General features: G+C 38.9%; 2 protein-coding genes across 5 annotated transcripts; both read right to left on the bottom strand.

Annotated features, from left to right (window-relative positions):
• Positions 1-24,910: 24,910 nt before the first annotated feature.
• On the bottom strand, positions 24,911-75,597 carry TRAF5 (TNF receptor associated factor 5). The gene is made up of 11 exons (XM_036758140.1): positions 75,446-75,597; positions 44,772-44,996; positions 44,109-44,166; positions 42,238-42,339; positions 38,383-38,547; positions 37,461-37,538; positions 35,860-35,934; positions 32,187-32,279; positions 30,663-30,803; positions 28,734-28,902; positions 24,911-27,836 (listed from the first exon to the last, which is right to left on the bottom strand). The coding sequence occupies exons 2-11, from the start codon at positions 44,993-44,995 to the stop codon at positions 27,259-27,261; spliced, it is 1,683 nt and encodes a 560-aa protein (XP_036614035.1). The 5' UTR covers position 44,996; positions 75,446-75,597; the 3' UTR covers positions 24,911-27,258.
• A 16,148-nt stretch (positions 75,598-91,745) lies between these two features.
• Positions 91,746-143,622, bottom strand: RCOR3 (REST corepressor 3). 4 transcript variants are annotated; one of them, XM_036756077.1, is made up of 12 exons: positions 143,141-143,604; positions 142,700-142,756; positions 135,848-135,925; positions 130,808-130,860; positions 128,328-128,489; positions 126,426-126,550; positions 122,407-122,485; positions 118,670-118,888; positions 116,008-116,085; positions 110,494-110,551; positions 95,020-95,261; positions 91,746-94,578 (listed from the first exon to the last, which is right to left on the bottom strand). In XM_036756077.1, the coding sequence occupies exons 1-12, from the start codon at positions 143,301-143,303 to the stop codon at positions 94,234-94,236; spliced, it is 1,659 nt and encodes a 552-aa protein (XP_036611972.1). In that variant the 5' UTR covers positions 143,304-143,604; the 3' UTR covers positions 91,746-94,233. The 4 variants fall into 4 exon arrangements, with proteins under 4 accessions (XP_036611972.1, XP_036611971.1, XP_036611974.1 ...); XM_036756076.1 differs by having other exon boundaries at positions 143,138-143,363; XM_036756079.1 differs by lacking the exon at positions 95,020-95,261 and having other exon boundaries at positions 94,258-94,578; positions 143,141-143,363.
• Between the last annotated feature and the right edge of the window lie 557 nt (positions 143,623-144,179).

Genomic DNA, 144,179 nt, shown 5'->3' with positions numbered 1-144,179 from the left:
TTATTTATGTGACCCATTTTCTATCTAGGTTCTGTATCCATCTGAAGCTTATCTTGATGTATGGTATGAGGTGTTGGTCTAAACCTAATTTCTTCCAGGCTGTTGTCTGTTTTTTTTCAGCAGTTTTTTCTAAATCAAATATCAAGTTATTCCCCCAGTAACTGTGGTCTTTGGGTTTATTGAATACTAAGTTATTGTGTTTGCTTCTGTATATTAATATGTTCCATTGATTGATTTTTTTTAAAGTCAGTACTAAATTATTATAATGCTTACTATGTAGTATGGTTTGTGATCTTGTACTGATAGGCCCCCTTCCTTCCCATTTTTTCACTCTTATCCTTGAGACTATTGACCTTTTCTTTCTCTACATAAATTTTATATTTTCTTTCTAGTTCTGTACAATATTCTTTTGAGAGTTTGATTAGTTCAGCACTGAGTAGTAACTTAATTTGACTGTCATTTTTATTATGTTGGCTCAACCTACTCATGAACATTCAATGTTCCTCCAATTATTTAGGTATGTATTTCTGCAGATTGTTTAAGAGGTGGATGCATATAGTAACTAGCTGAATCTTGGTAGATACATTCCCAAATATATTGTAGCTTTTGTAATTATTCTGAATTGAATTGTCCTTTTCAGTTCTTCTTCCTAGGTTTTGTTGGTTATGAATCCTAATGATTTATGTGGATTTATTTTTATATCTTACAACTTTGCTGAAGTTATTTAAGCTAATTTTTAGCTAACTTTCTAGAGTTCTGTAAGAATACTGTCTTATCAACTGCAAAAAAGAATAATTTTGTTTTCCTGTACTTTTTCCTACACTTATTCTATCAATTTATTTTTCTTGACTTATTTCTATAGCTAGCACTTCATTTCATTTTTCATATAAACTTTTATGATTAAAAAATTTGGTCTTCGGCCATTAAACACTATGGAATTGGATGTAAAAGACACATCAATAACTGAAGATTTCTGGGAGTGTAGTATTCTCCTGCAGTGTCTAAGGCAGGGACTAGCACCCCATGCCAAACATTCCAGGGAGTGGTATACCAAGTCTCTGCATGCTAGTTGTAAGTTGCTATGTGGTCTTTGCTAAATATGGCAAAGAGCAAACATGACGTATATGACACATGAAAAGATTTACATGAACTGATAAAAAGTGATATAATCGGATCCAGGAAAACAATATGTGCAAAGGCAGCCACAGAGTAAATGGAAAGAACAACCACAAAACAATAAAAGCTCAGTGTTGCAAAATTTTAAAGAACAAGCCTGGCTCCAAAGAAGCTCCCTCTCCTCTCTCCTTTGCAGAGGTCAGGAGCCACAGGTATGGAACACTATATCACATCATATTTTTATCAATATGATAACTGGTTTTGCTGAATTTTATTCTCTTCTTCCTCCTTTTTTGAAATGTTATTTGTTATAAAAGATGGGTCTTTGTGAGTGTAAGGGAAAGGATATAGGGGAAAATCTACTTGGTATATAAACAAAAGGTATTGAGAGGGAAGAGCCAAGATGGTAGAGTAATAGGGAGAAATACATTGAGTTCCCCTTTCCTCCCCCCCCGCCCCAAAATCTTGCAATCATGACTGGAAAACCCACCAGATCCTATTCTAATGGGAAAATCCAAGAAAAAGGCATTTTTTCTAGCCTAGATCAGCATAGGAAGATAGGTGTGTCAACATTTGGGACAGGTTCTGGCCAGTACCCCTACATGAAGAGAGCACTCCAGCACAGGGAAGGGCTAGGTACCAGGGCAAGAGGAGGTCATTATGGTGACAGGGATTCTCAAGATACAAATCCAGAAGAAGAAAGTGACTCTAAAACATCTATGAGCAAAGTCTCAATGAAGAACACAACTGGGGCACATTCAAACAGAAATCCCGAAAGAGAGAAAGCAAGTATTAAACAATTTTTTAAATAAATGAAATGAGATTGCTAGAAGAAAGATTAAAAGTTAAGTGGGAGCTACAGAAGGAAGAGTAAAAAGGCAAATAATAGCTTGGCATAAGAGGCAAAACCAAAACCAAAAAGCTTTGCTTATGCAACAAAATCCCTGAAAATTAGAAATGGACCAAATAGAAGCCAATGGTTCCAAGAGATAACAAGAAATATTAAAACAAAGTCAAGAGAATGAAAAAATGAAGAAGACAAAAGGTATTTCATCACAAAAACCACCTGACTTGGAAAACAGATCTAGGAGAAAAAAATTAAGAATCACTAGATTTGTTGAAAGCCAGAGCCTAAAAATCACGTTTCAAGAAATCTTCAGAGAAAACTGTCTAGCTCTCTTAGGGCCACAGGGCAATGTGGAAATAGGAAGAATCCACTTCAGCTTCTGAAAGAAACACCCAAATGAAAATTTCCAGGAATATTATAGCCTAAGTCCAGAGCTTCTAAGTCAAAGAAAAAATGCCCCAAGCAACCGGAAAGAAAGAATTCCAGTACCAAGATCACACATGATTTAGCACCTAATTTTATATAGAGTCAGAGAGCTTGGAATAAAGTATTCCAGAAAGCAAAGGATATAGGTTTACTGCCAAGAATAACTTACCTAGCAAAAATATGTGTAAGAATAAAGGAGGAAGAATGGACTTTTAATGAAATACAGTATTTCCAAGCATTCCTGATGAAAAGACCAAAGCTACAAAGAAACTCTGAAGCTCAAACACAGGAATTAAGAGAAATATAAAAAGATAAACAAACTATGATAAGGGAATAAACAAGGTAAACTATTTACATTCAATTATGCAGGAATGAGATACATGTTCCTTCTGAATCCTAACAACATCAGGGGTCATAGAAAGAGTCTAATTCTGGGAGTAATTCTGTTATAGCATGATAGGAATAATAGCTAGTATTTAAATAGAGCCAAGTGCTTTTATTTTATTCTCACAACAACCCAGTGAGGTAAGTGCTATTATTAACTCCAGTTTGCAGTTGAGGAAACTGAGGCAGAGAGAGGTTAAGTGACTTGCCCAGGGTGACATAGCTAGTACATGTTTGAGGACAGATTTGAACTCAGGTCTGCCTGACTCTAGACCCAGTGCTCTATCCGCTGTGCCACCTAGCTACTTTGAAGCTCTTAAAAGAAGAACAGAAAGAAAGGGGAAGAAGAATACACTTGCAGGGTTGGGGGAAATGATATTATATAACTAAGGTGCACAAGTAAAAATTTATATAAACAAGGACAGGGAGATGCAACTTAGACTTCCACCTCACTCTCATCCAAACTGGTTAAAGGAGAAAAGAAAACACACACACAGTTGTGTATAGAAATACATTTCACTCAACTGGGAAATAGGAGGAAAAGGGGAGAAGGAAGAAGGGGAAATTAGAAGTAGGGTTGATTAAGGATCGGCCCCAAGCAAAACAAATTCTAAGTAATAATGTAAAAAAATATATTATTAACTTTTTTGAGGGGGTGAAGAATGAGGGTCTGAGGGGTATACCTATCAGCTGGGGAACAGCTGAACAAGCTATATTATATAGATGTCATGGAATAAGAAATAAAGCAATGTTTTCTGAGAAACCTGGGAAGACTTGTATGAACTGACACAGAGTGAACAGAATAGAACCAAAAGAGGACAATTTATACAATGACAGTATTGTAAAGATAAAAAACTTAGGGGCTCTGATCCCACAATTCCAAAGGTCTCATGACGAAAATGTGAAAAACTCGCCAAGTACAGAATCAATCTCTCTCTCTCTCTCACACACACACACACACACACCCATCCCAGCTTGATCTTCTCAGTCTCACCAATTTTAAAGACACAGGCAACCAATAGAAGGAAACTACTCCCACCGATGTGGTAGGAGACAGAGACTTCCATGTTGTGCAAACTGGGTATGTCTAGTCAAGTCAGGGTCTGACACATACACATACATGCACAACACATGTATGTATAAACATGTTTTTATGCATGTGTATACATATACACACCTACATACATATACACACATGTACACACTCACATACAAACGTGGGTGTGCCCACGCGCGCACATGCTGTGTCGGTAATCAAAACGGGGCTCCTTAGCACTTAGTTCAACAAGTGCCCTTGAAGAGTTTGGCCTTTGTTTCCTTTGATTAATTCAGTGTCTTTGATTGAGTCTTACTAGGTGCTGAGCCCCAGGCCCAAACCCCTATTAGGTGTAAAACCTTGGTGGGTGTGGATTGGCAACTAAGGTGGGGCCCAAGGTGGGGCTAACTCCAGGGAGGGCCTAGTTTACAGGTCTGGGAAAGCAGAGGCTTTTAGACCAAGTGTGTTTAAGTTGCCTCTTTCTGATGATTCTAGGTCATGTGCGTGAGTCACATGTGTGACTCACCCCTGACGCTGAAAAAGATATAAAAACCAGGGGTTGGCTGTCTGTTCTTTGGAGCTCTCTTACTCGCAGCAGTTGGTGGCTCAAGTGACTCTGGGCCAGCCCTTGTTCTGAGCTCCCGGGCTGAACCTAGATGTTGGTAACTATGAATCTGTATTGGGTCTGTCTGTTGATGTTTGTAATTTGTTTGTATTTTGTTCTGAAGTTCAGGGTGCTGGTTTTTTCCCCTGAACTAAGTGAATGCTGTCTGTATGCTGGATTAAAGCAAACTTGTCAACCCCTTCACCTTGCTTTGCTTATTAAGGCAGATCAAAAGAACCTGTGCTATTGGCAGCTTTCTGGGTGCTGGCTGTGGGTGGATCTTACACCCCCACAGAAGCTGCTGGCTGGATTGTTGAAACACGTGCACGTGCATGTACTCACTTTGGACATGGCCAATGCTGAAATTTGTTTTGTTTGACTCTGTATGTTTGCAAGAGGCGTTTTATTTTTCCTTCATTCTCAACTGGGGCAAAGGGAGGAAGAAAAGGAAGATTTTTGCTGAGTGAAAAGAATAAAACTATTTTTCAAAAAAGCAAACATCCACTCCCAAAGATACCAATCAAACCTATTTTTAAAAATAAATCTCAGTCCCTGATATTCTTTCATATACTCGAATTCCAATCTGTGCATAGAGGGGGCACTTTCAACACTAAAATAAAGCCATAGATTCCATCAAATGTACTAACACTTTATACTTAACCTATTTGTTAAGTTCAGAATAAAAAGAAAAAAACGGCTGAGGATCATCTCCCAATTATGAGGCATCAGAATATCCTGGTAAGCTAACAGTTAATAGCTAGCATTTATACAGCACTTTGAAGTTTACAAATCACTTTCTACAGTCACTGGATCCTCACTAAGATCTATTAATGTCCCCATTTCAAATGTGGAATAGTTTGCCTTGGGAGGTAGTAGATTTCACCTCACTTAAAGTCTTCAAACAGAGGCTGGGTAACCAGTTGTTTATGTCATATTGGATATTCTTTTCAGGTAAAGATTGGATTAGATGGCTCTTGAGGTCCCTTCTAACTTAAAATTCTGTGATTCCACTTATTTTAGCCATATCCAATTCCAAAAGACTTATCTCTTATTCTTCTTTCCTCCTTAAATGCAACTAATGTCACATGAGTAACAGCTTAGCCATAATGGAAATAATATGTGTATTCTAACAAAATGGCAAACATCTTTATGGGAGATGAGACCGAATAGGGTAGCCCTGCTTTCCAAATGATTCTTGAAGAACTTTGAAACTCTCCTCTTTCCACTGACTAAAACAACCAGACTGTAAGTCTTGCCTTGGTGATCCAGGAGCTTTCTTTTAAATGAAGTTTTTGTTTGACCCAAGAGTCATTTGTTTACATTTTTATATCACCTTATCTATTGATTTCTACATTAAGATTTTGCTGGCTTGTATTTTAAAAGCATGAAATTAAAAATGTATATTAAGCATTGACTCCAATGTGAAGGAGAACTTTATAAAATGAACATATAAAATGAATCATTAACAGTTGTGTCATCTCACACCTTATTCTACAGAAATATAATGTACACATGAACAGCAATCAAAATAAGTATGTTGCAATGTTTGCAGAATTAAAGCCTAAAACAGGAAGTTTGTTTTCAGCATAAAGCTAAGATATGGTGAAACAAAAAAGACTCCAAAGTCAGATTCAAATCCTAGCACTGTTTTCTCATTTGACCCTCACAATAACCCTGGGAAGTAAGTATTCTTATTATCTCTATTTAGCAGTTGAGGAAACTGAGGCAAACAGAAGTGAAGTGCCTTGCTCGGGATCCCACAAGTCAGAAGTATCTGAGGCAGGACTTGAACTCAGATCTTTCTGATTCTAGGGCCAGTAGTCTATCCCTACATCACTAGCTGCCACAGGTTCAACTGAACCCTTACTGCTACTTGGCAATTTTTTATTCCTCTCTTGTTGATTGGTTGCCTTGTCCATTTCCCACAGCTGGATAGTCAACCTTTTCCATACTCCTTAAAGCTCCCAATCTCCCCTGCTCATTTCTTTGTAAATGACCCCTATCTTATTCTACTGAATTGAAGGCTATCTAGCATTAACTCCAGCATCCAATCATCCTTCACCTCAAAATATTTGTAACATTTCAAAAGTCTCCTATCCTCTCTTCATTCTCTGCTGGAATTTTTCCTCCTACTTCCCAGTTCTAACACCTTGATCCCTCCAAGGCGCTTCTCTGTCACCTCTACCTCTTGAAAAAAAAAACCAAAAAACTTTCACTTAATCCTCCTATCCCTTCAAAATACTGTCCTGTTTCTATCACCAAAGTCTTGAAAATGTGGTCTATACTCACTGTTTCTACTTCTTCAGAACCCACTCATGCCTTAACATAATACAGCCTGGCTTTTGCCCCTACTGACATTGCTCTTCAAGGTCACCAACCAAATCCAGTGGCATTGTCCGTGATCTCCCCTCAACATCTGATATGACTAACCTTTCCTTGAAATTCTTTTCTCTTTCTACTTTCATGCTATCACCCTATACTGGTTTTCTTGCTTGAGTTTTCCCTTATACAATCTATTGATCCTTCTCTTTCCTCCACTGGCTCCCTTTTATTCCTACAGCTTCCTAAATATAGTCTGCCCACAATCTTCCCTTTAGAGTGAGCTTTGCTCACATGATTTTAGTATTTACCCTTCCTTAATTAACATCTCCATCTCTCGTGTATCTTTTTGGCTCCAGTCCTATTATTTCCAGTTGCCTGCTAAGTATTTCTGTTTGTGCGTCTTGCCATCTTCTTAAACTAACATAAAACCAATTATCTTTACTCCAAAATCGGCTCCAGATTTTATCGTTTCTATCAGTAATACCATCCTTTTCCCAGACAGCCAGGTTCAATACCTTGGAATCATCTCTCACTTATCTCACATCAACATCTAGCCAATCCTGTCAGCTCTTCTCCCCAAGCTGATTCAGTCCATCCTTTCCCGTTAGCCTAATTCAAGCCTTTTTCACCTCAAACTTGTAGTCTAAGGGTCTCTTACTGGTTTTGCTATTTCCACTCTCCTCACCCCAATTCTTCCTAAAGACAGATGCCAGATTAATCTTAAGGTGTTGCTGTGCTCATGCTAGTCTTTATTCCAAAACCCTTCACTTACTCTCCATTGCTAATAAGGTCCTGGCATTCAAAGGCCCTCCAAGAGCTGTCTCTAGCTCATATCTCTAATTTTATTTTCCCATTCCTCCCCAACATGAGCCCTATGCTCTGACCAAGTCAATCTATCCATTGTTCTTGTTCCATATTATGTGCATTTCCACCTTAGCAACTTTGCTTTATCCCTCAACCAGCTCCCTCCTCCCCTTAATTTTTCCTTGCTTTCTAGCATGGCTCCTTCCTCTGTGCTTATTTTTAAGTCCAACCTATTCTTCCAAACGAAAAATAGATTTAGGTTCTTTGGTAAAGCCACCCCAACTGCTCAGACTGATGAGGGCACAGTCTCTGGGAACCCCTTGAACCCTTGAACTCTCCTTGAATCTTCCCACTCGACCTGGCCTTGGCCTGAGGCTATAACCATTAAGCCCAAATGCCTACCTTGCCCAGCCCTCTATTGTCCAGCTGTTTCCCACCCTTAATCCTGTTTCCCATCCTTAATCCTGATCAAAATATCTATACCCTAGCTCTGTTACCCCAGCCCTTGATGGGTTGTCATTTCCATATAGCCTTCAGCTATTTCCCCCACCCTGGAGTCTGACCTCGTCCTTAAGTCCCTCCCTAGACCCCTCTTCTGGTCACCCCAGACCACCCCTCAATCCCTCCCACAACCTTTGTGTATATAATCTCCATTTTGCCTCCATGAGGGTGGTCAGAACCAATCTAGCTCAGATGGGTCTGGCCCTTTTTCCTTACAGGCGTCGCAAGGGGTGGGATCTCTCGGGGCAGGCTTATTTGGCTAACTCTTAATAAACTTTATCCCTTCCCTTGGCTGAGAAGGCTTGAGTCGAATTCTTTCAGCAGGACCCGGCGTGTCGGTACTTTGGGGTGTCGAGCACCTCTCACCCCAAACCCTCATCAAGACCACATAAATTTCTCTCTCCTCTGAATTTCAGAATTACATGCCATGTAACAGCATGTATTACTTCTTATAGCCTTTTTAATGTATGTGTCCCCAATCCCCTCCTATATTTTAAATCCCTTGAGGATAGATGCCATGCATCCAGAAGGCATTGACACCTAGCACATTTGTTGTAATGGTTCATTCATTCACTCACAGAACCAACATTTGTAACTTACTGTGTACAGAGCATTCTGAATGCCTATTGTCCAGACAATGATACACAGTTAGATGTAGAACCCACAGAGCTAGTCCCACAAACACACCTATCTTGGACAGACATTTCAGATGGATGACTTGGGTTCAATACTGAACAAGAGGAACAAGAAGTTTTTGGTATATTACACAGTACTTTTGACAACTCCAATTTCTCCCTCAGATAAAAGTTTGTAAGTGTTTTTAAAGTTGCAGGCTACCTAAAGGGTAATGGAGGGTCTGGACATGAATGAAGGGACTACAGTATCTTCATTAAAGATTTGGATAAAGATCTGTGTGATTTCCTCATCAAATTTGTAGACATCACAAAGCCAGGGAGATTTATCTAAGACAGTGGATTGAAGAGGTTTAAGGTTGAGGGGTGCTGGGCACCCCAAAATATTGACGCACCGGGTCCTGCCGAAAGAATTCGACTCAAGCCTTCTCAGCCAAGGGAAAAGACAAAGTTTATTAGGGATTCACCACAATGGGCTGTCTTAAGAAATCCCCCTGATGAGGGTTTGGGGTGAGAGGTGCTCGACACCCCAAAGTACCGACACGCCGGGTCCTGCCGAAAGAATTCGACTCAAGCCTTCTCAGCCAAGGGAAAGGATAAAGTTTATTAAGAGTTAGCCAAATAAGCCTGCCCCGAGAGATCCCACCCCTTGCGACGCCTGTAAGGAAAAAGGGCCAGACCCATCTGAGCTAGATTGGTTCTGACCACCCTCATGGAGGCAAGATGGAGATTATATACACAAAGGTTGTGGGAGGGATTGAGGGGTGGTCTGGGGTGACTAGAAGAGGGGTCTAGGGAGGGACTTAAGGACGAGGTCAGACTCCAGGGTGGGGGAAATAGCTGAAGGCTATATGGAAATGACAACCCATCAAGGGCTGGGGTAACAGAGCTAGGGTATAGATATTTTGATCAGGATTAAGGATGGGAAACAGGATTAAGGGTGGGAAACAGCTGGACAATAGAGGACTGGGCAAGGTAGGCACTTGGGCTTAATGGTTATAGCCCCAGGCCAAGGCCAGGTCGAGTGGGAAGATTCAAGGAGAGTTCAAGGGTTCAAGGGGTTCCCAGAGACTGTGCCCTCATCATTCCCCCCTCAAACAAATGGGACCCAAATTCTTTTGGGGTCAGGGACGAAGGTCTCAGCTTCTGGAATTGCTTCCTGCTGACAAGGGGCGTAGAGCTGGCTTGATGGGTCCAGTTCAAGGGGTGCACAGTCATCTGGAAGTTGATGGCTTGGAGACTGGAGGAGACAAACCTGGCAAGCAAGTTAAGCAAACAACAAAACAGACAGTACAGGAGTACAGAGAAAGGACAATATCCCTGGTGGGAATTAAAGATGACTATTTCATACCTAGCTCCCCTAACCACTTGTTCTGCTTCGGGGTTCAGGAGTGTGAAACACATCCAAATTAGGTCGGGGATATCTAAGAGCAAGGTTTGATGTTTGGTGAGCCTATACTTAACCAAGCACTGGTGGCCCTCTGCTTCCAGGGTGCTCTGGCAAGGCAGAGCTTCTAAGGGCTGGTCTGCTAGAGGCTTAGAAGCTTCCTCAATTGGAATGGCTGTAGCAGCCAGAGAATCTAATTGTTTTGGAAAACAGGGGTCAGATCCTAAGGACTGGATTAGAATTCCCAAAGACTGTCCTCTCCTTCCTTCAGCAGAGTGAGTGATTTCTAGATTAGGTAAAGCTAATGCTGGAGTGGTGGTCAGTTTAGTTTTCAAAGTCCCAAAAGCTTGTGCTGGGTAGGGGCCCCACTCTAGAGGGAGTGAGTCAGGGCCTTGAGTGCCAATTAATGGTTGCCGTCCCTCCCAAGCCTTGGGCTTAATTGGATATTGAAGGCTATGGAGGGGAACTATGGCTGGGGTGGCAGAAGTAGCTTGCCCAGGAATTCCCTGATCCCAAACAGTTGGCTCAACCCTCTCCCATGCCTCTGGGGGAACATGGGGAGGTCTGGGAAACAGGGGGAAAAGGGAGTTATGAGGTTTAACTAGAGAAAATTGGCTTCCCAATTTCACTATCAGGTCCCTTCCCCAAAAGGGGGCAGGGCCAGAGAAGGAGTGTTCAGACAACAGATTCTTGATGCCCATGACCTGATGGGTTGAGGGGCATGTGGGGCCAAAGCCACTAGTTAAAGCAAGAGAACATAGCCGTGATAAAGTGGGTAACCTTACCTTCTGCCTCAATTTTGCCCAGAGCTCCGCGAGAGAGGTGGAGAAAGTGGGAGCACAGCCAAGCCCCAGGCTTTCCCCTCCTTCCGAGTCTTGAGAAGACTGGAGGACAGGGTACTGGGAGGAGGCTCTACCACTTTTCCAGCCTCGGGGACATGCTGGGCATGGTCCTGGAGGCGTGGATCCTAGAGGCTTCTTCCAGGGGGGCGCCCTAGAGGGGCACTCCTTAGACCAGTGACCCTCCTTGTGACATCGAAAGCAGGTTTCCCCTTTGCCAAAGTTGCCAGAAGCACCCTCCGGCAATCTCCTGGCCATGGCAGCCGCCAAGAATTGGGCATGTTCTCTGTCTCTGGCTTTTTCCTCTGCCTGGACTAAGTCTCTATTATTGAACACTCCGAATGCTGTCTCCAGTAATTGGGCCTGAGGTGTTTGGGGTCCCATTGCCAATTTCTGCAGTTTCCTCCTAATATCTGGGGCAGACTGATTAATGAAATACATGTTAAGTATTGCTGCCCCTTCAATAGAATCAGGATCCAAATTTGTATACTTCTTAATAGCTTCTACTAGCCGGGCCTGGAAAAGGACAAGGTTTTCTTTTTCTCCCTGAGTAATCTCCCTAATTTTTTGAAAATTTATTTGCTTTTGAAATGCAGTTCTTAGGCCTTCTAACAGGCAAATTTCCATATGGTCTCTCTTTTCTCTATCCTCACTCCTTTGATAATGCCATCCTGGGTCACTAGTTGGAACAGCAGCTGTTCCTGGGGGATATTTTATGGGGTTATTGCTAGCCAAACTGTCCCCAAATTTTTGAGCGTGTTCCCATATTCTCCTCTTCTCCTCAGTGGTACAACAGGTAGAGAAAAGGGTATGCAAATCACACCAAGAAAGTTCAAATTGTAGGGACAGATCCCTAAAACCCTCAGTAAACTTAGTGGGATCTTCTGAGTATCTCCCCAGTTTTTCTTTAATTTGGATGAGATCTGAAATGGAGAATGGAACATGCAATCTCCTTGTCCCAGCAGGGGAGGCAGGCATTTCCCTCAGGGGAAAAAGCCTTGAAAGCGCTGTGGGACCTGGAGCTTGGGGCTGAGGTAGATTAGACTGCAAGGCCAGGGCATCTGCCTGGCAAGGGAGATCAGCTAGTACCTGAGGAGGGGTAGAGGTCAGAGGGGAAGATACCCCAGAGACCCAAGTGGGTGCTACCTCAGAGAGAGAGGCTAGGGGAGGAGATATTGCCGTGGGGGCAGGGCCCGAGGCTGGAACCTGAGTAGGGATTGCCTTGGGGATAGGGCCCATGGTGATAGATGTTGCAGGGCCTGCAGTAGAGGCAGGGCGTGGGGTCCCTTCGGCTGGAAATTCCTTCCTCCTTAGTAAAGGAGAAGTTAGGAGTAATTGTTGGGAGACAAACAAAATAAAACAAGAAAACAAAATATACAGAAGGTACCTGAAACTTTCCCAAATTCCCAGCGCCGAAACAATTGAAAGGATCTGGCACATGCTTCCGGATGGGGCATCCGTCCATGTCCTTCGACATGACCACTGGACCGAGAACCACCTGATAGCGTCAGGTTGAGTTGACCAGGACAGTGTGACTGTCCGACTCACTGAGACCACTGGACCAAGCTGTCCGACTGGACCGAGAACCACCTGATAGCGTCAGGTTGCCTAGGACAGAGTGACTGTCCGACACACTGAGACCACTGGACCAAGCTGTCCAACCCACTGGGACCTGCTGAGGTCAGGCCCGAGAAGCACATCCAAAATGTTTGGAGAGCGAGGAGGGGGATTGGGAGAGGGGGGGGCTCACATACCTTCAGTCTTGGCTGGAGAAGAACTTGAGATCAGCAGTGCTTCCCGGTCAGGGAACCATAAATGATGGGGGTTTGGGGTGAGAGGTGCTCGACACCCCAAAGTACCGACACGCCGGGTCCTGCCGAAAGAATTCGACTCAAGCCTTCTCAGCCAAGGGAAAGGATAAAGTTTATTAAGAGTTAGCCAAATAAGCCTGCCCCAAGAGATCCCACCCCTTGAGACGCCTGTAAGGAAAAAGGGCCAGACCCATCTGAGCTAGATTGGTTCTGACCACCCTCATGGAGGCAAGATGGAGATTATATACACAAAGGTTGTGGGAGGGATTGAGGGGTGGTCTGGGGTGACTAGAAGAGGGGTCTAGGGAGGGACTTAAGGACGAGGTCAGACTCCAGGGTGGGGGAAATAGCTGAAGGCTATATGGAAATGACAACCCATCAAGGGCTGGGGTAACAGAGCTAGGGTATAGATATTTTGATCAGGATTAAGGATGGGAAACAGGATTAAGGGTGGGAAACAGCTGGACAATAGAGGACTGGGCAAGGTAGGCACTTGGGCTTAATGGTTATAGCCCCAGGCCAAGGCCAGGTCGAGTGGGAAGATTCAAGGAGAGTTCAAGGGTTCAAGGGGTTCCCAGAGACTGTGCCCTCATCACCCCCCCTTTGTGACGCCTGTTTCCACAAGCGGGCCAGATTCAACCTACTGCATTAGATTGAATCTGAGCACCTTCATGGAGGCAAGATGGAGATTATATACACAAAGATTGTAGGAGGGATTGAGGGGTGGTCTGGGGTGACTAGAGGAGGGGTTTAGGGAGGGTCTTGAGGGGAAGTCTAAGGAAGATAAGGTGGGGTCAGAGTCCAGGAACCTAGAGAATGGAATTAACGATGGGAAATAGCTGAAGGCATGGATACTGATATATCAAGGGTGGGGAAGTAGCTGGACAATAAAGGGTGAGGCTAGGTAGAGATTTGGGCCTAATGATAATGTGAGGCTTGTGGCCTTAGGGGAAGGCCAGATCCAGTTGGAAGATTCAAGGACAGTTCAAGGGGGCTCCCAGAGACTGTATTCCAGATTCAAGGGGGTTCCCAGAGACTGGGCCCTCATCATGGATGACAAAGTCAGCGTGTAAAAACTATCTTGACAAGCTATAATATTGGACCAAATCTATTAAGAAAAAATTTAAGAGGGATCTTACATATGGATTTGAAAAATCGACCTCACGAGTTGGGGCATTGGAATGTCTAAAAACCAGTTCATCTCAAAAAAAGAGAGTTTTAGAAGATCTGAACAGGAATCAACAGTATGATATGGGAGCCAAGAAAGCTAATGCAATTTTAGGCTGCATTGAGAAGCACAGGGTCAATACTAGGGAAGTAATATTCTGCTGTACTTTGCCCTGGTCATATCCTTTCTAGAGTACTGGGCAACTTATTTTATCTGTAGTTCTAGGCAACTTGTTTTAAAATCGTTGAAAAGCTGGAGAATAGGTGGCACAGCTAGATGGCACAGTGAGTAGAGCACTGGACCTGGAGTCAGGAGGACCTCAGTTTAAATCCGACCTCAGACACCTGACACACTTAATTGCTGTGTTACCTTGGGCAAGTCACTTAATCCCAATTGCCCTGCCTTCCCCCCTCAAAAAAAAAAAAAGCTGGAGAATATTCATTGGAGGGTGACCAACACAATAATCAGAATTTACATAATGCTTTAAGGTTTGCAAGGCAACTTACAAACATTATCTCATTTGATTTTCATAGCAATCTTGTCAGGTAGATAATACTATTATCCCAATTTTATAGATGAGGAAACGGAGTGGTCGAGTGACTTGCCCAGGGTCATACAATTAGTCAGTTTCAGAGGCAGGATTCAAACTCAGATGGGGAAGGACCTGAAATTTATGACACACAAAGATTAGTTTAAGAAACTAGGAATGTTTAGCCTATAGAAAAGATGCCTTTCAAATATCTGAAAGAGTGCCAGAGAAGAGGCAGACCAGATTTGTTCTGTTTGTCAATGGGTAGAAGTTGCCAAGAGACGACTTTGGGCTTGATGCAAGGAAACTTTCTAACAGAGCTCTCAAGAAGTAGAATATGCTCCTTCAGGAGGGTGGGGGGGTGGGTTCACCCTCATGCGTGACCATAGAGCAAAGCTTGGATGACCACTAAGATAACGTAGGTGATGAGCTGTGCTAACCTTAAGCTTTATAAATGGGAACTGTCATCACCCCTGGGGATTTTGTCCAGGTGTGGGTTACACTAGACAGCTTTTGAGGGCCCTTCTCACCCACAATCTGTGACCATTCTAGGACTCATTTTCTTCATCAGTAAAATAAGTGGGGCGTGAGTGTGTGGGGGGGAGTAGGTAAGCAGACGAGATCTCTAAGATGCCTCCAAACCTTGAAAATGTCAAGATCCTAAGAGGATCAGTAGAGGAAGAGGCAGGCAAAGAAACGGGGAGAATAAGGATTACAGGGAATGGGGGAGAGGGAGAATTTCCACGGATCACTAAAAGGAGCATAGGTGCAGAACAACAGGGAGCTCTTAGCTGGTGCCTTAAGGTTTGCAAAGCTTTTTACATATATTATCATCTCATGTGATCCTTACAACTGCCTCAGGCTCCGAAGCAGGGCGGAGGAGAGGAGGGAGAAGGCGTGGGTGTAGGTGTACTATTATTAACCTCATCTTAAACGCCACAGAACTGAAGCTGGCAAAGGTTAAGTGACCTGCCCAGCCACACAACTAGGGTCTGAGGTAGCATTCGAGCTCAGGTCTCCGAGGTCAAGTCTAAGCCCCCAGGGACCCGTGGGGGTGGGGGTTGGGTGACGGTGAGGTCACGGGGGCATTTATCTATACTCCTCACAACAACCCTGCGCTGTTATCCTGATTTTACAGGATCATGGTTTTAAAGCTCGAAGAGACCTTAAGAGGCCTAGGAGCCCAATCCAGCTGCATCAGTCACGTTGCTTTTGTAGATAACAGCCAGCATTCACGTAGTGCTTTAAGGCTTGCCGAAGCACTTCACATAAACATTACCTGATTTTATCCTCATGACAACCCAGGGAGGTGGTACCCCCATCTTGCAGGTGAAGAAACTGAGGCCCAGATTATTTGTGACTTGCCCAGTTACTCAGTATCGAATTTCCATGGTGGGATTCGAGCTCCGTGTATGTGATGAGGGCACAGTCTCTGGGAACCCCTTGAACCCTTGAACTCTCCTTGAATCTTGCCACTCGACCTGGCCTTGGCCTGAGGCTATAACATTAAGCCCAAATGCCTACCTTGCCCAGTCCTCTATTGTCCAGCTGTTTCCCACCCTTAATCCTGTTTCCCATCCTTAATCCTGATCAAAATATCTATACCCTAGCTCTGTTACCCCAGCCCTTGATGGGTTGTCATTTCCATATAGCCTTCAGCTATTTCCCCCACCTGGGAGTCTGACCTCATCCTTAAGTCCCTCCCTAGACCCCTCTTCTGGTCACCCCAGACCACCCCTCAATCCCTCCCACAACCTTTGTGTATATAATCTCCATCTTGCCTCCATGAAGGCGGTCAGAACCAATCTAGCTCAGATGGGTCTGGCCCTTTTTCCTTACAGGTGTCGCAAGGGGTGGGATCTCTCGGGGCAGGACCCGGCGTGTCGGTACTTTGGGGTGTCGAGCACCTCTCACCCCAAACCCTCATCATTTATGGTTCCCTGAACCGGGAAGCACTGCTGATCTCAAGTTCTTCTCCAGCCAAGACTGAAGGTATGTGAGCCCCCCCCTCTCCCAATCCCCCTCCTCGCTCTCCAAACATTTTGGATGTGCTTCTCGGGCCTGACCTCAGCAGGTCCCAGTGGGTTGGACAGCTTGGTCCAGTGGTCTCAGTGAGTCGGACAGTCACACTGTCCTGGTCAACCTGACGCTCTCTGGTGGTTCTCGGTGGGTCGGACAGCTTGGTCCAGTGGTCTCAGTGAGTCGGACAGTCACACTGTCCTGGTCAACCTGACGCTCTCTGGTGGTTCTCGGTGGGTTGGACAGCTTGGTCCAGTGGTCTCAGTGAGTCGGACAGTCACACTGTCCTGGTCAACCTGACGCTCTCTGGTGGTTCTCGGTGGGTCGGACAGCTCGGTCCAGTGGTCTCAGTGAGTCAGACAGCCAGGCTGTCGTGGTCAACTCAACCTGACGCTATCAGGTGGTTCTCGGTCCAGTGGTCATGTCGAAGGACATGGACGGATGCCCCATCCGGAAGCATGTGCCAGATCCTTTCAATTGTTTCGGCGCTGGGAATTTGGGAAAGTTTCAGGTACCTTCTGTGTATTTTGTTTTCTTGTTTTATTTTGTTTGTCTCCCGACAATTACTCCTAACTTCTCCTTTACTAAGGAGGAAGGAATTTCCAGCCGAAGGGACCCCACGCCCTGCCTCTACTGCAGGCCCTGCAACATCTATCACCATGGGCCCTGCCCCCACGGCAATATCTCCTCCCCTAGCCCCTCTCTTTGAAGTAGCACCCACTTGGGTCTCTGGGGTATCTTCCCCTCTGACCTCTACCCCTCCTCAGGTACTAGCTGATCTCCCTTGCCAGGGAGATGCCCTGGCCTTGCAGTCTAATCTACCTCAGCCCCAAGCTCCAGGTCCCACAGCGCCTTCAAGGCTTTTTCCCCTGAGGGAAATGCCTGCCTCCCCTGCTGGGACAAGGAGACTGCATATTCCATTCTCCATTTCAGATCTCATCCAAATTAAAGAAAAACTGGGGAGATACTCAGAAGATCCCACTAAGTTTACTGAGGGTTTTAGGGATCTGTCCCTACAATTTGAACTTTCTTGGTGTGATTTGCATATCCTTTTCTCTACCTGTTGTACCACTGAGGAGAAGAGGAGAATATGGGAACACGCTCAAAAATTTGGGGACAGTTTGGCTAGCAATAACCCCATAAAATATCCCCCAGGAACAGCTGCTGTTCCAACTAGTGACCCAGGATGGCATTATCAAAGGAGTGAGGATAGAGAAAAGAGAGACCATATGGAAATTTGCCTGTTAGAAGGCCTAAGAACTGCATTTCAAAAGCAAATAAATTTTCAAAAAATTAGGGAGATTACTCAGGGAGAAAAAGAAAACCTTGTCCTTTTCCAAGCCTGGCTAGTAGAAGCTATTAAGAAGTATTCAAATTTGGATCCTGATTCTATTGAAGGGGCGGCAATACTTAACATGTATTTCATTAATCAGTCTGCCCCAGATATTAGGAGGAAACTGCAGAAATTGGCAATGGGACCCCAAACACCTCAGGCCCAATTACTGGAGACAGCATTCGGAGTGTTCAATAATAGAGACTTAGTCCAGGCAGAGGAAAAAGCCAGAGACAGAGAACATGCCCAATTCTTGGCGGCTACCATGGCCAGGAGATTGCCGGAGGGTGCTTCTGGCAACTTTGGCAAAGGGGAAACCTGCTTTCGATGTCACAAGGAGGGTCACTGGTCTAAGGAGTGCCCCTCTAGGGCGCCCCCCTGGAAGAAGCCTCTAGGATCCACGCCTCCAGGACCATGCCCAGCATGTCCCCGAGGCTGGAAAAGTGGTAGAGCCTCCTCCCAGTACCCTGTCTTCCAGTACTCGGGAGGAGGGGAAAGCCTGGGGCTTGGCTGTGCTCCCACTTTCTCCACCTCTCCCGCGGAGCCTTGGGCAAAATCGAGGCAGAAGGTAAGGTTACCCACTTTATCACGGCTATGTTCTCTTGCTTTAACTAGTGGCTTTGGCCCCACATGCCCCTCGACCTATCAGGTCATGGGCATCAAGGATCTGTTGTCTGAACACTCCTTCTCTGGCCCTGCCCCCTTTTGGGGAAGGGACCTGATGGTGAAGTTGGGAAGCCAATTTTCTCTAGTTAAACCTCATAACTCCCTTTTCCCCCTGTTTCCCAGACCTCCCCATGTTCCCCCAGAGGCATGGGAGAGGGTTGAGCCAACTGTTTGGGATCAGGGAATTCCTGGGCAAGCTACTTCTGCCACCCCAGCCATAGTTCCCCTCCATAGCCTTCAATATCCAATTAAGCCCAAGGCTTGGGAGGGACGGCAACCATTAATTGGCACTCAAGGCCCTGACTCACTCCCTCTAGAGTGGGGCCCCTACCCAGCACAAGCTTTTGGGACTTTAAAAACTAAACTGACCACCACTCCAGCATTAGTTCTACCTAATCTAGAAAAACCTTTCACTCACTCTGCTGAAGGAAGGAGAGGACAGGCTTTGGAAATTCTAATCCAGTCCTTAGGATCTGACCCCTGTTTTCCAAAACAATTAGATTCTCTGGCTGCTACAGCCATTCCAATTGAGGAAGCTTCTAAGCCTCTAGCAGACCAGCCCCTAGAAGCTCTGCCTTGCCAGAGCACCCTGGAAGCAGAGGGCCACCAGTGCCTGGCTAACCACAGGCTCACCAAACATCAAACCTTGCTCTTAGATATCCCCGACCTAATTTGGATGTGCTACACACTCCTGAACCCCGAAGCAGAACAAGTGGTTAGGAGAGCTAGGTATGAAATAGTCATCTTTAATTCCCACCAGGGATATTGTCCTTTCTCTGTACTCCTGTGCTGTCTGTTTTGTTGTTTGCTTAACTTCCTTGCCAGGTTTGTCTCCTCCAGTCTCCAAGCCATCAACTTCCAGATGACTGTGCACCCCTTGAACTGGACCCATCAAGCCAGCTCTACGCCCCTTGTCAGCAGGAAGCAATTCCAGAAGCTGAGACCTTCGTCCCTGACCCCAAAAGAATTTGGGTCCCATTTGTTTGAGGGGGGAATGATGAGGGCACAGTCTCTGGGAACCCCTTGAACCCTTGAACTCTCCTTGAATCTTGCCACTCGACCTGGCCTTGGCCTGAGGCTATAACATTAAGCCCAAATGCCTACCTTGCCCAGTCCTCTATTGTCCAGCTGTTTCCCACCCTTAATCCTGTTTCCCATCCTTAATCCTGATCAAAATATCTATACCCTAGCTCTGTTACCCCAGCCCTTGATGGGTTGTCATTTCCATATAGCCTTCAGCTATTTCCCCCACCTGGGAGTCTGACCTCATCCTTAAGTCCCTCCCTAGACCCCTCTTCTGGTCACCCCAGACCACCCCTCAATCCCTCCCACAACCTTTGTGTATATAATCTCCATCTTGCCTCCATGAAGGCGGTCAGAACCAATCTAGCTCAGATGGGTCTGGCCCTTTTTCCTTACAGGTGTCGCAAGGGGTGGGATCTCTCGGGGCAGGCTTATTTGGCTAACTCTTAATAAACTTTATCCCTTCCCTTGGCTGAGAAGGCTTGAGTCGAATTCTTTCGGCAGGACCCGGCGTGTCGGTACTTTGGGGTGTCGAGCACCTCTCACCCCAAACCCTCATCATATGTACAGTCCTAAAAGGCTGGGAAAGAAGCATTAAGCGCCTACTATATGCCAGGCACTATGCTAAGCTCTTTACAAATTTCTTCTAGTTGGATCACTCCAGTTTGGAAAGGCCATGGGCGAGGGGAAGGGGAGGCTTCCCGGAAAAATGCCCCTCAAAAAGGATGGAGAGGGGGAAGGGACGGAGAATTTCTAGCGGGGAAAGATGGGGTGAGACCCCAGTTGCCCTGGATCCCGGGGGGGGGCTACAGCATGTCCGGATCAGAGGAATGTTTAGGCGGGAAGGGGCGCGGTCCAGGAGATGAATCGCAGGGCGCATCAAGTACCCCTCTCTCTTGTCTAAACCGAAATAACACGAACCGGAACGCGACGGGACAAAAACTAAGCGGCACCGGAAGCTGGAGTGGGGTGGGGCGGGGTGGGGGAGAGAGATCGGAGAAGCGCAGCTGCGAAGGGGAAGACGCAGCATCTTTCCCACGCGCCACTCTCGTCAAGACGAGGCGGACCGGAAGAACGCGCCATGTCCTCACCCCACCCCCGTTGACCACCGAGTCGGGGGCTGGGAGAGAGGAGTGAGACCGTAGCAGAAGCGGAAACGGAAGTCAAGACCCACTGTTTTCCGATTTCTTTCCGCCCCCCTCCCTCCCTGGGGAGTGGGAGGATAGAGGGGGAGGGACTCGCGGCTGTTCGGCGCCTTCTGCGCTTGCTCCGAGGTGGGGGTGGGGTGGGAACGGCTGTCGCGTGCGGCGCAGCTGCAGCCACCGCCCACGCCGCCAGCGTTTACACAGTTTTTGCTGCTCGTGCGCCCGCGCGCGTGCGAGAGTGTCTGTGAGAGAGAGACGGGTGCAGCCAAGAAGTGCTTTACACTTGCCAAAGTGCTTTCACGCTTGGGGTCGACATTTAAGTGCCTACTATGTATTGGGCACTGTGCCAATAGCTCGGATACAAAAAGAGGCAAAAGACAGCTCCTGCCCCCTAGGAGCTTACACCCTGTCGGGGGAGACCACATGCAAACAATATGAACGTAAAGCAAGCTACATACAGGATAAATAGGAAATAATTAACAGAGGGAAGGCACTGGAATTGAGAAGGGTTGGGGAAGGCTTCCTGTAGAAGGTGGGGTTTTAGTCAGGATTTGAAGCCGGGGAGAGAAGTCGGTGGTTGAGGTAGAGAAGGATGGCATTCCTGGCACGGGGGACGGCTGGAGAAGATGCTCGGAGCTGAGAGATGTCTTGTTCATGGACCAGCCGGGAGGCCAGTGTCTCAGGATTGAGGAGTGTGTTTTGGGGAGGAAGGTGTACGAAGACTGAAAAGGCAGGAGGGGCTAGCTTAGGAAGGGCTTTAATGCTCTTGGAGGCAACATGGGAGTCACTGGAGCTTATTGAGTGGGAGGGTGAAATGGTGAGATCTGCTTTTAGGAAAATCACTGGTGGCTCAGTTAATTTCATCCCGGCATGGAACCTGAATTAAGAGGGTGCTGGCATTAGCGCGCCAGTGGTGATGGTGTGCATGCGTGCGTGCGTGCATGTGTGTGTGTAGAAGGTGGCATCTGAGTTAGACTTTAGGGTATGGGAGTAATTCAACAAGCAAAGAGGAGGAAGCACCTTGCGGTACGGGGGAACAGAAATACTAATTTCTGTTCTAATTTCAGAAATACTAAAGGTAAATCTGAAAGTACAAAGCACATTGGTGGACAGAGTGGTTCTCAATTTGACCAATCTAGAAATGTGAGAGTAGTATGAAATGAGCCTGGGAAACTAGGATGACACCAAGTTACAGAGTGTGTTGAATGCCAGGCAAATGCTGTTGAACTTTATTCAGCACAAAGCAGGTAATCACTGAAAATTTTTATGCAGAGACATGACTAAATCTTTGTGTAAGGAAGATTAGTTCGATAATGGTATGAAGGACCATTGGGATCTGTTAGGCTAGGACTGCAAAAATCCAGGCATATGTAATGAATGACCATTGTTAGGGTGACTGCAGTGGGAAACACGGAGAAGACAGATAAAAGGGTTATTACAGTAGTAGGACTGACAGGACTTGGTTAACTAGTTGAATATGAATTGAAATAGGAGGAAGTCAAAGTTTCAAACATAGGATATTGGGTGGATAATGTTGGTATTACTGAAAATGAAGTCAGAAAGAAGTGGTCCTCACCATCTGCAATGTGTTCTTCCTCACCTGTACTTTATAGAATCCCTAGCTCCTTCTAAATACAACTTCTCTTAATTTCCCCAGTTGTTAGGGTTCTCTCTCTTGAAGTAAATACACATTATTTTGCATATACTTTATGTTTATGTTGTATCCCAATAGAACGTAGGATTCTTGAGAGCAAGAACTGTCTCCCTTGTGTCTTTGTATCCTCAGCGTCTAGCACAGGAGCCAGCACATAGGTTCGTTTAGTTTGTTTCATTATGAACTTAACAAACACTAATAAATATCACTATTTTTATTGATGAGGGCTGTATGTGAAACTATGAATCTCTTATGTAGAGCTTTGGTTCTTAAAAGTATTAAATTTTACATGATGGGACCTGAAATGACATGCTAATCTGTACCCACTCTGAACTTCCTTCTCCTCTCTTCTTAAATTTCATTTTCTTTTTTAATGGAATAATTATCATTAACTCTCATTCCCTTCCCCTAACTCTCTCTTCATAAATAAAACACCCTGCTTGTAACAAAATAAATAAAATGACCCAACAAAAAAAAATTTCACAGGTTGGCCATGTCTTCAAAAATAGATCTTGTTTTGGGCATCTATCATCTGTCGAGGTGGGAAGCATGTTTCCTCCTTAGTTTTCTAGAGTCCCAATTGTCCCCTTTACAAGTTGTGGTCACATATTCTTCTGTTTCTGTACGCTTCACTCTGTATCAGTTCATACAGGTCTTCCCAGTTTCTCTGAATCTGTCCTTTTCATGTTTTAGGGTACAATAATATTCCATTTGAGTCATTTGTTCTGCCCCTCTCCAAGTGATGGGCACCCCTTTGTTTCCAGATTTTTTAATTTTTGCTCTAACAAAAAGATCTCATTCTGAATGCTCTGAAGCTCTTTTCCCTCTTTCTTTAGTCTCTTTGGGTTAAATGCTTACATTTCAACTGCTTTTCAGCATTGTTTTTGTTTACTTTATTGTAGTCATTGTGTGAATTATTAGTTTTGCTCACTTGGCTCTACCTCATTTCACACAAGTGTTTCTTGTGTTCCTCTGCATTCACATTCTCCATTTCTTATCAAATGTAGTAATGTTGCACTACATTCATGTACTGCAACTTCTTTAGCTATTCTCTGATGAGAATCCAGTCTTTTTTTTTTTTTTTTTTTGCTGCCACAAAAAAATACTACTACGTAAATTTTGGTGCGACTGTCTTCTATGTATCTTGTGTTCTATCTAAACAGGACCAGTCACCATGCTCTGTCAACAGTCAACAAGCATTTATTAAGTGCTTACTATGTGTCAAGGACTATGCTCGAGAGCTGGAGATAAAAAGAAAGACAAAAACAGTATTTTGCCTTCATGGAACTCACAATCTGATGGACAAGCTCATGGTCACATGTCTTGAGCTTTCCTACCTCTGTTCCTTTGTTCATTCCTATCTTTGCCTGTAATACCATCTGTTCCCTTTTGATTTCTATCTGTTCTTTAAGGCTCAGTGTAGATGCAATTTCTTTTGGGAAGACGTCTCTGAACCCATTAGTAATGACCTTCCTTTCATAAAACTTTTTGTATGTTATTAAATGCCTACTATGTGCCAGTCAATGTGCTAAGCACTGGACATACAAAAAGAGGTAAAAGATAGTCCCTACCTGCAAGGAGCTTATAATCTCATGGGCAAAACAACATGCAAACAAATATATACAATGCAAGCTATATGCAGGATAAACAGGAAGTAACAGAGGGAAAGCACTGGAATTAAGAGGAACTGGGGAAGGCTTCCTATAGAAGGTGGGATTTCAATCAGGATTTGAAGGAAGCCAGAGAGGTCAGTAGTCAGAGCAGAGGAGGAAGAGCATTCCAAGCATGGGGGACAGCCAGAGAAAATGCCTGGAACTCAAGAGATAGAGTGTCTTGTTTGTGCAACATCCAGGAGGCCAGTGTCACTGGATGGAAGAGTGCCTGTTGGGGAGTAAGGAAGGAGGAGGATAGGTTATAAAGGGGTTTGAATGCCAAACAGAGCATTTTGCTTGCTCCTAGAGGCAACAGGAAGCCACTAGAGTTTATTGATTCCAGGCTGTAAGCTCTATTATATCAGGGATTGTATCTTTTCTAAAATTTTCTCTATCACCCAGAACCTATCATAGTACTTTGCATATAGTAGGTACTTAATAAATGCTTAATTGTTGTGGGTTCATAAAATTACCTATCAAAAAGCTGTGAAACTGCTTACTGTATTAGGAAGGGGAGGCAGAAAGGAAGGAGAGAGAAAATTTGGAAGTTTGCAAAAAAAATGTATGTTAAAAATTGTCTTTACATGTAATTGAAAAAAAATAAAATAATATTTAAAAAAATAGAAAGTTGTGAATATCGTTATGCTAATTTCTAGCTAGTTCTCATGTACCACCAAATTTGGGGATCATTTGGAGGAGGAGGCAAACTTGACCCTGTAACCTGGATGACAATACCTTGTAGTTTTAGAATGTGTATCTATTTCCTTAAGTTACTTAATCTCTCTATGTCTCAGTTTTCTGATCTGTAAAATGAAGCTGTTGGACTAGATGATCCGTGAGGTTCCTCTTAATTTTATATCTTTGATTTCTATGAACTTAGTGAAGCCAAACTGTAAATACATTTTAAAAATACTATTTAAAATTTTTTAAAGTAACTTAAAAAGTTTAAAAGTAACTTAACTGTTCATAACTTGGAAGGATGAATAAAAATAAATGATTCAATAGATTCATCTTTTTAAAAACACAGGCCACTTTTATTTTGTCAACAAAAATGATAAGTTTTCTACCACAATTCTTTTTATATCTTAATCCTTGATTAATGGCAGTTTGAACCAATTCAAAATCAGACCTTTTATACATAGTTTGATGAAAATAGATTTTTGTCAAACACTTGTTTTTTATTTTACACCAAACTTATTATAAACATGTTTTCATGACCCTTCAGAACAGACAGTTGTGGCTTAAAAAAGTGATAAAAAATTGAAAAATCATCATAAATAATTGTAGCCACCTGGGCTTACTATGAATTAAAAAATAATAAAATGCTTTCAGTCTGTCTGAGAGCATCTGTTCACATTACAAATCCACAAAACACAACAAAATTCACCAGAAGTTACAGAGGGATTCTTCAGTGAAAAGCTGTTGTTTCCATATGTCTTTATAAATAGTTTGACCCTTCTGAAAACTAACTGCTTTACAACTCTTCAACATCCTAATGTTTTACAGAAAGTGACTATGGTTTCCGTCAGTCTCAGGAGATATTTACACAGTTGATATTTTCTAAAGCTGATACTGCCATTACTATTTAGGAGGTCATTATTACCTTTATACAACTGAGCTATTTACCTTTTAACATTAATAAACTATCTTTTGCATGAAATTTTTAAATAACATAAGAAAATACTGCATATGACAACAAGGTTACAGGGAACATTGCACTCAGTCAAAGTGTTATTCTTTGGCTTATTTTGGTTATTCTTTTATTCAGATTTGTATCCACTCTTAGAACTACACATGTGCACGAGAACTTTATCCTTTCCATTCTATACAAAGTTCCTGTCAGTAATATGTCTGAAATAATTAACAATGATGCAAGTAAGTTTTATGCATTCCTATATGCCCATTTTCATATAATAACTGACATCCATATAGCATTTCAAAGTGTGCCAAACACAATATATATTATTTCCACCTCCTAACAAGCCTATGAGGTAGGTACTACAGGTATCACCCCCATTTTGCAGATGAGGACACTGAGCCTCATTAAGATTAAATGATTTGCCCATAGTCACATAGCTAATAAGTGTTAACAGTTGGGATTTGAACCCAGATTTTCCTGACCCTGAGCCCAATACAATATCTGTTACACCACACTTTCAATTCCTCTCAAAAAAAAAATCACTTTTTGAAATTAGTATTTGATAGGTGTACTATTTTTAAAATCAATTTCAAAGCCCAAATGAAACTGATCATTTTAAAGCCTTTTTGGAATCTCCTTATTCTATTTTCTTTAATAATACTCAAATGGATCTATGATCTCATCTAATGAGGCACACAATCCATCCATGCCTTACCATCCTGTGATACTCCTGTCAATGTCCACCCATAAGTTCTCCACAAAGAATCCACTCAGTATGCTGGGGATCTCCTTAGCTTTCTCTTGACACTGTAAGGATACCACTGGAGCACACAGGCTGCCCATCGATTATCCCTGGCTTTTGCCACATGACCAGACATCATTATCCTCACTCTTTTCTTCACTATACAAAATTTTCCCCATCTCCCAAGTAATTCATTTGGGAGTTTCAAAGTGTTTCTCATCCTACTAACCTGTAGATTCTAAATCTTCAACTAGAGATAATAAAGTTCTTTTTCTATTATAGAGGCTAAATATTAGCTGGACACACCTCTCTATCACCCTATTTTTGTGCTTTTCAGCATCTTTTTGCTCCACCCTGGGAAGGAAGGGCAAATGTTCAAACTATTTACCTTGCTTCCAGTAGATTTACAGTACTATGCATATAGATCACTGAAGAGCTTCATAAAAATTTTAATAGAGCCCAAGTAATCATGGGTTTAGCGCATTGCCCAAAAGGATCTGGTTCTAGTTAGATATCTTAGACCTGTAGTAAAATCACTCATTTACAAAGTAAAAACTTCAGGAAAGGTATTTCTTCATTTGCAAAGTCATGTCTAGAGACATATTTTTATCTTATCATCATCATTAGTAACACCATCGACAAATATAACAAGAAGCACCTTTGTGGGTGCTAATGATACAAAAGTTCCTGCCCTCAAAGAACCCAAAATCTAATTCGATAGAAAGGTATATACATCAAAAGATACATAGTAACAGGATTGTTCTAACAATCAAAATAGAGCGTACATTCAGCCTATTGATAAGAAAAGACAAGCTAGAACTCTGGCATTTTTATATAGCTTTAAGATATTAAGAGAAGAAATCTAAACACACCTTAGTAATGGGTTGAAATACAGTTCACGCTGGCAGTTAAGTCTGACATTCATTATTGTGAAGGCAAGAGTTTCTCTCTTCATAGCAACAATGAATCTGGGTACTTTTTACAGGTCCTCAAGATCAGATAGGTCTACAACCACTTTCATAAACAGGGTATCTTCTTTGATGTAGGTGTTCTTGGTGTTCTCCAGAGTAGAATGTGCCACAAAACGAGGACAGCCAGATGCAATGTTCATCTCTCCATCAGGCCTTTTAAAGCTACTGCTATTGGGGTCAGCCTTGAAGATCTCTGTAATGTGGTTCTTTTTTCCACTCTGGTCCAAAAGCATCATGGTAACCCTCTGCTTGAAAGGCCATTGCAACAATGAGTCGAATTCCCCTTTCATCACCACAAAATACAGTGATAAATGTGTCCCTTTCCCTGATCCATCCCCATTCAAGTAAGCTCTTGCACGGAGTCGATAGCCACAGCGGCTGGTGTAGAAAGGCTGGCTGAATATGGACACTGTGCGCCCTTCTGTAGCTTCTCTTTTTTTCATCTTGTAGTCTGTCACCTTCCATATCAATCTGCCATTATAACAAGTACCCTCTAACATTTTAAATCGCTCTTCATTTTTATTCAGCTGGGCTTTGTGGGCATTAATGTGGGCATCATGTCTGTTAGTTTGGCCTTCCAAAGTGACTACAAAGAGAAAAGAGTACCACATGTCCCTTTAGACAATGCTGCCATTAGAATTCATCCAAAATGTCATTATCTGATCCTGAAATCTAACACAATCAACACAAACTCTATATATACAAAGACCATAAATGGATAATTTAAGCTCAGTTATTTTTCAATGACTCCCTTGCCAAACTTGTTATTAAAAAAATAAACAAAAACAAAAAAATCTCTGCTCATTCCCTGTGCTACAGAAAGCTGGGGATTGAGAGAACTGTGCAAGACTCAATCAGCATAACTTGAGTAAGGTGATTGCATTAAAGTTTTGTATAAAGAACTCAAGGCAACCAATTTTTTTCTGTCCTTTATATGGGCATCTGCCACCCACCATCCACTTTATTGCCTCATTTCTGACTCTCATTTCTTCATCCACTGGTCTTCTAAAGACCTGTAGAGGCCAACTATAGAGATCTTGTTTTTTAGAATACTGTTCAGTTTCATGAACACCAGATGCAATACATCTTATGTGTTTTGCTTCTAATCCTAACTGGAGACAGTTGTTTTCAATTTGTTTTGTCTGAGATCTTATTTTTCATTGTTTCTAATAATAACAACTACCACTTATATAGTGTTTTAAGGTTTGCAATACGTTTTACATACATTATTATCTCATTTGATCCTCATAATCACCTTAGGAGGCATTATCCCCATTATTATCCCCATTTTACAGTTAAGGAAATTGAAAGAAGGTAAGCCCAGGGTTGCATAACTAGTCTGAGGCAGGATTCAAATGTCCATCTTTCCAATTTCACATCTGGCACTCATCTATTCTGCCACCTGCCTCTGTTTCATAAATTCACAGTAATTTGGCCCTAATTTCCAAAACAAACAGAAGCAATAAATAAAACATCAACATACCCAATCTCTGGTCATAGGTTTCCAGCAAAGTGATCTTCTGCTTTATAGTATCGATTGTATTCATCAAAGGTCTTAGATCAAATTTGTTTTGCTGCTGGTTAGCCACCTCTAGTAACTCCCTTACTTGAGTTTCCAACCAAGCAGATTTATCAATATGACTGGCGAGAACCTTCAAGTATAATAAGGTTCATAAAATTTGAGAAAGAAGAGAGAGAACAGAATTTCAGCTAATATTCCAGGAATATTCCATTTCCTTGGATAGGTTTACTGCCATCATCTATATCCCACAAAAGTATCTCTTTCTACAAAACAGCTCACATATATAGCACTATGTGTGTGTGTATATATATATATATATACACACACATATATGTACATATATATGTATACACACATGTATCATATACCTTGTTCTTTATATCAATTCTATGGGTTAGGTAAATAATAGAAATATTCCCTTATGTAGAAGAGGAAATTCAGGAGCAAAGGTTAAATTGCTTTCCCATGGGATAAAGGCTAGTAAATGTTTGAGCTTGAACTCAAATCTAACACTATTTTCACTATACCATGCACCTTCTGTCTAGCAGATCAGCTAAATTTAGTTTTACATGCAAGGCATTTTGTTTAATCTTCAAAAGTACTCAATGTCTTATCATGATAAATGAAACATTCATAATTCATTGATACTCATGATTTCCAAAATAGCCCTCCACCCTTCCTTCCCTCCCACCCCCAACCCCATACTCCCATTCCACCCATAACAGTGCTAAGGATAGAGAGAAACTAAGACAAATGGATCACAGTATTTAGAGCTAAAAGATACCTTGGAGACAGGGGTGAGCTGGCTCTAGCATACCTCTGTCTCCAAGGTATCTTTCAGCTCTACAAATGAATCATGATTTTTGCCTTGTTGATTTTCTAGATTTAAGAAAGTCTTAATAATGCAAATTAAATTGAAAAGTGTATGTGAATACTTTTTTTAATGTTTCTAGAAAGCCCTATTGTGAAACATGTACTAGCAAACCTCTGCATCTCTCTATAAACTTGCTTGAGCTCAGCAGGAGTGCAGTAGGAGACCCAGGGAATGAAGTAATCACCAGACTGGAGCTTGAGGACTTATTAAGTAATAATAGTAACTTGTACTTACATTACTCTTTAAGGTTTGCAAAGTGCTTCCCCTCTATTCACATCTTATTTAAGCCTCACAATATCTCTGCTCTGAGATCATATAGTCCAAATTCCTTATTTTATAGATGAAGAAACTAAAACCTAAGTGTCCCCTTTCCTGCCTAGTCAGGCATACTATCATCATCTATACCCTATGGAAGTAGGCTCCACAGTATCAATGGCTCTCAGATCTAGGACTGGGGAGAAGAAAGGGCAGCTAAGTGAAATGACTTAACATTCAATAATAAATTTGAAATATTAAGCATAATGATGTCGGTGAAAACTTAGAAACCTTAGAACTTTTTGCTGAAATCTTTAAGTAGCAGGCAGATATCTTAGCCTGAGCTGGGGGGGGAGGGCAGGGGGGGTGGGGCATTGCCAAACACCTCTGAGCAGGTGGTTTCTGCCTAATGAATGGACTACATTTAAACTTATATGTAAACCAACTTCTGGAATGTTTTCAAATATCGTATATCTTATCATAATAAATTCTCTATACATTGGAAGTTCTTTAACAATTTATTGACATTTGTAAATTTCAAAGTCACTTTAGCTTTACTTTAGGGATTTTGGAAAGACTATAACATTTTCTTTCCAAAGGAATTAACTTGACTTTATTGACTACACAACATATAACTACATATCCTTGCAGTGACTCTGAGATCAAGAGACTATTATTGGTACAATAGATCATAATAGTTATTACCAAACTTTGCAGGCAAATGAAAGGAAAAAAGTGATCTTGGATGGTTAGTATCTCACCTGGGTACTTGCCAGCAAGTTGCCATTTTTACCAAATAGCTGTACAAACTGCCTGAACTCCTTTTCAAATTTCTTCACAGTTTCACTTAACTGTTGAATTTTACTTTCTTTTAATTCTAAGTTCTTGTGCAAGTCAGAAATCTAGTAAAAGAAATTAGAATAAGAGAAAAAAACTAGATCATTTAAAACACATAATGAAGTTAAAATAAATAGTATTTATAGCATTAGGGGGAAAGCCAGTTTTGCAGTAAAGTTTCCTAAAATTCTTTTAAGATCTCAAAAATTTTTTATCAGCTCTTTTTAAAAAAAATTTAACCAATGATATAGTAATATAGTATGTCTTGTAGCAGTGACCATTAACCTAAGGAATTATAGGACCGGTACCAAGTTTATTCATTCATTCTATATGTGTTAAGGGAATGATCACCATGAGGTGCTATGTAGAATACAAAAGCATAAGACATAGTCCTAGTTTTCAAGAATGGTTAAAATCTAAATAGGTAGATAAGACATGCAATAATAATAATGCCTTATATTTTTATAGCATTAAATTTTACAAGCACATTCAAATAAATTTCATTTGATCTAGGCAGAATATTATTTGTTACCTCCATTTTAGTGACAGAAAAATTGAGGTTTAGAGAGGTTAAATTAAAGGTAGCTGGGGATGAAGCTGGGTCTTGAAACCAGATCTTTTAATGTGAAGTCCAGTGGTTTTTCCGCTATCCCACACAGTACACAAAGCAGTCAGAAAACAGTTACAAAGCAGCACATCTTAGGCCATATTATCAGCAGCTTGTTTTTAATCAGCTGCTCACCGACTGATTTCATTTAGGCCACATTTGATTTTGTGGGATTTACATGGCTAGTTTGAGGCTGTATGAGATAGTAATACTAAGCTTACACAAGGTGGGAAAATTCGGCTCCATTCTTGCAAATAGAGAAGGCTGATTTTGGAAAATGAAGTCCCATGGTCCTGAAAGAGAACTAAGCCTGGCTAATCATGTCATGTATATAATCATCTGTAGACTTTTCAAGGGAAGAAACTAAAACCAAACAAACAATTCTGTGAATTTCATAATTCCCTGATTGTCGTAGTTATTACTACCATTTATATAGTGCCTTAACCATAAATAGGTTATCTTATTTGATCCTTACAACATGACTATGAGACACATTCTATCTTAATTTCAATTTTACAGATGGGGAAACTGAATCTGAGGGGGGAAAGTGTTTTGTTAGCAAGGTCATGCATTTGTCTGAGTCAGGATTTGAAATTAAGTCTTCCTGACTTCTCTAGTGCGCTTACCGACTAGCCTCCCTTGCTATTTGTGTTGGTTCGTAATACATAAGGATGATATGACATAAAAGCATTTGTCAATAGTCTTTTTTAAAGTATATAATTACTTCACAGAAAAACACCTTCTGGTTAGCTATATTGTACAGTAAAATACAAATATTTAAGGATTTTAAAAAGAAAGGTAAATCCTATTTAATTTTTTAAAATTATATTTTAAAACTTACCTGTTCTTCTAATCTGGAATTCTTTTCTAACACCAGGAGCATGTGTTCTCTCAAGGCAGAATTCTCATGTTCCTTAATATTTACCCTTTTGTCCTTAGGAGTAAAGATAAAGAAAAAGACAAGCAGTCAAAAAGCATGCCTCGGAAATGGGAAAATAGGGACATTTTCTGTTAAGAATAGCCTTAATGTTTTTGCTCACTTGTAGAGTTTGTATATCACTTGCTTTAAAGGCAGGGTTCCCTTCCAATTCTAGGATTACATGACAATCTAAAAAACAAATTTGAAACTTTCTGAAGAACGGGGAGCACTCTTCGGTACTTTAAGGAGGACACAGCTGCTAGTCCTCCAATGAATGATGAGGTGGATCCACAAGTATTGTTAAATGGGATATGATCCAATTGGGATCAGAGGAAAAAGACGATGGTTTCATGACTTGCTGCTGAGGGGAACTAGAGCATCTGTCTGTGGGTGTTGTAACAACAGAGAACATCCCAGGACTTGTCAAAAAAAAATGACTATCACCTACTTCTGCTAGTTTACATGACTATAACTATAGATAGAACCTAAAAAGTATTGCCAAAGATTATAAAATCTTGTTCAATACAACAGCAACATTAATGGTATTTTTAATCACTGCTGCTCACTGAAGGCAGGGGATACAAAAGAGAAACACTGGGACATAAACAGTTAGTTAAGAAAACGTCTGAAAATGTGATTTGCATTTCTGGATCGTGGCTGAAAATATAGACACAATACAGAGATGCTACAATGTAGGAGGACAAATGCTATTGAAATACCCAGATGTTCACAGGAAACAAAAAACAGAAAAGGAGTCAGGGGTAAAACGAAAGGCTTCAAATATCCATATACAGATGCACGCAGGTAACGAGCAAGATGAACTATGGGTTCCAGTGTAAAGAAGCATTTTTGATCTCACAGGTTATCAATAAGACTTTGTGAGATGAGAAACATTACTGTAATATAAATGTGAATGGATACAGCACATTCAAAAAAAAAAAAGATAGTACAAGGTAATATAGGAAGCACTGTTTGCTAAGGCGGCAACTTGTAAAGAGATCCAAGAGTCAGAGAGGCAAAACACAATGGAGATTATCTGAGTGAAGGTCACTGGAGACATATATAGAAACAGTTTTATTATCTGAGTATACTATAGACCACAAGGGCAGAAAAAGGAAGTAGATGAGTTTAGCAAACAGTAGATGAGTTTGGCAAACAGATCACAAGCCTGGCACAGAGACAAGCAATAGTAATGATTATTGTTCGTTAGTTCAGTCATATCCAACTCTTCATCACTCCTTATGGGGTTTTCTTAGCAAAGATACTAGAGTAGTTTGCCATTTCCTTGTCCAGTGGATTAAGTCCAAAAAAAGTTAAATGACTTGTCCAGGGTCACACACCTAGTGAGTGTTTGAGGAGGAATCTGAACTCAGGTTTTCCTATCTCCAAGTTCACCCCTCTTAAAAACTGGATTTGAACTCAGGTCATCCTGACTCCAGGCCCAGTGCTCTAGCCCCTGAACCACCTAGCTCCCTCAATTATCCAGTTATCTGTTAAAGATCGCCACTTCTTTCTGTCCCAAACACACTAGCCAACAGATTCTTGACTTGTCGATGATTTTGTCCTTTAAAAGGTAGAGGAATTAACAAGGGTGAATGCCATTCTATTTCTGATTCCCATCAATAGGATGGAAAGCAATCAGGTGGAAGAGGGAATAAATTTGTTCTTTTTGACTGCAGAAGAGCAAAATAGGTGCAATTCGAGGAAGCTTCAAAGAAACAAATTTAGGCTTGTAAGGAAAAACTTCCCACTACTTCAAGCTATCCAAATGTTGACTGGGCTGCCTCATTGGTAGTCTTCAAGCCAAAGCCAGGTGACCACTTGTCAGATGTGCTGTGTAGTAAGGACTCTTTTTAGTTCATGAATTGGATTAAATAGTTTCTAAAGTCTCTTTTAATTTTGAAATTCTGTGAATCTACCATAGTATGTAACAATCTCAAAAGACAATAGGTTCTCCAAAAGGGAAGATAAAAAGATCTGATCATCAATGGCATGTCCAATCAAGGATTCTTCCTTTTCCATGAGGTCACATGCCTTCTGTACAACACAAAGCTGCACTCAACTCACCATTATCTCCAAAAATTTCTTACCTACTGGGTGAATTAGATCTATCAAATTTGTAGTACCAAGGACTTGGACAATCTTCTTTCATTAGCTAGCTAATGTGTGTACGAAGAGTATGCCCTAATTTAAATTTCAGTTCAAGTTAACTGAACACAGAACACAATATATTTCCAATCTAAAGGGAATGATTTGCAGTTTCTCTGTGTGATTACTGCTTCTAATTAGTATACCTAATAAAACAAACATAATATTTGTACTCAAACTTCAAATAAATCAGCCATTGTCTTTTAGAGCTGACACTCTGAGCAGTAGGCTGTATCAAAAAGGGATCTCTGAAATTGTCTTCTGTACCTGACCCCTACCCTAACATTTCATCACAACTAAAAGTTTGGGGTTATACCCAGGGATAATTTTCTACGGCAGTAAGCGCTGATAGCTAAAGCTTGCTGCATTTCAATGATTTTTGACCTTTTGGATGACTTGGCATCTTTTTTTTTTGGCATTCAGTAGTATTTTATTTTTTTCCAAGTAAAGATAGTCAACACTCATTTTGTAGGATTTTGAGTTCCAAATTTTTCTTCCTCCTCCCTCTCCCCAAGACAGCAAGCAATCTGACATAGGTTATACATATACAATCATGTTAAAAATATTTTACATTAGTCATGTTGTGAGAAGAATCAGAACAAAAGGGAAAACAAAAAAAACCCACCAAAAACACAAAAAATGAAAATGGTATGCTTTGATATGCATTCAGACTCCACAGTTCTTTCTCTGGATATGGTTAGCATTTTCCATCTTAAGTCTTTTGGAATTGTCTCAGATCACTGTATTGCTGAGAAGAGCTAAGTCTGTCATAGCTGATCATCATACAATGTAGCTGTTACTGTGTACAATATTCTCCTGGTTCTGCTCACTTCACTCAACAGCTGTTCATGTAAGTCTTTCCAGGTTTTTTTTTGAAATCCAAATCCACCTGCTCATCATTTCTTATAGAACAACAGTACTCCATCACAATCATATACCACAACTTGTTCAGCCATTCCCACATTGATGGGCATCTCTTCAATTTCCAATTCTTTGCCACCACAAAAATCTGCTATAAATATTTTTCTACATGTGGGTCCTTTTCCCTTTTTTATGATCTCTTTTGGATATAGACCTAAAAGTGGTATTGCTGAGTCAAAGGATATGCATAGTTTTATAGCCCTTTGGGGGATTATTTGACATCTTATTATTGTTTATTTGATATTGTAATAGAAATTATTTCAGGAAAAATCATATTGTACACGTGGAAATCAATTTATTGTAAGAAACTCACGAAATTCCAGAAACACTGGAAGAGTTAGAGTTAAAACTGTGAATGAATATCACTGCTATATTCCCAGAATTTTAGGAGATTATTCTGGACCCTACATGGAAACCTCAGTTTTTAAGCTGTGTGCAAAAATACCATAGCAAGGACTATGAAATAAATTGCATAGTAGTGGAGAGGGGCAGGGAGGGCCAAATTAAAAAACATTAATTTCCATACCTTTACAGGACAGCCATAATGCTTATAGGGGCATTCTTGTTCCACCTCAGGACATACTGTAATATGCTCATCAACCTGTGAATGAGAACAGTCCCTAGCTGATTTGACATTACTGATTCAACTATATTTGGTCAGATCATCAATAAGCATTTATTAAATCACTATGTGTCAAACTCTGTGCTCCATGCAAGGAGTACAAAGAAAAGCAAAACCAGTCCTGCCCTTGAGAAACTTCCATTCTAACAGGGAAGACAAAATGAAAATAAGATACATACACAGTAGCGCACCTTCATGGTTAATTCTTTCTATTCAACAAACAGAAAGAAAGATACAACATAAACACAGACAGGTAAATAGAAATTGAATCAAGGAGGCCTAAACTACTAACAACTAGGGTGGTACCTACTTGTTACCAGGCCTGTACTAGCTGGTAGGACTTACATGAGCTACTGACACAGCCTTTGAGAATTCAAGGTCCTCTCAATGCCATTATGAGTAGGGCGTTAGAAAGTGGCCATACCTATAACAAAATATAGTCTATGTTAAGTGCCCTTTGGGTGGCACAGACGCTAAGTACTATAGGAGTTCCAAAGAGATCACTGTGATGTGGGAGAGTTTAATGGCATACATAAGATTTGAATTAGGTCCTGAATGAGGGGTTGAATTTTGGTTAGCAAAGGGGAAAAGAGGGTGCAGTATGTTGAGGGAGATAAAGGCACCAATCGATCAGTTAGGCACTGAGTTCTTGGCCCTATGCTGGGTAGTGAAATCATTCCAGGCAAGGGAAATGTCATGAACAAATGTCCAGAAGTGAGAAAAGTCGAGGAACTGAGGGAATGGACACAGTTGCGGGATATACTTAATTGAAGCACAGAGTTTCCGAGACCCCTATTTTTAATATAATGTTTTATAGCCATGAATCATGACATACCACAGTGTCAGCAGAATCGAGGTTGCTGGTCACCCAAAGAGCAATGGAGAAATGCATGATGGGGTGAAAATGCTGCAACATATGAAGAACTAACTCTGCAGGACAGTCAATACAGAGGATGTCATCAGAGAGGTGTATGGCAGGATAAATGAGTCTGTTATGTAGTGACAGCAAGGGATAACCAACAGACAGCCTGTGTACCTGACAGGCTCTTCCACACAATGACAAGAGGTACTAAGCAAGGCTCTTGCACAATGAGTTGACCACCATGGAATATTTATGGGAGTACATATATACAGAATGGTATAAATGGGTTACAACAATGGAGGAACTACCACCATGTTGATGAAATGATACATTCATAAAAATAAGGAAGTTGGTACCGTATAATATCAAAGTTAGGGAGGCAAAGATTTGACTGGGTAGAGAGAAAAAGAAAGAGACAGATGCTTGGATGAGTGGTAGGAGGAAAAAACTGATGCTCAGACTTGCAAGGATAAGACTATGATGGAAAAAAAGAGAATATCCAGGACTACAGAAAGGAGGAAAATCACAGAGAAACAGGCAGACAGGTCCTAACAATAACCTTAGATCTCTAGTATTATCACCTCAACTATATCAACTATTAAAAGTGTTTAATAATTCTATGCAAACTGCTTATTTACAGTACCTTAGTTCTTGGAATAATCTGTAAACAGTTATTGGGACAAGATACAGGGTAGTCAGGGCAAAATTTTTCCTTGTGATTCTGAAAAACAGAATAGATGATGAAAGGAAAACAAAACACATAAGGGCTATCTTTTCTTTTCAGTAGGGGTTAGAAAAGGAGGTCTCATTGTGTGTCTATGCTTATAAATATCTGTCTTTTTTTTTTCTATAGTGGAAACTCTTGAAAACCAGAAAGTATTTGCTGTGGTTTCTTCTGAACAATGAAGGTTCTTAAATAAAAAAATTAATAATCAATATAACATTTTATACTTTTGCTAAATCTTAAACCAATGTTGATCCAAAATAATCTGATGAGAGAAGAAAAGGAATGCTTCCAATTATTTTATCATTTTAAAATTAGAATTATTGGATGACACAATGCCGTAAAGCTATCTGACTTTAGGAGATGGTTAAGTCAGGGTTCCCACCTTGGGAGGTGATACAGTTCTCAAACACATTAGTGGCTAACATAGCGACACAGAGAAACACATCAATGATGAGGTTTTTGAGAGTTAATCTGAAAAAAGACCCACTTCTCTGGCTATTTGTTAGTTGAAACCTTATATAGAGCATTCAAAAATTTTAACAGCCCACTGATATTTATGTCACATTGCCCATAACCACAGACATACGCCTCTACTTCTTACATGAATTAGAGCTGAAACACATTACATTTATCCAAAGAAGGAATATCCTTTTCATAAGAGGAACAAACTGAGGAGTTTATATTAGATGTCTTTCTAGATTTAAAATCTTTTGATTCTGCAAATCAGGTGTATAACCCACAGCAATGCAGATTTTTAAAGCTAGAAGTTTGGGGCTTAGTAATGTGTTCTTTGTACAGTAACTGTTCTATTACAGTCATTCAAAATATTCAGACTTACCTGTAAATTGATTACCACTATATCCTTTTTGCAAAATGGGCACATTTCCTCTCGAAACTGACAATGTAAGCCCAAGTGGTCTTTCAAATCTTTTCGAAGGACTCTTTCCTGACAGCATTCATTAGAACATTGCACAGATTGAAACAAACACTGTAGAAGGTGATCCTAAAACACATATTAATATAACTATATTCTCAATTAATTAGCATCAATATAGAGAGAAGACACACAATGATCATTCTAATGGGGAAAGGGGAAAAGGTGGGAAAAGAACAACAGTATTTAAACAGCTACAATGTGCTAGCCACTGTGCTGAGCACTTCACCAATATTATCTGATTTTATCCTCACAACAACCCTGTGAAGAAGGTGCTATTTTTACTTCCATTTTACAGCTGAGGAAATTAAGACAGGTTAAATGACTTGCCTAAGATCACACAGTTAGTGTTTTGAGTCTGCATTTGAACTCAAGATCTTTTTTACTCCAGGCCCAGTCATCTATCCATTGTGCTACTTAGCTGCCTCCAGTTCTACAAAAGGAACTAGAAAAGACATATGGGAAATATTAACAATGTGATGAAGGCAGTATGTGCTGCCACTGCATTTAGTCCTGCTGCCTTCTAATCTTACTATTTTACAGCTGTAAGCCTTTCTGCTAAGAAGGTAAGCAGTGGGAAGAAGGAGAAAGAAGAGCTACTTTGGCTGGGGAATGCAGAAACTGCCTTTGTTTTGAGAAACAGAAGATTAGGAAAGAAGAGGCAAGTAAAGATAAGTAGTTTGTATTCAATCATATTTCAATTAAATTGAAGCTTTTCTTGATCATCTCCTATGTGCCAGGCAATGTGCCAGGTTCTAGGGAAGAAGATATTTTTCATAATTAACTACAGGGGAAGAGTTCTTGACCAAATAAGGGATAGAGACAATCGTGGAAGATAAAATAGACAATATGTATTATATCAGATTTGAAAAGTTTTTGTTCTTCAGTTATTTCTGACTCTTCGTGACCCCATCTGGGGTTTTCTTGGCAAAGATACTGGAGTGGTTTGCCATTTCCTTCTCCAGTTCATTTTACAGATGAGGAAACTGAGGCAAATAGGATTAAATGACTTGCCCAGAGTCACACAACTAGTTAGTATTTGAGGCTGGATTTGAACTCAGGAAGATGAGTCTTCCTGACTCCTGATCCAGCACTCTATCCACTATGCCACCTAGCTGCCCTGAAAAGTTTTTGTACACACACACACACACACACACACACACACGCAATTAAAGTTAGAAAGGAAAACAGGGAATTGATTTAAATATTTAAGAACAAGGGCCATTCCCTAGTAGATAAATGAGCAAAATATATGGACAGGTAGTTCTCAAAAGAAGAAAAGCAAGCTGTCACCAACCACATGAAAAAAATGCCTCAAATCAACTCTAAGCTTCCACCTGACATCCCTCAGATTGGCAAAGATAATAAAAAAGGAAAATGACAATTGTTGAGCGGACAAACTCAGTATTGCACTGCTGGTGGAGCTATTCTGAAAAGTATTTTGGAACTATACTCAAAAGACATTAAATGACATACCCTTTAACCCAGTAATACCACTACCAGGCATATACCTGTGAAAAGATCAGAGGAATAAGGAAAGGACCCATAAGTAAAACATGTAGAGCAGCACATTTTTTTATATAGAGTAGCACATTTTATTGTAGCAAAGAATTGGAAACAAAAGGAGAATCTATCAACTGGGGAACCTTATTGTGCTCACAGAAATGACAAAAGGGATGAATTTAGAGAAACCTAGGAAGACTTGTAAGAAATAACAGTAAAGTGAGCAGCACCTGGAGAACAATTTATACAGTGACTACCACACTCTAAAGAAAAACAGTTTGAAAGATTAGTAACATTGCATTAGTAATCAATGCAATGACGACCACAGATGACCCAAGATAAAGCACACTTTCTTCCTTTTGGCAGTGAGGTGCAGAATGAGACAGATTTTCAAACATGGACAATGTGTATGCATATTCATTTTTTTGTTAAAATTTATTACAAGGGATGCCCCCCCCTTTTTGGTGGGTAAGGAGAAATGGGAAGGAAACAAGAGTGATGCCAAAAAAAAAAAGGAAAGAAAAGGACATCAATGAAATATGTTTTTAAAGCATAGAAGAGGACAAAAGGAAATTCAGAGGAGGATACAAGCAGAGTAGCTTTGGAAACAATGTGTTGAACTTGTTATATGCTTTTAAAAAATAAACAATATGTAATAGATATTTGCAGTTACATATAAAAAATTTCAAAGAGACAAAAATGAGGAGAACAGAGATGATGAACTGGAAAAGCTGGGAAGAGTGACAGGAGGTTAGGATGAGGACAAAGAATACATTTAGGAATAGTAAAATATAAAGACTGGACGTTGGGACCAGATAGAAAAATTTCAGAGTTCTGCATCATGGAGATGGAAACTTGTGGGTGAATGTGAGATCAAGAATGGGGCATACCATCCCACACGTGCAGCTTGTTTTTATTCTACATTCCCTGCCCCCCCCCCCCCACACCTCTGATAATAAACTAGGTCTTTTACTGATTTTTGTCCCACGGGGCACAGGTCTATGCAAAGTAGATCCTCAAAAAATACAGTCAGATAAACAAGAAGGGGAATAGTGAAGAGGAAAAGGCAAGCAGCTCCTTATACTAAAGTCAATTAAATTTACAAAGGAACAACTTCTTACCACAGGCTCAGGATTACCTAGTTATGGTCATATAAGTTAAATAAGGGCTGGGTCATGGTTTTGGTGGATAATGGTTATCACTGCCCTTATAACTTACAAGACCATAACTAGGTAATCCTGAGCCTGTGATAAAAATGTGCCTTTGTCAACACTATATATCATTGTAGCAGATGGCTTGCTTCTTCCTTTTTTTTTTTAAATGGATCTTGCTGGGAGATGCATTCATTGGGACAATAATAACTTGTAAGCGCCATACTTTCTAGATTACTTCAGAAGTTTTTAAAAATGAGAAACAGCTAATTTTATTAACATACTGTGGCTAGTTCTCACTAATGAAGTGATAGGGCAGCTAGATGGCATAGTGCATAGAGTGCCAGGCCCAGTCAGGAAGACTCATTTTCCTTACTTCAAATCTGGCCTAAGACGCTTACTTGCTGTGTTGACCCTGGACAAATCGTTTAACCCTGTTTGCCTCAGTTTCTTCATCTGTAAAAACAAGATGGAGAAGTGAATGGCAAACTATTCCAGTATCTCTGCCAAGAAAACCCCAAATGGGGTCACCAAGAGTTGGACATGACTTAAAACGACTGAACAATAACAACAACAGAATTAGAATGAATGAAACGTGAAAAGACATGTTTCTGAAGAAAAGAAAAGTTTCAATAAACCTCCTGGCAATTTGCTGCATGTTAGAGACACTAACATTCTTATGTATTTACTCTGTGGATGTACATGACTTAGACCGGCCAAAAAAAAAAAACCATTACATCTCTTCAGCTGGAGGTTTCCATTTAACAGAATGTTTCTTCAGCTAAATGGAAAAGTGAAATTGAATGAAAGCCTGAAGTGAAACCTTTGAAGAGAAACTCACTGCGGCTCCCTCTTTACGTCAGCGCCCCCCCACACATACACACAGAATGCACCATTTCCTCCATTTGTACTTTGTGCAAATCCTTCCCTTACAATACTCCTTTCTTCAATGAACATACCAACTCTCTCTGGCTATTATCTCCAGCTATAAGCTCATAGAAAGCACAATGACGATTGTGGAACATCTGTTACAGTGCTGCGTGCCCAAAAGGGCTTTAATGATGCAACCATAATGAGAGTTAAAGGCAGATTATCTCAGACCCACCTGGAATCGCCCCAGAATCATCTTGGCAGCACAATGGGGAGCATTTTTGCAAAAAACCTGTAAGTTGAGGACTTCTCGTTTACAACAATTATCTTTAAACACCTGAAAGAAAGGCACGGTAGTCACACATACACACATTTCAAGGCTAATGAAGACAACGATTTGACCAGACACACTAGAAAGGAGGAGGGCTATCAGCTAAATCTATAGATTTATATATCTATAGATTCCATCTATAGATGGAATTCCAGACTGAGGCTTGAAAACTTATTGAACAGGAAACGTTTTTCTTTCCTTGAAAGGAAAAATCTGACTCATCACAAAACTAAAAAAGTCTGTCACAGACACATATCTCTGATGGAGCATTTACAGCAGAGGTTGGGTAACTCTACGCCCAGCGATCTGTTGCATGAGGAACCTAGTTGTGAACTTGACCTCAAACTCTCACAGGAGGTGGGGCTGTGGTTGAGGTGATACTTCCTGCCTTAGAGGAGAATTACCTTATTCACAAAGATGAGCATCTACTCGTGCTTAGTTATTGCTTAGGGCAACTCAAGACTTCCGAAAGCTATTTTTGTAGGACCAAGTTAGCATGTCTCTTAACTCTCTTTTCTGCCAATCCAAATATATTCCTCCATTCAATACCTGACTCAACTTCTTCAGAGAGTTCTCCCAGATTAACAACCCTGCCTAACAAATCAGCATCCCCTCAGAACTCATGTACTTAGTAATTGGGGGTGAGGAACCTGTGGCCCTCTAAGTCCGCAAGTACGGCCCTTTGAATCCAAACTCTACAAAACAGTCAAAGGACTGCACTTGAGGATCTAGAGGGCCACGTGTGGCACACTATATTAATTTGGCTATACTGTTTTCAATGTCCTTCCATGAGACTTAAACCATAGGGGCACACTGACCATATTTCTTTGCTACCTTTGCACAAAGTTCAATACAAAGCGTCTTGAACTTCACAAAGACCAGTCTCTCCACATATTTCTAGTCCTTTAAGAACTCTTTCAAATCAAAGAGTGAAACCCCTTTCAGCTCCAATCTTCCCATTTCCCCCAAACAACACATATGCCCTACTAGGTGCTCTAACTCCTCCTAAACAGAGTTTAGTGGGGCCACTTTGCCTCCCTATGCTTCCCTGGTGGCTGCTTTTACACAACGGAGAAAGGATAGCTATAGTTGAAGGCTTGGAAGGGTCACTAAAATGCACTGAGAAACACAGAACTCAGCCAAATGCAGACCCAACAGAAGGCAAAATAAAATTTCAGAATTTATAAACCAAATTATACCTGCAAAATTATCTGAATTTGGAATAAAGTCAACTCAATTACTGTACACAGGGATGGCAATGAGGGAGAGAAAGAATGCCAACTGTTTGAAAATCTCATACTACAGAGGAATATGGAAATCATTATTTATTCATTTACTAACACACATATTTAGACAAACGCATACATAAGCACACACCCATGTCTGGCCCAGCAACAGAACAAGATTCAGAAAACTGGGTTCTAGGTCTAGTTCCACCACATTCAGTGGCTGGGTGTCTTTGGGACAGTCATTTAGTCCGTAGAATCTATAAAAATGAAGGTCAGTTTAACTCTAACACATCTTGGTGCTCTGACCTGTTGTTAGAATTGAGGAACCTGAGTCACTTGAAAGACTTTAAGAACAGAAACTCAAGAGAGTCTTGGGCACTAGGAGGGTTTTTGTCTCCCAATCTTCTGTCCCAAACTATAAACTACACATTATCTACCTTAGGAGAGACACTGGCTATAAAAATAAAGCTGAGACTAACAATCAATCAATCAATAAACATTTATGAAGTACCTGCCAGGCACTGTGCTAAGCGCTGACCTGCTTACCTCCTGGGGTTTGATAATCTCCTTGTCTACAGGACAGATGGACACTGCATTTAATTCTCTAGAATAAAAAGAAAAGCTAATAGTATTTACCTTCCTAACAAGTAAATGCTCATATCCCAAACATATTAAGCATCATCCTGAACTGCCCCACTTCTAGCCCTGAAGGGTGCAACAATTCGGTCCCCAGAATCCCAAAAGAGAGGAAAGTTACCAAAATACTGTTATCTAGTCCAAGAAGAGAATTGGTAACCTGAAGCTAACCATTTCTTTGCTTACAAAAGATAATTCAGGTTACAAGCCATCCTTATCAAAGTTTTGTACTTTGAGTACAGAAAGGAGAATTCTGAGGAGCAAGCACTTTTGTCCCTTAATATACTCCATTTTTAACCAACCTCTATATGAATTCGCACTTTGTATACTAAAGGCGAAACTCTGTATTTTAAGAAACATAAAATATATGCGAATCCACTCATAAATACAAAAAAATACTTAAGTCCCCATGGAACTACCCCCAAGAAGTATACTGGAAAACTCCCCCTTTTTTGTTTCAGAAAACTCTGAATGCTGGTGAATACCTATGGCTGATGTTAAGGTGCAAGAAACATCTTCCTGATTGTAATTGGTCCTTGAATACTCAACTCAGGTCACAGACCTTCTCCCTACCTCAAGGACAGGATACAGTTCTCACAGAATCGATGTCCACAGCCAGTCTGATGTGGGTTGTGAAGGACAGAACAGCATGATGCACATTTATAACGTTCTTCTAATTGTTCCACAAATTGGTATTCCATGTTGGGTTCAAAGTCCAAGGATATGTAGTTACTGGAATTCTGGGGGAGGAAGTTGCTGGAGGCACTCCCCTGTTCTTCAGAGGTTGAGGATGCCATGCTGGGGGAGGAAAAATGCCTATATATCAATACCAAAAGAAATCGTCATTTTTTCAATTTCTTTATTATGATTTATTTACCCCTTCTCATTAGGGTCTCTTTGTACACCAAACTATTCGAAAATCATGAGGCTAGGGAGTACTAACAGCCTTAATGAGGGCAACAGACATTACTTTAATAAATGAACTATGAGATAAAGACTAGAATTATCACCTCCAGCAGCAGGAAACATGGTAGGTGACACATGGAGGAGCACTGGCCACGTGCAGGGCCCTTTTCCTTAGCTACTACATCTACACTGAACACCCCCATTTCAAAATACAGTCTGCAAGAACAGAGACAGAAATGTAAACTCACTAAGGAGACAGCAGAGCTTTCCAAGTTATCCAACTGTAAAGATACTAATTCTGTTCAGCTCTTCCTTAAAGAAATGCAGCTTGGTGAGGTTCTTTACTAGCCTAAAGTGATATTAAAAAGGTATGGACCATCTGACCAATGCCTCTGCTCCCTGTGGATAGGCACAGCAGTTATTTCAAGTTTTTTAAAATTACGTTTAGTATTCTATTTTTCCCTCATTACATGTAAAAACAATTCTTGACATTCATTTTTAAAACTCTGAGTTCCAAATTCTCTCCCTCCCTACACTGCCTCCCCTCATTAGAAAACAAGCAATTCAATACAGGCCATATACATGTAGTCATGCTTCCATATTAGTCATGTTGTGAAAGAAAACACAGACCCAAAGAACATAAAACCTCAAGACAAATAAAGAAAGTAAAAAGAGTATGCTTCAGTCTGTATTCAGACACCACCAATTCTTTCTCTGGGGATGGATAGCATTTTTCATTCTATGTCCTTCAGAGTTGTCTGGGATTATTGTGTTGCTGAGAATAGCCAAGTTATTCACAGCTGATCATCTTATAATATTTCTGTTACTCTGTACATAGTAAATTTCACTTTGCATCAACTCACACAAGTCTTTCCAGGTTTCTCTGAGAGCATCCTGCTCATCATTTCCCATAGCACAATAGTATTCCATCATAATCACATACCACAGTTTGTTCAGTCATTCCCTAATTGATGGGCATCCCCTCAGTTTCCAATTCTTCGCCACCAGAAGAGCTGCTATAACTATTTTTGTACATATATGTCCTTTTCGCAGTTACTACAAGTTTTACAGCAAACTCTTCTACCACCAAAGTTCCAGATGCTTCTGACTAAGCTACCAACAACTAGCCAGAGAACTGTTAAATCTGCAAAGTTTGATTGAAGATGATGTGGAAAAAGAAGCATGTCAACATAATAAAATCTTAACAAAATTTTAAAAAGTTCTTAGCTCTGAAGATGAATAGTAGTGGTGGGGGTGGGGGGGAGGGAGAAACATACTAGCTATGGACTATTACACTAAAATCTAGCAAAGTTAATTTTAATTTTGTGTAGGTTGATTTGCTTAGATTTTATTTATTTGTCCTAGTGAAAAGGGTATTTTAATTAAATTCTTAATTTTTCAATAGACTATATGGATTATTTTAATATCAATAATTTTATTACTAAAATATGTGGTTGTAATTACACAGAACATGAAACTATAACATGTTAAAACACCCAGGGTTCTTTTTTGGAAAACAAAAGCAATAAAATGAATTTTATGCATTATGTATGTGGTGTTTTTTTTTTAGAGAAATGTCACCTAAGCTGGTTATTGGCTATCAACATAAATATATAATAATAATAATAAGCAGTTATTTATATAGTGCTTTGTATTTCATTTTGTCCTCAGAAAAACCTAGTGAGATAGGTGCTATTTTTGTCCCAAATTTACAGATGAGGAAACTGAGGCTGGAAAATTAAATGACTTGCCCAAAATCACACAGCTAGTAAATGACTGAGGCAGGATTTGAACTCAGGTCTTCCTCACTTCAAGTCCAGCATGTAAACAGGCAGACTTAAGGTAAAACATAGTATCTCATAATATTCCATCAAAGAAATAATCAAATGTATTATAAGGGGGTGATTTATAGAAATAGAGCATATTTGTACATTGGTTTAATGCTTTTACTGTCATCTAGGATTCTAATTCCTTCTGCTGTTATTGTTCAGTTGTTCAGTCATGTTGCGCCCCCTTGGACCACAGCATGCCAGGCAGGTCCTTCTATCTTCCACTATCTCTCAAAGTCTATCCAAGTTCATGTTCATTGTTTCCATTATGCTATCTATCCATCTCATCCTCTGCCATCCTCTTTTTCTTTTGCTCTCAATTTTTCCTAATATCAAGGTCTTTTCCAATGAGTCCCATCTTCTCATTATGCGCCCAAAGTATTTAAGCTTCAGCTTCAGCATTTGACCTTCCAGTGAATAGCCCAAATTAATTTTTTAAAACTAATTTGACCTCCTTGCTGTCCAAGGCACTCTCAAAAGTTCTCCAGTACCACCACAACAAAGTGTTGATTCTGTGGTGCTCTGCTTTCCTTATAGTCCAACTCTCACATCCATACATTGTTACTGGAAAAACCACAGCTTTGACAATACGGACTTTTGTCGACAAGGTGACATTTCTGCTTTTTATTATGCTGCCCAGATTTGCCATAGCTTTCCTTCCAAGGAGCAAGCATCTTTTAATTTCATGGTTGCAGTGCTCTTTGAGCCCAAAAATATAAAATCTGACACTGCTTCCATTTCTTTTCCCTCTAACTGCCAGGAAGTGACGGAACCAGTTGCTAAGATCTTATTTTTTTGACATTAAGCTTCAAGCCACCTTTTACACTTCTCTCTTTCACCCACATCAAGTGGCTTCTTAATTGCTCTTCACTTTCTGCCATCAGAGTGGTATAATCTGCATATCTGAGACTGTTGATATTTCTTCTGATGACCTTAATTCCAGCTTTTGTTTCATCCAGCCTGGCATTCTGAATCAATAAAGTGACAATATACAGCCTGGCTGTACTCCCTTTCCACCTTTAGCTAAGGCCTATTAACTTATTATCATCTTGGTTGTGCAAATTGACCATGTAATGCTTTAAAAAAATATTTATAACTCATTTGAACAAATGTTGTAGGAGTATTCTCCTCCTCTGACCACAATGTAAAATGTGAATTGAGGTGAGAGGAATCATGGGTTCCACCTCTGCAGTTATGCTAATTCAAAAGACAAAGACATTTGCATGTACAAGTATATATTGTCCATTCTTGATTATTCTTTTTAACTAAGAGGAATGGACACGAATAAATTTGAAAATGTGAATGAATGAATGTGTGTGCATTATAGTTATCTATTTATATGTCTTATCCCTGTGTACATTGTAAGCCCCATGAGGGTATGGACCATATGAAGGATATGTGAGCATGCATGTACACATGTATATGTATGTGTACATGTACATGCACATGTACACACAGATATGTGGTTATATACACATGTGTACATATAAAGATACATACACACATGCATACATCATACATACATACACACATACATACCCAGTGGAAAGGGTCAGGTCAGTCAATATGCATTTATTAAGCACCTACTATGTACAGGGATACAAAGAAAGACAAAATACAGTCCCTTCAGTACTTCAGTACAGCCTTCATGCCCCTTTAGTCTGCTCTTTTCCAAGTTAAACACCTTTAGTTCCTTCAAATGATTCTCATACGGCCTGCTCTGGAGGCGCTTCATCATACTGATCACTAAACTCTGGATACTCTAACTTAGCAATGTCCTTCCTAAAATGTGGCACCCAAAACAAAACACATTAGTATAAATGGGCTATGACTGGGCTGGGTTACAGTGGTACCTAGTGGTATCATCACCTCTTTAGGTCCAGATGCTCTGTCTTTCTGAATGAAACATAAGATCGTATTGACATTTTGGGTTGCTAAATCAGTGACCTGAAGAGAGGCGGCCCATTTCCAAGTCCCAGCTGTCACTTTCTAGTTACGGTATCCAGGCAAGGCAGCTAGCCTCCCTCTGAAAAATGAGTATAGAAACACATTCACTCCCTACAGAACTGTTGTGGGGGAGCATTTTGTAAACCTTCAAGCACTTTATAACAGCAAGTTATTATTATTACTCCAGATCAGGGGTTCTTGCTCAGGCATCTGTGAATTTATTTTTAAAAACATGTTTGATACTTGTATTTCAATATAATTCATTCCTCTGTAATATCATTTCTTTTATGTATTTAAAAACATTATTCTGAGAAAGGGTCCATAGGCTCTACCAGACTGCCAGAATGGATCATGACACACACACACAAAATGTTAAAAACCCGTAATCTAACTAGATAATCCACAACAAAGATAATTCCCAGAATAGATAGTTGAGTCTTACAGAATACAATGGGCATTATGGTACCATGGAAAAAAACAGTGGATTTGGATTCCGAGGAACTGGGTTGAAATCCAGTCTCTAAAATTTACCTGCTATGATCTCTGGCAAGTCACGTAACCTTACGGGGCTCCCTTCCTTTGCAGAGATGGGAGTTTCTGTGGGTGTTAAATATTGCATATAATGTCAGATTTTTTTCATTGTATTAAGTGGTTTTGCCAAATTCTTTTTCTTGGCTTCCTCATTTTCTTAAAATAAATGTTATAAGGGATAACTCTGATAGACGAGTGAGGGAAGATGTAGAAAGAGAAATCTAGGCAATGTAAAAGCAAAAGATAATCATAATCTATTTTTTTAAAAAGGAAAAAATATGTTAGTTACTTGGGGGGTAAAAACACAATGTAACCCAATGCAAATTAATGTACTCAAAGCCTTCCCTTGGCATATTTCATTGGAGGTTTCAAGGAATTCTCCTGGAATAGTACTAGGTACAAAAGCCTGTCTCTCGTATCATGTCCTCTCCTAAGAATTCATACTCAAAAGCAGCTGACATGTGTTTTGGGTTTATACATTCAACAACGGATTGGCACCTGAGAAATCTCCCTGCCTGGGGAAGGGAGAGTTTGTGGTTAAGAATAGGACATTGTGGTTTTCAAAAAGACAAACCTGGAAATCCCCTACAAACCAGCTCCATCAAGAACACTCCTACAAGAGTGTTCCCATGAAACTGGAATGAGAAGACTGCTTCACCTTCAGCCTCCCTTCAGCTGCTGGGACAAGATGGATCAATCACTCAACAAGTATCAAATGCCTACTAAGTAACTGGTACTAGACTAGGCGCTAGGAAAACATCTAGCACCTGTGAGGAATATGTGGCTGTTGGTATGTATATATTGAGCTGCTACCAGATATATACCCGCATGCAACCATTACTCTAATATTTACCCAATATAAAATTACCCAACCATATATACTTTTAAGACTTTAAGCCCCTAATATGCTGTAGTACACTGCTCTAGGCACTGGGAGAGATAGAAAATTATTAGGCAATGATTTTTTTAACCTCACTTAGCTTACAATGATGCTGTGGAGGGACATCATAATCAGATCTATGTTCCCTCAACACAGCATTCAGAACACATGCAATATGAATTGCCATGAACAATTAGAACTTTACAACAGAGGATGAAGGAAATGGAGAGGGGGTTTAGAACTATTCTTTCAGACAAAAGAGAGGTAGGATCCCACGGATTCAAATTCTATAGTGGGAAACCAGCCCAGGAGGAGGAAGCTTTGAAGAATGAAATTCTGAAACACAAAGAGAAACAACCATTATGAGGAGGAAAAAGAAGGGGTCCGGTGGGGACAGGATGTCTAAAAATCATGAATGCACAGAGAACTTACAGACCAACTTATATTTTTAAATATAGGTACAAAAAATGAAAAAAGTTAGAAAAAAGAGAAAGAACACAATAGCATGGTATTATACTTCAAAATTATTATAAATACCTAAATTAACTACAAAGGACACATGAAGGAAGATGCTATCTTCATCCAGAGAAAGAACTGATAAATAGAAGTATGTACAGAATGGTGTTTTACACACACACACACACACACACACACACACACACACACGTGCATGCTCACGCGTCTAAAGGTAGCCATCTCCAGGACAAGGGGGAAGAAAAAAAGGAAAAAAAAGTTACACGGGAACTTTATCATATATTTAAAAGGAATAGCAAGCAGTACATAGCAGATTTTCAGTTTCATGTACAATCATCTTTTTTTCTATTCCACTATGTTATGGAAATGTTTGTTTTATTTCTTAAGTTCAGAATAAAATAAATAAACTTTAAAAAAAAGATAGTCATGGTTTTAAAAAAAGAATAGTGGCAAGAATATAAAAACTCAGAATGAGCGGTGGTTGGGAAAGAAAATTAATTACAAAGAAAAGAGAAGTGTCCAAGACAAGACAGGACCACTGTTCATGGTGGATGGGGTGATGGTCATCACCAGCAGAGAATGATAGAACTACTCAACTCTTCTTTTGCTTCCATTTTCTCCAGAAAGGAGAATGACCTTTGGACTTTAAAAATCAGAACAAATAACTAATAAGCTGAAACCCAAGATAAATAGGAGGATAAGAAAGTACCTAGCTGCACTCCATGATTTTGAGGCATCTGGCTTAAATCTGATGGTACTGTAAGAATTGGTGTATTATCCTTGCCGAGCTACTGTCAGTGGTGTTTGAAAGATTACAGAGAAGGGCAGTTACCACAAGACTGCTTTAGAAAGGTAAATGTCTCAGTTTTCAGAAAAGGGAAGAAAACAGTCTGGAAACAACAGGCACATGAGCTTACATTACATTTCTGTCCAAATTCCAGAATATATCATTAAAAGTATGGTTAACAAATACCTAGAAAAAGAAGCAATGACTATAAAGAATTAATATGGCTTCATGGAGAACTTTATTACTATTATTATTATTATTAGTAGTAGTAGTAGTACAGAGTTACTAGGACTGCTGGATCAAATGAATGTTTTAGATAAGCTTCTCTAGATTTTGGCCTTTACAGGAAGGAAAAGATGGGGAGTTGCGGGCTAGATGATAATACATTTAGGTGGAATTAGAACTGGTTATACCCAAAGAGAAGCCATTAATGTTTTGATCAGTTTGGAAGGAGGTCTGTTCTAGAATCCTCCAGGGATGTGTAGCCTTGGGCTGCTTAACATTTTTATTAGTGATTTGGATTAAGGCACAGACCACCTGTTTACCAAATTTGCAGATGATACAAAAGTAGGAAAGATGGCAGACCATCCTAAACAACTGAAATGAGGATTTCCAAAGACCATGACAGTCTAAGGATGGTGGACCGAATCTTTTAAGATGAGATCTCATGAAAAGGCTTACACTGGGGCTCAAAAAAGTAAACCTCACAAGTGGCTAGAGATGTGGGAAAAAAAAACGAAAACAGAAGTTTCTAAGTGGACTGCAAAAGCTAAAGTGAACTTAGGACGCATTAAAACAGTCACTTCATCCAGCACTAGGGCAGCGATAGTTCTGCTGTATCTTCTTCCCTTGTCACATCTCATCTGGAGTGCTGTGTGCAGCTCTGTTTGCTAAATTTTACCAAGGAACTGATATGAATGGAAATTAGAGCCATGAAGATTTATATTCAATGAAGCCTGTCTGGAATTTTCTGTTTTTATTTACAAGGAAAAATGGATTGTACAGTGTTAGGTGTCAAGGAAAAGCATCTGCTTTCTTCATACGATGGACTCTCCAATCCAGGGACACTGGCCTCCCGGCTGTTCCATGAATGAGACCTTCAAAATCTTGGCTCTGGGAATTTTCTTTAGCTGTCCCTCCTGCCTAGAATGCTCTCCCTCCTCCACTCCAATTATTGATCTGCCTTGCTTCCTCCTTTAAGTCTCGACTTAAAATCCCACCTTCTTTAGGAAGCTTTCTCCAGCCCCTCTTAATTCCAGTACCTTCCTGTATTTATTTCCTGTTTACTCTGTATATAGCTCACTTGGTATATATTTGTTTGCATGATGTCTCCGCAATTAGATTTTTAAGCTCCTTGAGGGCAGGGACTTGCCTGACACATAGCACTTAATAAATGTTACTGATAATTGAGTGATTTGCAGCTCTTTAATTATTTTTGTCAGTCTTTTTCATAACCCTCTTTCCATTTTCTCTATATCCCTTTTAAAACAAAAGACGAAAGCAAAAAATCACACTCTATTGGGTAAAAATAATAAGTCACAGTACATGGAGAGTTTTAAGGCTAAAAAAAATTTCTCTTATAAACTTGTGATATCGGTAGTATAAGTATTACCATTTATACAAGTAATTATCATTATCATTGTGATGATAAATATTATCACCATATTTTACAAATAAGGTAACTGATGCTTAGAAAGGTTCAAGTGACCTTTTTGGTGTCACTCAGTGAGTAAGCAATGGGGCTCGGACTCCGACTTATGTCTTTTGATTGTGAATTCAGTGTTCTTTCTATTATATCACAGTTTCTTATAAGTCATACTTAGGATTATAGACTTAGAGGAGGAAAAGGCCTCTGAGGTCATCTGACCCAGCCCAATTATTTTATTAATGCGCAAACTGAGGCCCAGAGAGAATAAGTGATTTGACAAAAGTCACACAGATAATAAACACTCGAGCCAAAATTTAAACTCGGTTTCTCTGACTCTAAATCTGCCAATTTTCTACTATATCTCACTAAAAACATTCTATTTATAGAGCTTAGTGTTATCATTTTTTAAATTACATAACCTACTTATGTTCAAGGTTATTTGGGTCTTTAACTCTCTCCCCTTGTCATTTATGCTGAGTTAGTCCCATCTGACATTCGTGTCCCTTTACTCATCTCTCTATCCATCATTCATTCATGTATACGTGAGCATTTATTGTGTGCAGATACCAGCACTAGATGCTATACAGGAGGACTAAAGAAAAGGAAGCTTCACAGCCTAGTTGTGGAACATATTCATGCATCAAACAAATGGAGCAAAATTACAATTAAACCCTAGCCTCACCAGCAAGAAAAGAAGACATAGTTGGTCATTGTCTGTATAATATGATAAAAAGGACACTGAATTCCTCATTCCTGCACTATCTGAAAATTTTCATATCCCTTTGTCAGGTTACCTGAAATTAAACCAGAGATTGCTTCTGAAATGCAAATACATCCTAAGAAGGTTAGGTGAAGCTGTGAGTTATTCAGAATTTACTATGACTTTTACCACATGTCAGACACTGGTAGAGTGCTAGAGGAGTCTAAGAAAGATGCCACGGTGGGATGCTTTCAGCAACCAGAGGGTATAAGGAGGGCAGCGACTATCATGGGGACCTCAGAGGTCATCTAAACTGACACATACCTGAACATTTGAAATCCCTTCTACCGTACAAGAACTCATTACTCCTTGAGGCAATCAGCCTTTTAGAAACTTCCACCCAATGCTTCCAATTCTTCCTGCTTGGGCCAAGCAAAATAGGGTTCATTTATGACCTCTTTCATGGGACAGCTAGGAGGCATAGTGGCTAGTGTCTAAGGTGGGATTTAAACTCAGGTCTTTGAGTGCTGTACTTGGAGTGAGAAGGCCTGAGTTCAGATTCTGCTTCGGACACAGTAGCTGTGTGACCCTGGGCAAGTCATTTAACCTCTGCCTACCTCTGTTTCCTTATCTGTAAAATGAGGATAAATAAAAGCACCGACCTCTCAGGGTTGTGAAGATCAAATAAACATGTAAAGAGATTTTCAAACCTCAACCTATTATATGAATGTTAGCTGTTACTATTATTAGCAATTATATGAAAACTCCTCTGATACTCGAATACAACTAGCAGGTGTCCTTAGATCTCTTCTCTTGGCTAAATAACCTTGATTCCTTCTGATTCTGATTCACTGGCAAAGAGGAGGGCAACATTTTTACTGTGGGCAGTCTGACTGGGACCCAGTGAGCTCTCTGCTCTGGGGCCCTTGGAAGGAAATGGGTAGGCACCATAGGGATTAAGTTCCCCACAGAGCTCCAGCCTCTCTTTTTGCTCTCCTCAAACAAAATCCATCTGGCCATCTGTTTCAGCCCATTAAGCTAGAGCTCCCTTCCCATAATAGCCTCTGGTGGACTCCAGATCATCTAGCATCTTAATGGACATTTCTAAGGTTGATGAGCCATCCCTCAATGACATTCATAACAGCCGAAATTATCAGTCTCTCCACATCCGTAAGGCCTAATGACTTGTGATACTGGCTTGTTAAATGTTCCAAGTTGGTAACACTGACTAGACCAGACCAGATCCCTTCCTCCCTTTTCTTATTGCCAATGAGAGTGAAAGGCAGTAATCATTACTTCACTCATTTAACAAAGCCTTATTAAGTACTTACTCTTGTGCAATGAAATGTGCTAGGTGCTAGGGGAGATATACAGATAAACTCAATTTAACTTCCTTTTATATTCACACCTTTAACCAGAAAAGGACACCAAATAAATTACCTTCAACTTCTTTCTCATACTGCACCCTAAATTGAAAGGGTTCACCCAAGCAAATGTAGTAATGGGAAGAAATACAGTCTCTCCCCACCTCTGCGTTCAAACCCTAACTGTCACTTACTACCAATATAATCTTAGGCAATTTCTCTGGGCCTCAATTTTCCTCATCTATAAACAAAGGGGGTTGAGACCTGGAGAGGTTAAGTGTTTGTCCAAGGTCAAACAGGGAGTATAAAGCAGAGCTAGGATCTGAACACACGTCCCAGACTCTAAATCCAGCCCCCTTTCTACCACACCACATTCTCTCCTGTTAAACTTTCTTCAGTTGAGCACAATCTTATGGTCTGGAAAAGGGAAATCCTCAAAACAAAGGAAGCCAACCTAACACCTATCATCACTACACAATCAGACCACTGAAATCTGAAGCATCTCCAATAGTCCTGGAACCCAAGCCAGGGCCAAACTAAATGGCCCCTTTTCTTTTCATCTGCCTTGATTTCAAATACACTATGTCTGAGGAAGGAACAACCTGTAGTCTTTTGATCTGTCATGAAAACCAGAATTTGGGGATTTCAAGTAGGGGAAGGGAAAACAATCCTATGGCCAGAGAACTTCAAGACAACTCAGCAAACTGCTAACTGCTTTAAGTCAGAATGAGTGTGGCTATCCATTGTACTCTCTGATCACCTATCCTGGTGAGGATAGGGCAGCAGGACCTCTCCCATTTGTGTAACTGGTCAATCCTGTAGACTTCTAAGTAACTTCTGAGGACTTCTAAGCTCCCCACTCTGGTTCAATTCTACCCTGTGTTCTATCAGTCACTGCTCCAGAAGATCCTTATGGATACTAAACTACAACAGTCAGTCCATGCTTCAGAAAATGCTAGAGTCCTGGAAAGGAAGTTGGAAGCTTCAATATTTGGAGGGCTGGGAGAGATATGAATCCAAAAAGCATATGTATAAGTCATTCTGGGGCCTCCAATGTGTATCAGTTCATTTGGTGAAGAAGAAAATCGCAAACTTAGACTTTGTCACAACTACTGAATCTTTCACATGATACCATCTGAGATAAGGGCCCCTCCTACTGATTTGAAACCTTTCTGATCTGATATGGTGGGAAAGGCATGCCTTGGTTTTTACAAAGGTAAACCTAAAGAGGGCATACAACATCTGGCCTGGGGACAAATGGAAGATAACATTTCAAATGCAGGTTAGATAATATAAATGCTCTGTGCCATCATTTAAACTATATTAAGGCATCTCTTGTGTTTCCACAGTTAACGAACATGCTTTACCATCACCTTCTAGAGGAAAGAGAGAAATAGTATATACCTTGACAACATATATATCTCTTGCGTGGACCACATACATAATACATATAGTTGATATGAGCTATTGACATAACTCCATCAACACCATCTACATGCCAAGCTTTAAAAAGGCCAGTTTAGTCAACAACAGTCAATCTACAAGCATTTATTATATACCAGACACTGTGCAAAGCACCAGGGATACAAAGAAAGGCAAAAACCCAAAAGAGTTGAAGTTCTTAGAGCAGAAGATGGAACCTCTAAAGGTGAAGTATGTCCTGACATAAACATATTCTCTGATTATCATAAACATGCACCAGTTATTTAGATTATGCTATTGCTGCATCATAGGAGAGTGAGACTTACCACTATCATCCTTTCCCTTACCATCAGATATAGGTTCCAGGATTTTAAGGTACTTTACCTCAGCCACCTTCCTGGTCTACTCTGATCCACGCCACCCTCAAGACACAGTAGAAATTGTTACTTCCAACAATGGTACATAAATTGACTATACTTCATGATCTGCCACATTTTATCCCTGTGTATTCTTCTCCCAGAAACCATCCACAGTGAAAGACAGCTACATGTCCTGGAATTCACTGGTCATTAAGGCTTGGTAACATCATCTCAAAAAAAGTGCAACATCCAGGAGTGGTCCAGGATGACCTGTGTGATAATCTCTAGCACCCAAGTCAGTCCAAAAACTCAAAGACATCTCTATCCCTTTAAGTTAAACCACATTTGGTTTCTGGTTCCACTGTTTCTGGGCAACAGAACTCTTGGGCTAGTTGATGCTTTATCACATAGATCTAAGTTTGGGGGCTTTGAATGGGGAGCCAGCTCTTTCATCAGGGCAATCTTAAGATCCAAGAACTTTGAAGCTACTCTTACAGCAAGATACCATCATTCAGACTTGGAGGACCCAAATTCTCCCATCGAGAATCCATCACTGACACTACTACAGATATGCTGCTGTGTTACATGTTTCCTAGAAGGTATGAGTAGAAGCATCACATGAGCTTTACACGAGGCGACTATGGGGTCATAAGAAACTTTTCATCAAAAAGAATGTTAAAATTGTTTGTACATGTAATTGGGGGGAGATTAAATTATGAAAATAAAAAAAGAAAGCCAAAAAACCCCTCTTTTATCTAATCACCAAGGATTTTCAGTATCCTGGGGTCTGGCACACTATATCTCATCTAGACTAAGGATACCAATTCAAGGTCCAAAGGTACTGCAGCAAAACTACAGAAAGAAATCCCTCTTCCTATTGAGCCTCATAATTTATTACTGACTTATCTCCTTCTAATGGTCAAGACATTATGATAGTGTTGGTGACTGAATGTTTTGACTAAGCTATCCCATTTTCTCTTCCATGATGGACTTCTCAATATCACAGGGGTGGCATACATAATTTTTTCCCTCTGGGAAATGTTCCACAATCATTGTTTACCCACCCATTTTATCTCCAAATACAGATAACAGTTCATCTCCTAGTGATGGTCCATCCTTCCTTCCACATTACAAATCAAGATTCATCTCATACTACATTTACCTTTAAACAGGTAGATAGAAATAACAAACTATGTAGTAAATTAGTACCCACACTGGCACATTGGGGCAGTTAGGTGGCACAGTGGATAGAGCTCTGGGCTTTGAGTCTAGAAAACCTGAGTTGAATTATGACCTCCAGTATTTACTAGCTGTGTTACCCTAGGCAAGTTGGTTAACCCTATTTGCTTCAGTTTCTTCATCTGGAAAATGAGCTGGAGAAGGAAATAGCACATCACTACAGAATCTTTGCTAAGAAAACCCCAAATGTAGCCACAAAGTCAGACCCAACTGAAATGACTGAACAACAACTGGTACATTTAATTACCAAAAAGATAATGGGTTCTCTTATTTGTAACTACTGATTCTGACTTGGTTATTCCATTTACACCTAAACCAGAATGAACCACAGTCTTCAGATTTCACGCTAATTTCTTTCCCTCCCTCACAATTCACACAACATTTAGGAAGTCAACTCCTACTGGAAGAGCTGAAAACCCCCAATCAGATTTACAAACGACCCTAGAGGCTGTCATGGTCATATATAAATATACCACTGTCAACAGACATCCAGAAAACCCCTTTAAGTTGGTAACCAAAATTAGTTCTAAATACAAAACCTGAGACCAGCAGACCAGAACAGGTCCTTTCCAACTTCACAGGTATGTAGTCTAGTGGCCTTCCAACTTAAGTTTCTCAGAATGACACAAATCCAAACAGTCTTTTAATTAGTCAATCAGTAAGTATTTATTAAGTGTCTTTCACTGGTCACTGTCCCAGAAGGCCCAAAAAGAATTCATTCCCTCTTTCCATATTCTATTGGTGTCCATTATCAAATGAGCTTATGAAAGTAAGTGTTTTACAAACTATAAAGCACTATATAAAGGTGAGCTGTTATTAATATTAAGAGAAGTTCATGGTCAAGGAAATACTAGACTTTTAAAAGCAGCTAAGGCAACTCTAATATGTCCTAGATTAGAAAGGATTATTAGGCAAATTCCACCAAGATAGCTCCCTGAACTGTCAGTCTTCCCAGATCCCCACATTACTCCAGAAGAAACCCAGACACCAGACAGAATGATAGTCAAGAAATCCAATGAGAAGCTATAATAAACAACTTCTTCCATCCCAGAAGTACACAAAAAGTCAGTCAGCAGCCCAGAGGCAATATGAAAGAGGCTTGCCCCCAAACCACGCACCAAAGCAGGCAAATAAACTCACAGCCTCACAGCACGACTGGAGAAGGGCCAGAGACACATGTAGACTGCAGGATTCTTTGCCCAGAGGAAACAAGAGCAGAAACTCTTCTACCCCATAAAGCCCCAGGGCACTTGTAAACCCACAGTTGAAGCCTTTGGGACCAGTAACAACCTGTGTGGGTGTGGTAATGCAAAGATTTTAATAGCCCAGGGATTCAGGGCTCAGCATTCTATCCTGAGATGCCGTAAGGGACCTTAAACCTCAAAGATCCAGAGGAAACTAACTTTGAGAGGTGGAAGTCAGTGCAGGAACCCAAGGGACTCGGGGCAAGACTAAACAGGGTTGGGATAGCTAGGTGGTACAATGGATGGAGTGCCAGCCCTGGAGTTGGGAGGACCCAAGTTCAAAGCTGGTTTCAGATACTTACTAGCTGTAAGACCCTGGACAAATCATTTAACCCTGAGTGTCTCCAAAAAAAAAAGACTAAACAGGGTCAAGACCAAGCAGGGCCAAGACTAAACAGGCCCAACCACCTTACACAAAATCGTAGCAGAGCCTGGCATTAGAACAAAGCCCTAATTCAGGAAATAAAGCTGAAGAAATCAAAGAAAACACCAACCTGTACCAAAAATTATAACAAATCTAAAGAGAAAAGGAGAAAGTAACTCTGAAACAACTGCAAGCGATGATCCAAAAGAAAAACAGTATTTTCCACAAAGGCTATATGATTACCTGGAAGAAATAAAGCAAGAAATTTAGAATAAAAGCTTCTCAGGAAAGAATCAGAAGGAAAATAGTTTAGAAAAGAAGGTGGTAAACCTTGCCCAAGTAATCAACTCTTTGAAAACTAGAATAGACCAAACAAAAATCAATGAGACATCAAGAAATATTAGAACAAAATTGAAAGACTGAAAAAATAGAAGAAAAGATAAGCTATCTGATATTTAAAAGTGATTGCAAACAGGTCGAGATAATTTAAAAACCACTGAATTCCCTGAAAACCACGATAAGAAAAATCTTGGCCTATATATTTCAATAAATCATAAAAGAATGGTTATAACAATAGGAATAGGAAACTGACTAATAGCCTCAATACTCCCAAATTGCTTTGTGATTTCCATCTTTAACATCCCCACAGCCCATAGAAGCCTCTAGGAGAGGAGAGTAGACCAGCTGCACAGGTAGTCAAGGGTTAGAATCACATATAAAAAGACCTCCCTGATTCCTAAATTCCAGTCATATTGAGCAACTTGGGCCAGGTACCAGTTCCTGTTGTAACTGTTTCCTTGGGGTCTATATTCTTTGATTCCGGATCTTGTGTTAATTTTTTCTGGGATCTCCCTTTTTGGAGACATTGTTTCAGCATCAGAATGTATCGACAGTCAGATTTGTACGGATATAATGTCTTCTAGGAAAATCCTGGAAAGACTTCTTATCAAACAAAGCTTTCTAAGCTATTCTACTGAATAGCTCCTACTCACACTATTACACAAAGCAAACAACTAGATAGTAATTCTCACACACACACACAAAAAGAACTAGGAGTCTTAAAGGGTAGGAAGCTAAAAGAGTGATTAGCAGTCAATACTTAGTAGCTAAAGAAGGGCAAAGAAAGGAAAACGGAAAGGTACCAAAAACTAACAACTTAATCCCTAGTTTTATCAGGGCCATATGATTAAGTACCAGATAAGAGAGAGTGAACTGTATGTCAATCCTGAGAGGACATATAATAGGGGACAGATTAATTTGAGTAGGATTAGTCATAGAAGGCCTCCTACAAGAGGTGATGTTTGAACAGGTTCTGAAGGAAGAGAAAGGCATGTTACTATTGGGTCACAGTAAGGTTACTGCAGACATAGAAATGGAAGGAGAGGACTGAGCATGGCATTTATAAAGGAGACAAAATGAAAAAGCTTGGCTGAAGTAGGCGCATCTATTTTGAGGAGTAACAAGAGGTTAGATTATAAGAAAAGTAAGCAATAGGGAGAAAAAGACCTGAAAATCACCTTGAATTCTAGACTGAGTTTGGACTTAGTCTTTTATCCCCAAGTACCTTTCCTTTAACTTACCCCTACTCATTTTCACTTTTTTTTTTTTGCAGTAAACCATTTCTTTCTGTCTGCAAATCAGTTTAATCCAAATGGAGTATTAAGTAACAGAAATGGAATTCCTAGAATCAAGACAGTCTGTCTGGCCAAGAAACAGAACCAACTATACTCTCAGAATCCACCTGCCTACATACATACCTGGGAAAGGTCCCAATGCCATGGCATCTTCATGAAATGCAGCCAACAAGATCAAGTGCTCATCTCCTGTTACTCCCCTTCTCTAACACCCCTGTCTCTGTCCAAATCTCTGCCCTAAACTGAGCAACCCACTCCCTTTTCCCCAAACATGACCTTTTCATTCTTTTCTTTAGATCTTTAGACATGCTTTTACCACTTACTTGGAATGTAGACCTCTTTTGCATGACTAACCCATGTTTCCCTTTTGCAGTTCAACACATATTTATTAAGACCCTACTAACTGCAAGGAACTGTGGAAATAAAGACAAATAAATACATCCTTCAAAACTACACTCAATCCTATCCACCAGTAACACAAATGTTTTTGTTTTTCAGAAATCACTGGAATAACCCCACCACATTTTGATCCCTCCTTTAATTCTACATCTTCTTAGCATTTAGAAATATAGATTCACAGACTACCAGAGTTAGAAGAAACCTTAGGCAAGTCATCTCCAGGTTTTTTTGATTTTGCACCTATATTAGTAAAAAGATTGGGTATGTCCCCCAATATATGTATACTTATTAATTATGCAGATATAAGACAATATATTACAATATATACATTTGAAATGCATAATACATTTTAATTTGTACATTTCATACAAGATATAATTTGAAAACATAAATAAAATAAAAAATTTAAAGTATGATAAAAAGATGAATGAACAGATTTTTAAAATTTTTTAATGTCACTTCCTCTGATAAAATCATATCATTTCCTGATGCTGAGTTATTTGACAGTTGTGAGACTTTAGTGACAAGAACTTTTATTTCTGGATCTTCAGTAGTATTTCCAATTTTATTTTATTTATTAAATGGCTTTCACAAAAATAATAATTATTTACATCCTAAAAGTATTATTGGTAACACCAACATGATTGAATAAACTTCATTATTTCAGAAAATCTTGACTTAATACTGTGGTACAGCAATGCAAAGGTGGGATTCTAATTTGATTCTTGGTTTTAATCGCTGTCCCATGTGAAAAAGAGGCAATGTACTGTAGTGGATAAAAAACTGGTTTCCAGCCAGGAAAACCTGATGCATACTGGCTATGTGACTCTGGGCAAGTCATTTAAATTTTCAGTGCTAGACAACTTTCTGAGATTATAAACTGCCCAAGTAGATACTTGCTTTAGTAGATAGAATTTACCCACATGGAAGTTCCCTATCTCGATGAAATCACAGGTCTAGTTGCTACCTATGCCCCTCCCCCCAAATAATTCATATAGATACATAGATCCATATGGAAGAAGGGCATCATTGGCTGCTCTTACTAAATCATGGTGCTCATTTTCAATTCCATCTACCAGTAATGCTAAGGAGAAAGATAATGTTTTTGTTGAGATTCAGCTAGTAGGTTTCCTTTTCCCAAATGTCAATCAGAAGGTGGGGTTTTTAAAGCATTTTTTAAAAAATCAAACTTGATCAAAGCTCACCGAAATTCTCTGACTGAAAGATTTTTTAAAAGTTAAAATTCTGTTTCTAACCTTTTTTTTTTTTTAAGGGTGCAGATAACAGTTAGGTACATGTACATCACTTATAGAAGCAAAAGCTTAGTTTTTAAATGTCTTGGTAATTGCAATGGTTTCATCTTATCATTAATATCTCTCAAGACATATGCCATATTTTAAATAACCTTCTTGATGAGCTCTAATTTTTTTGGCTGATATTTTGTCAGATTTGTTTATATTGCCATTGTCTTTACCTTGCAACATGCCTGACAAAGCTCATATTAAGAACTAAACTTTCAGCTTTCCCATTTTCTTGCTGTTCCCTTGTGCTCACATAATTAACAGTATTTTCAATCCACAGTTTCTTTGCAAAATTATTTTTAAGTTACTAGTCCATTTTGTGAAGGTTATCTTATTAAAAATAGGTAAAATAATCTGCAAACCCACTAACTTAGCAGACATAAATTGCAATATTTTTCAATACACTCAAAGCAAAGGGACAAGTGAAGGCACCACTGTCAAATCCTGAGCGATGTGAAACTCTTACTCTTCCCTGGGGAAAATTCAAATATTGTACATTATACATGACCACCTGGCACATAGACTGAGTGAAGGAGCCAATGTCAATCCATATATTAAATATTAATAAAACTTAATTTCTTTAATTTCTTTAGCTGAAGCAGCAAGTCACCATGAGGGAGAAAAAGGAGACTATGTACCAGGCAAATCAAACAACTACCACCACCTTGAACACCATTTCCCCTCAGACCCTAAAGGAGACAGCCCAGGACCCTGATCCCAAAAGTCTTCAGAACAGCAGTGCCCCTTAAACCATTAGACCTGTTGCTACCCCAGCTCCCACAGACATTATTGAAGGGAGAAATTATTGTGGTGAGGGGATCCACCTTTCTCATCACCACCAGCAACAACTGCTAAGCAACTGCCACCAACAGGCAGACAGGAACAAGAACTCTAAGAATGAATGCACCCCCAGACCACCAGTCCTGCTTCCAACCCAGCCCTCACACCCATCATCCAGGAAAGCAATTCCTCTGAAGAAAGGGCCAATTTTCTGCACCAGCTGCCACATGCAAGGCAGGCAAGTCAGCCTAACTGAAGCATCAAGGCATCCTGAGGGTGAGACAGGAGACAGCATGTGCCAGGCAAGTCAAGCCATCACCACCATTTTAACCACCATCTCCCTGTAATCTCTGATGGAAAACAGACTAAGATCCTGAACCCAAGAGCCCTGGGAATAGCAATACTTTCAACCCATCGTCCTCAGTTGTCATCCTACGAAATAACCCTTGTCAAGATGTAGCCTGGCAGCTGCTCTTACAGGAGCTACTGAAGATCCAGAAATAAAAGTTCTTGTTACTAAAGTCTCACAACTGTCAAATAACTCAGCATCAGGAAATGATACGATTTTATCAGAGGAAGTGACATTAAAAAAGAAGCATTAACATCTGCTTTGCCATTGTACCCTGAAGACTATGGGACTTTTCCACCTGCCTTGCAGCTGATATCTTCTATACTTGTGTTGTCTCTCATTAAAATGTGAGCTCTTGGGCAAAAGGCACTGTCTTGATTTTCTGTTTATATCCCGAGTATTTAGCACAATGCTTTGCACATACTAAGCATTTAATAAATGTTTCTCCCCCCTTCCCTCTCTTTTCTCCTTCCTTTGTTCCTCTTCCTTCTTTCTTCAGCCCTTCTTCTCTTTCCCTCCCACACTCCTCTTTCCACCTTCCTCTTCCTCTCCCCTTCCTCCCTCTCTCTTCCTCCCCTTATTCCAGAGCTCAAGTCCTTCACCAACTATCTTCCCACTAGATGTCAAAAGTATCTCAAACTCAATACAATCAAAACAAAACTCATGATCTTTTCCCCAAAACTTACCTCTTCTTCCTAACTTCCCTATTTCTGTCAAGAGTACCATCATCTTTCTAGAGAAATTAAAGTTTCTCACCTCAGTTATCCTTGACTCTTCACCTTCACTCACCCCATATAAACAATGAGTTGCCATGCCATGTTGACTCTACCTCTACAATCTCTCTTTCATCCATTCATTCCTTTCTCTTCAATCACACAGCCACTAGCCTAGTTAAGGCCCTCATCCTTAACATTTTACATGGACCACTGCAATAGCATCCAAATCGTTCTCCCTGCTTCAAGCCTCTTCCTGCTTTGCCACTCAATCGCCAAACTGATATTCCTAAACTACCATGTTATTCCCTGCTCCAAAAACTCCGGTTGCCTCCCCACTGACTCTAGGATCAAATTCCTATGTTTTGACATTTCGCAATACAGCTCTAGACATTTTCAAGCCACTTACTGTCCTACTAATTATTCCCCACACCTCATATCCCATCTCCTGTATCCTTTACATAGTTTGACCCCTATACCTGAAACACACTCTCCCACTTCACCTCAACTTCTCAGAAGCTCTAGCTTTCTTCAAAGCTCAAACGGTACTTCCTACATGAAGTCTTTCCCAGTATGATCCTTCAAGCTCCTACTGTCTCCACCCTTCCAATTATTTTGCCCACACTCTGTATATCTTTGTATCTACTTTTACATACACGTGTTTTCTCTCAGTAGAGTTTAAGCTCCTTGAGGGCAAGGGCTGCTTTATTTCTGTCTTTGTACCCAGCACACTGCCCGGTACAAAGCAGGCCCTTAATAAATGCTTGCTGATTCACTGACGGATAGATTTTTTGCTAAACCACTAAAACTCATGTGACGAAATGATAAAGTCTGCAAGACGGATAGCTGTATTTTCAGTATTAGATGCAGTTAGGAAACAGGGGTTTCTATGTGCAAAGCTAATAGACCCAGACAGGAATTCTGCCACAACCTAGACCTTGTTAAGAAGGTTACATTTGTGAAATATCTGGCATTGGGCCTTGGGCCTTACATCCTAGGGAAACAGTTTCTCTGCTTAGAACCATTCTAGGGGCTTTTACCTTCATGAATGAAGGAATGAAACTAATGAAAAAAAATTATTAAACGTTTACTATGTGCCAAGCACCGTTTTGCATTTCAATGACTCATAAACTTTTCCTTATCCCTGAACCCTGACTCATGGCAATGTACCTCTTGGCTCTCCCTCAGGCTCTGGCCCAGCCTTATTTCCTGAGTTTGGAGATGTTATAATCAACCTCATCACCAGTTCCCTTTCTACTGCAACCACTTTATTTAGGAACCCATTTCCAGCAACCACTCCCTCTTCTACCTCTTGTTTCCATAGTCTAGACTATACAAATTCAGAATAATATTGAAGAATAAGGTAACTAACTAGAAAGGAACATAAAAATAAATCTACCTAATCCCAAGTTGAGTGGTGCTTTAATTTTTAATTTAGTCTTTAACTAAACTTTCCTGGGACTACCATGCTCCATATTCTTCTCTAAGATGGAAGGCCCATGTCATAGCATCTGGCTCCTTTACAGCCCCAGATGCAAAGTTGCTCCTCTCCTTAAATATCCCAGTCAATTTTGGGATTAACCAACCTGGCCTCCAATTAGGGAGCCTTGAAGTGAACTGGTAGTTTTTCTGAACGCCCTCCTCATAATAATCACCTAGATAAATAATGGTCCTTACCCACCCTACCACCCTGCTTGACCAAGAGACATACGAGGAAATCTAAGCGATGAAATAGAAAACAGCTCCCACCACCTGAAACAAAAAAAAAAATCCAAATTCAAGCCACCCCCTAGCTCATAAAATATACCTTTCTTTACAGCAATAACCCAAAAGATCAAGATTTGCTCATCAGGGTCCACTGCTAATCCTCTCTCTGGATTTCCCACTTCAGCCAGGTGACAGTAATCAACAGCTCCCACTTACAGGATCTAGGTCAATTATTTCAGAACCAGGTTTGTGGGTCTACTTTCTTTCCCTTTCCCTTTCCCTACAACTCCAGCAGATCCTCTGTCTGACAGGTTGGGGTTGTTGGTTGTTTTTTCATTTGTTTTAAATAAATTTGTTATTTACCTATTTTTAATATTCATTTAAAAATTTTGAGTTCCAAATTCCCTCCTTCCCCCTTTCTCCACCCATTGAGAGGGCAAGAAACGTAGTATCAATTTTACACGTGAAATCATGCAAAACATTTCCATGTTAGCCATGTTGCAAAAAAAAAAAGTGAAAATTATGCTTCAATCTGTACTCAGCCTCCATCAGTTTTCTCTCTGGAGGTGGTCAGCATTTTTCATGATAAGTCCTTCAAAACTGTCTTGGATCACTGTATTGATCAGAATAGCTAAGTCATTCACAGTTGATCATTGTAGAGTATTGCTATTATTGTATACAATGTCCTCCTTGTTCTCCTCACTTCACTTTACATTAGTTCATATAGGTCTTCCCAGGTTTTTCTGAAACAATCCTTCTAATCATTTCTTGTAGTAGGATAGTATTCCATCACAATTACATGTCACTGCTTGGTTAGTCATTCCCCAATTGATCGACATCCCCTCAATTTCTAATTCTTTGCCACTATAAAAAAAAGCAGCTATAAATATTTTCCCCATGTAGGTCCTTTTCTTTTTTCTTTGATCTCTTTGGAATACAGACCTAGTAATGGCATTTCTGGGTCAAAGGGTCTGCACAGTTTTAGAGCCTTTGGTCATAGTTCCAAAATATTCTCCATAGTGGTTAAACCAGTTCACAACTCCACCAATAATGCATTTGTGTCCCAATTTTTCCACATCCCTTCGAGCATTTTTCATTTTCTTCTTCTGCCTTGTTAGTCAATCTGACCAATGTGAGGTGGTATCTCATAGCTGCTTTAATTTATATTTCTCTAACCAATAGTGATTTAGAACATTTTTTCATATAACTATAGATAGCTTTGATTTCTTCTTCTGAAAACTCCCTTTTCATAGCCTTTGACCATTTATCAATTAGGAAATGACTCATAATCTTAAAAAAACTGACTCATTTCTCTATTTATTTGAGAAATGAAGCCTTTATCAGAAAAATTTGCTGTAAAATTTCCTCTCCCCGCACCAGCTCTGCCAGTTTCCTGCTTTCCTTTTAATCTTGATTGCACTCGTTTTGTTCGTGCAAATCTTTTTTAACTATATGTAATCAAAATTATCCATTTTACCTCCTGTGATACTCTCTGTCTCTTGTTTGGTCACAAATCCTTTCCTTACCCATAGATCGAACTGGCAATGTTCTGTGTTCCTCTAATTTGCTATTACCCTTTATGTCTAAATCATGAATCCATTTTGACCTTATCTTGGTATATGATGTGAGATGTTGTTCTATACTTAATTTCTGCCAAACTGCTTTCCAGTTTTCCCAGTAGTTTTGTCAAAATAGTGAGTTCTTATCCCAAAAGCTTGGATCTTTGGGTTTATCAAATGCCAGATTACTATGGTCATTTACTACTGTGTATTGTGTTCCTAATCCGTTCCACTGATCTACCACTCTATTAGCCAGTACCAAATTCTTTTTACCATTATTGCTTTGTATATATTGAGATCTGGTACTGCTAGGCTGCCTTCCTTTACATTTTTTTTCCATTAATTTCCTTGATATTCTTGACAATTTGCTTTTTCAGATGAATTTTATTATTATTTTTCTAGCTCCATAAAATAATTTTTTGGTCGTTTGATTGGTATGGCACTGAATACGTAAATTAATTTAGGTAGAACTGTCATGTTTTAATATTGACTCAGCATAACCATAATTAATATTTTTCTAATGGGATATGCCTTTGTATTCCTGCTTTCAACTGTGTTCATATAGTTCCTGGGTTTGTCTTAGCAGGAAGATTCCCAAGTATTGTCAGCAGTTATTTTAAATGGAATTTCTCTATCTTTTCCTCCTAGAATTTGTTGGAAATATATAGAAATGCTGATGGTTTATTCGAGTTTATTTTATATCCTGCAACTCTGCTAAAGTTAATTGTTTCAACTAGTTTTTTAGTTGATTCTTTAGGATTCTCTAAGTATAACACCATATTAACTGTAAAGAGTGATGGTTTTGTTTCCTCATTGCCTCTTCTAATTCTTCAATTTATTTTTCTGGTCTTTCACTACAGCTAGTGACGTCTTCGTTTTTTAAAACTGTATTTTCTCCTGACTTTCACTTGTTGGAATCTTTTTTTTCCTAATGAAACTTAACCTGATTAATTGTGCTTGTCTTACTACTTTTGTTCTCTATCTTGTCCATTTAAATGTACACTCCTTGAAGGCAAGGACTTGTTTTTTGCCCCCCTTTTTTTTTGTATTTCCAGTGCCTGGCACAGTGCCTGATATATACTATGCATTTAATAAGTGTTTGTTGACTGACATAGGCCCCTGGCATATAGGCACCCGTCACCCCAACTGTGAACCCTAGCAGAATTCAAGGCCTATTCGTGACATTAATTGATCTCACTGAGTAAGCATTATTCCTGTAGGAGCTAATAAATAATGACCCTTAAATCACAGGTGTTTCTACTGAAATATGTTCCAGGTTCTTGGGAGTTGTGGAAAATGAAGGCATAATTCCTAAGATGGGTTTCCTGCCAGGCAAGAAAGGGTGAAATAGGATCAGAGATGTAGAGCTGGAAAGCATCACAGAGGCCATCTAGTCCTACCCATTCATTTTACAGTTGAAGAAAGTGAGGCCCACAGAGATTCAATGCTTTGCTGAAGGTCACACAGGCAGCATCAAAGACAGGATTTGAATCTTAATCTTCTGACTCCCAGAGCCAGAGGCTTTTCCCACTGTACCAAGCTATTGACAAAGTAGAATCCAGGTCCTCTGGAAGCCAAGGTTATAGTCCAAAACTGTGTTTTCCAACTGAAACTACACTTTAAACCAGTAAAATATCTCAATTCTATGCCTTGGGTAACTCCACGCTCCTCAGCTTCAGCACAGGTATTCTTTGAGATAAATGAATGAGGGACAAGGATCTAAGAAAGAAAGCGTATGGAGACAAAAGGAGAAGCCAGAGGGATCATCCGGTGGTAGACCTGGAGCTGAAAGGGATCTCAGAGGTCATTTAGTGCAACCCCTTTATTTTAGAGAGGATGCTGAGGCCCAGACAGATTAAGTAGCTTAACAATGGACATTTATAGCCTACTTTAACATTTGCAAAGTGGACCACATCTAGCATTTCGTTGATAGAGAAAACTCAATGAGAAAACTCCCTTTACCAACTTTACGACCAACAGCCTTAGCTTGGGGGCACTGACCCGTTAAATCTCACAGCCAGTATGAACTCACGGTTTACTGACTGAGAATGGCTCTTTTCTCTACTACGCCAGTAATGTTAAACTTATCTAGAAACCTGGGCCACCAAACTATACCTAGATTCCCTGCTGCTGCACGTAGACTTAGAAAACCACATGTAAACATTATCTATGTTCTACTGTATTTTGTTAAATGTTCCCCAAACACATTTTAATCTGATTCTGGTCAGGATTAGGAGTGTTGTTGGCCAAGTTGGCCTCTCATGTTTGATACCTTTGTACTGTAACAGAGCGTTTTATACATGCCATCTCATTTGAGTTTGTCCCTCCCTCCAGCCCTTCCCCCATAGCATGAACTAAAAGGATTACTATTCCCATTAACCACTTGAACTCTGGAATCCCTGAGTCCAAGTCCAGGACTCTATCCACTCTGACTTGCCCAAGGTCACAAATGTAGTAGGTGGTAGAGATATGGTTTAAACTGGGGTCCAGTATGTTTTACACTGTATTAATAATAATAGCTAGCATTTACAATCTGGCCTCGGACACTTGCTAGCTGTGTGACCCCAGGTTAATCACTTCACCCTGTTTGCCTCGGTTTCCTCATCTGGAAAATGAGCCAGAGAAGGAAATGGAGAACTGCTCCAGTGTCTTCACCAAGAAAACCCCAAATGGGGTCATGAAGAGTCAGACATGGATGAAATGACTGAACAACAAAATACAGCATTTACTATGTGTCAGGCACTGTGCATTATCTCATTTAATCCTCACAATAACCCTGGGAGGTAGGTACTATTATTATCCCCATTTTACAGATGAGGAAACTGAGGCAAACAGTGGTAAAATGAGTTGCCCAGGGTCACACAGCCAGTAAGTATCTGAGCCTGGATTTGAACTCAGATTTTCCTCATGCCCAGGGCTCTGTCTGCTGGTTTTTGAAGTCTGTATGTTTCAAGGAACTGCCTTTTGCAGTATAAGTTTTTCTGATCAGTAAAAATTTGCTGGTTCTATTTGGTGATTAGACAGTAGCCTAATGCAGAATGTCTGGCACTGGGAATTGAGGCTGGGTGTTGGTTTTTACCTGTTTTATGTGGGTTCTGTTATTAAATTACCCAAGTCACTTTAACCTTTAAGTGCTTTAGCTTTAAATCTGGGTGCAGTGAGAGGCAGACAAACCTGATGGAGGACTAGGTGTAGCTAACATACCAGTGCCATAAAAAGATATTGTCTCTAGCTGGCAATTTACATGAGGCAATCTGTCAATCACTGAGGGTTTGCACTTCTCTGTCAGGGGTGTTTCCTGGTCCTTACTATATGTGGATCTACTCCTGGCTCCAGATCTACTTAATTTACATCAGATTCAGTTCATTCTCTACCTAGCCTTCTGGATTGGTTCCGTTTGCTTTGGCTTTGGCAGGCATTTTGTTCACTCTCTTGGATCTCTATTTAAACCATTCCCTTGCCCTCCAAAATATGTTTCACTTCTTCTAGTTCACCTTTGCTCTCCTGCTTTTGGGATGTGGACTGGTCCTAATCCACAAGGGAGCTCAGGATAAAGTTGGATTAGAATTAAAACACGAAAAGCATATCGAAAGGGAATGGAGTAGGGGAGGGAAGCATTTATCTAAAGCAAAGAATACTTCTAATTACTTCAAGTATGCTCTGCTATGTTTGAGATAACAACTAGTCCCCAAGGGACCTGGGCAAATTCTGACTTTCCACCAATCCCCTATCTCAATGGCCAAAGAGCTGAGGTTTGGCATATAGTTCCCTACTCAGCAAATTACTTGCCTTGCAATATCCTAGAGCCCTTTCCTCTCAATATCATGAAGTGAGAGAGGGGCAGGGACCAAATCTCCTCCTTCTCTGAATCTCTGCCACTCAGCACATGTCTCTGAACACACTGGACATTCAACCAATATTTGTTCAGAGATGGCCAGTGACTGCTATCCATTCCTCCTACCACAGTCAATTTTTAGACCCAAAAGAACTATAAAAAGTCATGGTGTCTAAAGTGGTTTCCATCTTGGGTGGTTTGTAAACCTTTGAAGAGGTGGCAACTGAGAGGGCCCAAGTTATTTTGAGGGGGTCCATGAATTCAGACAGTATGCCCAGCATTAGAATTTTGACTTTTATATATAGCTCTAAGAAAATATGCAGCTTGCCTTCTGTAGCCTGAATAAATAATATGTCTTGCAGAGAAATATATTAACATTTTTCAAATATATATAGCTTTCTTGTGATTAGTAAAAATACAAATTCATTTACTACATTTATAGTAGATTTTTTTTATCATCACATACTTTCCCAACTGGGGGATGGTAATAGTATTACTATTATCACATGTGAGTCTGAGAAATTTTTTGAAGTTAATTCTTTTTAAGTTCTATACTTTCTAGTGTTCAAGGTATTAAAAATTTTTCCCCATTTATCTTATTCAGCTTCCCTTTTTCGTTCTGATCTAATGTGGGGGACTTGGTCTTGTCCAGTTGTTTGCACTAGAATCTGAGTTTCTTTTCTTCAGTAGTGCTAAGAAAACTGGCGTCTTAAATTTCTGCATATTGCCTGGCTCACACTTTCAATAAAAATCACAGTAAGTGAGAATTTTCAACAGTGAATATTTGAATAACAAAAATAAATTCTTCTCCCTCCAGTTCTCTGAAGAAAGAGTTGGGGGAAGTGGAGAAAGAATCACCAGTGGGTAGGCTTTTGGACTTATGGATATCCTTATTCTCCCAGCACCAAAGCTGATAATGTTGTTTGTAAATGGAAGGTGTACAAAAGTTTGATAGCATATGGTGGGATGAAAACTGTCAGGAGAGGGAGGAAGAAAAAAAAAATAGAGGTGAATGATTTTGTGTGCAAAAATACGTGAGAAAATAAATGGGACTGATTTCCCCTGGAAAGAAAGTTTAGACAATCCTAACATCTAGAGCTTCAAATATAAGTAGAAGAGGGAGAAAAAGCATAAAAACTAAATTTTACACAATGGGGGAGGGGTCTGTGGAAGACTGTACATATGGTAGAAGTAAAGCTAAATTTCAGTAAACACTGTGGCTCTAGGAAATGGTAGAAACCACCATTTTGCAAATTGTGTAAAATTAATATCATAAAGTATTGGCCTTATTAAACCACAAGTACACAGGATAAAAATGTGTAGGTAAATATCCTACCTTCAAAGATCTATGAACGTTATAGTTTTGAAGGCAGCAAGGAGGGCTGCAGAGTGTGGGACCCGGAGTACAGAAAAGCTGAGGTCAAAGTCTTCCTCGGACACTTACTAGCTGCATGACCCTGGGCAAGTCACTTTATCTTAGCTTCCCCAATTGTCAAATGAAGATAATAACAACACCTACCTTGAAGGATTGATGTAAGGACCAAATGAGATGCTATTTGTAAGATGTCTAGCACACAGTAGGTGCTATAAAATTGCTTATTCCCTTCCCCTTCCCATCTGTAGTTTTCTCCCCAAATTTCTCTGTAAGGAACAGCTAAAGGAAGAGAAAGGCATTCCATTCAAATAAATGATTTTACCCGCTTCATTCTGTTCAGGAAGACTTGGTGCAACGTGGAAGCATCAAAGAACACAAGCTTTAGTTACACCCCAGTTATTCTCCTAACTGCTTTAGTCAAAACATTCCATGACCTAGTCCCACCTCTACCTCTCCAACCTTATTTCAAATGCCTTTTCCTTCACACACTTCCTATCCTAGTAAAAGCTGCCTGTTTGCTGGTCCCCATACATGACATTACATCTCTAGCCTCCATATCTTGCATAGACCATCCCCTAGGCCTTGAATTTGCTTTCTTCCTCATTTCTGTCTCCTAGAATTCCTAGCTTCTTTCAAATCACATCTAAGGCGTCAACTCCCCTTTCAGGGTGTTTCTTCCTGGTTCCTGCCCCCTCTACCCCACTTCCAGGTGTTAATTATCTCTATTTCTTTAAGTTACTTTGTATTTACTTATCAGCCTACCCCCTGTAGAACGTAAGCTGCTTTAGGCTAGAGACTTTTATTTTTTTTTGTTTGTGTCACAGGCCCTATGTAGGTGTTTAATAAATGTTTGCTGAACTGAATTGAGAAGCACTGACGTAATGGTTCTAATACTGGTCTCAGAGTCAAAAAATCTGGTTCTTAGTCCTGGGACTTACTAGTTGTGTTACCTTGAGAAATTCATTCCGAGCCTCAGTTTCTTCATTTGTAGAATAAAGATAACATTAGCTCCTCCTGCCTTATGGGGCTGTTGTGAAAATTAAATGAGGTAATGTACAGAAGTAAAGAGGCTTTTCGAACTGCCTACAGCAGAATGCAGGCCTTTCACTGCAGGGCCCCAAGAGCCCCAGACCCAAGGACTCACCCGAGCGAACCTAAGCCTCTAATAATTCCACTTTGTTCAACAACTCTCTCAAGCAAGGGCTTCGGAACTCCCCACTGGAATCTGTCCCCTCACCCCTACCCCACCCCAGAGGCGGGACCCTAGCTAAGACCCTGGGAAACCATTCCTATAGCTAATTTACCCCAACACTTCTCTGCTGCCGCCGCCGCCCCCCACTCCCGTTGTGGGCCCCGAGACAGCGGCCCCGCGGACCCAGGAATCCAAGCTCTCAGGTCTGCACACTCCACATATGTTGGCACCGCCCTTTCCCCACAAGCCCAGGCCACTGAGGTGTTGCCCTGGGGTTCTCCTTCCCCTTTCCGGATCATTCTTGCCTTTGCGTGGGAGAATTCCTCGCCCCTCTTTCCTGGTCTGCGAAGAGACTGCCTTTCCACCTCCTCTCCCCGAAGTGGAGGGAATGTAAAACTTCCTGCCGTGCCTCCCGGGAGGGCGGCTGACAGTCCCGATCCCGGGCAGGTTCTGCCGGGCCCTGGCCCCGTTAGAGCGGAGGAAGCACAGAAGGAGACGCAGCAGCGGGGGTCCCCAGGCCTGTCCTTGGGCAAGAGAGGCCGCCCCTACAACACAGTCTGGGCTTAGCAGGCGAGAGGAAGTGGTCCCCAACCCACGGCGCTTTCGTTTTCAGAGTGGAAGGGATGGAGCTAGAGTGACCTTCGCCTCCTTTCACCCCATCCCCAAACTCGCCGCTAGCCCCCGGGGCACTTCGCGTGGTGCGCCCTACCTCGGTCCAGGGACTGCCTCCGGGACTCACGTTAAACTTCGGTGCCCGGTTGGAGTCCCGGACGTTACTGGGCACCCAAGCTAGAGACCCCGCATGCAGTTACTTCTGGTATGCAGCCCTGGCGGTCCGCAGGACACCGAGAGAACAGAGTGAATCAATGGGAGGCGACTCAGACCCAAAAAGCACGCTGGAGGGGTAGGGTGAGGGTTGGAGTGGGGGTGGGGGGCGGACGAGGAGGAGTAGGCGGAGGGAGTCACTAGACTGAAAGCTGAGGGGTGGGGTGGAGCAGCAGCCCGCTGAGGTTACCGAGGCAAATGCTCTCACCTCCTTCTCTCTCACCTCCTTCTCTCTCACCTCCTTCTCTCTCACCTCCTTCTCTCTCACCTCCTCCGAGGAGCTGGTGGTGGCGGCAGGAGAAGCCAGAGAAAACATATGCTGGCCTGAGGAGATGAAGTTCAGAGGCTGCTTAAGCATTTGAAAAAATATCTTCCACTAGAGGCATGTGTACCTTCCCCCGAAAATTAGAATATTTTAAAATTTCCCAATCGATCAATAAGAATATCAGGCTCCGTAATAGGCTACATCCCTTTGCACGCTAAATTTTGGCTAAACCGACTTACTTGTCTCTTCCTTCACCCCCTTCTGGCCCCTCGTCCTGCCCTTTCCCACCTCAGGGTATTTGCCAACCCCTTTACCTATTCTACTTTCAGTTCTACCTTTAAGACCCAGTTCAATTGCCACATCTTCCTTGAAGGCTTACTTGATTCCACGCACTAGAAGTTATGCCTGCTTCCTCTTCCCACTGTTTTACTCCCCCCCCCCTCCGCCTCCGCATACTGGACGTTCATTCAATTTGTGCGGTATTTTTTGGTGTTATTGTTGAGTCGTTTCAGTCATGCCGACTCTTCGTGACCCCATTTGGGGTTTTCTTGGCAAAGATACTGGAATGGTTTGCCATTTCCTTCTTCACATTTTACAGATGAACTGAGGCAAACAGGGTTAAGTGACACTACTAGTAGGTATCTGAGGCTGGATTTGATATAGTATTTTAGTTGTGCATGTATCACCTCTCTCTAGTAGAATCTAACAGCCCCATAAAGGTAGGAGGTATTGCATAATTATCATCCCTCCATCTCTGCTACTTCCCAGAGAGTCATGCTTATAGAGCCTTCAAATGAGATATTTGTAAAGGTCTTAGCACAGTGTCTGGCACACAGTAGGTGCTATACAAATGCCCATTTCCATCTCCTTCCCCTTCCCTCTATGGATTATCTCCAATTTATATTTCCCTGTAGCTTGTTTATACATAGTTGTTTGCATGCTGTGTGTCCTCATAGACCGTGAGTTCCTTGAGTGCAGAGATTACCTTTGGCATTTCTTTGTAGTTTTCCTGTTGTCTTCCTCAGATTATGAGCTCTCCGGGAGCAGAGACTGTTTGGCCTTTCTTTGGCTCCCCAGCACAGAGCACAGTGCCTGCCACAGAGGATGCACTTAATAAATATTTGACGAATTTGAATTAAGTAGGTTTTAATTTTACGCATCTTTCATGTCACTGTAGGCACACACCGCATTTTATAAAGGCTGAGGTCTGGTTTAAACTAATCAATGATCTGATTATAGATTTGGCCTTAAAAAATAACCAATGCTTAGGTAACAGATTATAATCCTTTTCATCCTGTGTGATTCCTATTCATGTCTTTCCATAAATCCTCCTTGAGGAGCCACTCAATATGGTGGAGAGCTTCCTCTGCTTCCTTCAGGATCTCTGGTACCAATAGCTGAAGTTACATTTTTCTAGTGCCTTAGATTCGCACACAGGCTTTATGCAGACAACTCTGGGAGGAAAATAATATGAATAGTGCTAACCCTATTTTACGGAGCAGGAAACTGAGTCTCTGAGAAATTAAGTGACTTACCCTTGAAGATATAGTTAGTGAATGTCTGAGGGAGCATTTGAACTCAGGTCAGCCTGACTCAAAGCTCAGTTCTTTTTTAAAATTAAAACATTTTTTTCAATTAATAAAAATCTGTTTTCTCTCCCTACTTCTTTTTCTCCTCCCCCTTAATATTTTTTCAGTATACCATGTACTAACATAGGACTCGTGACAAATCCACCTCCTTTTCCAGTTGTTTTTGTTCTTGAGATTTGGGGTTTTTTTCCTGCTATTGCTCTCATGTAGGTTATCATTGGTTGTATACTCCATCCTGCTTACACCCACCATGAATCTTTCCATTTCCCCTTTAAGATACTTTGTAATTTTGATTCTTTGGAGGTTGTGATGTTCCTGATTTGAAGTTATACTAATAATAATGTGAGAACTTCAAAAGATCTATAATTTCACCAGTATAGGTTATAACTTTTCTACATCTTAATAGATCTTTCTGTGAGTTGTTCTGATTTTTTTTTAAAAAAAGTCATTGCCCAATAGTTAGCTTTCTGGTGATAAACTTTCTAATCTTAGCTAGACTTAAATAGTGTCCCACAGGGTTTTGATCCTGGACCCTTTTCTCTTCTCCCTCTATTTTACTTCTCTTGGTGATCTCATCAGCTCCCATGGATTCAATTGTCATTTCTATGCTGATGATTCTTAGATCTACTTACTAACCCTAACCTCCCTGCTGACCTTCAGTCTCACATCTCCAACCACTTGTTGGACATCATGAATGCTCTATGGACATTTTAAATCCACCATGTCCAAAATGGAACTCATTATCTTCCCCAGCCCCCAACCCCCTCCTCTTCCTAACTTCCATTTTACTGTGGAGGGTACCACCATCCTCCCAATTACCTAGACTAATGACCTCAGTGTCCTCCTTGATTTTTCACTTCTCCCATCCCTCATATCCATTCTGTTGCCAAGACTTGTCAACTTTGCCTTTGGAATGTCTTCCACATTTGCCCCCTTCTCTTCTCTGATGCCACCATCCTGGTTCAGGCCCTCATCACCTCACATCTTGACTACTAAAATAGCCTGCTAGTTGGTCTCCCTGCTTCAAGTCTCTCCTCACTCCAGTCCATTTTCTACTATCAAAATGATTTTTTTCTTTTTCAAGGCAATCAGGGTTAAGTGACTTTCAGGTCACACAGTTAAGTGTTGAGTGTCTGAGACTGGATTTGAACTCAGGTCCTCCTGACTCCAGGGCTGGTGCTCTATCCATTGCACCACCTACCTGCCCCTCAAAATGATTTTTCTAAAGCTCAGGTCTAGCGATGTCACTTCCTTACTCAATAAACTCTAGTGACTCCCTATCACCCTCAGGATCAAATACAACTTTTCTGCATGGTGTCCAAAGTCCTTCATAACCCACCCCCATCCTGTCCTTTCCTCTCATAAATCCCACCTCTCATCCTTACTACCTGTGTGACCTTGGATAACTCATTTAATTTCCTTGGGTCTCTGGTTCCTCATCTATAAAATGAGGGAGTTGGTGTAGACAGCCTCTGAGATCCATTCCTGTTTTTGCTATGTGATGCACTGTCATCTGCAATCTACACAGCAAGAGTCAGAACTAGGATGGGGCAGCCTGAAGAGAGGGAATCAGTAAGCTCATCAAACCTAGGTGGGAAATTTACCTTCCCGAGAGAAATTTAATGGGTAATGAAAACACTTGTCATTTGGGGTAGATCCTGGTGGCCATACAAAGCTCAGACAAGATGGAAGAAAATATAGAAGTTAAAGGGAGTGGCGTGGCTGGGTCTAAGACTTGCACTTTACCTTTGCCCCTTGAATTTTGGGGAGAAAGGTCAGGGACCATGGCCAACAAGACTTGAATCCTGACCTTGCCTAGGGATTAGCATGCAAGTAAGGGTTCAGTCTAGGCTCTCAAGAGCCAGGGTGATAGATAGATAGATGATATATATATATATATGTACATATATATATGTATATACACATACACACAAACTATTGAGTACTTATTATGTTCCAGACATTGTCGTAAGTACTGGTAATACAAATTCAAGATAAAAGAAAGACATTCCTGGTCTTCAAGAAGCTTCTGTTCTAATTGGGGAAAATAAGACACAAAAGGGAGTTAAAAAGCAGGGAATCAGTATAAAGTGGGGAGGGGAAGTTTCCTGTGTAGGGCAAGGTAAAGTAGTCCTGGGAGTCATGGACTGAGTCAGGTTTAAAATAAAAAGCAGTCTGGCAGAGACCAGATATAGACCTACATCTCACACCATATCAAGATAAACTTCATATGGATACATGACTTAGACATAATGGGTGGCACAATAAACAAATGAGAGGAGCAAGGAAAAAATACTTTCTAGACCTATGGATGGGGGAAGAGTTTAAGACCAAACAAGGGATAGAGAAGATCATAAAAGAAAAAAATGTTTGATTACATAAAATGAAAAAGGTTTTATACAAACAAAACAAATGAAGCTAAAACTAGAAAAGAAGCAGGTAATTAAGAAAAGATCTTTGCAATAAGATTCTCTGATAAAGGTCCCCTTTCTAAGATAGATAGGAAATTGATTCAAATTTATAGGAATGAGTCATTTCCCAATCAATAAACTGTCAAAGATATAAACAGGTGGTTTTCAAATAAAGAAAGCCAACCTATCAATAGCCATGTGAAAAAAAAATGCTCCAAGCCACCGATAATTAGAGAAATACAAATGTCAGAGGGAGAAGGTAGAATGCAAAAGCTTGGTAAGAAGATAGCCCAAGTGATGCATTTTGAGAGAAGGGCAATGACTATGTCAGAGGGAACTTGATACCATGCCATGTGAAGCTTGATTAAAGGAGGCAGGAAGATATTTAGCCTGGAGAAGATTCTTTGGGAGGACATGACAATTGTTTTCAAGACTTGTTTTTAGCTCTAGAGAGCAATGGGTAGAGGATACAAAGTTACAGATTTCAACTTTATCTTATAGATAAAACTTCCTAACAATTAAATTGGTCCTGAAGTAGAATGAGCTATGGTGGAGAGACAGAGTGGAGGGAATTCCTGTTCAGTTTCAGATTAGACTAAATGGCTCCTTTGGTCCCTTCCAACCCTGAGGTTCCATAAGCCTATGATCCTATGAGGTTAAGTGACTTGTCTAAGGTCACACAGCTACGTAGTAAAGAAGTCAAGATTAGAACCCAGTGAATCAGGAGTTTTGCTCCTGTTGTATCCAAGAAACTACACTAAACTCTGAGGGGGATGGGGAAGGGATGAAAAAATGGATAAGAAATAATCTCTGCTGTCAAGCCTTACAATCAAGGAAGAGATACAAAACAGCATCCCTAAATACACAAGGAAAAATGTAATAAGATGATGATTATTAGTACTAATCATCAAGCAAGTTTTCCTGGGGCCATAACTTTTTAGCTGGGTTTTATGAACATTTTAAAACATTATGTAAGCTGCAAAATTACACTGAGCTTTATTTTTATCTTGAATGCAATGAGTTCAGCAAACTAAATTCACTTCCAGAAGAAACACAGAATTAGGGTTGAACATCCGATTTTTCTCCCAAAGAGAAGGGTTAACCACAAGGAATATTCCAATTCAATAGACATTTATTGAGTGCCTACTATGGTCCAGGCACTGTGCTAAGCACTGGGAAATACGAAAGGAGGCAAAAAAACTGTCTTTTGTCTCAAGAAGTTTACAATCTAATTGGGAAGACAAAGTGCAAATAAATATATAAAAACAAGCTATATTTATGATAAATAGGATATAATTAGCAGAGGAAAGGCATTAGAATTGAGTTAGGGAAGTCTTCCTGTAGAAAGTAGAATTCTCGTTGAAACTTAAAGGAATAATAGTTGGAACTGAGGAGGGAGAGCATTCCAGGCATGGGGACAGCCAGATAAAATGCCCAGAGCTGAGATAGAGTGTTTTGTTTGTGGAACAGCCAGGAGGCCAGTCATTGTGCTAAGTAACCAAGAGACTGATTTGCAGAGGGACCCGAGTTACCATTGTTTGACTTGTAGGTGAAGTTAGTGGGGGAAGGGGCTCACTTTGTTTATTTGTTTTGGTTTTTGATTTATTCATTTTTGTTAGCTGATGCTGACCATGGCGATTTAGCTTGGAGCGTTGGTATTTATTTAGAGGTTACAGTGCCACCTACTGAAGCCTTAGGTTGCTTTGATATTTTGCTGGCCAGGGAGACCAAGTCAGGACTGGTTAGCTCAGTTAGCTAAAGAAAGATATTCTGAATTCAAAGTCATGGGCAATACCTTTTAGCTTAATGAGAGGATTCCCTAACTCCCCTCAGGAAATAGTCCCCTAAGGCCAGCCAAGCCAAAATATATGTCTTTGATCAGAAGGGGACCAAATTAGAAAATGGTCATGGATCATTTTTCCTCCTAGGGAAAAAATTAGCCTCTATTAATGGTTGATCAGGGACAACTGATTCATGGGACAATCATTATTCCACTCTCTGTACCAACTCATCTTTGTCCCAGTTCTCAGGAGCACATGTCCTGCCTCTATGGAATCAGAGCTTCAAGGAGTTTTCTACCATGACAGGCTGAACAGAAAAATGTAGATCTGTTAATAGAATATGACAACTTGTGGTCAATTAAGCTCTTTCTACCCTTTGTCTCTGTGAGGTAAGTTGTATAAATACTATTTTTCTTTTATAATGAGGAAAATGTGATCTACGTAGGAGAGAATTCAGTACAATTTAATGAACATTTTTAAGTGCCAACCACATGCCAGGCACTATGTGTGTAAGGAAGGTAACTGGCAAAGGAGGTGACTTGCCCTAGGTCACAATCTACCTAGGATTAAACTAAGGCCCAGGTCTTTTGGTTTCTGGTCTAGTTTCATATAGCACAACACTTCAAGTTGAATGCTCTTTTCTTTCCCCCAGTTGTTAATGTCTTCCTCTACACTTTCTCCGTACCCCCATCCAATCACGTTGTGTGTGTGTGTGTGTATGCATGTATGTATATATACACATACACACACACACACACACACACACGCATGTGTGTGTGTGTGTAGCTCTCCTGATAGAATGTAAGCTTTCAGAGGATAGGGACTATTTAACATTTGCCTTTATAACAGATACAGTAAATTGTTGACTGATTCTCCAAAACACAGATTTTTATTTCCTCTTGTTCCAGACTATCTCATCCCATCCTTGTGTTTGGGCTCTACCCAAGTAAAGACACTGTATGAACTAGGCAAGCTTGTGCTGTCCCTCTGCCCTCATGGTTCTATTTTTCTTTTCAACCCCTCCCCACAAGGCCTGCTTTAATTGTCTGTGAGTCACCCATTTGGGCAGAGAAGGTTTTGTTGCTTTTTTAAAAATCTGCATTGTGGTCTTAATTTCAGAGCCCTGGAATTTTCTGTAACAAAATAAGCATGCTAGGTGGATATGGGTCCTGTCCATTTTGACAGCTTTCTAAATGAGATTGGCACATGCTGTGTGCCATCAGTACTTGGAGAAATATTCTTCCATATATTAACTCTTCAAAGTCACTGTGAAAACCTAAAATACGGATTTCTTATTATTTGGCCTTTGTATTCACTAGGTAGGATTTTTCCACTCACTGGGAGTGGTTTCCCCCCTCTGCCTCTGATCTCAGAGCATCCTGTATTCTTCTTTCTAATTCTTACCCTCGGAGCACTTTGTATCTACTTCCTCAAATGGATTTGTGGTCTCATCTATGGGTATTCTCTTCAACGATGCAGATCACCAAAAAAATGAATTTTTATTTGATCTTAGGTAGAATATTGAGCCACAATGGCTTTTAAGTAGGCTAAGGGACATGATCACATTTGTGCTTTAAAAATATCACTTTTTTGTGTGTGGCTTTGTTGGATTTATTTTTTTTTTATTCTGAGCTTCAGTGCTAAAAAAAGAGATCATTTTGATATACACAGCAAAACACACAAAAAATGTTGTACATAAAATGGTGAATTTTCGTTTCATACTGCTTGCCCTTTTCAAAAAGTGTATAATAAATTCAACACATCACTTTCAAAACTGCCCTGCTTATCTGTACCTCCCTCTGAATTTCCTTCTGTTCTATTTTTGTGCATTAAAAGAAATTTCAGTTGTCTTTTTTGTATCACTATTGCTAACCTTCTTCTCCTCTACTCCTAAAAAGAAAAAAAGAAAAAAATACCCTTGTACAAGTAAACAGGCAAAATGAATCCATACAAAGTCTATATATAAAAATGTATGTCTCTTTTATGCACCTTGAGTCTATCACCTCTCCTTTCAGAGGCTGAATGTTAACATATTTCATTATAAGTCTTCTGCAGATACAGCTGATCATTGCCTTGATCAGAGCTCTTAAGCCTTCCAAGTTGTTTTTCCCTACAATGTTGTTCTTGTATAAGTTATTCTTTTGGTTCTGCTCATTTCACTCTGTTTCAGCTTAGACTACCCAGGATTCTTTGAAACTAACCTTTTTGTCATCTGTTACGGTGCAATAATATTTCATTTCATATACTACAATTTGTTCAGCCATTCCTTAATACCCTGTTAGATTCTAGTTCTTTTTTTTTAATTTCTCCTCTTTTAATCCCCCTTTCAGGATCAGGAAATTTGTTTTGCTTCGGGCTATTCCCTCTGCACAATCAAATGGCTCCTCTTCTCCCTCCTCTCAGCTTGTTTCCCTGTGTTAGGCTTGATGTATTTCTATACCAAACTGTTTGTGTGTGTGTGTGTGTGTGTGTGTGTGTGTGTGTGTGTGTGTGTGTGTGTGTGTGTTCAGCTTTCCTTTGTCCATTTCACTTTTTAAATTCAATTTTATTTTATTCTCAGTTCCAAATTTGCTCCCTCCATCCTTTCCTCCCTCACCCATCAAGAAGGCAAAAAGTAAAATACCCATTAAAGATATGAAGTCATATAAAACATATTCCTGCATTAGCCACATTAAATAAAAGCACACAAGAAAAAGAAAAAAAATGCTCCAATCTTCACCCTGAATCCATCAGTTCTCTATCTGGAGATAAATAACATTTTTCTATGTAAGTTCTTTGCAATTGTGGTGAATCATTGTATTGATCAAAGTTACTAAGTACTTCACAGTTGATTATCTTTACAGTATTGCTGTTAGTTTGTAAATTATTTTCCTATTTCTATTCACTTCACTTTGCATCAGTTTATATATGTCTTCTGAATTTTTCTGAAACCATCCCCTTCATCATTTCTCATAACACAATAGTATTCCATCATATTCATATACCATATACCATATTCATATACCATAACTTGTTCAGCCATTCCCCAGTTGATGCGTACCCCTTGGTTTCTAATTTGCCACCATAAAACATTTGTACATATGGATCCTTTTCACTTTTCTTTGATCTCTTTGGGGTATAGACCTAGTAGTGGTATTTCTGAATCAAAGGATATGCGCAATTTTATAGCCCTTTTGGCATAAGTCCAAATTGTTCTCCATAATGGCAGGACTAGTTCACAGCTCCACTGGTGTACCTATATTCCCAATTCCCCTTCAGCATTTGTTATTGCTTCTTTCTTTCCTTCCTTCTTTTTTTCCTTCCTTCTTTCCTCTTTCCTTTCTTTCTTTCACAAACCAATTAATCCAAGCTAATAGCAAAACAGAAATTATATATATATGTACATGTATATATACATATACATATGAGAATACATACCAGATAGTAGAGTAAAGGAGCTTTCCCATTGGGAGTGAGATAACTCAACAGAGAGAGACAGAGACAGAGAAAGAGAGGAGAGAGACAGAGAGAGACTGAGAGAGTCCCAGATCTTACCTAGAGGGAAAACCTCCAGTCTGTAGTATAGTAAACTGGGAACAGGGACATGATGGAGATGGCTAGCTCCTCCCATGTTGGCTTCTTCCCACAGTCTTATTTTCCCTTCAACAACCTGAAGTGGGGTTGGCATAGTACATCTTCTCTCTTGAAGCTAGAAGACAGAAGTGACTGAAGTGACTGCCAAACCTGACAAGCTGAAGACACTTGAAGTGATTGCCAGGAAATGATCTTTCTTCTCTCTTGCTCTTGCCAATTCAGCCCAGCCTTTCTTTGCAGACAAGGGAAAATGATCTCCACCAATGAGGAGAGAGTACCATACCAATATGCTTTGGGACTCAGATTACATTTCTCTCATTGGCCAAAACTCTTTGCAGTTCCTTGAAAAGATCAGCAGGATAAGTCCAAAACCTGTTTTCTTGACCATTTTCCTATCTGGTGAAAATTTCAAGGTTTATTTTTTCTGTAGCAGATATGGGGGAACTGGGAGGTCTGTTTCCATTCAGGAATCCATCCTATCTAGACAGAAGTCCAGGAATATCTCTATGGCTGCTATGTGGAAGATGGGAGCTAAGCAACTAAGTAGTCAGGATGCTACTGGAATTATCCAAGTGAGTGGTGCTAGGGACCTGCATGCACTGGGGTGCTAAGTGGAATGAACAAAGGTGACATTTTAAAGATAGATTCAGCAAAACCTCCATTCAACTGATTGGATATAGGGAGTGAGTGATATTGAAGAATGAAGGACTACTCTAAGTTTTTAATCTAAGTGATTCTAAGTATGATGGTACTCTCAACAGAAATTGTGAAGCTGGGAAGAGGAGGTGGCTTTGGGGGAAAAATAATAAGTTTCTGATTAAAATGTCTAGAACAATTCCTCAATAGAGTCAAAAGATATTAACAAGCATTTTACAAAAGAAAAAATCTAAGCCATTAAAATATTTTAAAATGGTACAAATATTAATAATTAGGTTAAAACAACTCACTCATCAGATTGGCAAAGATGAGAAAAAGGGAAAATTTCAATCATTGTTCAGGTGGTCTTTTAAGAGGATGTTGGGTTTAGCTGTATCCTTACACATACCACTAATCTTTGCTATAATTTAACTAATTCTTCCTGTTAAGTTGGCACTAAGTTAAGGTGTTTCTATGTTGCTAAAGGAGTGCAAGTACTTTCAGTGACCTACCTTTCAGTAGTCTGGGACAAAACCACTATTGCCTGATACTAGTTATGGTACAGGCTATAGCTACTATTTAGAGGATAACATTTCAGAATAACTACTGCTTACTTATTCTCAAGTTTCCCCAACTCTCTGGTAACTTACTCCTGGGTCCTTCACTGGCACCTTACATAGGATCAAAGATTTAAAGCTAGAAGGGTTAGGGTTAGATGGGGAAACTGTAAAATGAGGTCAAATGACTTGTCCAAGATCACATAGGTAGTATGTATAGAAGAAGGTAAGCAATTTGTTAGGGTGGGGTTGGAGAGTGTCATGGAAGGTATTTGGCATCCATATATGGCTTTTACAAGGTTAATCATGTGTGCTTTCATCTCTCTAATGCTTTATTATATGAGGAAAATTGTTATGAATCTAGTTTAATACTTTTAACTTTACAAAGAAAGAAACAAGAATCATGCTGAAGTCTGCACGTAACACAGAGTAGTTCTGTGTTACAGGATATAGACAACAAGAACCTATTTGTGGCAGTCTTTTCAATCTTGAAAATGGGAAGGAGTGAATCAACTATCACCAGCTATCATGGACCTGGGAAAGAGTCCTTTTTAAGCAAGTCAAATCTTACCAGGTGACAAATGCTACTCCTTTGAATGTGCAATTTATCACTCTGGAGTGGTGATTTAGCAAAATAATTAGGATCTTGGTCCTGTAAGTGTTTCTTTAAGCATAGAAAGTCAGTTATATCTGGTGAATAGAAGTATTCAATGACTTTATGAACTATACGCATTAGAAAACTTTCCAAATCACAATTTAAAGCAAAATAGTAAAGCATCACTAAAACCTCTGGGTTAGTTCATTTTGACAAGCCTTTAGGTGCTTGAATACAACAAAAGAAAAAAGAAAAACCACAAACACACTTGAGACTATGTCATTCTCAAAGAATAACATATAGATAATTAAATACAAAACAAAATAAATAACAAATAATTGAGATGAGTTTTATTTTGGAAATACTGATCTTGAAACATCTATGGGACACATACAGATGGAGATATCTAGAAGAGAATTCTGAGGGACTGGAGTTCAGTGGAGAAATAAGAGCTGGATTATGCAACTAGGCATTGTTTGCATGGACAGCTAGGTGACACAATGGATAGAGTGTTGGGACTGGAGTCAGGAAGACTCATCTTTCTGAGTTTAAATCTGGCCCCAGACACTTACTGCCTGTGTCACCCTGGGCAAGTCATTTAACTGTTTGCCTCAGTTTCTTCATCTGTAAAATGAGCTGGAGAAGGAAATGGCAAAGCACTTCAATATCTTTGCCAAGAAAACTCCAAAATGGGGTCAGGAGAGTCAATTATGACTGAAACACCTAAACAACATTGTTTGCAGAGAGAAGATAATTGAACCTATGGGAGCTAATGACATCAGAAAGAGGGTGTATAAGAAGAAGAGAAGGGGGCTGAGTGCAAAGCCTTTATCAAACACCCAAACAAAGGTGGTGGGATATGGATGATGATCCTGCAAAGGGGACTAAGAAGGATCCAATAGATAGGATGACCAAGAGACAGCAGTACCATGAAAATTTAAGGGGAGGAGAGAATATCCAGAGGGTGAGGGTGATTAACACTGTCAAATATTGTAGAGAGGTTAAGAAAGAGGAGGAATGAAAAAAGAAATTGGATTTAGCAATAAAGAGATCATTGATGACTTTGCATTGAGCAGTTTCAATTAAGTGGTGGGGATAGAAGCCAGATGGCAAGGGGTTGAGAAGTGAGTAGAAAGTGAGAAAGTAGAGGACAGCTTTTTCCTCTTGAGTTTGGCTATGAGAGGGAAGAGACATAAGGCAATAACTTGAAGAGAGAGTAGGATGGAGGGAAGGCTTTTTAAGGATGAGAAAGATTTAGTCATGTTTATAGGTAGGACAGAAGCCACTGGGCAAAGGTTGAAAATGAGACTCCTAAAGGAGGTGAGAGAAGGTGGGTTCAAAGGTACAAGTAGAATGTGGTTGTTTTAGAAAAGAGAAAGGCCTCGTTATTTTCCAGGGCTGGAATTTGTGCGTTCTTCAAGACCGGAAGAGGAGTGGGAAACAGCACTGAGGTGGTGTGAAGGGCAGAATTAGGGAGCAACTCACAATTGATGACCATAATTTGTTTTTTTCCAGTTAAGTATGAAATCGAATCCTCTGCTGAGAGGGAGAAGAAGGAAGTGAAGATAGTTTGGGGAGAGGTTATTTTGGAACAGATGTTGTGCTCAGTTATCCCTAAAATGATTGCTATAGATTTCCAAGGCAGTAAGGCTAGTAGTGAGGGCCGGCAGCGGGGTGGAAGTGGGGTTGTTTTCCTTTGGGCACTATTTTTCTCAAAAGAATGATCATACTAGTTCCCCATAAACTGAATGACAGAAGAATGCCTGGCTCTCTCTTCCCCAGCTCTGTCTTCATCTATTGAAATCTTATTCATTTTTAAGGTCTAGATTAATAACAATTCAACAGAAATAATCTCTTCCTCCAGTGAACTCTATTAAATGTCATATGCACTTGTTTTATCCTTTATTTTAGTTATTTGAGAACATGCCTCACCTCCCCTACTAGATTGTAAACTTTGACAGGAGGGCCCTGTCTTATCTTTTTATCATTCTGGTGCTTACCATAGAGCACTGAACAAAACAGGTAATGCGTTTAATGTAATAGCAGTAGCATCTTACTATAACAGTACACAATGAGATTATCAGTCATGCTAGCTTCTTGGGCTACTTGCCTGCATTCTCTTTTTATCACCTTTTTGCACAACACAATGAAGCGCATTCTTTGGACTTGGAAGTTTGTCCAAGTTTTTCCTTGAGGCCTTAGCAACACTCAGTTGGTCCTTCCAAATGTTTCCAATCTTTCCTCGTCCATTGTCTTCTTCCTTACTCTCTACAATGGAGTCCAGATCTATCCTTAAAAAACTTCTACTTTGGCCTACCTTCCCCTCAAGCTGTCCTTTAACTACATGATCAGCATCTCACCTTCATTCATTTCTGAACACCCTGCCCACCCTCACCACTCAACTGAAATTGCTCTCCACAGTCTCTTTTTAAACATTTCCCCCAGTGATTTATTAGATCTTTTTCTTGGTCTCCATCCTTCTTGATTCCTCTGCAGCATGACCTTGTGGACCATCCCTTCCTCCTGAATACTCTGTCCTTCCTAGGTTTTCATGACACTCACTGCTCTTTCCTGCTCTCCTTTATCTCCTTTTCAGCATCATCCACATATCAAGCTATTTCCTATGTGTGGATGTACCACAAGGTTCTGTTCTGGGCTCCCTTCTCTTTTTGCTCTCCGTTTTCTCAGTAAGCCCATCAGCTCCTATGGGGGCTGATCTATTTTCCCTAAGTATGTAACTCCCAAATGTCCAGCTTTCATTTCCCTCCTGAGCACCGGCCCCACATCACCAAGGATCACCTCCTGTGGGATTCCTTCCCTGATCTAATTAGTAGTGCTCTGCCTCCTCCTCCTACCCCCCAAATTACTTTGTAACCACACATGTGTCTTTATGCTGCCTACCCACGGTAGATTATAAGCTCCTAAGGGCAATAGCTGATTTTTTTGTATCACCGGTTCTTAGCACAATGCCTGGTGCATGTTGGTGGTCCATCATTTCATAACCAATTCTCCATAACTCCATTTGAGATTTTCTTAGCAAAGATAAAGGAGTGATTTGCCATTCCTTCTCCACCTTATTTTATAGATGAGGAACTGAGACAGTTAAATAAATGAGTTGCCCAAGCTAATAAGCGGGGCCAGATAAGAACTCACAAAGACGTATCTTTCAGATTCCAGGCCTGGCACTCTTATCCACCCTACCATCCTGCTGCCTGGTATACAGGAGTCTAATGCTTGGTGATTCCACCTTTAAACATCCCTTGTATAGACCCCTTTCTCCCTGAAACTGCCACCACCTTGATGCAGACCCTTACCACCTCACCCATCACTACTGAAATAGCCTTCTGGTTGGCCTCCCTGCCTCAACTTTCTGCCTGCTTCAGTACATCCTCTATTCCGCTATCAAAGTGATCTTCCTTAAGAGAAGGTTGGACCACAACACTCCTCCCCCCACCTCCATTCAATAAACAACATGATCTCCCTATTACCTCCAGGATCAAATATAGCATTCTCTGGTTTTCAGATCCCTTCATAACCTGACCCCTCTACCTTCCCAGGCTTCTTACACTTGACTCTGGTCTCCTTGCCTTTCCTTGAACACTATATTCCATCTCCCAACTGAGCATTTTTCATTGGCTGTTCCTGGAGCCTGGGTTTTCTCCTTTCTCACCTGTACCTCCTGGATGCCTTCAAATTTCAGTTAAAATCTTACCTTCTGGAAGAAATTTTTCTACATCCCTCTTAATGCTAGTATCTTCCCTCTGATTATCTCCAATTTACCCTGAATATACATATACAAAATTGTTTACACGTTGTCTTCCCCAAATTGTGAGCTCCTTGAGGGCAGGGACTTTTTGCCTTTCTTTGTATCCCCAAGAGCTCAGCACCATGCCTGGCATATAGCAGGCACTTCATAAATGTTTATTGATTTGACTTGGATAATTAAATCTATCAAATAAAAAATGGATTGTAATTGTAATGCGTTATCTATTTTCTGGTGGCACAAAGTTAAAACAAAGGAACACATACTTCCAGCACCTACTAATATTTGGCACACAGCAGGTACTTAATAAAAGCTTGTTGAATGTTGAAGAAATTAAAACAGACATACTGATTAAAACCCAACAACAAAAACCAACAAAAGCATGGCACATGGGTGTTAGAGACAAAGAGTTCCCCTCTTTAAGTATTCCAATAAAAAAAATGTGTCACTGTTTGTCAGAAATAATGCAGAAGAGGACTGGAGATTAATGAGAGAAATTCTTGTTACCAGTTTGTTTGTTTTTTTCCATAAACTCCAACATTTCATTAAAGCCTCACGACATCAGGTTGCTTAGTGGGGCCCTGCATCATAAATAACGATGCTGAAGACACCAGTACCATATTCTTTTGGCTTGCTGTTTTCTTAACCTTAAGATTGTTCAACTTGATTTTAAAGCCTGTTTTTGCACTTTTGTATTTTCCAGCTTAATAACTAAAAAAAAAAGTTCAATTTCCTCATCCAATCACATTGAGGATAAAACATGCAGAATATATAACTTGTTACATTTATTAGAGGTGTCAACATGTCATTTATTTTTTTTAAATAAGCAGAAAAATACTTTGGTGATTTCTTAGAAGTTACCAAAGTTATATAGCTTTCAAAATGTTTTACCCTGAAATGAACAAAAATGGAAATTTTAGATATTTGTAAGTCTTTCCTTAATATAAAGTTTCACAGTAAAAAGGTCCTAATTCATTCACATGGTGTTAAATTACATAAAAATAGAAGACACAGACTTCTTTAAATTTTTAATCCTTTGATTAAGCAGCAAGCATATCACTCTTTTAGGCCAAACACTGCTTAAACAAAAAAAAAAAAAAAAAGAAAGAACGAACAAAAAAGAAAAAAAAAAGAAAAAAGGAGATGGGAGTGGGGGAAGACGTGCAAAGTATTTACATAATATGCAAAGCACACAATAAAAAGACATTTCACTATATACATTTGTCATGTTACTACTGAAGCTAAGATTTCCCTACTATGTGCTCTAATGTATGTAAATCAAATTATAGCACATCCCTCAGATACAGCACCTTGGCCCAAGTCTGGGAGAGAACAGATTTTAACTGAATCACAAAGTACTAAAAAGCTTGATAAATGCTGGTGTTGACCAACTTTACTGACATACCCCACATACTGTATACTGAAGTTCTATTGACAAGAGACAAGACAAAAAAGGTTGCAAAGGTATAGTGTGCACATTTGTGAGAGTCAATCTAAATACTTATAAAAAATACTTTAGATACCTTCCTTTAAGACATCGTAACTATCTCCAATAGTTATTTTAAGTTCAAAATGTTCTAAGTAGATTTTTGAAAATTAAGAATTTGGAGACCAGTTAGATTTCATCTGGTCCTATTAGGTCAGGAGTTATATTTAGCTATTCCAATAGTCAAAAACCAGCACTACTTGGAAAAGTTCTAGTATTTGGGAAAACTGCTTCTAGGTATACTTTAAAGGCCCATGTTAAAGGCAGTAGTACCATTTTAGCATCAAAACCAATCAGGAAAATTTTGACTGGCTTCAAGGCATTGAAGAACCCAATGGGGATACTATTCAGGAAAAATCAGCTCTCTATAACATAAGTAAGGATTATTAGGATTTTTTTTTCAATCAGCTAAAGAAATTATGCTATGAGAATGCATTTAAGGCTAAAAATTAGAAATTTAACCTTAAATTCCACTACAATAGCATCCAAGAAGCCCATCCCTTTTTATGTCACGATTCCAATAATGAATTAAAAATTTCTATATCAGAACTCTGATCGCTGAAATATTACCTCTCGTCTCATGGTGCTCTAGAGCACTTTGCAGGTGCATGATAATTATAGTGTACGGAATAGGTTACAGATAGTGGTGCCTTAACACAAGGGCTCTCAGCACTTCTATTTTAGTTAACAGCACAATTGATGAACATATACTCGATATATCTTTAGATAGTATATATCAAATTCTTAATTTTTAAACAAATAATTTTGATGATTAAGTCCTAGACAAAACTCATGAGTTGCAAGAACACTCACAAATGCATCCAAATAGCACATTGGAGACTCATCAATAAAACATTAAAGATAAACATATGAAATGAGAGGGGGGGCAACTTTTAGTTCAGAAAACCCAAATTCCAAAATCTAACTTTTCAGAGCCACCAACTTCACATAATTGATAAAATAATACTCTCTTCTATAGTTTCCAAATAGTAGTTGTTACATGCAACTATTGGTTTAAAGCATGTAGCATTTAACAATCTAGAAAATAAGTTCTTAAAATAATTTCAATTTTGAAAGGAATTAAACAAAGACATTATACTTTAACAGATGATATCCTCATTTTAAAATGAAAAGTAAAAGGAATCACCCCAATACTGGTAGTAAGCTCTCTTACAGTGGAGGATGGGCCAATAACCTTTAAATGAGGAATTCAAATTTATATTAAGACCCAACATCACTTAAGAGGGATAAATTCAGTACATTCTTTGTGGCTTCACGTAATTGCTTTGCAATTGATTAAATTGCTTTCTTTCAAAGGAATGCATAGATATATACATATGGACACACATACATATATATCCTAAATTTCCATTAGAAAGAATGCAATGTCTTTTGGAGGAAAAAAAAAAGGTCAAGCTGCTGCATTTTCTTAAAGGTGCATTGAATTGTACTATTTCTCATAGAACATTTGCCAAAAACCAAAATGCAGGCTATTTATTTTTTCACTCCTAACATAGGAAAATATTTTTTTTAAAAAATTAAATTGAGAAAGCAAACAAAAAAAAAGCCAAACTCCACGTTAATTTCAAAGTCTATGGAGTTTTCACAATTCCTAAATAGACCTATTCTTGTACTATGAACTTTGAATATAAAGAGGTTGGAATATAAAGAACTTCAGTAAAATAAATACAGTAAAAATCAAACAACCTTGGTGCACAGAACACAATCTTTTTTTTTTCCTTTTGCGGGAAACTTCCTTGAACAAATATTCATAGAAAAAAGGGCTAATTGGAGGCTTCAGGTTGTGTAATATTTTAGTCTGGTGCACTGAAAAATTTTTCAGATGTTCACTTATGTTGTTCCACTGCAACGAATGTTGACTTACAGCCTCACTTTGAAACTTTCTGCTTCAATATTTAGAAAGGTTTGCCCCTTCCTTCCTTTTTCAACAGCCAGACGAACATTGGCATACTGGTGGGATTAGAAGTTACTGCAGCTCTGTCCAACTTCATTTCCTTAATGCATTGAAGACTGTGAGTCTGTCTGAATTCCAATCAGTGATGGTGGCTGTTGGCCACCAACTGTTGACAACACTGGTCTTGGGTTTAGACGGGGAGGCATGGAATTAGCAGGGCGAATGAGAGGTGGGGGAGGCTGATTGAGAGTTGGCCGAGGCTGAATGAACCGGGCCTGCTGCTGGAGTGGTGGAGGCTGCCGATGGAGAGCTGGGGCAGCAGGAAGTGTTGGACGAAGCAGTGGTGGAGGTTGGTTCAGAGTGGCAATGGGGGCTGCTGGAGTTGGAGTGGAAGCTGGGGCAGGAGGTGATGGGCCCAGAGACTGGGTAGCCTGAATGGTCTGTGCCTACAGGAAAGGAAACAAATATCTTCATGAGATGCCGGTCCCTGCAGAGCTCAATAAAATATAGTTTGGACTGTCACAGAAAATACAAAAAACATAATACCTGCATTTGTTGGAAGCGCAAGTTTTATGTATTTATTTTTTAAATAAAATCAAAACAAAAACAAAAAAGCAATGAAGCTACCAGGCAAGCATCTTTATTAGTATACAATTTTAACAGAGGAAATAAAAATAAGACTATGAAAGAACAATACACTCTCCAATCTTCCAGAATCAGCTCTCTGCATGTCATTGGGACTCAACAGTCACGAGAAATGTACCACTGAGTAAGTGTATTGTCATTCATGCTCATTTGCCAGTCCCCTGATAAATTAACCTTATGGTACACCACAGGAAATGCTATTCCTCAACTCATAATAGCTCAGATCTCATAGACAAACACACCTCCTCTTCTTCATCAGTGCTCTTTCCTGACGGCCCATTAGAAGCACTTTTTGTCTCCTCCCCTAAGGTAGAAGCATCACCATTAGAAGCCTGGGTTCCTTGTTCTGCTTCCCACTCCTGCAATACCTCCTCTAAGTTAAACCGACGCCTGTAGTTTACAAAGAAGTTCTTCACTTGGCCAACAGTCTTGTTGCCAATTACATCTGCAATAGCTTGAAAATCTTTACCATATTTGCGGACACCTGGAAGGCAAAGTAAATAATACACCTGTGAAGGAACAATCAATAAGGAAAGCTTTGTGTACTATATATCATGCACACATACAAGATACCAGTGTTGATAAATCTCATTGGGTAAGCCAGGGTCACAAGATGAAAATTTTTATGTTACTTAACTTTTGGCCAGCCACTTGCCTTCTACTAAACATTCACAACTTACCAGTCTTTAAATATTCAGCTTTTTATCCAATGCTCTCCCTTGTGCTTCCAAATGCAGTCCATTTACTATGAAACACTGAATTCTTTGCTCCATCGTCAATGCCACATTCACTTTTTCCCCTAACAGCCTGAGCAGTCAACTAAATCTGAGCAACATTATAAACAAAAAGATAGGAGTAGGCCACTTCATCTTACCTAAAAGAACTGAATGGCTAGCCTGAGTTTTCCTCCCAGGAAATAATTTATGTTTTCACTTTATTGCTACTTTGTACACTAATGTATGCTTTTACCATTGGGGTATTATGAGAAAAAAAGAAACAAAAGGAGTGGTGGTGCTCAGAATTTAAATGTAAAATGCAAAGGTTTGTTATTATAGTAAGAAAGCATTTATTAAATCATTGTTGTACTAAGTTATGAACGTTAACAACCATAATCTTGAAAGCAAGACTTTAAAACATCCAAGGGAATCTGTAGACTGTACCCACAAAGGATTCCTAGGTATAAAATTCAAGATAGTAATTCTGACTACTACTCAGTTGCTGGTCTCTACAATTATATACACGGGAGTGCCACCAACAAAATTTAAAAAAAAAAAACAACAACAGGCTACTATATTTGTGTATGGTGAAGTGTATTTTCCATTAAGGAAGTTTTATATAACATCAAGGGATAATAAAATTAAAATTTATGCACTTATGAATCCATTATTTTGCTGGGCCCTGAATAGATTATTTTTCTAGCCTTATCTATTTATTACTATGGAACTTTATCTTTTAAAAATAAGTTCACAGAACCAGGCAACACTGCACACAGTAATAGCAATATTTTTCAATGAAGAACTGTGTATGACTTAGCTATTTTCAGCAATACAATGATCCAAGATAATCCCAAAGGACTCCTGATGAAGCATACTATCTGCCTCCAGAGAAAGAGCTGATATTGTTTGAATATAGACTGAAGCATGCTCTTTTTCACTTTCTTTCATTTTTTTCCTTTTACTCGAGTCTTCTTATACAAAATGACTAATATGGAAATGTTATACATAATTACACATGTATAACCTACATCTGCTTACCGTCTCAGGGAGGGAGGGATAGAATTTGGAACTCAAAACTTTAAATAAGAATGTTTAAAAAATTAAAAATAAGTTCACTATGCCATTTAAAAATTTTTTAAATGGTATTTTCCCCCCAATTACATGTCAAGACAAATTTTTCCATTCATTTTTACAAGATTTTGAGTTCCAAATTTTTCTCCCTCCCTCCCCTCTTCCTAAAATGGTAATTTGATATAGGTTATCCATATGCTATCACGTAAAACATATTTTCATATTAGTCACAGTTGTGAAAGAAGAAACAGGTCAAAAGAAAAAAAAACACAAAAAAGTATAAAGTGAAAAAATATGCTTTGATCTGCATTCAAAATACATCAGTTCTTTATCTGGATGTGGGTAGCATTTTCTTTCATGAGTCCTTTGTACTTGTCTTGGATCACTGTGTCACTGAGAAGGGCTAAGTCATAGGTGATCATCACACAATGTTGCTGATACTGTGTACAATGTTTTCTTGGTTCTGTTCATTTCACTTTGCATCAGTTTGTACAAGTCTTTCTAGGTTTTTCTGAAACCTGCATGTTCATCATTTCTTATTGCACAATAGCATTTCATCACATTCATATACCACAGTTTGTTCAGCCATTCCCCAATTGACAGGCATCCCTTCAATTTCCAACATTTTGCCACCATGAAAAGGGTTTTTATAAACATATTTGCACATGTAGGTCTTTTTCCCTTTTTTATGATCTCCTTGGGATATGGACCTAGTATCACTATATCATTTTAAAGATGGAAACATCATGATGAAGGGCATTTAGTTCAAGTGAGAAAAAAAATCAGATATTCTGGTCTCCTCAGTTGGTAGCTACATTCATAGGAGCCAGAATTTTCGTAATAAAAGAGGAGAGAATGAAAGCAATAAAAATCAAGCTGGAACAGCTTATTAATCTAACGTAAGCAAAAATTAGGCATAAGCGGAAAATAAAACTAAGTTTATTATTGTAGGAAAGAGAATAAAAATACATTCTTGATTTGTTGTTGTTCAGTTATTTAGTCATGTCTGACTCTTTGTGACCCTGTAAACCACACTATCCATGGGATTTTCTTGGCAAAGATACTAAAGTGGTTTGCCATTTCCTTCCCCAGTGGATTAAGGTAAACAGAAGTCAAATGACTTGGGCAGGGTCACACAACCAGTAAACGTCTGAGGCTGGATTTGAACTCAAGTCTTCCTGACTCCACACCCAGCACTCTATCCACTGAGCCACCAGGCTACCCAAGCTCTTAATACTGTAGTGTAAATGCCACACTGTTCTTGACACCAGTGGGTATAAAATACTAGTTGAAAGCACTAGAACAAAGTTTGTGGCTTTGTTCCCTATTATGTACTTCCTTATTGTAAATCGCGTGTATATGTATGTATGCGTGTATGTGTGTGTGTGTGTGTGTGTGTGTGTGTATAAAAATATAGTTTACGGTTTGAGAACTATACATTTTAGCAAGTTCTAAAATGGAAACAGGAGAGATGCAATGGAATTTATGTAATGAAAAGTTGCAATTTGTTTAAACTTTTTGATAAAATATATTTAAATTGCCTTTACTTCCATCAGCTGATTTCTGTTAGAATCCCTTGAGAAGTTATGGGTCTGGGTATAATGTAGTCTCTACTAGTGTTTTATTCAGTGATAAAATCATGGAGTGTATGATTAGTACACATATGTACATGTGTTGCAACCACTTCATGGTCATGCAAACCATTTATTTTTTTAAATGATTGATGGCTTTTGTTTTTACATCACTATTTACAAAAATATCTCTCGCTCCCTCCCTCACCCATTCCTTGTAATGAAAAATACAAATGAGTCTGACAACCAGATCTTCTCTCCCCCAACTTCTGCAAAAAAGGGAGGTGCATTTTCTCATTTCTTCAAAATACTTCTTTAATAAAGGTTATGTATTAGTGCCATTTTTACAAGTAAAAGTGAAGATAGTTATAATAAAGTGGCTACCAATTAGAAGCTAGTTACATTTTCCTATCATTGTAGCACTATGCTGGTTAGTCCCAATCTACAATAGGGGGAAGGCCAAGATTCCTGATAAAAGAATATTCTAATTTTCAGAATTTCAAGAGCCACAACCAGGCAAAGACTCTTTCTGCACTGTAAGTACTATTTTATACCAAGGCCTGCTGACTACCAGCCTGATAATATCATTACTACCATTAATACCAACTATTCTTACACAAAACCAAACTTGAGTATATACCACAGTCAAATTTCACTAGGCTATTGTTTAACTATCTGATTTCTTTTCCTGGAAACAACTTCTTCTTTAAGCTTACAAAACCTGAACAAAGAGCTGCTTTTTCACATCAGTAGTTCCTAGAGCCTCGCCACACCTTGTTGGTGTGGCTGAATGGGGTCTGAGGTGGATAAAGTTCCCTAGGCACAAGGTTAAGAATTTGTATGTTTCCTTTCCCCCCACATATTAGTCTCTCCCCACTTTCATGGTAAATTCCAATGATGTATCAGTTTTTCTAAATGCTTCATATGGCTGGGTCTGTTGTTGTTGTGTTTATCCTTCATCTTTAAAGAGGACCATGACAACAGGGAGATGATGACATGACTTGCAGTTGACCTTGATTTAGTGAGGGAGAGCTGTGCAAGGTCACCAGCCTCACCTCCTCCTCCAGAGCCATGTGGGTCCAGTGGCCAGATATTCATCAGGAGGACTGGAGATGGCCCAAGATGCAATGGGAGACCCTGGCCCTTTTAGGCTCATGCCTTTTCAGGTTCTTACATTCAGTGAATAGGCCTCTTTAAGAAGTGTGTCAAGGGATGGCCCCTTTAATTAAACAAAAAAAAAAAATCAAACTGGGAGGGGAAGACTCTCAGGGTTGCTGGTCAAAAGAGAAAGTTACTATTGCCATTCACTCTGAGCCAGGAAGGCCCAGAATATAGCCACTAAGTGGAGCTTGGGCAGGGAACTATAGTGGTCCAATCTTTGGGCTCCAGAGTGAAGTGGGTTTAAAGTTTCGAGAGGGAGAGGGAGAGAGGGAGGGAGAGAGAGGGGGAGGGTAGGGGAGAGAGAGGGGGAGAGAGAGAGTGGGGGGGGGGGGGAGGAGAGAGGGAGAGAGGGAGAGAGAGAGAGAGAGGAGAGAGAGAGAGCATGCCTGTAGTGACCAATACAATACTTATTGACTATCTTTTAGCAAAGGAAAAAATGAGTCAAACCTCTTATGCAAGGCTTCCTTCTGTTTCCCTTCCAAGTCCTTGCTAAACCATAGGTAAAATAAAATGGAGAGGATACTAAATAACTTCATAGTTTCCACTGTGCATGCTCAGTAGCAGGTTTTAGTCACAAAATGAAATTCAACTCTGAACTTATGTTTAGAAAAAACCTGAAGATTCCAGGTCCAACAATATCTAAGTGCGATTAGACTATAAATTACTTGTAATCAATGACCCTCTCATATTTTGTGGACCAGTCTTCTTTTCCTGACTGTTTCTTGCTTCTCCACTCCTGTTAGGACAGGCTGCTTCTCTTGTATAGAAAATAACCATACTGTCTCTGCCAATGTAATATAAACTCCTTGAGGAAAGAGACTATTTCATTTCTGTTTTTATATCCCGTATCTAGCATAGTGCAAAATTAAAGAGAATTTGCCACTTTAGTTAGGAAAGCAACCCAAACAGGAGGCAGTATTGGGAAGCAAGTTGCTTGAACAAAAAGTCAGAACAGCCTCAGTTCTGAGCTGTACCTGGCAAAGGATCTACCCTTTAATGTCAAAATATTGATAAGAGTGTGATCTATGTATCACCTCAGGAAATGAGGCTGAACAAAATGTCTGAATTAACAATATTTTCACATAAGTACAAAACTTAAGCCACTTTCGCTGAGATGGTTTCTTAGTTCAACTTCCCAGTCTTAGGGCAAACAGATACTATTAAAAGCCACCAGAAAAAATGGACAGAACACAAAAACAAATTATAAGTATGTCAATGGTTAAAGATAAGCCTAAATTTCTAAAAATTGCATGAAAGCTATAAGGAAATAGCCTAACAGTCTGGTTTTCCTCTTTAAGGTAAAAAAGAAATCACCTTTTGGTGGGATGAGGAGGGTGAAGGTTGAAGGTGAAGATACCTATACCTATATTTTAATACTATCATTAACCAACAAAATATCATTAACCAATAAAATCACAGTATAAATCACTTAAGATGAAAATATCCCTTGCACTAAAAAAGCAGTTTAAAATATATATGTTTGGTTCTTTAAAGAAAATTCTTTCTCCCACTGCAGAGCTGCAATGATTTTTACTAGTTAAAGCCTTAAATAGTTGCCTTGGGATACCAAGTGATCATATGACTTGCCCAGGGTCACACAGCCAGTATTTGCCAGAGGCAGGTATTGAACCCAGGCTGTCTTGACTCCAAGGCCAACCTTCTCTGTATTATTTGCCTTCCTGCCCTTTATAAAATCATATTGTTGTCGTTCATCTTTCATTCTTGAAGAGGACCAATGATATCACTTGAGTGATATCTGGACTTGCATGTGAATATGAGTAGGGCAGAGTGGTGCAAAGTGGTCTTTGATAAAATCGTGTGAGTGTGTGTGTGTGTGTGTGTATACACATATACATACACACAGAGAGAGCGCTTTCAAGGCAGTTTTTTTAAAAATAATCTTTTTCATTATGGAAACTGACCAACTTTGTAAATCATGAGGTTTTTTACTGCTTAACAGGTTTGAAAATTCCTTTTTCCTTTCCCCTCCCTTGACCAGTGTCAGGCACAAAACGATTATTGGGCAATTTTGGGTATGTGAGCCACTCCGCACAAATGAGGAAATCTGAATTCCTAATAGTGGACAGATGGTAAGATACATTTTTTTTCCACTCCCTATAATCTTTCTTCTTTCCTTCTTGATCCTCCCAATTCTGCCTGTGCTAGAAGTGTCACCGCCACTCATAGTTCCTATCAAGTGACTGACACAAAAGCTTTCACCTGCTCCATTCTTCTGACCTGGGCCAGAGCCCCCAAGCTTTCTCAGGCAGCCTGGTGGCTCTTCCAGGGGCTCACCACATCCATTCAGAAGCTCAGAACTTTCAAATTTAAGTCTCAGCCACCTCCGCAGCAGGGACTACAACTGTGTACTGCCACACCTGGTTTTAAACTTCAAGAAAGGGGAAAGGAAGGTATAGATCGCAGGATAGCTGTTGTTTCTTTGTGGCTATGGCCACAAGCTCTCTAGTAGTGCTTTAAATCAAAGACAGAGAAAGAGCAGTGAAGCACAGCAGAAAGTGACCTGGATTTGGAGTCAGAAGACCTGGTGTCACATCCTTGCTGATACTTCCCACTTGTGTGACTTTGGGCAAGTCATTTTCCCATCTCTGGGTCTTATTACTTATTTCTATGATAAAGGGGTTGGCAAAGATGCTAAGGTCTCTTTCTAGCCCTAAATCTTATACCCCTAAGAATGCTGTGCAAAAAAAAAGGATTAGCTGTATAGAGATTTTCTACATTATTATAGAGATCTCTACATTCTGTACCACATCTGGTGATCTACCTCAGGCAAGTCTGCAGCCTATTCAGACAGTTGTGCCTTTCTGTCTCCCCTCTGCTCTTTTATATATTGTTCCTAAATTTCATTTTCATCTCCATCAAACCTGTCTCCTGTATGTATTGAAGTACATGATTTTTTTTTTTTAGACAACAGTGCTACTGGGTTCAAGGTCACAGTAATTAGAGAAGAAAAAAATTGCTAGGTCAGTGACAACTCCCTCAAAAATAACAAAAAAGAGGAATCAAAGGCAGCAGGAGGTAACATTTAACAGGAGTAATTTGTCTCTAGAACAGAGGGTTGGCTACTCTGCACTGTGCATTGAACTGTGTATACAGGAGAAAAAGTATTAAAAATTAACAGTGTTTACTTCATGGAATGGAAAAATATTGTTGGTGTCCAATCTCAAGTTATACTACAAACAAAAATATTGGTTGGGAGGGAGGGTTAGAAAGCACAGTTTCTCGAGAAAGACAGGTACGATTGTATACATGCTTTCCAGTTTCAGGCTGGGTGACAGCTCACCGAGTAACAACTGACATGCAAGAAGAGTGCTAACTCAGAGCCAGTCTTCAGAATGCCCCTGAAAGAGCACTGGGGCAAGTGCTGGACAGTCTTATTTGCATGTGTTTCTTCTATCTCATTTCTTTAGGAAGTTAAAACAATCAGGGAATAGCAGGATTTACAGTCTGGCCTGATTTAAGAGCTTAAGTTTATGTTACATTTTAATGTTTTTCCTTTTCAGGATTAATGTTTTATAACTTCACTAAAGATAACACTATTATTTTTATGAAAATAAAAATATCTATCCTTCAATTTACATTATTCCACAAAGAGATTCCAACTTACAATTTAGAATTGAGAAGGTATATAAAATTTTTATTATTTAAATATAAATTTTGGACCCAAAGTGATCTTTAAAAGCTTTGTACAACTGAACAGAGCTGCAGGACAGTATTTATTTCATCTCCCTACTGGAATGCAACAACTACAGGGATAATGGGTTTATGTTTCTGAACAATCTAACATTTAAGAAGGACTGAACATTGTAACAAGTTACACAGTCTGGGGAGTATCTATTCTTGGAAATATCACTAATGTGACTGAATTTTCCACCTTGAGAATTCCATACTTTCTTATTAATAATGACATTGTATCTTACACAGATTGTTTTATGGCTGTTTCAACCTTTTAACATTATGACCATAAAATATCATTAAAGAAATATTCTTGTGTTCCTAGATTTGTTCTTGAAATCATGGAAAAAGGGAAGTAAAAAATATTAAGTGGGTAGCAATCTGCTTTGATTTTATTTGTGCAAAACCTTTTAAAATTTTAACATAAAATTTTATTTATCATCTCTCCTACTCCTTGCCTGGTTATAAGCTCCCTTCATAATTATGAAAAATTTAATCAAAATTTCTTTCTAATTTCTTTTCGTGGTATGACTTTTTAATATTGACATCGATTGACTTGGAATTTATCATGTTATATGAAGATGCTGATATAACTCCAGTTTTTTGCTAACTCACTTTCCATTTCCCAGTAGTTTTGGGTGAGTAAGAAATCCCTTCTTCAGTAGTTTGAGCTCCTAATTTATCTACCATTAGAACGCTATACACATTTGTTTGTATGTCTTATTTATCAAGTCAACGTCATTGTGTTTATATATACATATGTGTATACATGTAAATGAAATATATATATACACACATATACGTATATATGCACACACATATACACATATACATACACACACACACACACATACACACATATATATATATATATTTAATGTATTACCAGATAATTTGAAGTATAGTTTGAGATCTGGTAGCACCAAGCTACTCTCTCTCTGACTCCTTCAACCAACATATTCCTTGATATTTGTGATCTTTTAGGCTTCCAAATGAATTTACTATTTAATCTAATTCTATAAAATATTATTTTGGTAATTTGATGGGCATATTACCAAATCTGTACCTGCAGCCTGTATTTTAGGAAGGCCGTGTGTCCATCCAAGGATGATCAAAATGGTGAAGGGATTCTTAGACCACGCCATATGACCGCTGGTGAAGGAAGTGGGGAATGCTTAGAGAAAAGAAAACTGGAAGAGCAAAGATATCTGCACAGTTGTCATTTGGGGGACAGATTTAGACTTGTTCTACTTGGATCCAAAGGTCAGAATTAGGAGCAATGATTGAAACTGCAGAGAGGCAGGTTTTAGCTCAATGTATGGAAAAACTGCAAAACAAACAGGATTGTCCAGAAGTGAAAAGAGTTTACTAGGAAGTTAGCCAAGATTCTTCTTTGCTAGTGGTCTTTAAGCAAAGACTAGATAACTACTTGGTGAGTTATGTTAGAGGGTTGGTTCTTATTCAGATATTGACTAGACTGTGAGGACCTGCTAAATGAGAACCTACTATTAAAAAAAGGTAGCTTAATCACTGATATTTGTAAATGGATCCTCACAAAGAAAAACATTTTCACATAACTATAGGAGTAAATGTGGAGGCTGTGTGGCATAGGACCTTCCTGTGGGGCAAATGGAATGATAGTGGACATCAGAGATAATGCTGCTCAATTCTTACTTCGCTTCTTTGTACTGGAAATGACAACCAAAATGACTGATAGGGAGTGGAAAGCCAAGATGAATAAGGAGATGGTAATTTGTGTCCTACAAGAATTTCAGTCATCCAACCTAGGTGAAGTACATCTTTGAGTACTGGAAAACTGGGAGATGTGATGATTCAACCACTCTAATATTTGAAAAATCATAGAAAATAAGGGAAGTCATCACAAGATTGGAGAAGGGCAAATGTCCAGATTTTTAGAAAAGAGAACACAGTGTGAGCCAATGAACATGATTTTTCCTGAGATTTCTGGGAAAATTACAGAACAAATCACTAAAGAGATCATTGGTGAATATCTAGAGAGGGAAGGAGTAATTACAAAGAGCCATTAAGTTTTCATAAAAAACAGGCCACTCATTTCCTTTTCTGCTTGGATTACTAAAACAGATGAGGGGAATGCTGTGCAAATAGTTCACCTGGATCGATGGTTCTCAAACTTGTTGGTCTCAGGACCCCTTTATACGCCAAGAACCAAGCTCCCAAACACCACTCAAAAGAGCTTTTGTCTATGTGTTCATCTTTCAATATTTGCTATATTAGAAATTAAAATGTCTTAGTATTATTAAAAGATTGTTTTGACCTCAAGTACCATCAGCGAAGAGGTCCCTGGACTCTACTTGGAGAACTATTGGCCTCGATCAGATAATTCAGAGTTATGGCTGGAAGACACTTCAGAGGTCATATAAAACAACTTATTCAATTTGCAGATAAGAAAACTGAGGCCCCCCAAAATTTAAATGACTTGCCCAAGGTTATCCAGGTAGGAAGTGTTAGAGCCCGGATCTGAACCCAGACACACTGACTGATTTTATCTCTGGGTCTTTCCAAAGCTTTTGGCAAAGTATCTCATTATTCTGGTGGAGAAGATAAAAAATGTAGTCTATATGATACTGAAATTAAATTGATTCAGAACTGGTTGGATGGCCGAAATCAAATAGTAATCATTAATGGTACTAATGTAAATATGGCAGGAAGTCTCCCATGAAGTACCATAGAGATCTGTGCTCAGTCTTATGTGATTTACCACTTTCACCAATGACTTAGATAAAAGGATCTGTAGGTAACACTAAATTGGGAAAAATAGCTAGCAAACCAGATGACAAAAATCAGTACTCAAAAGGATCTTGACAGGTTAGAGCACTGGGCTGAATTAAAAATGAAATATGATAAGGGTTAATGTAAAGAAAGTCTTATACTTGAGCATAAAAAAATCAATACTACCAATACTGGGGGAAGCATGGTTAAAAAAGCAGCTGTTCTGAATAAAGAACTGGGAGTTTTAGGGGACTGAAAACTCAATGAGTTTGCAGTATATTAGCCAAAAAAGGTAATGCAATCTTGGGCTGTATTAAGAAAGGCATAGTTTCCAGGAACACAGAAGTAATGGTCCTACTGTATTCTGCCCCAACTAGACCTCACCAGTTTAAAGAGGACACTGATTCAGCTGGAAAATGTCTACAAAAGGGCCACGACGATGGTGAAGGGCCTTGAGTCCATTCTATAGGAGGAATGGTTGAAAGAAATAGATATTTTTAGCCTGAAGAAGAGCAATGGGATGACAGCTGTCTTTGGGGCTGTCTGGTGAAGGATGAATTAATTCTTCTGGTAGAAGGTACAGGGAGGCCACTTTTGGCTTGATGTCAGGAAAAACTTCTTAATGATTAGAGCCATTCAAAGTAGATGGGTTTCCTCAAAAGGTAGATAGTTCCCTCTCTTTGAAGGTCTTTAGTGTACGGTTGGATTAGATGGCTGCTGAGGTCTCTGGTGACTCTCAAATTCTGTGATTGAGTCACAGAGTTAGGCAGTCTTGGGTTCAAACCCTGCTTCTGACATCTACCAGCTATTTGAATCTGGGCAAGTTACTTAAGTGCTCAATGTCACCAGCAACTCTTAAGACCATAAGTTGCAGAGCAGACATCACTATCCACAGGTAGGGGAAATATCCTCATTATATAGAGGGTTCCCTATACTAATGAAATCACAGTTCAAGTATACATGTATAAACACACGTGCGCACGCACACACACACACACACACACACACACACACACACACAAATGCAATGTATACCTTATCTGTAGAGTATCTGAATTTAAGAAATATACGCTTGCTTTGAGAATGAATGGGCATACACAAAAATCCACCTCCTCTCCCCCAACCTTCATCTCTTAAGACAAAAAAATTAAGCTAATCTTATCAATTTTCAAATGCTTACAATTTAAAGTTGTAAAAAAGATGCTAATTTTTTTGTTCGTGAATCAATATCAATTTTGAAATAGTCACAAGGAATAGGCAAGGATTAATTCAAAAATTTCAGGAAAAACAAAAGCACCTTTCTATTCTATTACCATTAGGTTTAGATTTAATGCTTAACAAAATAAGTACCAAATGGTATTTTCTAATTAAGTCTTGTTAAGTTTCTTAATATTAATAATAATCTATATAATCAATTCTTTATGATCTTCATTAACAAATTATGGCATGAATAAACCAAACACATATATTTTGCTTTGGAACATATTTTAGAAATGATATTTAAATATGGGTGTGTGGATCATCCAGGGATTATATTCCAAACAAGATAATTTAGTTGAATGGTAAGCACCTATCTCAGGAGAGTTGTCTGGGTTTTCCCCATTAAATCTCCCTCCTTTTCCTGGCATCACCTCAGGACTCTGGTATTCATTTTAAGCTGTAGAGAAATAGTATCATGGCTAAGATGGGCACAAAATATTAAAATAAATACAGCTGTCCTCTCTGTAAACTTCCTGAATATCTGGCTCACAATTTTTCTGGGCTGAGAAAGGTAATTTTATATTTCCCTTTAAGAGGTCTAGACTTCTAGGTTACATGGAAAAAGTAAACTATATGCAAATAATATCAAAACTCTATGACACTCTAATGTTAACAAATATTTGAAAACAGGATTTATTCTAGATGTACATAAGCAAACAAATGATCAAACAGTATGGTTTAAATGCTCATTGTAGTTATTTTTGAACCAGACTACAAAGAAAAAGTAATTTACCGTACTTCCATGAAACAGACAAACAAAAAAATCCAAACCCAAATATCTTCTAAATTTTGGTTCAGTTTGTGCTATCACGAAAAATAATAATAGGTTACTTTCATTCCTTAAGAAACAGTCACTTTAGATAGCTTCAGTCTCTCCTCCAAGAATGAAATAAAGACATTTGAAGCCTAACTCTACGACATGACTTCAGCAGTATATTATGAGGTTCAAAAAATTATTTTGAAGAGAACTATTTAGAATAAAATTCTAAATCTTTTCCTTGATTCTAGGACAACCAATTTACCTGGTTACTGAAACAGCAATATAACTTCAAGATCCTTTGACATCTATTGCTCTTTCATAGATGGTAATAGTGGCTGGCATACTCTATACAAAAATATTCATGCTAGTCATATCTCATCATCACACACATAAGAACGAGGTACAGATGACACTATTATTAGACTAGGCAGTCAGCAGAATAAGCCTCTTGTGGACTATTAAGATCTTTTAGGTATTTGGGAAGGGAGAGAAAAATGTCATTTTTGTCTGTCTCCAAAACTACTATTGAACACAGAATTAGTCCATATGCTGTTTAACATGATCTGCAAGGAAATGCAAAACCTTAAGCGCATTCACAACCTTCAGCAAACTGCTGTTGTACTTTATATTAAGAGTCACTTAATAGCTGTAATTATCAGGATTTGAGGTGTTCATAAAGTACAAGATGACTTTCTAGTGTACAGTTGATAATAATAAAAAAGTACACCTAACATTTATATAATGCTTTAAGGTTTGAAAAGCACTTCAGATATTACCTTGTATGATACACCCAACAACCCAATGAGATAAATGTTTGACTAATAATCTGTTCATTTCAAGTGGCATTTACGTGTGTGAATCTTTCATTCTTTTGAATATCCAAACTTTAAGACAATGCCCAGCGCACAAACCTGCCACGGTATCTGCTATTTCAGCTTTGAACAAGAGTTGGGACCTTGTACAAAATTCAGTGGATACTATCACAAATAGGATGTGGCAGGAAGATTTCAAAAAGAATTATCAAAACGTGAGATATATATATATATAGTAAAACGTTAGCACACTAGTCTGAGCGAAGGGCTCCTATTCAGAAATTTTCACTTCCTATTCCCTTCTTAATCATGGACCAGGTCAATACATGGATCTTTAAGTAAATGAATTCCAAAGGCCCAGGATTCAATTCTTAGATGCTTTAAATTATGATTTACAGAAAAAACAAGTTTCACATGAATAACAATATCTATTCAAAACTGACTTTTTTGTTAATATTAGATATCATCATGATTTGAAATAAAGATAGCCACTGTAGATAGTGAGGCTTATTAAGACAAATGACCAAATTATAGCTACTTAACATGTAAGCTCAGCTTTCTCTAAAAGAAGACAAAAAAGTTTTGGAAGGTCAACGTGTGACTTTCATGTGTGACTGATTTAACACATCAGCTTTTGTCGTTTTCTTATATGCCAATTACATGTGACAAATATACTGGGGTCACCAGGCAGCAGCCTGAATTTGGATGAGGAACAACTGCAGTTCACAAGCACAGCAACCAGTTCCAACTCTGACTGGGTAGGGATGAAACGCATTCTTAGGAAATCCTTCCACATCAACCAAGGTCCCAGAGATAGCAGTTCAAGTTATTTTTGGCTAAGAAATAACTGGGTGGGTCAGTGGAGTGGCTGATACCTTCATGTGACAGATTCCCATTGTGTCAACACACTGGCCTGTTCCAGCGCTCCCTAATCCAAGTCCAGGGTCAACACACAGTCTTCAATTACCTTACTTTAAAATCTGAGAAATGTTTACACAAACATTTATCATAATTAGATTCTCTAATGAATCTTAGAAAATACTAAAAGATGAGACTACATTAGGTTGTCATTGCTAGACATATGTGTGTGTATACTAGGTTGATTCTTTCTGAGTATAAATGAGATGAAATTATGACTGGACAATAACCTTCCCTTAAAATTAGATTTAGATAAAACCTTGTAGTTAGACTGTCCTGGTGACATATACAATCACTAACCAAAAATAACACTTTAAGAAAAATTTATATTGAAAGTCCAGAGATAACAGCTCCTAATTTATCTGTGATTATTCATACTACAAAAGGATTCTCTTTTATGAAATAATTTTAAATGATTCTTTTAACAATCATCTTCATTAAGGCACTTAAAATTATGATATGGATTTTAAAAATCAGTTTACAAATGACTTTTCAGTAGCACATCTATTGAACAAAGTATATTATATAGAGTAAACATTTTAGTACCTAAATTATATTGCTTAGTTTATAAAATGAAGAAATACTAACATGTACATAAATCAGAAACAAGCAACACATCATAGTTCAAATATACTTTCACTGTACATTTTCAGAAAATGGATACAAAAAAGAATGAACTCAGTTGTAGGGATGAAGAAGCAGGGTACTGGGCATCTGAATGACCTGCCCTTGATTGTCATCACTAAAGTTTTATTTATATGTTGTATCCTAAAAGTGTGCTACGTACTGTTCAGGACAAAAGAGGCACATAGGCTTAGCACATGAATCAGAGGCACATCCAGAAGGAGAATATAGAACTCCTGATCATCGGATCTGCATAATATAAACACAAGAGCCCCTTTTTGATCCATTCTGAAGGAAGAGAAGTACTCTGGGAGTTATCTTTCACGTCAAGTTAAAGTTAATAATTATAAATAACAATAACTGCTTATCTTTAATATACCTTGCACTGCTAGAAGCTGCTCCTCTGTGGTCCAACGGGCATTAATTTTCTGATTTGACTACAAAATTAAAGAGAAGTTTCCTAATGAGGACATGAAGAAAGACATTTCCAAAGTGCTTATTTTTAACTTTTCACTTGTATTATAGACATAAGGTTTCTATTAAGTCTTGATTTTCAGATACTCCTTATAAAAGGAACTGAAATACTCTGTTACCTTTTACCCACCCTGAAAGGGAAATGTGCTAATTAAAGGATTCTGAGTCAACATCGTTACAGCAGCAACTGACATTAAAGCTTGAGAAAATTTATTAGGTTACCCTATCACTAGTTTTTCATTATGTAGTTCAGATATTATTTTTAACCTATTTTTTAAATGTCTCAAGAGATGGTACTTTCTTTAGTGCAGGACTCAGTCTTATCAGGTGTAAATTTCTATGTCAAATAAGTTTTCCTGATATTTATTTTAAACTTAAAATTCATGGTAATAGAATTAATGTCCCACATTAGTTAAGCACATCAGCATAGTCCTATAGATGAGATTTAACAATGGGGCTATGGGCAAGTAAAAACTTAAACCTCTCAGTCCCAAAATGATTTCTTTAATTTTAGGACCTGTCATGCATGACACAAGTTTAAGAACAAATACATTTTTCAAGCTAGTAAACATTTCTGAATTATGTCCTTATGATTTCATAAATATGTTTCATATGTATATGGTCTTAAATTTAACTGAGGCCTTGGCAATACAACAACATATACCTAATTAATGAATGCCTGCTGACTAGTTAAAGGAACTCTGGTGGTATATACCAGGGCAGAAGGAAAAGGACAGATGGGTAGCACTGAGGACTTCTAAGATCAAGAGCTCTCATGCTGTACCACTGTCTGGGTCATTCTTTACCAAAGCAGAAAGAGAAACTTTCTCTGAGCAGAGCAGATGGAGAACGTTCATACTCTTTTCACCACCTGCACAGCATCAGGAGCCTCTGGAGTGAGTAAGCTGGGCCCATACCAGCTTCTTCACTATGAATACAGAGAAGTTTCATGGTAGGTGTAGCATTCAGAAGTAATTTTTACAATTCTAAGAATTGTAAGGGAAGGGGAAGTAGAGAAGAGGAGGAAAAAAAAAGGCTTGTGGGAAAGAGTTAAATCCTCAAACAAGAGGCAGAGGATTGATTTCAGGGGGAAAGGGGAAAAAGAGTAGAAACTAAATCATGTCATATGGTAAGAGTCATTAGGCATAAGGCTTAGAGATTAGGATTCAGAAGAACACAAAAGACAAGATGTAGAGTGTGGAATAGGATAGGAGAAAGAAAGGTAAGAGATGAAGCAGCTGTTAAAGTGACAGGAAGAAAAACCAGGGAAAGGAAAGGGAAGAAAACTAAATGCGGAAGAGGTGAAAATGGAAGGGATGGGGAAGAATTCAGAAGGTTGTACAACTGCACTAGATAAAAGGAGAGTGGCAAGAAGAGAATGGGAGGTAAAGCAGCACTACTCAGGGGCAGGAGGGGGAGGTCCTGTAGTGAATCAAGGGAAGATAAGATGACTAGGGGAGAAGGGAGAACGGTTGAGCAGAAAAGTGACAAATGATTTACAGAATAACCAGAGGCTTCCTGGAAGTTAATGAGTAGCCATCTATTAATTGTTATTGTGTAGCTTTGAAATTTCATTCAAAATTAGACAATGGGTGCAAATTTTCAAATCTGAAATTAAATAGCATTTTTATCCTTAGCTTGGTATTCCCATCAGGAGTAAGCTCTTAAATAATGAATCACACTTTGAAATACTAGCATTTTTAAAATAATAATTTCACTAGTGATAGGCACTCAACCTGTCATTTCATCAGTATGAAGAAACTCCCTCTACCAATGCAGGTTGGCACCTTCTATGCAATTTAGACCTTCTGGGAGCTGCCTGAGCACTGAGAGATTGGGTGACCTACCCAGAGTCACACAGCCAGGATGTGTCAAAGATAGGATTTGAATCCAGGTCTTCCTGGCTTTAAGGCCAGTTCTCTATCCATTATTCCATGCTACCTCTCAAAATTTTTTCAACCAAACATATTTTTCATCAAAAGTGTCTATATAACAATCCTATGAAATTTACTCTCTCTTTTTGTCACCTCCTCCCACCCCCAAACCAGCTTGCCTCCTTTTATTCTGTCTGTGGCATCACCATTTCCCTAAATCTACCAGGATGAGATATTTTGATCATCATTCGGCTCCTTCCTCTTTCCTCTTCATCATCTATTAGATCCAAATCTGTTAACAAAGCCAGAAGAATCCAGTAGTTGACATTCCTTGAAGTCAGAGAACATCACTTCTTGGGTCTTGCTGTAGGCTTCTAGTCTGGGAGACCTGGGCTCAAATCCAGTCTTTAACACTAACTAGCTATCTGACCTTTGTTAAGTCACAATCACTATAGGCCTCCATTCACTCTGCAGGACTTATTTTCTAAGCCATAGACAGGTTGTGATCTCCTCAGGCAGAGGGTGTTAGCAGACCAAGAGCTCCCCATGTTGGCAAAATCTCAAATCCTCCTTCCCAAACATCCACATATTTCCAACACCTAGCACATGTACTTCATATGTGTCCAATCTGAAATCTCATTTATTTTTCCTTTGCAATGCCTTTGGAGTCCCCTTTCTCCATTCTACAATATTGCCATCTTGGATCTATGACATCAATAATGGTAACAAACACTTATAAAGTTCTTGAAACACTGAAGTAGGCAGCATAAGTATTATATCCATCTACTTATGAAAAGCTAAGGAACAGAAAAGCTTCATGACTGAGTTCACACAGCTAAAAAGTGATGTCACTTTAATCTTCCCAAAACATTCCTTTAGCGAGGTCATTCCCACATTCACAAAGCTGCGTTTGCTCCCTATTACATTTGATTTTCACAGCCTGGTTCTCAAGGTCCTTTAAAATTTTGCCTACCATATCACTCCAACTTTATTTCCTCTTGCTCTCCAAGATAAATCCTTTGATCAGTCAGGCTCATCTACTTAATGCCTGCCCCATACAAGTTGATTCTTTCTGAGTTTCTAAATCAAATCCTAACCTTTCAAAGCTCAGCTCAGATGCTATCTTCTCAAAGCCTTCATTACCTACCAACTCCAGTCCTGCAGGGAGTCTGTTCCCGCATAGCTTCTATTCAAGGGGCAGACCACAGGGTGGTGCCGTGGATAGAGCCTTGAACCTCAGGTTACGAAGACCTAAACTCAAATCCAGCCTCGAACACATACTAGCTGTGGCAAGTCACTTAACCTCTGTTTGCCTCAATTTCCTCATCTGTAAAATGGGGATAACAACACCTACCCTCTCCCATCCCCCCTTTCCCATGCAGGGTTGTTGTGAGGATCAAATGAGATAATAATTGTAAAGTGCTCAGCACAGTGCCTGGAATGTACTAAGCACTATATATTAGCTATTATTAATTTCACCATTATCCAGCTATGTAACTTTAGACAAATCACTGGAAAGATTTTATGTCATATATTAAAATTAGCCTTATGATTATATATTCTAGATATTTTCTTTTGGGTCATATAAGATTTGTGAATCCATTCCAAAGTACCATTCAAACATCACTTTGTGGTGAGTTATTAATACTAACGTTTCTACTGCTTCATTTTGACCAATATTTTCCATAAAGAACAAAAAAGGCAACTCCAAACCTCAAGAACATGAACAAAAAACCAAAATCATAGAAATTGGGTAACTTCTGAATATCACAAATGACCGTAATTTTAAATTATTACATTAAAATGTGATGATATAGATCCTACAATATCTAATCCTTTCACTATTTAACATTATAGGGGCAAAAAAAACCCACTATGGTATGGTATGATAGGAGAAGCACTGATAGTGGCAGCTGGCAAAATTTATACAGCGCTTTCAAGTCTGCAAGGTTCACTTACATTCTCCAGTCCAGAGACTTGTATCTAGGTCTCTGGATCCAGGTGTGAATGTCAAACTATCTGACACTGAACAGCCATCTGACCTTCGACAAATCATGGATCCAAACCTCCATTCTTTCTCTCTAAAATACTGATGCATCTTTTGCCTCTCTTGCCTCACAGGGCTGTTGTGAGGCTCAAAGGAAATAACATATGGGAAAGTCATTCTTAGTGCAAAGAGCTATACAGACGTAGCACCATTATGCACCAGCTATCAGTATCTTATGTTGCTAATCTGTCAAACTGTAGCGTTTGGAATGAGATCCTACAATTAAGCAGAAAAACAGCTATTGCTTAGCATTTCTGGTGATTGGTGTAAAACCTTTCCTCATAATGACTCAAGAGGCACTATGGTGGAGTGAAGAGAGAGCTGAACTTAGCACTGGGAAGATCTGGGTTCAAGTCGACCTCTGACACATACTGGCTGGGTGACTATGGGAAAAATCACTCCATTTTTCAGTTATCTATAATACTGTAAGTGACAGAAGGGGATGTCCTTTTGTCGGTAGGAGTTTCCTTATTGAGCAATCCCTATACCAATGAAATTATAGTTCTAGTCCATAAACAAAACCTAAAGACCTTTCCTCCCTGAATTTGTTTGATGGGACATAACTCTGAAGCACCAAATCCTGTAATTCCCACCCAAATATTCTATTTTCAGGTTTCTACCTTTGTAACTCTTGAGTCTAGGAAAATCTTATTAAAATATGATGAACAAGCATATTAGTTTCAGGTGCACAGGAATCTCTTAAAGGCTCATTAATACTGTCTTCTCTAGAAAGAGTATGACAAAAAGCATTCAAACTTCCATTTTACAAAATAAAAAAATCCCATTTAAAAATTGTTTCTGATGTAAAAAAAATAAGCAGCTAGGCTTCAGAAAAGAATTAAGGGATTAAATATTCAAACTGCAAACTAATTTTAGCTCTAATATCTCCATGCTGTTCCCCTGGCTTCACACATTAAAATTACCCTTTAAAAGTATCCAAAAGGGCTCTTTAAAAAAAAAGGGAAGCAAAGACCCAGTAAAAATATCTATAATTTTAAGTTATGTCCCTAGTATACAATCAAGGCATGCACAATAATTTAGGCCTTCATTCCCTCAGCTCACCACACTAGGCTTCTTTTCTCTTTTCTATGCTATAAATCCATGTGAGTGGGAAAGAAGTAGGCAAATGATGGAAAGCCTTATTTGTGTTCCTTATGCCTTCCTAGTTCCACATTTCTCCTGCCCAATGTATCTCTTTTTCTGTTGCTATTTTCCCTCTTGCTTTCTTGGATGATAAGAACAAGGTGGGTTGGGGGGAGGAGAAAAGGGATGCTACTTAAGCATGATCCAATTAAAGGGGTGGTTTGACTCATTTTAAGTGAATATCCACATTTTATGACTCAGAAGATGAAAATATCTAATAAATAAAATATCAATATTTCAAAATATTCATTGCCTATGAAATATTAATCTAGGCATATAACAAATAGCTAATTTAAATTAACAAGGTTTCACTATATTAATGATGTCTTCACTTATTTTTTTTTAATCAACATACCTCAGGAGGTTTGAATTCTTCAATTCCCCCTTCCATTTTCTGTTTAAGTGCACTGTTTACTTGCTTAGCATTTTGAACCTTGAACAGAAAAAAAAATGAATTGGCTAGCTTACACTTAGCTGAATATTTGAGCACCCAAATCATATATGTACCCATGATCTTTATTGTTTGTGAATTTCTTTGGAGGGGAGGCAGAATGTATGTGAAGATTATACATATACTGCACCACATTCACATAATAAATCTATTGTTCCTTATAGATAAGTCAGTAGAGCAAAAACTGAGTTATTTTTCTAGCACTGAAGATGAATTTTTGTTGGTCCATTCATACTCTTACCTGGTACCTTTTATGATTATAGCAAACATTTGTTGAGATACGGTGCTTTTTGAGGCCATGGGTTGCCAAAACTAAGCAGATCAAATTTCAGGTTGTTTTTCTTATTATTACCATGATAAATTCAACTGAGCTAACAGGCTCCAGACAAATATCATACTAACCGATTGCTATTAATCGTCACTCATGATAGAAAGGTAGGAAATGGGCTTAAACTGCAACATAGGTCTTTAAGTGAAGCATTTTTATGCTTACAATTACAATAAGACTTAACTATGTAATAATAAGAGCTGGAAAGGACCTGGGAAGCCATTCAGTCTCACCTCCTCATTGCGGAGGATGAGGAAACTGAATCCCACAGGGCATTTTCTCTTTCTCTCTCTTTCTCTTCCTACCACCCCAACCCCTCTTGCAGATAGCATGTATGTGTATATATGTATGTATCTCTGTGTGTGTGTATTTGAAAATGTAAAATTACATATATAACTCTTATTTAGGCAGAAGTTCAGAATAATATTAGTGACAGTACTAGTAGACTAAAGAATAAGTGCTAAAAATTGGGTAAATTTTAGTAAAGGAAATGGACTTTGTTTGGCTTATAATTTTAAAAGTCAGAAACAAGAGAACTTAGAGATGGAAGCTACTGCATGTATTTAGGATTTTTTTCAAACAGAGTACCAGCATCAAGAAATAAAACTAAGCAGTGTGAAGGAGAAAAGTAGAAACTTGAATTTGTTTGCCATTCAAAGTTTCCCAGGCTTATGATTCTAAACACTTATTACTTTTTAGCCTTTCTTTGAGCTTTTATTAAAGTTTAATAAACAAAAAACTAGATAGAGAATTTCCTTTTATTATGATGGACAAAGATTTAGCTATATTAGAGAAGTCAATTTTTGCTTCAAATATATTCTACAGAAAAACTTGGGAAACAATTTCAGCACATTTTCATAGGTGATCAGGATCATATGGCCTCATTATAAGACAAATTATATTTACTCCATGTTATTATTAAATACATATATTATTTTTTTCAAGAAATTAATTTAGAACACCATCTTTTCTTCTCTGCAGATGTCGAAAAGAAGTGGCAATATTACATGTGCCAACAGACATGGTTGATTTATTGGTTACTTTTGTTTTGGTTCTTTTTCTTAAAGTTTGTTATGAGGAATGGCTCTACTGAATAGGAAAATACTCAGGAATAAAGAGGATAAAAATAAAGGAAGAAAATAAGAAGATCAAAAAGAAATGTATTTAGAAATGGGAAAACAAATGTGTGGAAAAGAGAAGCAAAAAGATTCTCATACATGTGGATAAGTAGGTTGAACATATGGCAGGCTGAGTCAGACAAAATATAGGGTATCAACAATACAGACAGATACATAATCAAGAGTTGATTTCACACTCATAAAGGAGAAGTATGTGAATTATTCAGAACAGTAAAACCAAAATTTAAATCACTTATATTTGGACTGAGAATCCATTGTTGGGAACTGTTGCTTAATTATTAAAATGAATAGCATTTCTCTAATTCACAGTAAATCAAGAATGGAAGTCAATTTAAATGCACACTGAACATATATTCAATATTCAATACACGCATATTGAATATATGCAGAAATTGACTTCTATTCCTGATACTGTGGAGACTGGGATAATGGTATTATGGACAGAGGGGAACTAGCTTGACATTTTAAAAGTATTAAAGTGTCATGGATTATCCATTCAGAGTTGGTTCTATTTTCATTTGAAATAGTTCATTTAATAGATCTCTAAAAGAAAAAAATCCAAGTATAGGAATTTTAACTAAGGCAAAGTAGTTTCTAAAAATATTTATAGCAAAACTCTTAAACATTTAGAGTAAGGATAGTATTGGGTGAAACAAATTTATTTGCCTTATAAAATTTATTATTATTGATATAATCATTACAGCACAAGTGTTGCACTCAAAAATTTTTGACAGAAGGCATTAATTTTTAAACAAAGAGTATGGCATGTTTCCATTGACTCCAAATTTGTTAGAAAACTGTAGATAAAAGTATAACAATTTTATCGTTTGAGATGATAATCATAACCTAATTTATCTATAAAGCTGACATTATGTAAAAATTAAATTCACACACAACCTAAAAGGTCAAATTGAGTAATTTCAGTTTTCTTTCAAGAATAAAGAACAACCGAGATTTAGTTGAGTTTTATCCCCTCACAACTCCTATAAAAAACTTAATTGCAAAATGTATAGCAGAAAAAGACAGGAAACTTAAGACAAAAGACAAGGTTAGCTCAAGTCAAACTATATTGTAAATAAATATAGAAAACATGAGATACCTGACGTTTTAGGGAGATTAACTCCATATCTAGTTGTCTGAGAATGGTGTTGGCTGCATTGGGACTACAAGAAACTGCGACCACATCTTCCTGAGTCAGATACATGCCCTTGGGTGGACGGCACTTAGAACGCTGAGAATGATGACGGTGTTGTAAACTCTGATACTCTCTCCTACCCAGTCCAATCTTGCTAGTTTGGACAGGCTGTTCAGCACTACCCTAAATTAAAAAAAGGAAAAGAAAAAGAATGAGAAATGAATGTAATTTGCACTGGTAGACAGGTACCTATTTTCCTTAGTTACTCTAAATGCACCTTAACAAACAAAAAAAAAGCCTTAAGCAACTATATTATATCCATGGTTTCTAGCCAAAAAAAAAAAATCTGTTCAGCCCTATAAAAGCTGTAATTTGTTTTAGAACTAGATTATCAGTGCCCTTTACCAATTAAGATCATTCCATTTAATATCTGACAGAATACATAGCATTCACCCAATAACAGAAATACCTAACTCCTTTTTGACTAATATCCACTCAATCCAATTCTTGCTGATGCCTGGTTTCATGAAACTTAGACTTCAGCAAGGCAGAGGCAGGAAGAGAAAGAGATTGGGCAGATGCTCCCGCGAGTGCGCGCACATGCACCCACACCCACACCCACATACACAGAAGAGAGACCTCTCGGGTGAAAAGAGTGTGAAAGTACAAAATGAAAGTTGTAAATAAAATGCTATAAACTTTAGATAAAAGAATAATCATCTCTGTCTGGGAATTGGGGAAAATAACAAGTTTTATAGAAGAGATGGCAATTTAGCTGGGTCTTAGGAAATACAAAGAATTGGATAGAAAGAATGGGAAGAGAGCATTTTAGATAAAAGAAACTACATGTGTAAAAGGGAGAGGAAGGAAAGCAATAAGAATTTATGGAGATGGGAATATGTGAGGACTTGGGAATGGTGAAAAGTTTAACTCGGCTGGAGCATGCACTATGTAGAAGGACAATAATCACAATCCAGGTTTTATGGTAGGTTGGAATCAAACCAGAGAAAGCCTTACAGGCCAGGCAAAAGATTCTGGACCTTATTCTATAGGCAAAAAAGAGCCATAATTATTGAAGACTTCTGAGCAAGAGGTTGTAAAGCTTTAAGATAATTAATATAGCAATGTAGTATACAGTGGAAGAAAAGGGAATAGAGGTAGGGATAAAAGAGTATCACAATAGGCCAGGTGAGGGGCAATTAAGGCCTGAATTAGGATTTGGTAGTAGAAACAGAAGAAGGAAGCAGATGCAAGAGATACTGTGTAAGCCGAATCACAGGATTTGGCAACGCATTTGATGTGGAAAGTGACAGAGAAGTCAAAGATGATACAGTCGTGAGTCTGGATAAAAGGAAAGTGCCACTAGAGGAAAATAAGGTTTTAGGCAAGGGATTAAAGATGATGAATTCAAGTTCTGATAAACTAAGTTTGAACTGCCACTACAATGCCTTGAATATAGAAGGAGCTCAACAAAAATCTGAATTTTCAAATATACATTTAATACTTATTTATCAACTTTTGATTGGCGGAACCAAGAGTATATATCTCCTTAATGATGCAAAACTAAATAAATAGGAAAAATTTATTCAGGCTTTTATCTTAGGTAAATTATCAGGTTATCTTCTTAAAGAATGGAGTCAGGTCTTACAGAACCTTTAACTTAGTTTTAAACCTCTTGCCAATTTGGCAATAGGAAAAAACTGATTTAATGTTTTCATACCAAATATTTCGCTCTTTGACAAGCATGTGTAGAAGATGCTTTAGGATTCGGGGTACTATCCAAAGATAAATTATAGTGAACACAATTTAGGCACTAAGAGAGTTGCAGTACACGTAATTTAGACCTAGCCAGTTTAATAAACAAATGAAGTTACAATACCAAGTCCTGACTATTTGTAAAAGAAGGAAGTTTCAAATTATCTGAGTATATCTAGTAGGAGTTTTCTACCATACAACTGAACACATTTTCAACTCAAAAAGATCTCAAATACCAGTAGCAATTTACATTTACACAATGCTTTCAAAAAGTCCTTTCCTCATACTAACCCTTTGATGAAGGCAGTATATGTATTATTCATATTTTACAATTGGGAAAACAGACTCAGAGAAGTTAATTTGCCCACTGTCACACAACTAGTGGCAGAGAAGGGACATGAAACTAGGTCTTCTAACTCAGAATTCAATCACCTGATATTCCACACTGATCTTTTAATGAAAAAATACCTAAAAAGCCTATAAAGGCAGCCATACAGACATTTGATACTTGTGCCAGGGACACAGAGCATTAGGTACCTTTCCTATCTATAGCTGTCGATTCCCTCTGGAAGCAGTTGAAAAATGAATAAACCATTATCACCCTTAAATATTATCTTCCCTTCTCTTGTGGCCCTTTCTAGACTCCAGGCAGACAAAAAACTCCATGCCAAATGAACATTAATTAATACTAGCTGGGAAAAAAGGTCTTATTTAAAATTTTTTTCTAAATTTTATTTTTTTTATTTTTAGAAATTTTGGTGCTTAAAAGAGGTATTACTTATTTTAACCATTTTTGCTGGAAACTTTTGAAAATGTATTTTAATTCCTTGGTAAACTATTTAGCCTTTTCTTGATGACAGGGTCATTATCATCAGGAATACTCCAGTGACATACGCTATACTTCAAGTGATGTCTTCAAGGACTACTTGAGGTATATAAGCTTAATTATTCCTACAGCAAATTGCCCCAACGATGATTTTTCCCAGTTGGTGTTTTCTTTTGTCTCCTTTTATTGTCAGCCGGCACTTTTCACTGCTATGTCTGTTTCTAGGAGATATCACTTTCTAATCTGTTATTTAGGAAGGAACTAACAATTTCTAATGGAAGCCAGATAACTAAGTTGTTTAAATCACTTGCTTTATCTTTATACATAATGCTTAGTTTAATGGGTTCTATCTTGAGGAATATTAACACTCCTCTCCTACAAAGTAAACTTTGTTAACAAGGTTTTTCCACTTCCTTTTGACTATGCGCTTATATTTTGGTTGACTGAGATTGACAGAAGTCTGACCATTACATAAGTGTCACTTTATTATGTTTAACTGCCCCCCCCCAAACAACCTTCTATACATGTACAGAGGACAGCTAGGTGGCACAGTGGATAGAGTGCTGGGCCTGGAGTCAGGAAGGCTCATCTTCCCAAGTTCAAATGTGGCCTCAGCCACTTATTTGCTATGTGACCCTGGACAAGTCACTTAACTGTTTGCCTCAGTTTCCTCATCTGCAAAATGAATTGTAGAAGGAAATGGCAAACCCCTCCTTTATCTTTGCCAAGAAAACCCCACAAGGAGTCACAAAGAGTTGGACATGACTGAAAAATGACTAAACAAAAAATACAGTTTTGGATATAGAAGGAACCCAAGGGATCATCTAATCTTACCTTCACTTTGCAGATGTGGAATTTATGGCCCAAACAGTTCATTGGTTTTCCCAAGATCACACAGCTAGTCAATGGGGGAGTAGGACTAAAACCCAGTTATGATTTATTGCTTCCCAATCAGCAAAAAAAAGTTCCTTTCTTTAAGCTGTTATTCATAACCATTTAAAAAATCATGATGTGTACTGAAACAAAATTTTTCTTAAGAAGAAATTCTAGTTTTTTAATGTTCCTTAGTGGAGAAGTAGAGAAAATTCTAACACATTCTGTGACTGATCAACATCATTACCTCTTTTTTGGCTTCTTTTTTGGGATCATAATCACTATCATTCCCATCCATCGGGTGTGCTTCTTCCACATCATCATCACTGAGGACAAACATCACAATTAGTAAACCTGGCCCTTTCCTTCTACTTCAATAATCTTAACAGTGTTTACGTATTTACAGTTTTAACAGATGCCAGATACTATTTAGTAGAACAAGGACTACCCTTCCTGACAAAACTGCCTTTAGTAGATATTACAATTTAATTTTTTGCAGTGTTTAAAATATTTGTCCTTTGTTCAGTCCTTTTAAATATGATTGCAGCAAGATCCAAACTGAAAAAAGAGACTCATTGGGAAAGGGTTACAAAAAGAAAGAGTATTTAGAAGAGAGGGTTTTATCTTTGCCCATTTTGCTTGGTAATATTCTTATTTATTAAATCAGTTATCAGTAGATAAAGCTAGACAAAAAATTTAGCAACCTGTATATATTTTTGCTGCTACAAAGTTTAAACTAAGAACACATGGACTTAAGTTAAAACAACAACAACTGCAGAATAATAGCTTGGGTCATAGGAAATGTATTCACTTTAATGTTCATTACCAAAAGGAAGTATTTTTGGTTCTGGTTCACAGTTCACATTAAGTAGCTACTAGTACCTGAACTTATATGCTTGTTTGCAGGGTCTGATAAGTTAAGAATTAAGAACATTACCCTGGCCAGTGCTTTGGTCATTTCACTGACTCCTCTAGTCAAGGATAAAACATAAAGTTTTAAAAAGTGAAAATTTACAATGTTCTTTTTTTCCTTTCTTAAGCCTATATCACTCTAGCTTTATCAAGTGGATCGATTAATGCAATACATTCATTATAACAATGTACTTACTGAGAGAGCACTAAACTTGTTAACTTGTTATCTTACCATATCTGGTAGATATTCTGATGCTTCATCATAGTGAGGAGGTGACCCTGGGATCTAACCCTAGCTGGTTCTACCATTATGGAAAGGCTTCAAAAGTAGTCCTGGCAATAGATGGCCTGCTTTTCAAGGATCGGTTAAGCTAACCACAAACAGACTCATCATTAGAAGGTTGGCCATCTGATGGATTCTTTGGCCACGGTAGTTCATGAAACAAAAAATACAAAATGGCTCAAAGTCCCATGTAGCTCTCATTCTGCGTGATTGTTACAATGGCAGAAAAGAGGGAAGGGAATGCCAAAACATACATAGATTTCAGACTACCTACAAATAATAACTTAACTGTTGTAACTCTAAATGTGAGGTACTTATCAATAAACTGACAAATGGACATACTGCTGGAGGAAATGAAATATATCCATCTTGACAACGTCACTAAATAAAATAAGAAGAAAAAAGAAGTTGCATGTAAATGGAAAGATAGCTCAGGCTCTCTTTGAGGAAGCAAAAGAAGTTAATTGGTTTAACTGTGCAAGTAAGGACAAGAAAAATCATTTTATGGGACATTTTAAAAATCTCTTATAGCTGTGCTCATACTAAGAACTTGCAAGACCACCATGAAAATCTCTTTTCTTGCTAATACCTGCTGCTGAGGATGAAAAAATAGAGAAAGTCTAAAAATAACTTGTTAAGATTCTACAAATTAAATCAACATATCCTTTAATACTTATTCACATCAAAACACAGGTAGGCATTGGGAGGAGAGTAAAAAAGTATGTTGGAGAACACTGGAGTAAGAAGTTTAAACTCTAAGCAATTAAAAACTCATAAACTATACAGAAATTTTCATGCCTACATATCATTAATGTCTCCTTTGAGAAAAGAGATGAGATACTAAATGTGGCAAGCATTAAATAACAATAAAAATGATATAGGAAGCAACTGGCTATAAATATGGGAGTCATTTCTTACTCAACTATATATAGCAGGTCACTAAATTCTTATTGTTAGAGCAAAGCTCAAAAACAATATCAAGCTAGAAGAATAAAAATGTGACATTATGGCATTCAGTTTAGGCAATTCCAACTTGACTTAAAGAAGATTTTGACATCAAAAATGGGAAATCGCTAAGGGAACAGATATTGACACTGACATCATTTCCTGAGGAAGTTTAAACAATATTAATCAATCACAACAAGAAAACCAAAAGCCTATAAACCATCTTAATCAGTAAACACTTGATTTTGCCAAGTGACAATGCCAGACAAGGGTAACAAACTTTCGTATATAAACCTATTTGTAAGGTCCTCTAAAGGAGGGCAGTGGAAGATTATGAGCGGTGTCACATCATAAAGAGGTAAGAAGCAGTGGAGGAAAATGCAAGTCTAAAGAAAGACTGTTGAGAGACGTAACTAAACAAATTATCCCTAGGGAATTTAAAGATGAAACCAGAAGGAGAATAACACAAGAGATGAAAAACAGAAATGAAGTATAAATTTTTTAAATAACAAAGGTTCTTCTTTTTCCCCCACCATCAAGGAGCCAACACACTTTGACTCTTAATATCAGATATATCAGATATGCTAACTGAGAAAACAGAAATGGCACCGAAAACAAAGATGAGAACATCAGCTGGACGAGACCAAATATATTCAGAAAAGGTCTGCGCTGGGAGCAACAATTTTGAGAGTTTTAGGAGATTAATTGCCAAGATGGTGGGGGGTTCCAAAGTCTGGAAAAATCCTTGTACTTTATTGATACCCCAAGAGAACACTAACAACTACTGACCCATATTGCCAACATTTCCATCTCTACAATTTTTTTCCTGAGAATTTAAACATGTCAAGGGTACCTTTGATGAAACACTTAAGAAAGGAACGGGCAAGCTTTTTCTGAATAGTATTCTTAAGCAGACATCTTTATTAGTCACACAACTGAATGAAAAGTACCAAGAATAGTCCTGCTATTGGTTGATTATTTTAAAAAGCATTTGACTCAACAGAGAAAAATGTCAGCCTTAAGGCTCTCCTCTGAGAAATAGCTTCCATGCATATGTCAAAGTCATATAAGATTCCTTGAAAGATGTAACAGACATGACTTCCTTCAATAATTTTGATTAATCCTATTAAGCAAAGCATCAATTAAGGATACGCTCTTGCCAAAGGTGTATGCAACTGCTAAAGAAGATTTCCAATACAAAGTCAAAATGGAAGAGAGAGTTTCTAAAAATTGTGAAGGGCTTCGGAGGCTCTTGCATGTGAATGATATTGTGTTGAATGCATCAAGTCTTAAACAGTGTGGAGATTCCTAAATGGAATCCATCATCAAAGAGTTTGGTGTAATTATGGACAATGGAAAAAACAAGCAGATCAAGACCACCTGCTGTCCAGACCGTGCTGTGTACCTGAAAGACCCACAGTGCAGCATTGGTTCCAGGTGTGTGTGTATCTTCATAAAGTGGGTGCCCATTTTATAGGTGGGGAAACAGGTCTGAGGGAGGTTATGTGATGCTAGTTAGGTATCAGAGGCAGGATTCAGTGTCTAGTGCATGGTGAACCAGACCATGCTGCTGTTCTAAACCAAAGCCTGCCTTTTTAACATCGATATTTTCAGTTATGCTGTATGGCCATGAACCAAGGAGTACCACACTGTCTGTACTAGAACGAAGGCTGAAGATCACCCAAATATCAGTGGAGAGACACATCATAAGAGTGAATAGGCCACAACACATTATCGAAGAAAAACCGCTTGAGAAGCAGTAGAAAGGATGTCATCAGCAGGGTGTAGGACTGAAAAAGAAATGGGCCATTTGTGGGGAGACTGAGGTATAACTGATGGAAAGTCCACGTGTTTCACTGGTATTTATACAATGTCAAGGGAATTAAAGCAAGACCCCTAGAATATTTATTGGACATCCCGTAGAGGATTTATGGAAAGACACAGACAAGTGTTGAAAAGGATGAGAGGGCAGGGATAGGTTATGATCTGCACCACTGGAGACGGTATCCTCAACAATGAGATTAGCTTTACAAAAATAATTTTTACTTCAAAGTAATTTTTTCTGTCTTAAGCAATAAATCCATTAAATCTAAATGATGTACAAACGTTAGAAGCATTAAACCTACCTGTCACCCTGATTATGTCTGTTGGCTAATTTTCGAGCCTGGCGATCCATCAAGCTTGTCCGAGACCGAGTTTTTTTCCAGGAATAGTAATATTTTACGAGGCTCGCAATAGTCTTATCTGGAAGCTAAAATAATTTATTATTAACGTTGTGCAGGTTGAATTTGTTATTGATACTTTCAGTAGCAGCTTTAAGTTATTTTCCATAAACAGCAACTATAGCTACAATGGTATTAATTTGATGATGGTGAGGTAAGCTTAAACACTTGATAAGGTCATATGCTGTTCCATATAGTGGAATGAAGGAAGGTGCTAGAAACCATGGTGCCACCTCTATCTTTGGATATGATCCTCCTTGTGTAATATGCCTATCTTTGCATATAGTAGGAACTCAAAATAAATAAACAAATAAATGAACAAACAAATAAAGATATATGTACGTGAGAGAATGCTCTCCCTCTTGAACTCTGCCTTGTAGAATCCCTGACTTCCTTCAAGACCCAGTTCAAGTGCCATATCCTGTTGGAGGATTTTTCTGGTATCAAGAGCTAATGTCTTGCTCTTTAAGGTTCCTTTTCATCTACTCTGTGTAACTGTATCTTACGTATACAGTTATTTGCATACCATCTCTCCTATTAAGAATGTGAGCCCCTTCATAGCAAGGATGGTTTTTGTTTTTGATTTGTACTCCTAATACACAGCACAGTACCTGGCACATTTTGTTGTTGTTACTGTTCAGTCATTTTCAGTCGTGTTCGACTCTTCATGACCCTGTTTGGGGTTTTCTTGGCAGAGCTATTGAATGGTTTGCCATTTCTTTCTTCAGCTCATTTTACATATGAGGAACTGAGGCAAACAGAGTTAAGTGACTTGCCCAAGCTCTGAGATCAGATCTGAATTCAGGAAGATGAGTGCTCTCCTGACTCTAGGCTTGGCACTCTATCCACTGTGCCACCTAGCTGCCCTCTGGCACATTTTAAACACCAATGAATTCTCCGGGATTGAATGACTGACTGAATGTGACAAAGTACCTTTGGCCACTTTGTACCTTGAACAAGTACCATGGTCCCAAGCTGTTTTGAATGAAATGATGATGGTATTCAATGCTTAAGGTTTTTCTAAAAGTCTTTTCAAAGCTAGAAAACAAGTTATTTGTGCCAGTTTTATTTAAATGGTAGACCTGCAAATTGGTTCCAATTAAAATAGGAACTGTGAAAAGGCCTGCTAATCATGATGACCTACCACACCTGGCTATAAGAAGACTATCCTCACCCATGTCCTTTTTCAGATTCAAATGCTAATAAACTACTAACAGACACTCTACTATTAATACAAATGTCCAACCACTCAACTTTTAAAGTGTGCTCTGCAGAGACTTAATAGTTTCTTACTATTTTGGCTGAGATATCTTACAGGTTTAAGAAACAAGGCATCAGTCAATTCAAAAACACAATACTCAAATAACAGAGTTTTTTTTTAATGTGGTTTCATCTCCAGAAGAATTTCAAAATAGAAACAAAGATACTAGTAATTATAAACAGTCCTATATTCATTAAAGATTACTAAATGTTTTCCTGGAACTACAAGAATACTTAAAGATAAATGTAAGAAAACTGTTGACTATCAACAACAATTAATGAAGTTGAGAAAAGTGATGTGGTGAATTTAGGATTTCATAATACAAAAAGCATTTTCTTGCTACAGAGTAGTAGTAGAAACTTGCAAGTTTTTTATAGATATGAAAACTCTAGAACTTGATACTACCATTCAGGAAACTAAAATTCAATGTTCAACCACTGCATGCTCTTTGCATTTAACCATGGCAAAGTCACAAATAAAAAAATTAAACATTGTAAGATGTCACTTAAGTACAAACTACAGTAAAATATGAAATGTCACCTTACCATTTGCTGAATCCTGTGGAAGCTCTTCCCATGAAAACTAAAGGCTTGTTCAAAGAGGACTTTATCTTCCACGGTCCACTCATCAGGGAAGGGAGTGAAATTAGGGAGATCAGCAAGTGACTTCTCAATGTTATGTTTATGCCAGAATAACATGCCAAGTGCCTTTGAAGAGAAATCATCCCTTTTTGGTTTTAGCTGACTTACGTCATATCACACTTTAGAAAGTTAAACACAAATTAAGTTAAAATACTAAGGATCCGACTTCAACTGAAAAACAAAAAAGAAATTAATAGTTTTAGGTTTTTTAATCCATGATGCCTATGTATTACAGCTCATATGGTTTCATGGGCCTGCAAAAAAAAAATCCAGGCCTCAGAACAGTGGGTGTCTATATACCATATGTGCTGTAATAACTAGGCAAACAGTGAGTTGAGGAGATATTGTTTACACAATTAATAAATTAAGTGTTTAGGCTAAAAAATGAGACCTTAATCCTATTTTAGTTTGTCTTTAATGTTTGTGAATATTGTTAATTTGGAAAAATAAAAAAATGAAGAAAATAGATATTAAAAGAAAATATTTAAATAAGTTAAGACTTAAAAGAAACTTAACACCACACCACTAGCCACAGTACAAAAATAGAACAGCAAGGTGGGGATTCAGTAAGGAAAGATTTCAGTTACAACTTTTTAAATGCACTCTATGATCAAAAAATCCCAATGAGTAAGAATACATTGAACAAACTTTTGAACAATTTTCAATATTTGTTGTTTCAAATTTTAAAGGTTCTTAATATAAAACAGTAGTTAAGACTTCCATTGGACCATATAAGATTCTTCATAGTACTTTTGCCCACAAATGGACAAAAAGAGGGAGGCTCCATTTGAAGTGTTTAAGTTAAAATTGCTTTACTCACTGTTTTACTATAACCCTTTGGAAGCTTGAAATGGAAAACTTCCCTTGCCAACACTTTCCCCCTCTACTGTAGGCCTCATGTGTTTTTGAGGAGTTGCTTCTGAGCACTGCATAGCTGGCCCTAATCTTTATTGAAAGAGCAATGAAATATAGTTTGGAAAGAAACATAAAAACCAGACTTATCAACTTTACAGGCAGTTAACTTTGAGAAGTTGCATTTCTGGACCTTAGTAATATTACTTCAAAATAAAAATAAATTACTTAAAATCATGTAGCTACTTTTTTCTAAAGCTGCACTTCTCAAACAGTCTTTCATTAGAGGTTAAAAAGCCAATAGCTACAGAATTACACATTTTAAAAAGTTTCCAATAAAGAATAACTGAACATATATGCATACATATTATGCTAAATACAGATACACATACATGAGAAATCTCTAGTTAAATGGCTATTAAGTTGAAATGATTTTAGTGTTACTGTCTATATAACAAATAGTTTATGGATAACCTTTCCTTGCTTCTCTTTTCCAATTAAATAATGTTTTATTATACAAAGGAAGAAGGAGGGGGAGGTACTAAAAATAGCAAATTTTAACTACCTGTGAGTAACTCTGTTAAAAGATTTTTTGGAAGACATTGAACCTTGGTAGCAGTCAGGTTAAAAAATATTTAGAGATAATTGATGTTTTCTTTTCTCCTCTCATAATACATAGTCAAGAACAGACTGCCTTGGGTAATTTTTAACGTTTACTGAGTGCACATAAACATTTTAGATATTAAGACATCTAATACCAAAAGTTGTTTGCTATATACTTCAGCAAATGTTTCAAAAAGTAATGAATCAAATTTTATTTTAAGAATTAAGTCAAAGTCAATTCCAAAGGACTCATGACGAAAAATGTTATCCACATTTAGAGAAAGAAGTGAAGGAATCTGAATGCAGATTGAAGCATACTATTTTCACTTTACTTTTTCTTTTGGTCTGTTTCTTCTTTCACAACATGACTCATATGGAAATATGTTTTACATGATTACACATACATAATCTATATCAAACTGCCTACTGTCTTAAGGCAGGGGGAAGGGTGTGGGAGGGAGAAAACTTAGAACTCAAAAAAAAATGAATGTTAAAAATTGTCTTTACATGTCATTGGAAAAAATAAAATACTATTTTAAAAAAGGATTAAGTGAAAGTATAAAAGAAGCAAATACCAAAGGACTAGTTACACATGAAGACATAAGGAAATTAAAAAAATAAAAGAATGATGGATACATCCAAAGTGACCAACTTTACCCAAGGATAGATCAAGATATCTCATTTTATTCAGAATTCTCTTTATGCCAATAATGACGTCTTCCGACAACTCTCAGCAACTTTTTGTGCTATATTTGAGCGCAGAATGGTATTAACAATAACAGATAATTTAAGAAAAGAGTTCAAATCCTTGGTGTGAGTGAATAACTTTCAAAGTAGAAACCTAAGTATCTACTGATTTTTTTAAAAGCATGTACTTGCAACATCTATAGGTCATATACATGCTTAGAAAAATTCAGAAACTTACATACCTGTTCAACATTGTAGCCATGTTTCTCTTTTGCAATTGCAATATATTCATCCACTACAACAAAAAGAACAACATCAAAAAAGAAAAACAAAACCAAAAAACCCAAACCCAGTAGAATTTCTTATTTAACTACACACAAATTTGTCCAAGCCTGATTTTGCACTCCCCCCAAGAAATATATATTTCAGGCATAAAAGTAATGTAAACCATCTTTTAGAAACTACAAACTTTTTTATTTAAAGAGGCTATGAGAGTTCATTAAAAAACTTATATTCCAATATTTATGAATGTACAGAAAACATCATATCACTATTCTTCGTGTTCCAATTGATACTATGTTCAGATATACTTAGAAATGTGGCTAAAAACACTAACTTGCAGGCAAGAGTTCCTTTAAATGCTATAAATACATGATGGACATTTTCTTTTGATTTTAAGCTGCAGTCTCTATTGTGCAGAGCCAATTGCTCTGTCACCCTGTTTATCTCCCCTCCTTTTCTGTTCATGTCCTTGTCTGCCCTCAAGGGTCTGCTCCTACCCTTTCATGTTCCTTCTCTTGATTCTAGACAGGCCCCCAAATGGCTGGCTGTGTTCCCCCTCCTGCTCTTGCTTCTCTGTTCCTGGAATTGTGTGCCAGCCCCCAACCTGGGCTTATAGCCCCCTCCCTACTTTCTCCTTCCTTCTCTTTCTCATATCTGAGGGCAAGTTCACATTACATGAAAATCACTCTACTTAGAGATCTGTGGAACAGTCCATTTATGTAAAGTGAAAACTGTCTGTGTGTGTCATTGAAAAAAGAGTCCACATGAAATCAAAGATCCGTGAAGTATATGTTGCAAGAAGACCCTGTCTGCTACTGTTTCACGTGCTGCATGCCCGACCCTTTACCTAGACTGAAGACACCTTGGAAACAGAAGCTCTGTGGTGTATCTTTAGTATTCTCAGCTTAGAGCAATGCTGGACATAAGATCTTCACGACAGCAACAAAGCTTTATGGACTAGTGTGACATCCATGGTAGTTTTGTGTCTTGCAGTCCTATAAAAAGAATTTCTAGGCCTTGAGTTTGGCATGGAGCTTGAATCTACTCTATTAGCAAACACAGACTTTAAATTCTTTTTTTGGGGGGGGGGGCAGGCCAATTGGGGTTAAGTGACTTGCCCAAGGTCACACAGCTAGTACATGTGTCAAGTGTCTGAGGCTGGATTTGAACTCAGGTCCTCCTGACTCCAGGACCAATGCTCTACTCACAGCGCCACCTAGCTGTCCACACCCCCATATATAGACTTAAAAATTTTTTTTTTTTTGTTAATGCATCACTACATGCTGTTCTGCCACAGATAGATAGAATTTCAGTCCTCTGTTGCAGATATAAATCTCTGGACATCTGTAGGCCTTCTCTGGTCCAAGCTAGTATGTGATCTCAGAATTATAATTATGGGTTTATTGCCACAAACCAACTCTATAAAATCATTAATGAAACCACATCTCTTCTCTCATGAGTATTTAAAAAGCACAGTTTTGAAGTCATACATATCGATTTTTAGAATACTAAAACCTTCTGGGGTATTCCTAATACCCTGAGTTAGACAAATGTCAAGAATCATAATCAGGTTATCACCAGAAGTTAGGTATCAGTTTTTGGATTTAGCCACTTTGAGCCATGGACTGGACAAAAACACAAAATGGCTTATAGTCTTCAGCATTCCCTTTCTACTCCTATAGTAACAGTGGCAGGGAAGGGGTCGGGGTGGGGGCAAAGTGTGCTAAATACACATATATATAGTCCCTACAGAAGCTATAAACATTACATTTTTGCTATGCTTAACATGTGATCTTTGTCTAACAGCCAATAAGTTTGTGGAGCTGAGGTATATTCATTTTGACATTCTCATTAAGTGAAACTTAAATTCACAGAGAAGTTGCAACTAAATGAAAAAATGGCTTAAAGGTTCTCAGCAACATAGAATAAGGAATTAATTTCATTGTTTTCCCCCAAAGTCTGTACGAAACATCAATTCCAGAGACACTGGGTCTTCTCACCTTTCAGGATTCACAACGAACATGAGCAAATATATTAACACAAAGACAAATGCAATTCACATGCACGTATCTGTTTAAGGGAATGTAGTCAAGAAATCCTTCGAATTAATAAACAAAATCCTCAAAATTAAGTGGATAAATGAATGTTCCTTCAAAACTAAGTGATACTTAGTGACTTCAACGAAAAACATGTATAAGAAAGAAAGGAGAAAACTATGTTAGAAAATGTAGTTTCAGATTAAAAAATGAAAGAAACCAAATTAGGCTTGTATACTACTTTGAAGACTTACACCAGTATATCACAAATACTTTCTTCTTTGGGGCTAGATATGGGGAGTACTCTATAAAAGAATTAATTTGCCTATATCTTAACAGACATGAAAGAATTAGTTGTGAATTCAGTAGTTCAAATCATCTCTGTAATACTTAGATCAAGAATTGGTAAAAGGCAACGGTAAATACCAAATTAGAAAAAGGGATAAAGACAATGACGAAACTGTACAACTGAAGCAGCTTCATTCCACCTATCAACTAAAAAAATGGGAATTAGTGTGCTCTTTACTTCTAACAACATTTCTCCAAGAATTTTGACCAAATGTCACAAAGAAGCAAAAAGGATCTAGAAAACCTGAGCCAATTTTTTTATTTCCTCACCAAGTGGAAAGATACGGCAACTTGAAGGCAATGCTAACCTAGAGTACAAGTTCATTTGTAAAACATGATGGAAGGAGAGAGAGAAGATAAAATAGTAACAAGTATCTGAGGATAAAACAAGCATGAAGAGAAATTGGTATGAAATGTAGCTAAAGATGATTGACAGCATTCACAAATGAAATCAGAAGTGAAAAAAATGAGACACTAGACAGAGAACACTTTTTGGCATGTTTATAGCGCTGTTTTCACTGACAATGAGGACAGAATAACTACATTTGGATCCTACCATCCAGGTACCTAATGTATGATGGTGAAGTGGCAGTAGAGAGGTTCTGTCTGGTCCTGGCTAGTAGATGATCTCATCTGAAGGTTCTTTTTGAATATAATGTGGGTCTTCCACTCGCATCAAAATTATACAAGATTTACAGATTCAACCATGGAAACAATTCCCCCCAACAATTTGCTTTGTACTTTTACCAAGCAACTTGTACAACAGAGAGATGTGCTCACCACTGTCACAGATGATAGATGTCATGTACAAAAACCTAGAGATGGCAGGGTTCTGCAAATGCTCCCATTTGCAGGTGACACTGTATTATTTGCATTAAACCTCCAAACACCGTAACACCCTCTCAATGAAATCCAAAGCACTACGAAAGAGATCAAGTGGTCTAGCTGTCTGTTAGAAAACCAAGAGATCAGATATTGTCTACACTTTGAGATAACAGCAGACATACAGCTAGATGGTAGCCTATTTAATTAATCTTTGCAACATGTATGTATCTTAGAGACAAACAGTACAGACAGGCAACAAGCTGGGCAAAATGGGTCCAGAATTGGAGGGAAATGTTCACCAATATTCTACTGGCAATGGAACACAAAACTATGTTTGGAACTAAAATTACAAGCTGGCAAAACCACAATGGAGAGCTGTATGAGGAGCCACAGTAGGCTGTATGTTATTAATTATTACCTACATAGGAAAAGTGGCATAAAAGACAGAAAACCCATCTCTTTTTACAGTCACACAAGTATGGAATATGAGAAACAACAGATGAACAGCAGAATTGTATGTAATACATTCCAGATATTAAAAAAAAAACAAACAGATGAAGGTTTCTCTGTTCTGTTAGGTGGCGAATTCTTAGAGGATTCATGGAGATTGATGGGCAAGACTCAGAATGAGAAAACAAAGAAGTACTGCAATCTGTTTCAATGAAAGGTATGCCCAAACCAATGAAATCATGGTATGAAAGTATAGTAAGATGCCAATTTCCAGGTAGTGCAGAAGTATGTCTGTACCTATGAAAAAACCATGATTTAAACACAGGACACACCATTAACTTTGATATGGCCAACTACATCATTATGGAATATTAGAATATCCTTGGGATACTAGTGGATTCTAAAGCAAAACAAAATTTTTCAATAGCTGTCAGAACGTCAATGATTTTGTTCAACACTTTTACAAAAATTCAATGAAAATACTGTGGAAGTTGCAATACCATTCCCTGCATGCTGCTTACGTACAATGAAAAGCAAAGAATCATGTCTGTTATAGCACACTGTGGTCTCAAGTCTCACCATAAATCAGGGAATATTCAAACGGAGCTAGCATCTTATCGATTTTAGAGATAGTTAATTATTTAAGTGGTTATTTGCCACAAATAGTATACAGAAATGACCTGATGGTTGTCGTAGTCAACTTCCTTACCTTTAATCTTAAAGAATGGTAATGGCCATGAGTTCTTTAAGCGTTATATCATTTATCCATTGAGGAAAAATCAGTGTAGATAATTACACAGCATCTCCTTCCTCTATTCCAAAAATCTTAACTACGTAGTCAGGTCATAGAGTTTTATCACCTTACCATGCATAAGGAAAAAATACCAGTCTATTCTACTTCCTTATATGACCAACTCTTTGGCTCCAAATACGAGCTACATTTTGGTAAGTTGGAAATATTGTTAATAATAATGTATTATAAGGTAAGCATTTATGTAGTCACTATTATTTGCTGGGCACTGTATTAAGTGCTTTACAAATATTATCTCATTTGATTCTCACAACTCTGCAAGGTAGGTGCTGTTAATAACCCCACTTTACATTTGAAGAAACAGGGTTTAAGTGACTTGTCCAGGGTTACAAGTGTCTGAAGCCAGATTCGAAGTCAGGTTTTACTGACTCTAAGCACAGCAGTCTATCCATTGTGCCACCTAACTACCTCTATGTAATTGCTTACATTATATGGTGCTTAAATATTTTCAAAATATTTTACATATATTATCTCATTGGCTAGATTGTTTTATGTTAAAAAAAAAGGGCCAAATTTAGATACTGACTTACATTTGGCATCTGGAATGCTATGATATGGAGACCAGACAAGCATTCCTCCATTGTCTTTATCTGTGTACTTTGTAGCACCTGGAATGAAAATAAATAATTTTGAGTTTCACAGATCCCATTAACATTTCAAAAAAAAGAGTAAAAAAAGTAAGTTTTACTTTGGTCAAGTATGTACAAAAGAGCAGAACAATAAATTTAAAAAGAGAAACCTACATACTAAATATATAACAACACCATATTAGAGAATCTTTATTAATGGATTTTCCATAAAACTAAAACTTACTCCTTTAAGTATACAAAACCTTTTAAAAGCATTTTTGCTGGAAATCTTTCCAAAATAAATATCTATTCTTGCTTAGTTTGTATTAATGGTTTTTTTTTGATGACTCAGGTTCATTATGTATATAAAATTTGGTGTTTACATATCTATTTACATGTATGTTTTCCTCAGTAGAACCTATGCCCTCTTCCAGTGTAGGAACTGTTTTGTTTGTTAGCACATAACAGAATGCTTGGCACATAGTTAATACTTAAAAATGTTTATTGATTGCTCTATTACACTGCATTGTAATGGTGATGCTTTTAGTAATTTCAAATTGTAGGTTATGATTGTTGTCTTCTACATCAAATGGTTTCCCAAAGTACTATACTTTGAGTTCTTGTTTTTTATAAATTTTTTTCTCTCTTGCTCACTTCTTGTTATGATCACTGTGGCCTCTAATTTGCTACTTTTAATATGGCATATAGAACTAAAAAGCCAGATAACCAAACTTGTTAGAATTGCATATAAGTAAAAAAAATAGCTGTAAGACAAACATTTCATCAGTTAGCATGTATTCAGTACGAATTCTGTGACAAAAAAATGCTTATTTCCCTTCCCCCTACCCTCACCTGTCACAGTGGTCAAATGCTGAACCTGACATCAGGAAGACTTGAATTCAAATCTTGCTACAGACATTTAGTAGTTGTATGACCATGAGTAAGTCACTTAACCTCTCTGTACCTCAGTTTCCTCATTTATAAAATGAGGGTGTTGAATTCAATGGCTTTGAAAGTCCTTGCCAGCTCTAAGTCTATGATCCTATGATTCCTAGAATGTTTCAAATTGTTAAAGATTTTAGGTGAGTTGTTATTTATTAAGAGTTATCCCCAGAATATAATATTGTAGCATTTTTAATGATGAAAAATTTAAAAGCTACCCCAAGTAATGAAAAGAATTAAAAATATATCCAATGTTAATAGCTGATATTTATACAGTGTTTTAAGGGTTACAAAATACTTTACATACACTATCTCATTTCATTCTTATGATAATCTTGTAAGGTAGGTAACACATTTATCATTGTTTCCTTTATTTTATAGATGAAGAAACACATTCAGAGAGGTTAAGTGATTTGTCCATGGTGCCATAGCTAGGAAGTATCACAAGCAGGATTGAAATTCAGGCTCATTTCAAGTCCAATGCTCTACTATGCCATGCTGCCTATTGACAGGGGATTTGGAAATGACATCGACATAAATGACAAAGTTGAAACATGCCTCAAATTAAAAAAAAAAAACAAAACACAAAACCTTGCAGAGTGGGAAGTAAAACTACTGCTTTGAAAACAGTACTATTCCTAGACAATGTACCTATCACCTAAAGCATTTCTGCTCCTCCATTCCTCCCCCTGCCAAAATGGCATTTCAATATCTATCACTATGATTATTTTGAAGTGTTGCCACAACTGCTACAGGCAAATTTTGTGTAGCTGTATACTGTTACAATGTGACTAAATGTGAAACTAATTGCTACAAAGTATAACTATAGTAACATGTAGGGAAAAATTAAGAGATGAGAAGAAAATTGAGGAAACTACCAAATTATTATAGAGCTACACCGAAAAATATTGGAAAATAAATGGCTTTTAAAGTAAATAAGCCTCGATAAATTAATGCTGAATTTTTTAAAAGGTTGCCCTCAGACCCTAAGAAAAACTAAATGACTCTGTGGTTTTGGAAAAGGCAAGTTTTTTTTTTAAATTAATGCAAAGCAATTCTAAAACGTTTCAATAACTTAAATCAATCAATAAATGCTTAATACCCTATTAGCAAAATCTAGTTTCCAACTAGATGAAGTTACAAAACTTCAATCAAATGTAATTTTGCTATGTCTCTGTGATTACAATAAACTTTAAGATGTAAAGGTGTGACTGCGTTCTTTTGCACAATGAACTGGAATTCTAGAGGAATGATTCAAATATCATTAGGAGAAGAGTAACCTAAAATCTTAAAAGGCACATTACACATTTCAAATGTAGTTTTCTACCCCATTACTGCTTTAAAGAGTCCAAAAAATCTGAAATAGCAGTATCCTCATTAAATTTCTCTTCCTTAACAGATATATGCTGGTTTCTTATTACAGGTTGTAAGAATGATGACAGTTTTCCCTAAAAATTCTTACCATTGTAATTAAGGGTCTGATCCAACAGAAACTGGCATCCACAGCAGCTGTTCCACTGAAGCACGACAAGCTTCTTCAGCTCTACAGCTGTGAGGACTAATAGCTATTCTAATATGGAAAAATCCCATTTAGTAGCAGTGGAATGCCTAATTAGACATTTCATATTGTCCTTTGCCCAGCCCCAAGTCAGACTCCACAGTTTTCAATTGCTACATGTGGCAACCAAGCCAAGAAGATGATATTGGTGTTCTCAGGCATTCTACTGAGTTTATTCAACAAGGTTCTTTAGTAATTTTACTTCTCAATAAGGGTTCTTTTTTCCTTGTTGGTCAACTGAGAAAAAGTGATGAGACTATGACTCCAAAGGCATGATGCTCACCCTGACCCCATGAAAGTGAGAATGGATAGGAGAAATGACCTTTTGTTCTTTCTGTCTACTCTCAGACCATATTTCTCTCCCAGAAAACAGCAAAAGAACAAAAACAAAAAGGTAGTATGCAGAACTTAAAATACCATATGCTTGCCCCATTAGAAGTCTGGCACCCTACAACATTTCTTTCTCCTCCTTTCAAGAGCTAAAATGAATAAGAAAAATAAGAGGTCCTAAACCCAGTGTTTGGTTTTGACTTCTAACTTCACATGAGCTGTTTTATAGTAGAGCTTATGCCTAGCCAGCACACAGCTAAACGAACGATAATTGAGTATGAATCATCCATAACATGTGAGAAGAGATACTACTCTGTATCTTCTAAATGGACACAAAAGTAATTTTTCAGACATCACCATGAAATGTATATAATTCTGAAAAACTTAGATGAATATAAAAAAGAATAAAATTCCTAATATTGCAGTTCCCACTAGAAATTTTTAAGGTCCTCTTAACCACATTTGGTGAGGCAGTTATGATAGTAATGAACTGACATTTATATAGTGATTTAAGATGTGCAAAATAGTTTATAAACATTATCTCATTTGAACCTAACAACAACCCTGTGAGTGAGGTAGTTACTACAGATATTACCAAACTCATTTCACATTTGAGGAAACTGAAGGTCAAGGAGTTTGAGTAGATTGCTCAAGGTCACCTATCTACCAAAAATATGTGTCAGCAATAGCATTTGAACCCAGATCCTCCTAAATTCAAGTCCACTGTTTCATCCTAAGCATATAATAGTGGGAATCAGAAGACTCTCCCAACAAGTGAGTGAGTTAGTGGCATTTCTCTGTCAAGTAAAATGAAAACCTCTGTTAATCTCTTAAGATTTTGTTTTCTGAACATATACTCACAATGTGGACATGAACAGGATATTAAAAAAAAGGCCTAAATATTGACAATTTTGTACGAGTTCTCTGTATACACAGCACACACTCAAAATCTGACCAAACTGAGAGTCAAAATAGAAGCTACACGAGAGGAAGAAAATCAGAAATCCATCCAGTGAATTATGAAGACTATAGTTATGGTTACTTTATTAAGGCTATCCCTATAATTTTTCCTTCATTATTTTACAAAAACCTTAATCCTTCTCATTACTTTTAACTATATAACTAACATCTGTTCTTTTCCTTTAAAGATTCTTATACCTCATCACTATTTACATTTGAAATCTCATCTTTCAAACTCCTACCTCTTGCTAAAAACCATATAGCTTCTGATCCAAGGTATTATGGATTTCAAAAACTCAGCCCCAAATGATTTGGTAAGATATGAACATGAGTAAGTATCACCATCTTGATGACAACTAAGGATATTGGGAGAAATACGAAAGTTGAAGTGTAGGAGGCAAGACTATGATTAAGGTAATAGGAATAACTTCTAAATGTTAACCAATAAAATACGTTTATTCTATTTTTTTTTAAATTTAAAGTATGCTGTAATTTTGACTTCACTATGTCGAGCTGATGAAGTATAGTTGAATAAAAACATAGTACTTACTAGAGTAAAATTAGGTGATAGGACTATGTTCAAACAGCATTTGACAGTACCTGTCAAAATCGAAGAGACATGGCAGGTGCCTGATAATTAATCTTTAGTTGACAGTTGACCTCACACAAATTTTAGTGTTGGCCTATTCTGGTTACCACCTTAATGTTGTTCATGTGGGATCATTAAGAGATAGGGAAATAAACTGTAGAAGTTAACTAACAGGGAGCTATCATACTATTTATTCTCTGTATCATACCATACCAATTTTAATCTATGAAACGAAGGAACAGAACCTTGGTTATTTAAATATAGAAAATAACAATTTAGTGACTTTTCAGAAAATTTTGTTCAAATTAAAAGATATAACTATGATAATCAAGAATACCAAAAAGTTGGATAATACAAATAAGAATGTTAAATCACCTACAATTCTATAATTTATGCCTTCCAAAAAACACAATCCACTAAGTTTGTACCCTCAAAATAACTGTGCTTATTTTGAAATGTAGTTGAGATTTCTTTTTCTATTTTTAAATAAATTCTTTTCAGTAATCAGTCCTTGGCATGCACGGCTTTGTTCCGGCATGAAGTGTGGCTTTCAAAGAGATGACGCCTCATAAACCTGATCAGAAAGGAGAATAAAATTATTTAGGTGGGTTTACAAGTCAAAATCTATTTGGTTAACAGACATCCACGTTAAAGAATTTATGGAATAATTCTGATTTCAGAGGATATATTACCTTAAAGAAAACACCTTTATCAACTTAAATGAAGCAGAAGGCATTAAATCTCCTAAGTGTGTAAAAGGCGTCAGCCTTCCCAAGAACATTCTGACAGGCAAAGCAAATGAAGCATCCTTAGTAGCTGCAAGCTGGGACTTTATCAGGTAGTATTAAATGTACAGCTACCAGTTGCACAGGTAACAGTAAAGAAGGCTGCACTTACACAAAGCACTTAACATGGCTTCAGAAGACTTACCATAAATGGTATATACACTTGTATATTTGTATATCAAATAGTTTTTGATAGTTCTGGGTCACTTAAATGACAACAGGAATGGAAGACAGCACTCTATCTCAACTATTTTTGCAGCTGTACATAGAAAATAAATTATATAGCTTTTTGTTAAGGGTTTTCTGTCACAAATACGATACATCTCTTTTTCTGTTTGCTTTGGGAAAAACTAAGTGACCTTCAATGACCTTATCAATTTAAATGGGAGCCAGTCAATTTATATTGGCTTAGTATAAGAAGGGGATAGGGAGTATATGTATAATGGAAGAATGTCCAGGACAACCATAAAGATTGCCCCAAACTTCCTTCTTATTTGTACCAAGTAAAACATATTATTTCATCAAGAAAATGAAAATAAGTTGTATAGGAATAAAATAACTTAAAAGGATGCCATCCTGACTTAGGACAAAAGCAGTGAAGAAAAGTGATAAAACTGTAATTAAATGACCTCTTAATTAATAATGTGTCCTCAGTCTTAAACTACAGAGGGTCGAGAGAAAAAACGTGATCCCCATCAAGAGGCTCCCACAAGGGAGTCTCCACATGAGGAACTCTCATCCAATCCCCTTCCCAGCTGACATCTCGTGACCACCATGGAGCTTATTTGGAGAAAAGTAGACTGGGAGCCCGCAAGCTGGGCTGGCAAAGGGCGCTAGAACCTGGCTGCTCACTAAGAAAATGTCTCCTTGGCAGCTGCAGCCACCGTCCTGTGGTCTGACTTCCTAGGGCTGACTAGCAGACGAGGTGTGCCTCTGGCGTCTCCCCACCCCCTTTTCCCCTCCTCTCGACAGCCCTTAAGAGTCTGCAGAGGCGCCTCTACCGAGGCTACTCCACCTTGCAAAAAAAAAAAAATCCTGTCTGCACTCAGCTCAGAGCTTGCCTTCCGACTCAGCAGGGTGACAGTAGCCAAGCAGTAATTCACCGCCCTTGCAGAACACATCCCTTTCATTGCCTGTGGCAGGTTATTAAGCAAGAAATATATTGGTATTTTTTCTTTCCCCCCCCTACACGAATTCCTCATACTCTCTCCGCTTTGCGGCACCTCCTCCCCAAATCACATTTGGGGGCTTTGCCTCAAATACCCTTTCCCCGACCAATTCGGATGCTTCTCTACTGGGTAAAAGATGTTTTTCCTTCCTCTCACCCAGACCAGCTTGGGCTCCTTGGGTGGAGCAGAAATCCTTCAAGTGGCCTCCAATGGGAACCATGTTAACCTTGCAAGGCACAGCTTTCACACCCCTCTGCCTATAAGCCTTCTATGTTACAACCCCTCCAACCCCGACAGCCTCCCAGACAGAAGACGCCTAACCCATCCCATCCCCACCCTTCTACAACATCCACTTTAGCCAGCTATCCCATAGACACCCCCCTCCCACTCCCACTCTCATCTATTCCATTCCAAAGTCAATATAACAGAAAAAAAGAAGCCAGGATTTTTTTTTTTTTAAGCAAATATCGAGATATTTACCAGGATCAAATTCAGGGATCCGAGCTTGGTATTCGGCGCCGACTCTCATCCCAACATCTGCAAAGCAATGCAAAAATAAATAAATAAAATATTTTTTTTTAAAAAGAAAAAAAGCACTTAATGAAAATTAAAATTGTAAAAGACTGGAAAGAAGAAATGTGGTGGGTGGGAAAAAAAATCTATTAACTCCAAGCCCCCGGTGAAATAGATGCAAATGAGGGGGCCTGGGGTGGGGAAAGAAGTCAAATGGGGGGAGAGGAGTGGAAGAGGGGGTCGCGGTGGGTGCTGCTGCTGCGGCTGCACTGCACCGGGAGTTCGAGGCTACCGCAGCGCCCGGGCTCGGAGGGGAGGGAATAGGGAGGGGGGAGGGGGTTGGGGGAGGGGAATGAAGAAGGGGGAGGGGAGCGGGAGGGCTGGCGGGGAGGAGTTCGAGGCTACCACCGTGCTCGTCGTCGCTGCTGCAGCCGCTCTCGGGCTCCGAGTAGTGGAGCCCGCCGTTGGTGGACGAAGCGCCGCCGCCGCTGCCCGCCGGGCTCTTGGTGTTGCCGTTGGCCGTGCGGTTCTTCCCCAGGAACTCAGGCCCTTTCTCCATCATGCCGGGCATGGTAGAAAGGGGGAGGGGGGAGGAGGTGAGGGGGGAGAGGTAGGCGTCTGGGAAAAGGGGGGAGAGGGCTCCTGAGTGAGGGAGGGAGAGGGAGGAGGAGGAGTGGAAGGAGGATGAGGAGGGGGAGGTGGAGGAGGAGGAGGAAGGGGGAGGAGAAGGAGGAGGAGGAAGGAGGAGGGAGGAGGAGGAGGAAGAAGAAGGAGGAGGAGGAAGAGAAGGAGGAGGGTGTTAATGGGGAGCCGCCATAACCGCCCCGGTCAGGCAGTAGCGCAGTCGCCTCACAACAACCCGCCCCTGTCCCGCCTCCCCTAGCTTCCCCTCCCCTGCCTCCGCCCCCGGGGCCCCCGGGCTGGCCTCGCTCCTCGGCCTCCCTCCCCGCCGCCACCGCGGCTGGTATCACTCCGCCCCACGGGGAGGATCCGGCTGCCGGCGGGGGAGGGGGGAGCGGGTGGCAAGGGTTGGAAAGGGAAGGTAGGAAAGGGAAAGCCCAGCTCCTGAAGAAGGCTCTGGCCACCCCCACCTTCCCCCAACCGAGGCCCGGCAAAGCCACAGGCGGGGCGGGGCCGGGCGAGGCGGCTACTCTGCCGCCCTTACAAGGAGAAGGAGGCGCTCTGGGGGCTCGCGTTTACCACCCGAGTTGAAGGTGGACTTGCGGGGGCAGGGGCGGGGGCGGGACTCTTTGCAGTCACTGGGGCGGAAGGAACTCGGGTCAGTCGAAGGGAAGGGAGGTCCGTGAGGCGGCAGCCTTCAGTTTGGGGGAGGAGGTGGAGTGGCGCAGGCGGATGGGCCTGGGGTGGCGTGGGGAGGGGACTGGGAGGGAGGTGGTCTGTCGTGCAATCCCCTCTTTTCCCCGATGGATGCTTTGGGCCCCAATTC

Source organism: Trichosurus vulpecula, chromosome 4 (assembly GCF_011100635.1).
Source record: "Trichosurus vulpecula isolate mTriVul1 chromosome 4, mTriVul1.pri, whole genome shotgun sequence".
NCBI lineage: Eukaryota > Metazoa > Chordata > Mammalia > Diprotodontia > Phalangeridae > Trichosurus > Trichosurus vulpecula.
Note: the sequence above shows the minus strand (reverse complement) of the source record. Positions and strands in the feature narration are given on the sequence as shown.

What these genes read in the sequence shown, in the direction of transcription:
- TRAF5 (XM_036758140.1), bottom strand. Translation starts at nt 44,995, where the DNA reads ATGGCATCCTCAACCTCTGAAGAACAGGGGAGTGCCTCCAGCAACTTC. An exon ending in TGATTCTGGGGCGATTCCAG is followed by an intron (nt 38,548 to 42,237) that starts GTGGGTCTGAGA and finishes TATGTGTTTTAG; the next exon opens with GATCACCTTCTACAGTGTTT. An exon ending in ATTCCAGATTAGAAGAACAG is followed by an intron (nt 30,804 to 32,186) that starts GTAAGTTTTAAA and finishes TTCTTTTACTAG; the next exon opens with ATTTCTGACTTGCACAAGAA.
- RCOR3 (XM_036756076.1), bottom strand. Translation starts at nt 143,303, where the DNA reads ATGCCCGGCATGATGGAGAAAGGGCCTGAGTTCCTGGGGAAGAACCGC. An exon ending in TCCACAGGATTCAGCAAATG is followed by an intron (nt 126,551 to 128,327) that starts GTAAGGTGACAT and finishes AAATTATTTTAG; the next exon opens with CTTCCAGATAAGACTATTGC. An exon ending in AAAAAGAAGCCAAAAAAGAG is followed by an intron (nt 118,889 to 122,406) that starts GTAATGATGTTG and finishes TTTTTAATTTAG; the next exon opens with GGTAGTGCTGAACAGCCTGT.